The sequence below is a fragment of the Trichoplusia ni genome, chromosome 6 (genome assembly GCF_003590095.1).
Source record: "Trichoplusia ni isolate ovarian cell line Hi5 chromosome 6, tn1, whole genome shotgun sequence".
NCBI classification, from domain to species: domain Eukaryota; kingdom Metazoa; phylum Arthropoda; class Insecta; order Lepidoptera; family Noctuidae; genus Trichoplusia; species Trichoplusia ni.
This window is the reverse complement of record NC_039483.1, coordinates 6,440,330-6,580,784: the sequence shown is the minus strand read 5'-3', so window position 1 is coordinate 6,580,784 and position 140,455 is coordinate 6,440,330. Positions and strand designations below refer to the sequence as shown.

The 140,455-nt window shown below is 35.5% G+C and overlaps 4 protein-coding genes across 4 annotated transcripts; 2 read left to right on the top strand and 2 right to left on the bottom strand.

Moving 5' to 3' along the window:
• Positions 1-38,028: 38,028 nt before the first annotated feature.
• Positions 38,029-59,880, bottom strand: LOC113494766. The gene is made up of 5 exons (XM_026873218.1): positions 59,563-59,880; positions 42,393-42,849; positions 41,007-41,174; positions 40,229-40,364; positions 38,029-39,709 (listed from the first exon to the last, which is right to left on the bottom strand). Exons 2-5 carry the CDS (start codon positions 42,616-42,618, stop codon positions 39,574-39,576), a joined length of 666 nt encoding a protein of 221 aa, XP_026729019.1. The 5' UTR covers positions 42,619-42,849; positions 59,563-59,880; the 3' UTR covers positions 38,029-39,573.
• Positions 59,881-60,233: 353 nt separating this feature from the next.
• Positions 60,234-61,884, bottom strand: LOC113494698 (pyridoxal phosphate homeostasis protein). Its single transcript, XM_026873121.1, has 4 exons — positions 61,680-61,884; positions 61,171-61,528; positions 60,601-60,842; positions 60,234-60,461 (listed from the first exon to the last, which is right to left on the bottom strand). The coding sequence occupies exons 1-4, from the start codon at positions 61,767-61,769 to the stop codon at positions 60,381-60,383; spliced, it is 771 nt and encodes a 256-aa protein (XP_026728922.1). The 5' UTR covers positions 61,770-61,884; the 3' UTR covers positions 60,234-60,380.
• A 937-nt stretch (positions 61,885-62,821) lies between these two features.
• Positions 62,822-94,416, top strand: LOC113494697. The gene is made up of 43 exons (XM_026873120.1): positions 62,822-63,050; positions 63,125-63,266; positions 64,379-64,500; positions 65,105-65,322; positions 65,831-65,962; positions 66,269-66,402; positions 66,799-66,988; positions 67,655-67,806; positions 68,385-68,543; positions 68,925-69,034; positions 69,309-69,433; positions 69,742-70,562; positions 71,015-71,211; positions 71,699-71,818; positions 72,368-72,623; positions 73,002-73,176; positions 73,657-73,908; positions 74,509-74,684; positions 75,015-75,545; positions 75,995-76,155; positions 76,972-77,065; positions 77,317-77,416; positions 77,876-77,970; positions 79,247-79,492; positions 79,873-80,248; positions 80,800-80,986; positions 81,369-81,513; positions 81,937-82,119; positions 82,548-82,666; positions 83,405-83,536; positions 83,997-84,149; positions 84,428-85,475; positions 85,970-86,163; positions 86,710-86,856; positions 87,344-87,535; positions 88,052-88,200; positions 88,538-88,665; positions 90,005-90,226; positions 90,981-91,180; positions 91,704-91,842; positions 92,231-92,366; positions 92,807-93,126; positions 93,588-94,416. The coding sequence occupies exons 1-43, from the start codon at positions 62,986-62,988 to the stop codon at positions 93,990-93,992; spliced, it is 9,348 nt and encodes a 3,115-aa protein (XP_026728921.1). The 5' UTR covers positions 62,822-62,985; the 3' UTR covers positions 93,993-94,416.
• Positions 94,417-98,869: 4,453 nt separating this feature from the next.
• Positions 98,870-111,262, top strand: LOC113494894. The gene is made up of 7 exons (XM_026873409.1): positions 98,870-98,988; positions 101,320-101,437; positions 107,166-107,236; positions 108,286-108,361; positions 108,829-108,975; positions 110,284-110,443; positions 110,919-111,262. The coding sequence occupies exons 1-7, from the start codon at positions 98,893-98,895 to the stop codon at positions 111,055-111,057; spliced, it is 807 nt and encodes a 268-aa protein (XP_026729210.1). The 5' UTR covers positions 98,870-98,892; the 3' UTR covers positions 111,058-111,262.
• Positions 111,263-140,455: the final 29,193 nt, after the last annotated feature.

The following is a 140,455-nucleotide window of genomic DNA, read 5'->3' as shown; positions in this document are numbered from 1 at the left end:
TGCGTCTGTTTAAAGATGAAACGAACGAACTTAAAAAACAACCCGACTTTAGCCTGAACTAAGGATTAGACACCTCCAATAAAATATATTCGTGCATTGTATAGTTCATCCTTATGTTAAAAAGTAAGGCAGAAATAGGCTGAAACATACATAACTTTGGGAATTTATGTAACTCGTAGGTAACATTATTAATGAATCCAAGCTAAACACCAATTATTAATAATGTCAGCTAAACTTATCAAATTAATTAAAATATGGCTTAACTTTAAGTACCGACTCCGACCCAAGATATAATCTTGTGTCAACTCTCGGTAAACTAAACCAAGTTTTCTCCTACCCTCCCTATGTTCCCATAGAGTAGAACAGTTGCCAATGCAAAAAACGAGACGCTCACAAGGCCTTATCAATTTTGAGGAAATATTGCCATAGAGTTAATTGATATCTTGGGATAAAACTTACGTTTTATATATATACCCCTTATACCCGACTGACATATCGATAAATTTAAGTGATAGGTATATTAAATTTAAATTTCTTATCTTTATTGTATGTTTTATGTCTCCTGAACTAAGGAATTTAATCCTTGTGTCGCGGGGGTTTCACGAACATTCAAGTCTCATGCACAAAGACTCCCAGACACGTCGCGCTCTGTGGCTTTGGCTTGATGACCTCAACCACTCGGCTATCCGTGCAGGCAAACATTTTTTCGCTTTTAGTTTTTAAACTTTTTTTAGACAAAAAGGCCCTGCAAGATTATCTTTCTTATTTAAGTATCTAATCAAATTGAGTGCGATCAAGTCATAGGTTCGAATATATTGTGTACATTATTTATGAGTACACCACAGTACAAAATATAAAGACCGAGTTTCATTTAAAAGTTCACACTCCTCCCAGTTTAATATTTTAAACCATTAATATAAGCACGAAGTCTAACTTTTGCCTTGTTGTTATTGTTTACGAACGCTAGAGAATAAACCCACACTAATTAAAAAATACTTTTGGAAATTTAATTCCTTTGAGGATACTGAATTTTGAATACTTGGTAAAATACCTACTGAAATTCGGTTCTAGTTATTGCAATCGGAGATTTTTTTTTAATTAAACATCTCTCAGTCTGTAGAAGTTACAAACAGTTTCCAAACAATCAATTCACATGCACAAAGACACCAAGACTCAGAACAAGCATTCGTAGATCACACAAACATTTGTCCCGCGCTGGGATCAAAATCGAGACACGTCACGCACAGTAGGTTTATCATGGTGACCATTTGGCTATGCGTGCAGTCAAATTGAAATGACGACTGTGTGTTAAAAGCAAAGAGAAACATGTTAAATCGTTACTTGGCAGAAAAATATTACACACATATTTTCCTTTCATCCCATACTTGGAACGAAGTCTTATAATAAATTTGACCCTTTGAATACGGAAGCCTAGTAATACTAGTATAATGATTGTTTATACAAAACTGAAATTTAAAACATATTTGTACGTTAACCTACAAGCCTCTGCTATCACTAACTTACTGACAGTTGAGCTTCGCACGGCTTAGCAATAATGAGAGCATCAACACAACGTACCGACAGCATAAAAAGTTGGCTAAAATACAACAAATATCATGACCATTCTAAAAAGGTGCTTTGTAAATCTTTTTTGGTTATTGTTTTTTGTCGCTTTTTGTATAGGCAGCAATACAAGGTTAAGTGTCAGTAACTAAGGTGCTTAAATAAATTTGAAATGTTTGTGAATGAAATGTAATTTCTAGTGTTTTTTATAGAAGGCACTTTAGACGCCACGCGGTTACAAAATGTCATTCCTCTAGAGAACACTAAATGAAATCAGTAATAAAAATGAGAATTAATGCTTTTGAATTCTGTTTGAATAAAAAGTAAACATGATAAATGATTTCAAACATGATTTTTATGGCAAATGAAACTGTTTTCTAGATTAGACACATTAATGTGCGTTTAGAGATTGTTGTGTACGCAACAATCTCTAAACGTGGATATGGCTTAGTGACCTCAACCACATGGCTATCCGTGCAGTCAAATTAGAATATACAAAAACTAAAATAATTCATAACTTCATCAAACTTTCAACCAGCAGTCTAAAGTCCAAATTCAGTCCACTCAGAAGTTTTTAATAGGATAACCTAATTAGTCTGAGTGGAGCTTAATCTCAATGTTCAAAGGAAATAATGAAACGACGCACTCAGTGCTGTAAGCAGTAAGTAATTGGCTATCTGATTCCATTAAATCGTGAGGCAAGACTGCTTTAGTTGTAGAAAAGAGACAGCATACACGGTGTAGAGCGGCATCTCTATCTTATAACTGCAATATTCTACAAAGAGAGTCTTTGGGAAGTCTAAACAATGACTCCCACACTAAGGAATTAAATCCTTATTTTATAGTAACTATTGTGAGACTGATTCATTATTAAATGATGCAACGGTTTGATGTTTGGTATGACTCGCGACCCCGCCGCGTCGGCTCATGATTAAGGACTCCGTTTGCCTCCGAAACTGGTCGGGCACTCCCGATAAATACGCATGAGTTAACCGTTACATCATTTAATGATTTAATCCTTGTGTCGCATATAGTTTTCTAGTATATCATTCACTCATTCTATAGCATAGAAATCTAATTGTTTGCTGAAGAAATCAACGCGGACAACGTCACCGGATAAAGTTGGTATTAAGTTATATTTCTCGTTATTTATCTAAGTGCGGTATTATTGAGTTAGCAAGACGTTGAGAGCTTAGCGCAGCGGCTGCGGTACCCTCGTACTGAGATAACGGGTACCGATAGAAAAATAAATACTGTTGAGTATGGTATTATATTTTCTTCGTGTGACGAGTTTTTATAAAGGTTCCTTTTTTTTATTGTAGCTTAGTAATTTTACTTAGATGATGTAACGGTTTACTAACGTGTGTTTTTCGGGATTAACCGACTAGTTTCGAACAAAACCGGAATCTTTAATCATGAGTTGACGAGGCGGTGGTCAACCAATTCGACTATGAAAAAGAGACTTTTACAGCCCAAGTCAGGAATATTTGACTTTGGAAAAAAAAGAGTACTTAAATGATGGGTTTAATATGAAGATGTAAATAACTTTATCAGCACACCGATTGCCGCATAGTATTACTCGTACCACATTTTATGATACACACATTTTCGTTCCAAATCAAATCATTATTCTTCAAGGAAACAGAAACAAAATCATCCAAAAAGCCTTCACAAAACCGTACCATTGATTAAATTCACCAGTGAGAAAGTAGTTTTAAACAAAACAGTCTGAGTATTGGAGATCGAAGACTCATTAGTGCGAACTCCATCGTACCGAATGACATTGGATCTATTGATGTTGCGACGATCTCTAGTCCGAGATATTCAAAAAGATTTTTGCTCGTGAAAGCGACAAAGTGTCTTGGTTTATTTGATCGGGTACAAGTAAGGTTGGAAGTCGAGTTGGTATTATGGTTATGGTTTTAACGCTTCTAACGCAGGAAAAGTACCAATATTTATTTTTCTATCAAAATCAGAATTATCTGAAAATAAATAACTGCTCGATGAAAAATAGCCTAGTACGTAATATTTTATCATTCTAGGATACCACTGATGAACGGTAGTTAAAAACTAAATTCAAAGTTTGCGTATATGGGAAGAGGTCTGTGCATAGCAGTAGAACATTTTATTTCTAGGCATTGAAATACACAGCTTTCTTCGAAATAATTATCCCAGTTTAAAAATAAACAACGTATTTCCCATACAAACGTTCTACGAGTATATATGAAATGAAATGAAATGAAATCATTTATTCTGTAAGTAGGATATATCATCACTTTTACATGTCTTCTTATTTTTTTTTGAGAACGCTGGAGTCGACATTTCCTATCTGACTACCCTGAGAAGAAATGTCGAAACAAACTCAAGGGGTCACAGTCTCTTTTAAAGTCCAGACAATTTCAATGCGAATAGATATGTATAAACCAATGCACGGTATTTTTTTTTTGCAACATTTGTCTGTTAATCCCACTGTACATAACAGACTTAAGACCGTCAAAGCGAAATGTATTGCATCAAAGTAATTTAATATTCTATTGACGAAGGGATTATGCCTTTGAACTCATAATGTCTCAATATTTACGATACATTGCCGTTTATGTTCAGTCACTTTTGAATTTTAGCTGTGGGACTACGCAATGTACAGCAAACACGTAAGAAACTCGCACTGACTATATGAACCTTGGTACTTATGCTAAGGAAGGATCGTTAATGTCTCATTATGAGTACATATTTGTATGCTGGATACGAATTTGACTGTCAATTAGAATAACTGGTGTTTTTGAATAGAGCATTAGTGTTTTAGCAGTCTAAATGACGTAGACATAGTATTTTCTCAAATAATTCTGTACCGAAAAGTGACAGCTAAACTCTGGACAAATCTGAGGCTCGCTTTCATCCGTCAGTCACAAGCTTTATGTCATGAACTGTGCTACTAGTCACTACCGGGAACTAGTCAGTTGAAATTACTACAGTGCATTCTGTTGCTGTTATAAAAAAAAAGCAACGATGCAAGCAAGGAAGATAACATTTCTTCTCTTGCTCAAAATTTAATGTAACCTGTAACCAGCGGCTTGACCTCCATTAATAGGCTAATATTACATAAGTTGCCGTGAAGGAACCTCAGTAAACAAGTATGTACATTTATTAATCAAAGAATGCATATCAATAACCTAAGAACACGACGTGACACTCAACGCTTGGCGGGACTAATGACGTGTAACGTCGGCAAAGACATCTAGAAAATTGTTAGAATAAAAAAAACCTGTCAAGTACGAGTTTCATGAATAGCTCATGAACAAATAATAAATTACGCAAAGTTTTCTACGGTCATACATTCAATGAGTAACCAAATTTGTTCTACAGCCTATTCTTGCTGAACTCAAAGTTTACGAGTCCGACTCGCACTTGACCAATTGATTATTCTTCATTCATATCTTTTGACAAACAAAAAAAATCAATAGCACTTAAATTATTGGGAGCTAGACTAGGAAATAGAGAGAAAGGCGTGTGCCCAGCGATGGGATCAGAACATAGAGATAGGGTTCCGTTTATACACTTTGGGTACGGCCACTAAAAGAACGATGGTGAACGATAATACGTGTACAAAATAACACAACGAAATATTCACGAATGTGTCAATGCACAGGAAAACTTACATATTTACTCCCAAACTTAAAAGCCCGGTCTTTAAAACAAGTTATCTAAAATCTTTTAATAACGAACTACTTACTAATCATACGACAAAAGGGTTCCATTAATATCTTTTGGGTGCGGAACCCTAAAAAGAAATGGACCTATCAAAATAACGCCAGTTTATAATAATGTTGTGTTAATAAAATGTTTTGGTTAGCTGGCGTCGCCTGCAAATGGCATGTGGTGGGTAAAAACGGTGTTGTGTTGCTTCGGTTACGTCCCGGTGAGCCGGTAATGAGGTAAAACTGGGTAGCGTCAGCAGAAAAATATGTATTTTAATTTATAATTTAAAAAAATATAAGTTTATACTAGCAGTCGCCCGTGGCTACGCCCGCGTGTGATGTCTTTAAGTCGAGTCTATGTTACGTTAATTCTCTAATCCCTCCGAGAACATGTGTATGAAAGCGTAACAAACAAACTTACATTTATGTTTAGAATATTAGTTTAGGTCATTTGGTTACTCTAATACCTTAAGTAGTTGATAATGGCTGGCATCTTTTGTTTTTTTTTTTCAGATATTCTTTTTAGAATTTAAAGTTTCTTACTTTAATCGTGTTTTTTTTTTCAACCAACCGATTTTTTTTTCATTACCCTATTTGTACGGGACCCTCAAAGTCGCCAGTCGGACTGGCGCTTGACCGGTTTTCTTAAACTTTTCTTCTGACGGTACCTCTCATTACCGCGAGGTAGTTCGTTTGTAATGAATTTATGGTATATAATATTCATGTATTTTTATAACCTCACTGGCTGTTTGAGTGTTTACCTTTGCCACTTTGTTGTTTTTTTTTTCTATAAGACCAGTGCTATTTTATTTCACCAAATTTTGTTGGACAAATTTTAGAACCTCTAAAATAGTATTTTACGTCAAAGTCATTTAAGGGTAAGATCTGAACAGAACTGTATTAACAAATCTCAGTGGTGTAGCTATCTTTCCATCCGGTTGTCCGTCTGTTACTAGGCTGTATCTCATGAACCTGGAATTTGTAGATAGGCAGTGGCAATTTTCACGGATGATGTATTTTTCACCTGTCGAACTTTGATTCAACAGAGGACAAGTTTGTTTTGTAATTAATTGATTTATTGTGTTCCGCTGAGTTTTAAAAACATTCAACTTCATGATCAAAGAGAAAAAGAAAACGAGAAAATCACACACCTAGACTCAGGATAAGCGTTTTTAATCACAAATATTTGTCTTACGTGGGGATCACCACGCTGCATATAGTGTTTTTGCGTGGTTACAACACCACTTAGTCGTCTTCCTCGCAGTGAAGAGGACCTAAGTCTATCATTGCCGAAACATAAGTCCAACATTAACATAATGTGGGACAAACACGAATTACTTTATTAGAGTCCCAAAAATTTTCCACGGCAGGGGGAGGGCACAATCGGTGCTATGGATGTGATCTCAATATGAAGCGAAGAGGCCCTCACACAACGCGAGAAAGTAGCCCACCGGCCCACAGTACTGGCCGGTGGAAGCCCGCGGTCGGTGTATGAAGAATTGCAGCGCATTGTCATACACCGACACAAAAACAGGTTCAGGTTTAGTCAGTAAGAGTCTGACACTACCGCTTTCTACCCCCGAGAGAGTACTGACCAAAAAAAGGGCCCCGTCAATTTTGACGCCTGACATGTGTTATTAGGAAGGACATATTAATAATCATACATTCTGAATTCGTAAATTGGACCGCTAGGTACATGCTTACAGTACCTTCTTGGGCAATCAAGGTTAATTGGTTTAGGACGGGCTAGAAGCAAACCTGACTAAAATAAACGTGTTTAACGTCAAAGGGGTTAATTAGATCAAACAGTGTCTTTCTAAAGCTCTACATCGACAGGCTTTCTTGTCTAGTGGTTAGTTGCCCTGATCGCAATACCAGAGTTCGTGGGTTCGCTTCCCACCCAGGATAGTTTGTGTGATGAGCACGATATTTTTTTGAATATGTATATATTTAGGAACTATGGTTATCATTTTTATCAGTTTATCAATGTTTATCAGTTATCTCATACTCTTCATACAACCTTTACTTAGTTTGAGGCTAGAAAACCTTGTGTGAAAGCAATTGGAACATGAAAAGATCAACAAACCACTCAAAACGTTTTCTTTCACCCTAAAACCCAGATATTTCTCCATCCAAAACGGGTATTATTCTCCGATCCACTCCAAACTACGATGCCAGACGTGAAACCTCGTTAGTTGACACAAATTGCGCGCCAACGTGACAGGTGTCCGGACACTTTATCCCCGACACAATCTCTTAGGGAACGACTTTACCCGCTCTCGGTTGCAACACTCAAAAGTTTATCGAGCAAACGTTGCCTCAGTGTTCAAGTTTCAAGCTTTTGGAGAATTATAAAGTAGGGGTTAAATGTATTAAGTCTTTAGATAATGCTTGGAAGTAAGTGATGCTATTTTGTGTGTCTTAAATAAGAAATAACCAAGAAAGAGACTATAAGAATAACCAATGTTTCCTGGAAATAAAACTACTTTTACGAATTTTATCGCCTGTCAAGACGAACGCCATCTCAGTCTGTTCGGAACCATGATACCTCCAAAGCTGTCGAAACGTAAACGTCGGGAACTAAATCAAAAATGAAACCGCGATAAAATCCGCAAAAGTAGTTTTATTTTAATGTCTAATATTCGCTTAAACCTAAAAAGCCACTAACCAATGTTTCGTCTAGTTCCAATGATTTCAGACCTGGTGTCGCGGTGACAAACATTCAGGTCACGTGCACAAAGAAACCCAGTATCAGAGAGACTGACTGTCATAAAATTTGTTGAGTCTAAGACAATCTCAGAACAAATTTTATGATACAAATGCTTGTCTTGCTCTAAGATTAAACGAAGATGGAAAGAACTAGAAAGATGCGGACAAGTGCTACCAATTAAATAAGATGATGACTACCTATTAGAATATCACAACCCATTGTGCTGAGTAACAAATTATTTTATAAATGAGGAACTAGTCTTTATGAAACCACTGACAAATATAATTTTGAGACTGGGACCAATAGCTTTAATTATTTTGTTGAAACTCCGAGCTCCACTAAGCATTTCCAAAAAAAAACCCTGACTAACGAAAATTTTCTTTTTCCTTGCAAAAAACACCGTTCGCAAATTGACAGAACCTAACAAGAAACAAATGAAAGTCGAAAAGTTGTAAACAAATAATAGAGATTTCCCGCGCAGCTGCGGATCATCAAACTTGTAAGAGTTTGTTCAGTCCATTAGTAATTGGGAAATAGGATTGAAATTTCGAATAAAAGATATACATTTATTGAAGAACATTATGATTTATGTACTTTAGACCTCAGAATACTGGATTCAGTAAGAAAATCTGGTTTTTTTTTTGTTCTTTTTATTTCTACAAGTTTCACAGTTTAGCCCAGTGGCATAAACATTTGCCATTGTCATGTCATTTCCGGAATAAACTGTCGTCTTCTCGAATGCATGTGTTTATTAAGCAATAATCACTTGCCCAAAACGGTGACAAAACTAGCACTAATAAATTATTTTTAAGGCAATTATATCGGCACGTTACAGAACTACAGGCGGTTTAAATACTTACACCTATCTATGCATCAACCCTACGAAAATATATATTTAAAATGACTTTGAGAGGAAGATTCATTACTAAATGCTGCAACGGGCTACTCACGGGTATTTACATGCCCGACTAGTCTCAGACCCAACCGGATTCCTTAATCACGAACAAAAGCGGCAGAGGGGTCGCGAGTCAAAAATAATTCTATAGAATATTTTGGAACGTTCCAGTTCACTCTCATAACCTATTTACTACAGACATGCTGTAAATAGCTGGTATATCTAGCTGAGGTCGTGTTGCAATTCAGTCTCAGACAACACTCTCGTTGATTAAAAACCTCGCGTGTCAGCTGCCCACTCTGCCACACTTTATATTATCGTCATGAAGATCTGTTGCTATGGTAACGCTAGATTGAGTAGAAGCGAGTGATAAAGTGGTTCTCTTAGTTAATGCAACTGATTTGTAAAGTTTCTGAAGAGCAAGTTAAATAAAAATGTGGTTTATTTTACAGTATACTCGTTGTCCTAGGTAATCTCCTGTATTCTTTGACGTGATAAATGCTTTTTAATTTTTGATGGTGTGTGTTTGAACTGCACTACATTTCCCAATCACAGGTTAAGCCTCGCTTGATACGATCGGACCACCTATGTCTAGTTCCTCGTTGTCCCGAAACGGACTTCAAAACTTGACCTTCGGCCGTAATTTATACTGGCTGTGGTCTGATTGACAGTCGGTACATGGAAAAAGAACTACTTACCCACATCCGGCTAGGAGCTGACTCAAAAATAGGAAAAGGCTAGGATGATGCATAAATTTCTTTTAGCCCATTTTTTTTCTCAGATACAGCAGACGTCTTTAAATTTGTAACTAGAGATTACACTATCAACGTAATTTAGTAGATTTACACCACAAATATGCCATCGTAAAATATAGAAGGAATTACTTAGGTGTAACATATTTTGAATCGTTTTTTCAATACCAGATCTTGATCATCCATACTAGGTATTGTTCTCCAATGGAACTTTATAGTAACTATGAGTGTGTAATATGTGTATGAGTGAGTAAACCGTTGAACCATTTAATAATCCAATAGAACTTACCAAAAAATTATAAACTACTATCAATAGAGCTACCGCACCACACACTCCTAGAATCCCTGAATCGTATGCATCCCAACGTCAAATGAATCGACTTCAGACATTGAATGAAATGCTTTACTGGAATCGATAGCGTCAGAAATTCAATACAAAGATCCGAGAACCAGATTCAATATCGATACTATTAATGTTAAGACTGACAATATATTCACACGGATATTAAACCTGGACAAGTATGCTGTCTGAATGGGACTACGCTAGATTGCATATTTATGCTGCACGAGGGCTTCAATTCCAAACATAAGAATAATATCAGTAATTTTCTTTCATTAAACTAATTTTGCCGTTACTGTCCAAGACTTTAAAATTGCATACCCAATAAATAAAACAAAACACACAAAAATACGTTTAACATGCTTGTATCGAACCCAGGTTCTAATCTATCCAGCTATTAATCAATCAATTAAAAGCCTTTATTATTTTCTTATTACATTATCCGGGTACTCTGGAAGCCGACCTCAACATAGTTGGTAAAAGGCTTGGCTGATTACTTGGTGATGATTATTTATCTTATCACATAAAAACATAGGACTACATGCCCCACAAAACTGTTTAATGACACGGATCTGTTTAAACGAGAAGAAATTTGTGCCTTGTGTGGGTTTACATACATACAATTTCCTTGCATAGAAGATGCAGACTCAGAACAAGTATTTTGAAAATTTTCTTGCTTGTTGTACGCAAGGGTCAAAAAAGAAGACCAAGCTACAATCCCCAAGGCCTAACAGAAAATTATTCAAATTTTAAACCACACAATTAGATCATTACTCAAGTGACAACAGTTCAACCAATCATAAGTCAAATTTTATTCATTGTTGAATTCAAATAATTTCTCTTCGAGATAAAAAAAATATCATCGGTCTCTTCAGTGGGCTGTATCTAAACAGGACTAATGATCGCATCTGCCAAGAAACTCGACTTCATAGAGTTCAGACAAAACTCTATCTTATGCTATGGAGTTAAGGTGGATTTTTATTTGCTTCTACAGTCTCAATAAAAAGAATGAACTGCTTTCGTATTGTCCCGAGGATTTCTCAAGAGTTTTAGTAAATATCACTTTGGAGAAAACATTTTATATTATTTAGCTTATAAGTTAGTGACTTGGAGATATTGGAAAGATGTATCACAGTTTTCTTCGTAAATATCAAAGATGTTAGGTACGTTTTTCTTTGGATTCCGTACTCAAAGGGCGAAACGGAACCCAATCGGAATCCAAAACGGCTCCACCGTCCGTTCATCTGTCCGTCTGACCTAGGCTGTACCTCGATAACCATGATAGCTATATACTTAGTTAAAATTTTCACAAAATATGTAAAATTGTTGTAATTTAAAACCCAAATCTAATCAAATTGTACTTCATTCCTCGAAGAGAAAAACAAAAAAAGGCCAAAACTACCATCAAAAATTAATATTTAGTATTTTACAATCACTTTTCAAATTCTTACCGTAAGGCAATCCTATCAAAATATTTAACGTTTATTTCTATTACCCTAAAACAGGCGCTTAAGAATCATTCGATTAAAAAAACAAAAGACTGCATGGTACATGGTTTCAAAATTTCATTCTTATGGTGTTGAACCGGTAAGAACTCCATAGGTTACTCTTTATGAATTCACCTCCCATTACCTTGCATAAGTCACGTAGTTCTTGATTCTCCGTAACGTATTTCACGTAATTCACGTTCACGTTCTACGTCAGAAACTCTCCTTCACCATGGAAATTAGAGGGGTACTCGTTCTTGGAACCTTACGAAGCAAACAAATCGATTATATCTGTCCATGAATTTTGTAACGCCGGTCAAGGGTAGTATTGATTGAATAGAAGAGCATTTCGTCATGATAGCATTCGAAGAGTTACTTTTGGCAAAAGATAATACGTATTGTGATAATGTTTGTGCAGACCTCGGTTGCATGTAGAGGTGATTAGAAATTAACATTATTTGGGTTCCGTGTTTAAAGATAAAAAACGGTAGTCGTATTACTAAAACACATCTATTTCTCGATCTCGTCCGTTAACAGGCTATCTGACAAACCGTTATAACCTATATGTGTGACTCGATCTGCCTTTCTTAGTATTAAATGGTCTTTGGTCCAATTGTTTTTAGTATATCATTGGACATGCAAAATATTAAGACAATGAACGGTCCATTCTGAGGCGTGGATTACTTAGTGTCTCGGCCTCTAAAGGACTACTACTGTTCCTTTTTATTTTTTGTGTGATCCGAGCACATTTCAAGATTTAAAAATGATCTCTCGGCCAATAGGTGCTGGTCCTAACAAAAAAGCTCAAGAATATTCTAATGACAAAAAAATATAGATTTAAAAAATATAAACACACACATTTTTAAATGTCACCGTTCATTTTTTTTTTTCAAATACTTTTATAGTTGTAAATTGTATTGTCATCGGGTTTGAAGCTGCCCTGATTTCAGCCTGCTAGCTTATCGAGAAGTGCCTTAAAATTGAGTTACAAAGCAGGTTCTAAGATTTAAAAATCTTCTCATGGCTAATAGTCCCTAAAACAAAACTCAAGAAGGTTCTAATCGAAAAAAAAACAAAAGATCAATAAAAACTAAATGTTCTACATAATCCACTATCCTTCAGTCACTGATGACCGACCCCAAAAGCTGAAGCTGCTTTATTTACATACTAGCTGCTGCCCGCGACTTCGTCCCCGAGGGTAGAAGATATAAGTTATGATTTTTATCTGCCTACCTGCCCTGTTTTTTTCACATTTTCCATTGTATCTTCGCTCCTATTAGTCACAGCGTGATGGTTTATAGCCTAAGCCTTCCTCGATGAATGGTCTATTCAACACAAAAATAATTTTTCAATTTGGACCAGTAGTTCCTGAGATTAGCGCGTTCAAACAAACAAACAAACAAACAAACAAACAAACTCTTCAGCTTTATATATTAGTAAGTATATAGATTTATTTCTTACATCACACCTTCACATCAATAACAGCCTCCAATCCATTTATTCTTATTTTTCCCAATAGCGCGCTCTTATACGTGTGTGTGTTTATGGCAAAAACAATGATAAATCAAACATAACCTGTGACGTCACAGCAAAGTGAAGACATTAATATCTATATGTAAGGTGGATATGTTTCGGAGATATGAGTGATGGGTGACAGCTTTTGAAATGAGAGATTTTTGCTTTTTCTGGTGTCATTCAACTACATTTTATGTGTCGAATATTCATATCTATAAAATGTTTATAAAAAACGGTCCAGTGCGTGTAATTCCCGCGGCAATTAGGTTTAATTAATTTATTTCAAAATCTAAATAAATAGTTCAGAATCTTTAATACCAGAATTAATCTTTGAGAAGCAAATGGTACAAATGACATTCCAAAACTAATAAAAAAAACTCCTTAAATGTAATTTCAAATTTTAATTGCAACTTTACATAAAATATCTGAATACTATAATTTATTTCCCAGTAAAACTCGAGATCCCCTCCCAAAGCCGAATAAGAATATTAGCCGTAAAATATTTATAAAAACCGACACAGTTTCATAAAAACTTTTGTAACAACATCAAAAACTTTGACAAACTGAATTATGGACACCCTACTCTCAGTAGCCGGGGGCATACCATTGTCTCTTATAGTGGGACATGTCATTGTGGAAGCAAGTGAAAAGGAGGACTTGACTGAAAATTAAGTATGTGAATGTACTGTTCATATCGGTACAGCATGAGCTGAGTCATCTCAATCAACCAAAACTTTGATGGGTAAAACCTCCTTTTGATTAAATTTAAGCTTTAATTTAAATATTTTATTTAACATCAGTTTACTCACACTACTCTTTAACAATCGGGTTTGCCTGACTTTTTTTTTAAACGACCCCAGTAAGGAATTCAATACTTGTGTCGCGGGGGGTTTCACAAACATACAAATCACATGCACAAAGACTCACTCAGAACAAGCATTCGTGGATTGAACCCGCGACACGACGCGCACGGTGGGCTTGGTTTGGTGACCTGAACCACTCGGCTATCTGTGCAGTCTATGCAGACTTGTTTTGGAGCCAACCGGAGTCCTTAGTTACTAGCTTTATTATTAAGGGATCCGGTTGGGTCCGGTTGAGAACGTATTGGTGTATTCTATTGTGTCTATTTATTCTTTGGGATTTTATTGTATTATCCTTTCTTATATTTTTTAAGTAAACTTCGCTTTATAGAGTGGTGTCTCACTTCCACAATTGTCTTACCGTCAGAGATGATGGTAGACACCTAGTGTAATGCCTGAGGCGTTCATTTCCTGTGCGACGTTAAGGATACCGAAATATGGACCCGAATGGTTCACTGATCTTAATGGATGTTCTTTGAATTATCGCACAGATTTCCTCAGGTTTTTTCACTTCATTTTTAGGGCTCAATGCACAGACATATTATAAAAACGGATCGTATGCATTATGCTAGAGCTCTGTCTGTCTGTCATCAGACCTGACACTGATACCTCATGAAACGTTATTTCAGTTATAGCTTGACAGTTGAAAGTTCAGAGTTAATGATTTTTGATTGACAAATAATAAAAATCAGAATCAAGGTTACGCAACGGATACTACAGATATACAAAAAAAAAATTGATCAAATTTGACTTTCGATGATATGTTTTTTTTCAGCCTTTTAGTACGGAACCCTCAGTGTCGCGAGTCCGACACGCACTTAACCGGTTTTTATTGAGTCTGTAAGGTTGTTAACCTGCAATGAGATATCATTGGTTGGTTTATTGTACTTTCTTCTGTTAGACTCAGTTTTATTTATGGCTTTTCCTTTACTGGCTATGTTCATTTTATTGTCTTCTTGTTCATGTTATTCTTCCATTACTTCAGAAATCTTCGAGTCATTTCATTTATTCGTTTCTTGCTTTCGCCACCGAGTTCATATAAGGAGGGTAGCTCAATACTATGTCCTTATTAGACTTCAAGTAATTCGCACTAAAGGCAGAAATAATGTCATTGTTTAAATATTTTTTTAAACAAGTTCAAAATTGTATTTTTCTTTTTCTATATCATATAGGCTACAAACTTTCAATAAAAATACTTTTTGGATTTAATCACAGGTGTGGTTACATATCTGACTTATCTCGCATTTAATTTAACTGAGCTCATGTTAAATTAAAACATCTCTGCGTCATACCATTCTCATTATAACGAGGATGGGGTGCGATAGGTATGATAACATTTTGTTTTAATTTCCTTCAGGTAGTTTAGTAAATAAAGTCATTACGTCACAATCCCCTTTTTACCCTTGAAAATCCTCATAACTTTCACCGCCTTGCCGAAGGTAGAGAGACATGCCGTTCTCTTACCGGTTAATACCACCGGATTGCTTTACCCATATAATACTAAGGACCCGAGAACATGATTCTAACTACATTGATCGCAGATAAAGATACAAATACGTGTGTTACGATTTTTCAATCATCTATCTGACATAATGACGACGTATCTAAGTGACGACCTCTGTGGTCGAGTGGCGTACGCACCGGTTTCAAGGTGTCGCTAGGTCTGAGGTCCCGGGTTCGATCCCCGGTCGGGTCAATGTAAAAATTCACATTTGTACATTGTCTCGGGTCTGGGTGTTTGTGGTACCTTCGTTGTATCTGAATTCCATAACACAAGTGCTTTAGCAACTTACTTTGGGTTCAGAACAATTTATGTGATTTTGTCCGCATTTATTTAAAAAAATAATGCACTTCGGGTGCAACATACTTAAAAACAATGTTCTAATGCATCTTTTATCCACCATTTAGCCTTCCGACCTTCAGAAAATGCAGGCCTCAATCCAAGGACCAAAAGACAATTCAGATTTCAAAATACCTCTCATTCTCAGCCGATATATCAAATATTTCTACCCATTGTCCTTATATTTAATTAAACGTAGTCGACCAGAAATCTCCACCACAAGTCGTTAACGACTGATTTATTCCAATGCAATAAGGCCGATTTTCGTTTGTCACTTGGTATTATAGCCGTGTGATGTAATGTGCCACATTCGTCATCTTTGAATAGTTTCTTGTGTTAATGAATGGTGGTTGAATAACATAGCATAGATGGTTGGAAGATGGCTTTTGCATTTATACACCATGATTTTTTAGTCGTCTTACAAAAGCAGCCCAGTTCATGTATCCAATGACTAGAACATGTTCAACAGCTCTGTTGCGAGTGCGGTCCGAGCCTTGTAACAAAGTTGAGGGGCGCGGGCGGCGGCGTTTTTATCATTTTTGAGAGTATATTGTAGATTTCTCTCGTTTAATTTTTCTTCGTACTTATTATCTTAGTTGATGATAAAAAAAAAAAGCGTGTCTAGGGGTATTTTACGTCGGATACATGAACTGGGCTTCTTTTGTAAGAAGACTAAAAAATCACCGTGTATATTACGAAAGTATTTTGATGAATATAAAGATTGCATGGTGATAGAATAATTTGGTTACATCAATAAATTATGTGCACGGCTTTGACGAAGCAAAAGTGAAATAATGGCTGACCTCATTTATGACTAGAAATCGTTGCTTAACCACAATTTTGATTTTTATTATATTTTTTGTAATAGAGGCATCACAAATATTTCTCTTGTTACAAAACTGTCTAGCTATAACGAATCATGATATACTTCTTGGTGACAGACGGTCGGACAGAAAGCGGAGAATAAGTACTATAAATAAATAAAAAATAAATAAATAAATAAATCTTGGGACAACTCACACACGGTTATCTGATCCCAAGCTAAGCAGAGCTTGTGTTATGGTAACCAGACAACTGATAAACTTACTTATATATTTCTAAATACATAAATAATATAGATAAATAAGTACTGAAAGGACCCAAAAAAACTACTGAACATTTTCTGAATATTCTTTGAATTCATTCATGTTTGTTCATCTTATCTGCCAGTGTTGATTTATCCCGTCTTTTCAATACAATTCTATACATAAAACCTTGACGTTCACAATAGAGACATAAAAGTAAAGAAAATCACGTACTTTATACTTAGAGCCGCGATATCGAGCGTTCATACAAGCCGCCGTCGATAGCTCTGCAAACATTGATCACCTGTGTCTACCAGCAAACATAAAACGACATAACGGCCAACCAAAAATGAACCTTATAGGCATCTCGTTAAGGTGGTAGAGAGTTGTACAGTAAAGTTTGTATTTTACTCATTGTTTGTCGGGTCTGATGGCTCGCAAAATTGTTCTTCAGAAATAAAAGCCCCGGATTTCAGGTGCTTCGTGTTTCCACATGTTTGGGTTTTACAATGGGGTGTCCGCACAATATATTGGCATCGTTATCCGAATACTGCATTGTTTTTCAAGCATACGTTCGAAATAACGTAGTGAGGACGAATTGAATAGAGAATTTTCGAGCAAAGTTTAAAATATAAAAAAATATATATATCTTAAAGAAACCTTTTCAGGCGACAATACTTATAAAGATCCCAATATCGAATATGTCTTGACATAATTTTGAACCTCTTTCGCTAAATTACTTTCGTCTGCACGCACCCTAATTCAACAGAAACGCCTATTACGAGCAAGAAAGTTGAAGAAGTGATTTGACGCGTAGCGAATCGGTTACAAGCTACGGTTGCGTAGCCATCGTAGCGTTTAATTTGACTACGCCGTAGTACTTACTACAATATTTGTGTAGGTAGAGTTGGTATTTGAATTTGCGGGAGGTAATGATGTTTTTGCCTGTAATGAGTTTAATCTGTTTTACGCACTTTGACTATTTATTTGATAAGTAATTTATATTTGGTTGTTGGTTTGGCTGCGTTAGTGCTTTAGCTTGCAATCTGGGTAACATATTTTTACATTAACATCAGTAAAGTCAGTATCAAAATGACTAGTTTTGGACCCAACTGGAGTCCGCAATCATGAGCTGACGCGGTGGCTGAATACACGCGAGTACACAGTTGCATCAATTAATAAAAAAAAAAAGCAAAACCGAAAAAAAAACACACTGAATGAAAAAAATGCGATGTGAATGCAAATCATTTTAACTATATTTTTCCAGAACTTATCAAAGCGCATGAAAAGTTTCCAATAGGTTTACTTTTCTTTAAATTTCTGTCCTTGCCAATAGGTAGAAGATATCAGAAGATACTGAAAGCATTAATTAAACTTTTACAAACTTATTGCTACATCAAAGGAACTCGTTCCTAGATCTGTTTGCAAAGGAATGTGGGCGGTTTGTTTTCCATTTACTTATATAACTGGGGGCGCTAAAATGGTACTTAAGCAGAGTCCTGTATATAGTTTTTGTTGAAACTACTTATATTGGGGACGGTTTTCAGGTTGACCGAATACAATTGATTATATTTGCAAAATAATTTGATTTTTTTTTTGATGTTTCATAAAACAAATATCGTTTAAATAAATTGCATGTTAGTTCTAAAATAAACCAAATAAATAAATAGGAAATACTGTCGAGTACGAATCTATCATATTCAGACGTAGTCAGATGTTAAGGCTAGGGCGACTGTAACCCGCTATAAATCGTGTAGAGCACTGTTACGCGTTGAAAACAGCAAAAATTTCACTTTGAAGCGCGGCGGTAGGCCCTCAGTTCATAATATGATTCAGCAAAAAAAACATTTTAGTTGCCTAAGTTTATTTCAGTGGCAGTAAATAATGTTGTTTTTACGACAGTTTATCTTTAGGTCTACGATGCTGTTGAAGTATTAATGGAGATAAACAACATTAGCCTTTGACTTTTTTTTCAGGCTTTTCGAAACTCTTCTATTTGCGTGAAGTTTTTAAGGGTTATGTTAAGACCTACTAAGAAAGTCAGCGAAAGTGACATCATTCCTAAAAGAAGACGGCATATAATAGGTAAATCTAGATCCAGCACTAAGTGACCAGCACTTTTGAGGATTCAGATAGGTGACTAATTCTTATCCATTAGTTTTCTGTATCCAATTTGTATGGACGACCTCCGTGGTCGAGTGGCGTACGCACCGGTTTCAAGGTGTCGCTAGCTCTGAGGTCCCGGGATCGATCCCCGGTCGGGTCAATTTAAAAAAAAAAACACATTTCTACATTGTCTTGGGTCTGGGTGTTTGTGGTACCTTCGTTGTATCTGAATTCCATAACACAAGTGCTTTAGCAACTTACTTTGGGTTCAGAACAATGTATGTGATGTTGTCCGCATTTATTTATTTATTATTATTTATTTATTTGTTCTTGACGATGCCGCAATAGTCAATCAGACGCTACTTTCAATCATCAAGAATATAGGCTGAAGGTTTCTAACAAGTTATAAAACAAGAAAATACTTTTTTTATCTAGCCCACTGTGTGCTTCCTTTTGCTGGGCAAAGGCCTCCCCAAATCCTTTCATGATTCTTCTGTCCCGGGGCACATGGAACCAGCCTACGCTATAAGCACTTAGATCCTAGGCTGTCGATTGCGACGACTTCCATTCCCACGCTCCCATTGTGTGGTGATTTTTGCCCAGTGGCCACTGTCCATGCCGCTGGCTGGACTCACCCAGTCCTATTTCAGCCTTGCATTCTTTTTAACTGACGTCTGCAATCCCATTTTTGGAAAAATACATGATTTTGGAAATATTTCCATATCGAATTTAAAAGATAAAAAACTTTGTAGCAAAAGAATTAGAAATAATTTTCTAGTTACAAAGAAAAGAAGAAACCAATTTTACAAGAAAAAATATTGCTTTATATCTGCAAGAAAACCCAGTTTGTCGAGAATAATTGAAGTGAATATGCATAATGTAGATAAAATTGCTAGTCTAGACTAAAAGATTAAAAAAAAGCATTTTCGTTTGTCTCGTAATAAATTTGAACAAAAAAGGTGTCTGCTACACTCCAAAGTGTTATTTTTTTTAATTTTTAAACTTTCTCGTCAATGTAATTTGCGACGTGAAAATGAAAAATGCTTTTGTTGATTTCTTTAAAAAGCTTCTAAAGTTTTAACATAGTCATTGTTTAATTAGAGTAATTACAAACATTATTCTTCTCTCAGTTGTCCTTTTGTGTGTAATCGAATTTTGTAAATTGTATTTAAACTGCTTTCAGTTTCGGAAGATATGAGGAAATAAATCTGATCTGATGTTGGCACAAACCCATGACAGTCATTCTTGATTTTTTTGACAAATACTTTGACAACGTAGAAAGGAAGCAAAATGAACATCTTAGATTTTTTTTCTAATAATTTCCAAAGTGCTACGGAAGGAAAAGATTTCCATCATTAAGCTTTATTCTTCGTTTAGAACGTGTTGACGACTTTATAGTGACGAGATTTTCAAGTGTGGAAATAATTAAACTCAAAATAAACAATACAATGGTTGGTATTGGCCATCGAAACGACCAAATTTTTTTTTAGCACCTGGTTTTTCATCATCGTGTAACTGGCTAAAGAAAGCTGGTTAGCTAACCTTAGCTTACCTTAGATTTTGAACGCACAATTTGAACATGTCAATTCGATCTCAATCAATCAATAAATTAACACTATCCCGATCTACTGCTAGAAAAAGGCCACTCTCAAGTTACGTTACAACATCCGGTCCTCCTCCTTTCGCATCCAGTTCATCCCGCATTTGTTTTTCCATCCAGCGACCTGAAGGACGTTTAATTACTTATTTTTTCGACTGATATGACCAGCTCTCAATCTCTAACTTTACAAGCTAAGGTGGGTTACATATTGACATGGTCGTCAAAATCTAACCATATAATATACCGATTAATAAACATGCTGTCTGAAATCTCTTGAGGACTATCTTTAAGATACGGTTCTTCCATTTATGACATAAGTAAGGATAACGTATCGCCTTAACGAGTGACGTCACGACAGTCGTCGAGTGCGTAACTCAAAATGATGATGCTAATTTTGTCTTACCGTTGATGTAAGAATTATTACTATGTGATGCGGCAAAGTGGGTTGTTTGTAGTTAGTATTATGGGTATGGAATAAATCATGTTGTTGCATTTATGTCTATTTAACGTCTCTTTGTTGTGTATGAAGCCTGATTATAGAAGTCCCACTTCCAAGAACTCTGATATGGGCCTGATTTAATGCTTAGAACCGCAAACGGTCGCCGTGATTTGCACAGGACGGTTTAGTGTGGATTAATGTTTGACGTGTAATTTGATAGACATACTCTATGTGTGTAACATTGTGTTACCTATTTTGTTTTATTTTTAGTATAATTATACGCATGCACGTATATATTATTTATTATAAATTTTGACATGTATAATTTATTAATTATAAAATTGAATGACGTAGCAATTTATGCCGCCTCCGTGTTTAGGGCTATGCCAGGTAAATCAACGTTTGGGCTATTTCTTTCAGTCTTATTTTATTTTATTAGCCGGCAGCAGATACGTCATGCTCCCTAAGTCGTCACTGCCTGCGGTGGCGTCTTGGGTCGGGTCACCTCCTTCCCTCTAATATGGCGAGGGAGGTGATGGCTGACCCTTGCGTCATACTCGTGAACGGGTGCTGCTTGCGGTGGCTGGTCGGTCTGCTGACCTTGGCCTTAGTACTTAAAGTTTAATTTCGTATAGGTTTATATACAGCGACCTCAAACTTTTGTTTGTTTGGCATGGCACCTGCACACTTATTTTTGTTATTGTTCTGTACAATTATAATATTTTTTGTAAACGGAATGACAGCGTGCTGCTGGGGAGTTTGTTGCGCCGTTTCTTCTCTCACAGCAAAAGCACTTAGGAAGCGGTGATGGGTGGGCGAAACTGGGTGCTGTCCAATGTAAATGACCTTCAAAAAGTGCTACTTAGTAGCCTAATTTGAATAAATGAATTTTGATTTTGATTTTGATTTTGTAACAACTACGACCGGATTTTTTCGTATCTAATTTTTTATTGCTAAAGATAAATTGCGAAAAAAACTGTAGTAGATATATATACTTTACAGTTCAGATAGGTATTCCTTCCCTATCAAATACGGAACCAGTTGAGTCCAGCCAAAGTACAGGAAAAGGTTAAGTAGCTATTGCAGTTTTGTGAGACACCGCTCTACGTCACATATAGCTCTGTCACACTTCCACAACAACACTACTTAGGTGGGGCCGCTTACAAAACACAAGCTAAAAAGCCGTATCCAAAAAATTCTAACATCAAAGATATAATTTCGCAAACCATTGACCCCGGCGTCGATGTGAGCACTTCGTCGATCGTAAACCCGCGCTCATTGCTATGTTCCTCATGTATACCTAGAGTTAAAACTCTTGTTGCGCCTGTTTTGTTAATATCGGATTATTTACGTACCTAGATGGCGCTTTCGCAATAAAAAAGACGAATCTGAAAAAAGCTTGTATTGCAAAAGGGAATATTTTGTTTGTGTTGTTACACATATTATAGTTCGGTGGATTTTCTACCCAAAGGGCAAAAACGGAACCCTATAACTAAGATCGACAGACGTTTGTCACTAAGTTATACCTTAAGCACCGTGATACGTAGACAGTTAAAAGTTGCACAGAATATTATGCATGCTACCGCTATAAAAACATTAGTAAAAAAAAAACCAAACTAAACAACGATTGTTCCGGCCATGAAATTGATGGCTGACCAGTGTTCTTAACAAATCTATACTTCTATACTAATATATAAAGCTGAAGAGTTTGTTTGTTTGTTTGAACGCGCTAATCTCAGGAACTACTGGTCCAAATTGAAAAATTCTTTTTGTGTTGAATAGACCATTTATCGAGGAAGGCTTTAGGCTATAAACCATCACGCTGCGACTAATAGAAGCGAAGATAGGTACAATGGAAAATGTGAAAAATCAGGGCAGGTATAAATCATAACTTATAACTTCTACCCACGGGAACGAAGTCGCGGGCAACAGCTAGTATATTATATTTTTTTGTCCTATTTGTACGGAACTCGTAGTTTCATGAGTCTGATTCAAAAATGATCTGATTTTTAATGCAATAGTCACATGAGAAGCCTTAGTATTCAGGCTTCTACTTGGAACCTCCTTAATGCTAAGTTCTAGGACCACAACAATCAACAGGACTAGAACTATTTTAGTATTCCTAGTATTGTACTCTAGGGATACTAATTGCTTTATTTGCTGTGTAGTTCTAGATATTCATGGTTTAAGAAAAAAATAGTCTGAAAGTTTTTTTTTTTGACATGTGGTCTACGGCAATTTAGACTGGAAGCCGACCCTAAAATTAATTGAGAAAAGGCTAGGATAATGCTGATAGAACGTTTCCAGTTAAACATAGGTATTATGCCATGCATAAAAGTATATATTTTTTTATTAACTTATTCATACGTTAAAGGAATTAACAGATTTCAGGAACGTGTGATTTCGTATAAATATATATTTTCCGGAATTTCAAGAACAGAAAGCCGTTAATGAATAGCCCGTTTTAATTAAACTTTAGCCCTGTACATAATTAAATTGTAATAAATAAAAGATACGCCAGGAACATCCGCTGCTGATTTACTGTCTGAATGTTAGACTAGTAGTTATTTGCCGTGACTGCTACATTGGAGGTCGTGGGATCGGCTCCGGTCCAGGACATTCTTTTGTGTGATGAGCACTTGAATTTTTGAAAAGTTAGTAATGTCACACGCAGAAAGACGCCCAGACTCGGGTCATGTATTTAGGGATCACACAAACGCTTGTCCTTCGCGGGGATCGAACCCGCGATACGTCGTGCTGTGTATATTATTTTCTGTGGTAACCTCAACAACTCTTCCATGAGAGTTCTCGTGTAGAACTCCTACTAAACGGCTGAACCGATTTGAGTGTTTATTTTCAGTGTTTTTTTATACACTCTCACTTGGATTCGGTTGTTCATTCACGATTCAGCTCGCCAAAATTAATTTTGTCGGATCAGATAGTTTAATATTAAATTTACCAAATTAACTGTTAATAAAAAAAAAAACCAAACGCAAACCAGAATAGTTTTGCGCGTTTCGAATTTAATTACAAGCAGACTGCAAAGTTGCAGACTTTAATAACATTATGCAGACTGGCACAACAAAGATTATTGGCAAAAGGACCACTTTGTGTGGTTCTCTTAAAAATTAAAACATGTCGGAAAATTACTTACTAGTAAACAAACAGTAACAAACAGAGTGTACTGTTTTGTGAGACACTGTACTATGTCATAAGTATAACATGTACCTGTAATAATTGAAAAAAAAAATATATAATAATAAACTCGGAATGAAGTAACTAAATGGATGTTTACAATTTTTATAGTGCCTTTCTTGAGAATGATTCATTATTAAATGATGCAACGGATTACTCAGACGTATTTATCAGGATTTGTTGGACTGTATGCGACCCCGTCGTCGCGTCAGCTGATGATAAAGGAGTCCGATTGGATCCGAAAGTAGTCGGGCGATCCCGATTGTGTGTGTAAACCGTGCATCATTTAATAATATTAACTATAAGTTTTAAAACGTAACTGTTATGGCTCTCTGTGTACGTTTGTAACTTGTCATGCGGAAAAGAAATTTCATAATTCACTCTTTCAAAAATATAAAAATACAATATTAAATTTCTGACACAATGTTTTATTATTAATCTTATTTTAAATCACATTGGAAAAACTTAACTTGAACTTCTAACCTTCTTCTGTTAGGTGACTTAAGGACGTGAATAATAGCTTAGTTTTATGCTCTAAGTTGCAGACGTTTACATGCATAACTTACTATGTCACAGACAGACGGACAATTCAGACAATTTACTTAATTCACTGATGTTTTCACTCTTTTTAATCAGTCTTGTTATTGAAAGATGACGGATAAATAAGTTTCAAGTAAGTACATAATATATATCCTTCAGTTTGTTTTTGTGTTATATTTAATTTGCAAATTAAGTCTTACACCATGTATGCTTGACCCCGTAAAAGATGCATGTACAAATTCAACTATTTTATAGAAATAAACTACTAATTGAAGTAAAAAAAATTAGAGAGTTGAAAGAAATAATTTTAGGGCAGATTAGAGCTTGAACAAGGTCTTTGTCTTCATCATCATTATTTATTTGGCTGAGCTGTACAGGGTCCATGATTGTTTTATCTATACTCTATATACTAATATATAAAGCTGAAGAGTTTGTTTGTTTGAACGCGCTAATCTCAGGAACTACTGGTCCAAATTAAAAAAATCTTTTTGTGTTGAATAGACCATTAATCGAGGAAGGCTTTAGGCTATAAACCATCACGCTGCGACTAATAGGAGCGAAGATACAATGGAAAATGTGAAAAAAACAGGACGGGTATAAATCATAACTTATATCATCTTCTACCCACGGGAACGAAGTCGCGGGCAACAGCTAGTTATTTATAAAGTTCTTTACCTAGGCATTAATTTAAAATAAATAATTGAGTACTTATGAAACTTTATTGCACTTTACTTATGAAAACAAACAGATAAAAACTTATTTGCTCAAAGAGATTTCTTATGAAACAGCAGCCTTATAAATCATTTCTTCTACATTATTTTTCTACTGCTTCGTGTGTACATAAACTATTAAATAAATAAAGAATACAGTACAATAAGCCTCCTGGATAACTTTATAGGGTAAAGTAGCGTCTACAATTCAAGGTAAGTTAGTATAACAAACTACAACAGTAAACTTCAGCAGACCATTCGTTTAAAACAAGTTTCACTATCTCAGGAAGCCGGCTTTACTCAAACTAGTTCTTTTAATTAAAACTTAATAAATCATTTGCAGTTTGTCCGCACTCGAGTAATTTAAGTGCTTCTAACATTATTTTTAATTTGTTTCTCTTTGCTGGCTGTTCGTTTTGCAGAATATAGTTAGATTTGTATAGCTGGTAGAGTATTTCTTTATCGATAGCGAAATGATAAGGCTGAGAAGTTTAGTTTGTTCGTTTGAACGCTCTAATATCAAAAACTACTCGTCCGATTTAAAGACATCTTTCAGTGTAAGATAGCCCATTTATAGAGGAAAGCTATGGGATACATATCATTAAAAGTATAATCAAGAGGAGTATATCTGAAACATATAACAAAAACGAGGAAAGCTATGTAGGATACAAATCGTTAAGCTGAAATAAAGAGCTGAGCTGATATATGTTACAAAAACGGAAAGAATAGGCGTGCATTGAAATTGAACTGAATCCGAATCACACTTGACTGGTTTTCTTTTTAAGCACTGAGGTCTTTACCGGTACATATCTTCCACTTGCGGGCGTACGAATATTTTGAACAGCTGGAAAACCAGCCTTGAACATCTAAAATAAATACACTCGTAAAATTTAGTATTTGTTTAGGGATATTGTATTCAACACAATGGATTTGAGTTTGACATGTTTGTGTACCGTACGAATATTTGTACAGAAAAGGCTTTGATGGAATTCGTACGATTTTAGAAGGTATTTTTAGCAACTTTCCATTGTGTCAGAAATGTTTGTAAAGTATATTGAAAAGATAGAAAGTAGATATTTACATGTAACTTAATCGTATTTTTCTCCCTCTTTTGTACGTAATTAAATTTTTCCGAAACAGGTCGACCGATTCTCATTAAATTTTATGTGCATATTGGTTAGGTCTGAGAATCGGACAACACTTATTTTTCATACTCCATTTATTTATTCAATTATGTATATAAATAATTTATATGATGAAACATCGCTTGCTGGGTCAGCTATTAAAAATATAATTAAAATTTTATATTCATAAATAAACTTAAATGCAAATCATCTCTGCCAATGACAAAAACATGGCCAGAAGGCTGTCAGCATTGCTACGTTGAATATCGTATCATTCTTTGAGCAAAAAACAGCAAGCCGCAAAAGCATTGCGAATTCATCATAAAGGATTGGTGCATCTGGGGCCTCATGTCCCGAAGTTTTTAAGCCACAATTGCAAAAATACAGCAACTTATATTTTTGCCGTTTAAGGGTTTTCTCGTCTTGTTGTTTACTAAAAATGATAATGAGAACTGTTTAGTGTTAAATGTAAGAACAGTATTGCGTATGACACAATTTTGCCTGATAGTCACCCGCGACGTGCAAAAGACCCTAAACGAGAAAAATGACATCGATGTTAAGCAACGGTTGGCACGGCCATTTTAACAGGTATCCAAGTTAATAAATCTTTTTTTTGCGGAACCCTGAATGTCGTGAGACCATTCGCATCTGACCTTTATTCCAGTGCCATATGTACTTATATATAGTTTTTCTTTTTAAAGTACTCTTTTTTTCTAACTATATAGCGTTAAACCTTAACTATTTAACCACAAACAACTCTTTAAGAACATAATATATCACCATTAGCAGTAACTGAACTAACTAACCGGAATATACGGTCTTAGGCCACACCAGCTAATGTGCAATTTATGAAGCAATAAGGGTAATTTGTCGAGTTAGTTGAAGCAATCAAATAAAATTTACGGCAACTATAAACGCCCACTTTGGTTAGACACGAAAATACGTGTGGTGGTGATTTATAATACGTTATGGCTGAGGACGAGCGGTCAAGGTGATGCATATCCAAGGTCAGAAGACTTCAGACGACCTTATTGGCGATTTATGAGGTAGAAGACTTGAGAAGGTTTTCCCGCTTTCGATGCAAGCAAAATGCATGCACTGATAACAAGCGTGGATGATGTAGCACGGCGGTTTAGGTTTAGCCTGTGCACTAACCAATTTCTCCCTTAAGGGGGTAAGTGTCGATGAGGATTACAACGATTTACCAAAAAAAAGGCCTTTGCAGGTTCTACCACTACTGAAAATAAATCTGAATAAGAAATGAAAATCTGCTCAAATGCCAGCCGGCCTGAATGTTATTTCATCTTTAAGAATGTCAGGAGAAGATGTCAGTGGGTTTGGTTTAGATTGATCTCTGAAATATTAATTAATATTATCTTTCTCAGAAAAGCTCAGCTTTTTTAAAGCTCAAGTACTGCAGAATTGCGATATGTGACTCCAAAAAACTATCCAATCGGTACAAGCCAAATTTGTTCGGATCCTTTTTTTTCATATTGGTGAATGAAAGAATAAATTATGCTGAAGCGAAAATGTACCCTTATGCATGATTCTAAAAATGAGAATAAAAAAAAATCAGCGTTTCATTATTATATTAAAATAAACATTTATCTCAAAGAAAAATCTTAAAGAGCCCATCAAAATATTCACAACCCGTAAGAGTTACAATAGCAACTCTATCTCTTTCGCGCCGGATATTGGGTAGCGCCCCGCTACCGGAAAACGGTCGCTTGAATTTAGAACAAAGGAAATCAGCGCCACCTACCGGCAGGAAGGAGATGTCGTCGCGAAATTTGTTTTTATTCTTTTGCGTGGCCTCAAATTTGTCGGTTATAACTTTTTTATTTAACTTTAAAATGTGAGAAGTGTAAAAGAGGTATTATATTAACAAGCAGAAGATTTGTGTAGGTCAAATGCAATGGTGGTCAGTCGCATGAACAATAATGCAACTTTTATATTCTCTGGAAATGGAGTCAGGACCGATGGTCATAGCAGCTAACAAAAAGGAACGTGGATCGGTTTAAACAGTAATCGTCTGACACTCCTTTCTGCTCGCCGGGAGCTTCAAAGCCGGGAGGAGTCATTTGATGCCTTCCCTGCCCCGGCCAAACCCACAAAGCGCGACGTGAAAATATGAAAAGAGTAAAATTTACTTCTTATGACACAAGAATGAAATTTCTTAATGCGGTAGTTGTAGGTAATTTTTAAACAAAACATGTGCTATAAATGCACCCATCAAATTCACGACCGTACCATCCGTTACTTTCCCCGTTAACGTACCTCGTTTCATATTTCCATTATTTATTGTTATAACAGCTACGGAAATAAGTACCAACAAAAGCTTTCTGTCTCCTCTAAATATAAATACACAGCGATCAATACTCCAGGGTACCAATTGTCTCGTTACATCAAAGACACCCACTTCTTTATTTATACCCATGACACCTGAATGTTTTATGCGATAATGATACACGTGTTCAAACGTACATACTGTTTGATTTATACTAGGATACCTCGCGGCGACGCTTGGGTGTCTCGGTGCATACTCGAAGTTTAACGAAACCTTATCACTAAGACTTCGATGTCTGTAAAGTCGAGTAAAGTCAAAGTCAGTTAAAAAAAACAGTTTTAACTGACTTAAAACTGTTTTTTTTTCTTCTCTAAAAATTACTTTCCTGATAAGGAATTTAATGATAAGGAATTAATGAATTAGGGATTTGAAGATCCCTCAAATCACATGTACAAAGTGACACAGGACAAGCATTTGTAGATCACACCAATACTTTTTCTACACGGGGATCTAACCCGCGACGCGTCGACTAATAAATGTCAACTATCTAGTCACACCTGCACCGTTTAGGTCTAATGACAGATCGACAGACAACATAGATTTAGCAATAGAGCCTTTTTACCCTATGGTCACAGATTTTCAAGAAACATAAAACCACCAAAAACAAATAACAAGCACTATTTAAAACCCCCTTCTGTCCAACAATATCAAAATAAACCAACGTTTTCCTCTCGACCACACTTCCCCGCTTCCCGTATAATTATCCACTCGCAACAAAACCGGTACAATGAAGCAAGTTTTTGTTATACCCTCCCTTTGTTCAGCAACCATTGCTTGTACCAAGTTAAGCGGAACAGCTGTTGCAGTTGTAAAAGAGAGATAGAGCTCTATATTGCGTGGTGCCATTTCACTCCCACGTTATTAAAAGTCCTGTGTTAAGAGTTTTGTAGCTTTGTACTCGAATAATACAGAGCCAATTGTACAAGAATATGTTTGTAGATTATTGTTATTGTTGAGCTTCTGACTTGCCTTTGTCGGTTTTAGGGTTTTTAAGTTATTAAAGTTGAATGGACAAGGTTGTGAAGATATTATTAAACGTACGATACAATAGCCTTATTTATACCTGGAGTCTAAATTTTCCTAATAGCTCGCAGGCCCCCAAAGTGGTACACCTCTGAAAAATAGGGGACCACGCCACGTCTGAAAGTAAACATAAAGTAAGAAACGACAGACTTTGTTCTGCGTGATATTTCAAGCGGTTTGGAAATTTAAAAAAAAGTATTAGACAAAAAACCTTATCCTTTATTTTGAAGTTTTATAAAAAAAAATTTTTTTTAGTAAACCTAATTCATCCTGAGCACTACGGATTTGTACAAAACACAAATCAATTTTCTAATATACCTAATATACAAACATTTCTGGAAGTGAAGAGTTTTTGGGACAAAAGCCAAGAATCAATTTTAGAAGATAGCAGAACTACTGAGCTTACACTAATAATTATTAATAAACTGTATTATTCTTCACATCTTTAAAAGCACAGACAAGTCGCGGGCAACAGCTATTATAAAGATAAAACTATACAAACACTATTGAAGTGTTAACCTCACACTATGAAGGCTCTATGTGACTATGCGTTGGCCTCCAGAATGCAATGACTTGCTCCTTCTCATGATTTATGACATGAAGGCATGAAGGCTTTATTAAGGGACGTTCGAAAGGAAATAGCCTTTGTCTACGGAGTACAGGGTTGTATGCAGTGAAGACTTAATTGGAAATCTTGGAAGTAGTTTTGTAAAACAATTGCTTTCTAGCTACATTTCTTTTATTATTTCTTTCAAACAAGTTTATCACTAAAGCCTGTTAGGGCAGGACTCCAATGCCGTTATTTACAATGATAATTGGATCAAATTTGATACTATTCCTACTTAAGTATTTCGCCAACACAACAATTGAAAATTCACTGTATTGACCGTGTATGTTTCGCCCTGTACTGAATTTCCAATCATTAAGTCGAATTTTTACGAGTAAACACATGCTCTCATTTTAATCCTATCTTCATTTATTCACCGGCCATTGTAAACAGCGGAATTGGGGCTCAGCTCATTTAGACTAGGATCAACAATGATAACCAACGAAAACCATCACCAGTAATTAAGCTCAGTGAAACCCAGAGAAACAATTCACTGTCTTGAAACCCCCATCGAAATTAATCAGATTGCGAAGAATGAGTAATATCACACTTTATGAGAGCATCCTGGATATAGACGGGCGAACAAACAGCATCTACCAATTTTAAGCTTTAAATGCGGAACCCTTATATCTGGAATATTTTTTCTACACGGTCGATTATTTTGTATCAACAAAAAGGAAACGTAGAGATGCTATATTCAACAATAGGATATTAACTCCTTTCTTACACCCAACACAGACTCCTATTTTATACGCAGGAAAGATCAATAAGGTTTCTGATATTCTAGAATAGAATGGCAATGTAAATATATTGCATAGAAGGTCAACTTAGACTGGAAACGTATGCTCTTGGTTTTTGTCTAGTTTTAAAATTTTATAAGCTATTTCTGTCCCAACTTATTGACAAAATCGTTCATAGTAATCTTATATTTTAAATGTAAAGTTTTATGAGTAATGAGAATAGGTGTTTCTTACTCTTTCTACGCAAAAACGATAATATCAATTTTGATTACATTTGGCGTAAAGATAGATAGACTATAATTTTTTTTTTAACTACAAAATCATACAAGCGACTTCAAATACGTAACCAAACTCGATAAAATTAATTTCACGTTAAAAATAAATCAACAAAATCGGTATGTAGTCCGAAGCAATAAGGGAAAAACAAAAAAAAATACGAATTGACAACCGCATTCCTGAATCGGTTGACAAGCTTTTTTAGCATACTGAACCGCAGATGAAGGTAGACGCTATCAATAAAATTAAATCAACAATAAAATAAAATGTTAACCTTCTGGATAAGTTCCTGTAGTGGCTAGTCCGTCGGACAAAGAGTATCTCAGTGCTCAATGGACAATAGGACTGAGTCAGCATTAAATATGGACCAAGTGGAGTATGGCCCCGATATCATGTACTTGCGATTTATCTCTGCCAACTGATTGAGTCAGACGGTACTAAATATATTCGATTTGATGTCTTTATTATTATTAGTGGATGTATTATTGAGAGTGGTATTGTGGACCCACAATCGGCCAGTGTTTGGTTATTTAAATTTATGTTTTTTTGGTTGTGATTGATGTATAAGCTGATGTTTTAGTTTTAAACTATGGACTGTATAAAGAAATGTTCATTAGTTTTGTTGTATAGGATGGCTACGCACGTCTTCACAAACCCTGAAAGAAAAGTGTGTTGGCTTCGCTACGCCGTTTTTATTTAAACCGTTTAAGCAAGTGATGAGTTTTTATCACTTTATAATAGGCATGAACGGCTCGAAAGGACATTGGTGCGTACCGAAATTTGAACCTACCTAAGAGGTATATCATCATCGGCCTAGCCTTTTCCCAACTATGTTGGGGTCGGCTACCAGCCCAACCGGTTTCAGCTGAGTACCTGTGTTTTACAAGGAGCGACTGCCTATCTGACCTCCTCAGCCCAGTTACCTGGGCAACACGACACCCCTTGGTTAGATTGGCTGTCAGACTTTTTCAAGCTTCTGACTACCTGTAACGACTGTCAAAGATGTAGGAATAACAGCCGGGACCCACAATTTAACGTGCCTTCCGAAACACGGAGGAACTCGCTATGACAAAGATGGTCACCCATCTACGGACCAACCGCGTCAAGCATAGCTTAACCTATGATCGATTCACTTATGCGGTTATAGTACAGCCACGAGCTCCTCCATATCTACATTTTATACAATGACTGTGAAATTACTTGATTTTCTATTAAATAATTTTAGTTACGAGGTAATATAATAGTTATTGCCCGAGTCTGATATATTTAGAGCGAAAGACCATCATAACAGTCGACCACCGAAATATCGCGATATTCTAATCTATATTGAACTTCTAAACTCATTCAGTGGCCCTACATACGCTGAAAATCCCTGAATATCAAAGGAAACACACTGATTGACTTCCAAACACACAATAGGGGGAGTCGCATTAAAAATGAATCATACTTCGATCAGACGCCGTACCATCGAGCCGTGGTAGTTTCAATGTCAGAGAGGGACAGAGGAAGAGGAGAGAAGCCTCTCTTTCTAATAGAACAATTATAACTTGAACTCTGAATTATGGACATGTCGTGGTTTTAGAAATGGATTTTTATGCAGGAGGTGTCAGTGTAGGATCCCGGCGAAGTATTGAGATTTTCAAAGGTACTTTCTTAATTATTTTAAACCATTACTGATTAACGGTGGAGGAAAACATCGTGAGGACACCTGAAAATATAGCCTTCTAAGATCCTAGTCCTATATAGAAGGAGGCCTGTGCCAAGCAGTGGGATATATAGGTATAGGCTGTCTTTAATTTATGGTTATATATTACAGCTGTTATTCGTTAAGCTCTTGTTATTAACCACCAATGTCAAAACAATTGCGTGTTTATGTGAGAGCCTGTCTCGTCCACTAGGCTCGCTACATGGAATTGTATGCAACGATTTCAGTCACCTCAAAAGAATAAATGACAGATAAATGTGATACAAAGCCTTAAGATAAATTTCATTTTTAAAAATTGTACTAAATACAAAAGATATCAGCAACTTTGAATTAAAAACCCCACCCCTTTGAAATAGGCTTAATTTACATGACCATAGGGTCTACCATTACGTCTGAAACTAAAATTATTATGGTTGTGGAAGCGTGACAGCGTAACCCACTTCGTAGAGCGGCATCTCTTTCACACCTACAATAATGTAACTTTAACGTTTCGGTGGACTACCAGTAGCACAATAGGCCTTTAGTCACGTAGTCAAAGGTGTAGGATTCAATCGGGCATCGGGATTCGTTATTGCTGCGCTAACATCACGTTTCTACTCAATTGCCGTATTTCCAAGTGGACCGAGCTAAGGCAGTTTGATTTTATTGAAGGCTTATACACTTGCTTCTGTAGAAATGGATTTCCATGTTATTTTTTATGGTGAGGTATAATATTGACTGGGCACGTGAAAGAATTATCAGTTTTTATAAATTGTTGGTAGTTTTTTTGTGTTTATTATTAGGAAATGATCATTGTAAATGTAAAATATTATGTGTACTGTTTTTTTAAACTCTGGCGCAAAAACTTCGGGGTGCTAAAAGTTACAAGTTGTATGCATTTGTGTGTGTTTGTGCCATACGAGCTTCGGAACGAATGCCAATAAGAAATTATCGCTTATCCAAATAAAATATTATCGCTTAAAATTCTAAGGAAATGTTCTTAGTTATGTTTGATGAAAATCGGTAAAAGACACACCCTAAAAATTTGTGGGACACATTATATTATTTCCATAACCCCAAAAAAATATAGGTATCATTGAAATGATGAATAATCCTGCAAAATCTATATTAAATTGGAAGTACGAACTACAGCTACTGGCAATCCCAACAAAACGGTTCCTATTGAGCCCACTTAAGTAGTTTGGGCATGATTAGAATAGTGGACTGAAACGCCGTGGGAGGGTCAAACTACGTGAGTATTGACTCCTACCTTATTTTGCTACGTGTTACTTTGTAATCTAAATTAGTAAGCCTAGTACCTTTCCTTTTAGGACTTAAATGAAAAAAGGTCAATGTTTATTTACGCCTCTCCCCATCTGTCATTTCTCCGGTTTCCATAAGTATATGTTATGTCGTGGTAGACAGATATGGTGGCTGCTTTGCGTTTCTATTAATGGATTTGTCTACACGAGGTGTAGGGTCGATCCTAACGTAAGCAAAGTACTACAATGAGTTTTTAAAAATTATATTTGCTTTCTAAATTTAAGACATGAAAGATAAACGATTTTTGAAGATTTAATCACAGTACAGTTGTACTGACGTTGTTTAACGTACTCTTAAAAAAATATCTGTTAAGCCAATTTACTCAAAATGTTACCCTTTACCATTCATCACTTGCTAAAAATTGTAAAGGAAAATATTTTGAGTAAATTGGCTAGACAAAATTTTCAATCAATTTGCAATCGTCACTTGTTAAAAATACTTTGTAAGATGCACATGAATTCGAAAATATAGGTACATTGTTCTGTGCGGATTTGAACCGGTAACCTTTAAACTTATCAGGCCAACAGTCGTACCACTATACCATCACAACTACAATCCCTTGTTAGTGCATGTTGTTCATAAAATGTTTGCGAAACGCGAGTGCCCTGCGATTGTCGTATAGAGCCGGAACGGGCGGGCAATAATAGAACCGTACTTAGAGGCGATGCAGGATGCGTGCATTAGTGAGAGTAAGCGGTTGCTTTTATAACAAGTTTTTTTTTTAAATTGTACTAAATTCATTAATTAACGCTTAAAATAACAATTTCAATAAATTATAACGCTAAAAATAACATTCTAGATAGGTGTATGATAAAAAAAAAGGTAAATTTTCTATCAGCCAGTCTTTCAAAACAATTTTGGTACTGGCAACAAATTAATGTTTTTAAAAAGATTACAATTTATGATCATCGTTCTATTCTTGGTTATCGAAAATGCTGTTCTTTTGTTAAAACATAGTTTTTTTTTCATTCTCTCGCTGCGTTTCTTTTTTTTTTATTTTCGTTTATATTTCACTCGCTACGTTCCCCACCTTGCCCGCTCCCTATTTTTAAGTTGTAACAAGATTCTGTGGGAGTGGTCCATATAGAATGCGCTCTATTCCATTTGTCGTACAATACTCTGATGTAAGCCTCTTTTCAAATTAAACCCGTGTTGTTCCCTCGTTTTGAGAAAGAGGAAATTGCTTACGAATAGGTTTTATTGTGAGCCTCTATGATATTGTGGCTGGCTTTTAACATATTAAGAGTATTTTTATGCTTTAATATAGAGTTTGAATTATTATGAGCTGTGGATGAATAATCTTTTTTTTTGTAATAGGTAGTGATAATACCTCGTGTTGCCCAGGTAAGTAACTAGATTGAGGGGGGTCAGATATTCAGTCGCTCCTTGTCAAACACTGGTACTTAGCTGAATCCGGTTAGACTGAAAGCCGACCCCAACATAGTTGAGAAAAGGCTAGGCCCATGATGATGATGATGCAGTGATAATAAATAATTGTAATTAAATTAAATAAGTGATTGTAATTGTGAATGACGGCGGTTAACGATTTTTCTCTCGTTAGACAGTTGATTTTTCATTTATCAATAACAACGTAGTATTGAGCACTTGACACAAATTTACTGATAAATTTAGATAGAGAATAACTAATAAAAATATTCGTTTAACAACTAACAATTTATTAATCCATGAAATGGATTTCCATTGAAATATCGAATAACTGCTACTCCTTTAACGTTCTCGGAATTCAAGTTTAAAGTTTTTTAAAATTTTAATAATTATTTGTTTCATTTATTGTTCTGATAAAATCAAAAATATTGTAATCCAATATTCTTGGAAGTCCATATGATGGGTTAATTACATTACTTTTTAGACAAATGCACTAAATAAATCAAATACGCTTTGTTTTAAGATGATTTTTTGACAGCTGCGATTGTATGTATCTCATAGAACTAATCAGAATGTTTTACCAAAATATTAAGTTACTTTTTTGTTAAAGACTATTTTGGACGCTAAGTAGCAATCCGCTTGCCTGATCGAACACAGGTATAGTAATGTGGTTGGGTAGGCATGTGCGTATGTATGTTATGAGTAACTCTATTTTTTCCAGAAGAAGTTGTTGGCATTTATTATTATGTTCTAGGGATTGTTAGAAAATAGTAAGTCTATCAATCAGTTTCACTACGGGAAATAGTGTGGAACATGTCTTGGAGCCGTTAAGGATTGTCAGAAACCCTGTCAATGGGTTACGCTAAGGTATATAGTGAAATCAATAAAATTGTGTTGTTCAGGAGGTCAGATAGGCAGATATACCTAGCTTTATCTAGCTAAAGTGGAATCAGACCGCAATATTGTTGAGAAAAGGCTGGACAGATGATGTCGTAATTTCATTCATTTGGTAGGACTTTCCACAAAAAACAAACAATAAATAAAACAATTCAAATTATAATAACTAAGAATACACAGAACATAATACAGAGGTGTTATTAACCTAATGGCACAACTAATATAGACAAAATATATGTGCATTATTATATTATCATAATAAAATATTTTGGACGGCCTATTTGAGATTATTTTGTAACCAATCGTATCTCAAAGATTGATCAACCCTAATCCGATAATCACCTGTCAGACTATTCGCGGTTGTTAGTCTTTCGTTAAGTCTTAGAGTACTGGTGATCTTTCTTTCAGAAAGCGAGTGGGGAGTATTGAGATTTGAGCAAGTGGACAGTACTATACTTCTCTTGTTTAGGTACTTAAAACAGTTGATAATCTTGGTGTCTTATCGTCAAAATCTGTTTATATAAGGATAGAACGTGATAAATGACATATAATATGTGTTTGTATTAAGACACATTAAGATGAAGATTCTCTATTATAAGATGAGTTCCTTTTTTAAGCACATATAAACTAGTGGAGGCGTGTATTACAACTGGTTTAAGTATTTAATCAAAATTTCAATCAATTTGCCTAAATTAGACAAGGCATCATGATAAAGCTACACGGGTTAACGTCAAGACCAACTGGATCCATGAGCCTACCTTTAAAAGTTGTAAAAGCGAGACTTAGCTATACGTACATTGCGTAGAGCTCTGTCTCTCTTACACACCTGCGATTGATTTTCTTTAAGAGGTAGGCCTTCAGAAGACACCAAAGTTCGTGTGACGGAAATTTGTTTCAACTGTTCTTCTTACACAATCTTGATCATCACTTGAGCTAACAAAAAGTACTGGTCAAAATGTTTCTTTTTCACTGTCCTTGTGTGAAGTATTTTATTTAATATTTTTTTGAGTAACACTATTTTAAGATCAGAATAAATAAGTCATAATACCAAAAATAAATCGATAAATGTCAAATAAATTAATAGTCTTAAAGGTTTTAAACTAATTTAGAATAATAATAGCTTTTCGATCTTCATTAGTGTAAGTGAGGAATTTATACAATAAAATTATGTGAATAGAATAGAATATACTTTTATGTGATTCTATAAAATTGAATAGATATAAAACAGGGTATTTGGCACAAAATCGAATTAGTCTGAATAGGTTGACTGTTAACTTTCGTGAGGCTCATTCTACTTAAATGATGCGAAGGTTTATTCACGCATATTTATTGGTGTAGCTCAACTAATTTTGGACCTAACCGGAGTCTTTCATGTCCCTGTGGCGGCGGGGAAGCGCGTCGAACAGCTCCGACTTGCTACCCACGTCTAACCTGATAAAACTCTTTAGTAAGGGTTCCCTTGCTAAATAAATAATTAAGAATCCGCCTCATGAAAGTTATTATAAAAAATGTTTTCGTATTTTTTGGGTATATATCCGACGGACTAGTTAGATTTTGTGATTAAATACCCTTTTGTATAATACTAATTAAACTACATAAAGTCGTTTGCGTATCATCGGCAACACTGTCATCTCCCCTTAAACAAACAGCTAATGTCTCAATAGTAGAAGTGATACTCCTACGAGCGATAACTAAAAATTTATAAAAAAAATGTTTTTCTAATATTTGAAAAGCTTTATTTCAGTCAACGTGAGTATAACGCGGATCGCTTAACCCACTATGCGCGAAGACTAGCAGTGTCAAGCCCCGCGTAGGACAAGCATTTGTGAGATCCACAAATTAATGATTTTTCTGAGTCTGGGTGTCTTTGTCCCTGTGCCATGTGACTTGAATGTTTGTAAACCCTCCGCGACACAAGGATTACACTCTTACGCGACACAATACATTCCTTATTACTTATCGTGTAAAAAAGAGATACCACTTGTAGAAAGACACTTATAAACTGATACAATAAGGTTGAGATTCCTGTTACCAATGACACGCAGTTGGTACTACAAGTATAGAATATAGAATGTACAACGTTATCCTAATTGGACGGATTAATTCACAACTATTAATAACAAGCTTATGTACTAACATTCAGCCTTAACATCTTAAAGTTATGTTAATATATTAAACCTTTGTATTGTGGCTAGACCTAATTCTGTTCAAAAAGTGTCAAAGGCAACAAACATAGACCCTATAGGCGTCTTATACTCAGTTAAAATCTTTAAAACATTAGTGAGGTGAAACGAAGTGGGGTTTTACATTGAGATTCGTATTATGTGTCAAAAATACTGTCATTTATGTTAATCAATAGATGGCGCTTATTTAAATATTCCTTTACCGACAGAGCTGTCAAAATTAAGTACTACTACTACTTACCGACTGAACCAATTAATGGCTATTATTATAACACAATAAACTGGCTTCTTTTACATGAACATGAATATCCTTACTAAGTTCTTCTCTAAGAGTAAGGCCTTGGCGCAGCAGTGGGATGTTTTAGCTGGGCTCGAGATAGAGATAGTAACAGCAACTTCCGGGCAACAACACCCAGAAGTTGTTTCTACTATGTCAAATCGGTAGTCCAACATTATTTTTATTATTATAAGTCAATGTTGTCTCACTGCTGAGCTGAGATTATGAGAGGGGGGGAGTTCTCTGCTTCCCCTTTGCTAGGCATCACTTTGTGCGGGTTCAATTTTCAACTTAGATTAGTTAAAGTCATTAATTCTGTCGAGCAACCCATTACATACTTTTTTTTAATTGCCAGTCTAAAGTATTATCTAGGTTCGACAGGGGTTTAATATATCTTAGTACAACATAATAGCTCCATTGACTTTCTCTTCTAAGGCAGGTGCTATCGTGTCGATGTCGCGGCCGTCGGCCATCGCTATGAGGATGCAAATGTTGTTGACGAATGCCGCAATACTTGCTGCTACCACTAGCCTGGAAAATAAATAGTGATGATTAAGAATATGTGCGGAACGAAATGCTAAAAGTTACAGTATGAGGTAAAGCTAGCTTTGTCACTGACATGCGGAATGGTAAAGATAGTGGGATATCACAGTGTGAATTTTAACAAAGGGTGGATAATACAAATGAAAATGTATATCGTTTATACTGCTCAAGCATTCTTAGAAAGCTAGTTCTTAGGCTGTCTTCGTACGTAAAAAAAAACATAATTTACTTGGTGTTCATTTTTGATTTTTTTTTCAAGTAACTTGTATGAAGACCTTTTATTACTGTATAAAATTATTTTACCTGCGAACAAAGCAATGCATAGTATTTTACCTGTATTTAACCAGAGATTTTCCACTGGAACAAAGGCCTCTTTCCTATTATTTCTCTTTGTACATCCAGCTTGTTTTTAAGAAAAGATATTTGATAAACTAGAGTACATGTGGATGGCGTAACTTTTAAGAACAATCCCTTTTTTTTTAAAAACAAACCTATGAAAATTCTTACCAGAAGGAAAGTCCAAGGTCAGCGGTTTCGTCTGAAGTCCAGGTATTAGCGAGGTCCTCATCTGACATGACGTTATGTTGTAACCTTAAGAAGTACTCCGTCAGCCATACTGCTATCGCTCCAAGGCTGAATAGCACTGAAAAGTGATAAGGTACAATTAGAAAAACAAAGTATTGGTCTTACGTATATTGTGCCTTAACTAAACAGTCGTAAGGGAATCTGTAATCGCAAATCCACAATGAGCAATCGTGATGATCCACACTCATAGATTGCAACCGATTTTGCACCAGCCGCACAAGCTGCCATCGTGGAAATGGTTTCGAACATATTTTTTCTTAAATAGTTGTTCGCCAAAAGCTTCCCAAAAATTCCAGTTACATGCACAACCCAGACTCAGGACAAGCATTCGTGGATCACACAAATGCTTCTTCTTCGCAGGGATCAAACCCATGACACATCACTAACATTCTGTAGCGTGATATGTTCAACCACTCGCCTAACAGGGCCCCGATTCTGACATTTACATTGGCCAATGAATGAATGGCAATTGGATTAAATTTGAAATTATTCCTACTCTCAGCATTATGCCAACACAATAATTGAAAATTCATTGTATTGACCTTGAGTGTACCGTCTCATACTAAATTTCCAATGTTTGAGTAGGAAAAATGCTTAAGAGAATACGAAGTGCAATTTTAAGCCAATTTTCATTCATCCATCGGCCATTGTAAATTGCAGAATTGGGGCCCAGTGCAATACAGTGACAAAAAACAGTCACCTGCTAAAGAGTTGCTGACAAGTAACGGTCGCGGCGGACAGCGCGCTCTCGCGGCTGATCCCAACGCTGCGAGTACACACGCGCCGCCCGCAGACAGTAGCGACGCGGCCAATAGCGCTGCTGTACCGCACCACGCCCATCGCCGGGATGGGTGGGTGCCGGCCTTTACTGAAAATGATAAAAAACGATGGTTAGGTAATGTTTTTTGAAATAGAATTATTATTTTGTTATTCCTAGTCATTTGGGATCGAGTTGGTTTGACAGCTGGATTGCCAAGTCCAAGTTTGTAGCTTCAAATCCTAAACTTAAGAAACAAATTTTACTTGAAGTTGGCTTGACACGCTACCGCGTATCTAGATGAATTTTAATACAATAAAAAAGTCAATTAATTTAATAAATGATGAGCATAGTAAGCTCTTAAAAACTTCACTGTCCCACCAATAGACAATATTAAAACAATTGTAATGTTCATATAACTTACGAGACATAAAAATGGTAGAGTTACATGCCTTAGCTAATAAGACAAAACAAGTCCATTACTTATGCAGACAATGTGACATTAAACGAACATAATCTAGACATTCATCATAAACCTGATCACCTACCAACACCTCATAAATTTATATTATTGCAAGTGTTGAAAAGAGACGCAGTCTACAGTGCAGTGCGCTGTCACGCTTGCACAGCAAGTCTTACTCAAAGGAGTGTTAGGAACTATGATGGTACAGGCGTTTGTCAAACGCAATGACTTTGAATGGATTACAACATGCAATCTGATCTTATCAAAGCTTTAGCAATGACGAGTATTGTTGTTCTGGTTTTTAAACTAAGATGAGATTATACAGGATGTTGTTAGATGGTGAAATACATATAGTGTCTTGTATTATAAACATTTTGAATAAGCTCGTACATGCATTGGTTTAGTTTTTCAGCAGCATTGGGATCAAACACCAATGTATTTATTTTTTTATTATTTAAGAAAGGTGTATAAAAACTTGTAAGCTAGGTTGGGTCTCATAAAACAGTAAAAACTGTTGCACTTTGAGATCAATAAGCGATTTTCTACTATTATATTATGCTTATGGTAGCTTGCTAAAACATACTGTCATTTGAGCCAAGATAGTTTTGTCTCAATCTGTTATTTTAATTAGAGTTTTTTATAAAGAAGCGTTCTCTTGATGAGAAAAAGTTTGAGTCATATTGTCTAATACCTAAAAGGACTGCATGGCTACAAGAGCAATAAGAAAGTCATAACAGTTGTTTCTCAAATGGGCGAAATCTTAGCAAAGAAGTTATCTGTTACAGTGTCCTGATAGTCCGAAATATCTCATATAACATACATATACTTATATTATCAAACATATTAATATATTGCAGCTTACTCACCACTAAAATCTCTGACTCTCAATCCATATCCTGGATTCAATTCTTTTCTGCCCTCGAAGAGTCCAAAACTGATTCTTCCCTCCGACTCCAAGGGGTTCGAGGTACGCCGCGCACGCGCATCTATCCAATGCGTAGTACCCAAAGACGCCACGATCAGCGCTATACACAAACACGACCCAAAAAACGTCGCGAATATCATAGACCGTTTAAACAAATTCAACTTCATCTTGCTTGTTTAAAAACCCAACCACTTTCACTACTTAGTTCATCAAGAATCCGCTAGATGGCGTTATATCACATTATTTTTCACATAGCTGAGTTAATTGACGTCGTGTTTTTATTATGTTTTCTAGCTATTCAAGTTGTGGGATTGTGTTTCTGTCGCCATTGTTAGAACCATCTGGTACCGTCATAACCGTTTCCCTTTAACGTATCTTCGCACGGGTTTTAAGAAAATCTGAAACAATAAAATAAAAAAATACGTTATGAAGGTTTACTATTGTTAATTATTAAGTGCATTTTAATTGGTCGCATTTGGTTTTGTTTATTATGTAATTATTATTTCTTACGCGTTACAAATAAGAGCGTCTACTCCATAAGCTCTTATTTTTAACGCGTCAGATTCAAATCTGGGAATTTGCGGGCGAATCACACCCAAGGTCAACGATCGAGAGTTTGAATTTAATCCAAATCCTTGTTACATTTCTTACATAATTATTATATAATCTTGTTTAAGTCGCAAAATGATTGCTTTTAATATCGTTTTTACTGCATTAAAGTAAAAGTGAAATTGATAATTTTAGTAAACTTCCGCGAATCAAAATTTTATTAAGAATGTAAATTGACACCGGTTAAAATCACGTCGCAGTACGCGGATTAAATTGGATCACTTAGCAATGTCTGTTTAGATAAGAATACTGAAACCGGCTTTTATTTTGTTTCCGGATACCCATTTACTTTTAAAAACGTTTCATTTAGTAATTATGTAAAAACAAATTGAACTTACTGGAGATATCGAGTTGCATAATAATAAGTGGCTTATCACTGTAAGTGTCTCGTAATGAAATTAATTTGTAACGCGAATTATCAAGAAATTATTTTAAGGAAGTATTTTCGTTGGTTCGCTTCAAGCGTTTAAGGACAAGCTCAAATCATCATTATATGAAGTCATCTTCATTAGGAAGCTATACAACATTCATTTATTATGGCAGAGGCTGTTGGAGCATTCATTTACTTGCAGAGTTTTAACAAAGGCACACTGTATGAAATCAGTTCTTACTACCAAGATACGTCAGCTTTAAATCTCATCGGATTTTGCTGAAAACCGATTTGACCATGAAACAACAGACTTCTAAGAATACACTTACACGCAGATGAGATATATTTATTTTTAACCGACTTCAAGAAAGTTGAAGGTGTTCAGTTCATCCGATACGTTATTTACTTAAAACCTAGCTATATGCAAACTTTCATGCAAGAAGGGATTAAGGTATTAAACATTTCTCGCTATAGTCCTGGTGCCGCTTTATTAGTCTATCTAAAGACCTAGAAAAAAGGTCCGAAAACAGACCTCTTTCTTTTTGTGCGGCTGTTGCACCAGGCGTCAGAGTTAAGGCCGGTGTACTGCTTCCCTTCAACCTTTTTAGCAATTAATAAATTCAAAAATAATACATTGCTTCATGCCGGTATTAAAACAAAACGACATTTGACTTGGCAATCATACTCTCATACCACCAGATTGATTACAAGATTCTTTTAAAGCATCTAAATACAGCTTCAACAGGTTATTAAACCCTAGAAAGTAAAAACAAATACTAATCGTCTGGGAATAGCCTTTGTGACCGCTAAATCAAGATACTCGAACCTCATATTAAAAAAAAAACAAGATAGCTATGATCTCACGATCTAATATCGCGTGTCCGGTTTTCAACTGACATTAAGCGGTGAAAACAATTTGCGACGAAAGTTTCATTATTATAGTTGAATATTACATGGTCTGATGCACACGGAATTAAAATATCTTATTTTCTGATTATTTTAGGCTGTGCAATGACAGGCGGTGTTGTATTCAAATTTTAGTAGAAGTGTTTTTAAAATAAACGAAGATTACGTGTTAAATAATGATTGTTTAGATTCTGCTACTGCATTGCGGAAATGCAAATATCACACGTGGTGACTGCGGATTGCAATGACGTAATTCTGGCCGAGCTTTTTATTCTTGATCAAATGACTAACAAGGAGGTTTTAACATGTAACACGTTTTGTACGTCCTTCATGATTACAGCATGAAATTAATTTGTTAACATTACACAGCTCGATTTTGCAAATATATATTTTAGCGCCAATCAAACAATTTGAATTAGGTACCTAAACTCTCTCACTTTTAAAGTGAATAAATATATGACCCTTGTATATTAATAATTCGACAAATATAATCGTATTCTTCAGAGTCAATTACGACAAAGTACTTGACGTCAACCACACAACAATTTAACAAAAACCGTTCAAGGCAAAAAGGTTTACTATGCATAAAAATATTGCTGTAATATTTATAAATAGGTAGTTACTGACGCATCACATGATGGCATATGGTCGAGCCAGTGCGCAGGCGCGGAAATTCTCCACATGCCATCCCTCGGTAACGGTCTATAGCATCGGGGGGTCCATACCATGATGTCTAACTAAGAACATTAAAGGTGTGTGAGCGAGACAGTGTATACGCCGGCGTATAGCTGCATCTCTTTTTAACAATCATCAAAGACTTGCATCAAGATCTGGTGGAAGGCCCCTGGGATCGGACGTGATGGTTAGAAACAACTGGCTGTAGTAAATAGTGGACCTTTTTTATGTAAGCGAAAGTGGGTCAGTAGAGTAGAAGGTTTAATTTCTTGACTAATCATTAGGTTCGTTTAGATTGAAACGATCTTGATTTCTATATCAGAAAGAGTAGTTGTTGTAGGCTTCGTTTTTAGGGTGACATGGTAAATGGTGGCTAAATATTTAGGGTGTGGAAACATGATTCTTGGCTCTTGAAATCTTAATGGGAAACACGGATTTTACATAAAAGCTACATGCATAGAACATAGCTATTAAAATGTATTCTAGTTGCGTTACTGGATAAAGTATTCTTTCTCTACTCCCTCTATTGACCCTCTAGCCCAGTTCTATGATCTGCTGGTTTTTCATAGTCCTCAACTTCGTCATCTCCATCTGAGCCTACTTCAATTTTCTTTCTAATTTTAGCCATTTAGGGATACTTAATTGGGTTATTTTATTTGCTCCAGTGGTCATCTGACATTTGTCTTTTACGAAAATTTATCTTTACATTGCTTTCGACATTTATTAGGAAAAAACATAAAAAATCTAGACTCATTCTCCGACATTTATATTCAAGGTTAAGAAGACGATAGACGGCGTAATATTTACAATGTGTTAATATTTATATGATTGGAATAAGAACCGGTCATTGCGCAGTAAAGTTGTCGGAATATAATTTCTTATTGGAAATAGAAATAAATAGGTAAATAAGAATATAATTAAATCTTCTAGCTTTAAGTAGGTACTTTCGCTTCTAATATTAATTAACATTTAAACAATATTTTAGTGTTTGGTCAGAATGTCAAATTATGTAAAAGGTTTTAAGGGAATCCTTATCAAGGGTTCATATTTACTTATTATAACTTTACTTCACTTTTTTTTAATTTTGGGCATGCAGAATCCTCCAGATTGTTCCTATCCTGGTCCCGTTATTAGAGGTCAGTACCATGTCTATTTCTTTTTCCAAAATGTATTCTTAACAGGTTTAATAATGTGTGTATCGTCACTAAAATTTCAAAAACATGTTTCCAAAAATAACAAATTAAAACGTTATCACAGGCGAATGATAAGTCTTAGATTAACTAGCATTATAAAATTAGAGGAGAAATATTTGAACACAAAAATGACAGCGTTAAAATCTTTATTATAGCTACTTCAAAATACACGTACGTGATGGATGGATGATATACCAATTTATCGTCATAATTCTTTGTCATAACATCAATTATGAGCACGGGCAATCGAGCATGCATACATAAATCATATCGATGCTATTCGATCACAATAATCGATATTATAGATTACATTTAATATGCAAAGGCGAACATTCACAAATCGCCATTCTCACATTCATACATTTAGACGCACATGAGGCTTTAAATCGATTTGGGCCACTTTCTATTTATAAAATCTATAATGCGTTACGATTTCACCCTATGTACAATGTTATGTTTAATTCATAGGAAACACTTGCTATCGCATTGTATGTGGGAAAGGAGAAATATCGGACAACCAGTGTCTCGTCAAAGGAATGTATGGAAAAAATGGTCTTAGGAGAATGTATGGTAGTGAGACTGTGACTACTAACACAGTATGAAGTGTTAATTGTCACGAAGACGTTGTTGATATAGAAACTTAGTGTGTTACGATTCTCAATGAAGGTTTTATGCAATTGTGGGTGTTCGTTAAATGTTTAGAGGCATTCGACTACATTTGGGTAATAGTAGGTCGTTAAGATCAAACAAGTATGTATTATGCATTCTAGTCTCCAAGGCCAATACATTTAGTTTAAACGGGTTTTTCAGGACGACTGATTAACGTATGAAATACTATGATCATTGTTGTCACAAAAAGATCAACTTGACTGTCTGAGTAGACTTTGCTTGCTTTAGGTCCACAATATGGTCAGAGACACAAAATGTCCAGCAGCTGTGTTGAAAGGGAAGATAATACGATCGCCTATAAAATATCCCTTCAACCATGTAATTAAAATTTCAACCTACTTCCACAGCATTAAGTACCGTTATCCATAACACATATTCAAGTATAATTCCAAGTAATTACACAAATCAGTATACGGCAACTAATGAATCCTTTCAACCTTGACAATGGGCAGATGTAACGGACGCGGGGTATCCACGCGTCACGTCAAGCATCGGTGCCCGTAACATAAGGTCATTGGAATACCCAAATGTTTTTAAACTGGAAACAGAATACAGAAACAACCATACAACCAATAGACGTGAAATACTTAGAACAATTCTTCAAAACAATTCTGTCAACTAGCTGAGATAGGACGAAGCGCTGCAATTGGATTGGCCCATTTTAAGATTAACTTTATATATTAAACGTGGTTATAGTAAACGTGATGCAGATTCATAAGTCTTTATTTAATATCGCTTTGTTCGCACGTATTCATCGGTATAGGCCGATTAGTTTCGGATCCAGCCGGCGACGTAGTCTCGATAAATACGCATGAGTACCTAAATCATTATTAAATAAATAAAAAACGACATTTTTGAGTTACGAGTACCGGACAACCTTTTTAAGATTTAGTAGACCATAGGTTGACAGGCATTCCTCTTCAAAATACTTCGTCACATCGGTCGCGGGATTACACTACAATTGATTATTCGTTTTGTAAAACATTGCTTCGCGACTACGCTATAAGCAAACTATGCATGCTCTACATTTATTGGATAGCTAACATAAAGCGAGAGATCCGTTTCGTCCCATATCAGTATAGATTTATCTTGAGCTCGGTGAGACATGTCGACTATCATAAACCACTATGACCGATGGCGGGGGACATCCTCATAGACTTCTTCCCCCTCGGAACAAGAAATGGTGACAGATTCTTAGTATCTGAACTGTTTAGCCTTTATGTGGCAATGCATTGCAATTAGGTGTAAATGATGGCAATGCAAAAAAGCTAGCAGATTTAATGAAAATGCTGCAAAAATTTTTGAACCTCAGGATTTTTTACCCGCAGAGCTCATAAAGTATCGGTATTAAAAGCTGAACTTTCCAAATCCTCAGCCATTCCTGCACATAGAGTTATTTAAATCTCATGACAAATATATTACGCACATATTGTATACGAGTTCCTTTTTAGTTACTGTTCAAATATACAACCGAGTACTCATAACGCTCGTAATTTAAATTCACAAGTTGACAGAAACAAATGCAACGAGAACCCCAAACGCCACACGTTACGCATAGTTGCCGATAAGGTCATTGTTATATGACCAACAGTTACGAACAATCATGTGAAATGGCATGCAATTACGTAAAGGCGTTCATTAAAATTTCTGTTTCAGGGCCTGAGTTCGCGTGTTATTGATTTAATTGGGGTTTTAAGGAAATATTTGAGATATCATTACTTTTAACTAACATTGAATGTTCAATGTTTTTAAGACGAAGTTTCTATCCTTATTAAGGTATCTGCGTGTATTTAAGACACTTTCAAAATGTTGATCTTAATGACTCAAGTCATACTCTGTCTGACTCATGCAATTTCTGTGGATAAGAATCTCCAAGTGACTCCGGAAAATAAATACGGAAGTGTTTATAATTTTTACTGTATCCGGAAAAACTCGGAGACCACGTGTGAACCGGCTGTTACGTAAAATTATAGCAGACTTTGAACTGTTCCAATGCAGAAGAAAGTGCAATGCAATTTAGATAACAAGAAAGAACATTTTTTTTGCCCATACTCTTCCCAAATCCCTCCAGTCACCACACCAGTAAAACCAGTTCAAAGGTACCGACCATGCTGATCAACTTCTTATTTACAATGCTAACCTACGGATGACCCCCAGCTGTGAACAGACCTACTCCAGTATCATGGAAGGTAAAAACATTGGTGACTGCAGATTAGCGATTCCAGATTCCCATATTTGGAATCCTTACAATGCCATTTTTCGCCGTTTGCATTGATATAATAATTAAGAAAGTACATGCAACTTTCAAAATGTCACGTTGGTACTTTGCGAAACAGCAACTGTATTCTGGTTTCAAACAATACAACACCCAGTTAGGACTAGTTTCAGCCGTCAATAAACTGTTCTAGATATCAGATTTTCGAAACCGAGACCGTATTGATTCATCGATTGCGACAACCGATTTTGTTGTTTGGGTAACTTGAGACAATCCTACGTAAACTTTTTATGTAAAACAATCACGTACATGTTAGGTTGTGTTCGGAGGTTTTTAATATGAGAACCTTGTGATACCAGTTAGACAAGCAAAGGATGATATAAAAGAGATCCCACGTCAAATTATTATCTTGTGAACGAACTGCTACTAAGACTTTGAACCGGGAAGTTGCTTTCGGTCTCCGTTGTATAGTTAGCTGGATTATTGTCTTTTGATAGACAAATGAGCTGAGCAGTATTCAAGATCTGTATAGTTTCGATGTTGGTAAAGTCTTAATATGTAAGCAATAAGGTTTTGACGTTCAATATTTGTTAATGTATTAATTTATGGTAAAGAATGGGTATGTTATTTTAATTGGTATTTCAGAAGATCGTTCTTTATAAAAACTATACATGCTATTGCAGAAAATGCATCATACATAATTTGCGAAATATGCGAAGTCTCGTGCATTCATATTTCTGCTTTAATTTATTAAGCCTAATTTAAATATTCCACAGTATTTGTCATTAAAATCGAGGTCTTTCAAAGATATGTAACTTTCGTAACGTATGACTAAAATTACATGCAGTTTTCTAAGTATCATTTACATTGCGGAAGATATCCAAGTTGTCTAGACGGCTTCCTTATATGTTCTTAGTTTCTAGTTTCTTACGACATTTTAAACTTACGAATCGTTTAATCACTACACATGTCACGAATGCAAATGGATTAAATAAGAATATTTAGAATTTTAGACTACAGTTGGTAATACTGAATAGAAATAGAAGTAAATGCTTGATTTCGATCGCAATCCCCTTCAATCAAATCCATCAGTCCATGATCGCGATCGTGAAGTCAATAAATTGAACGTCAATCTTTTTTGTTCATGCTCATGAATTGAGTAAGCAGATCAGGATCAAGATTAAGTGTGTATGGGGCACCAGAATTGACAGGTACATTTACAGAGGCCAGAGTGGACGTTTAGAAAACTGCATTTGTCACATAAAAACAATCTTATTTATTTAAAGCAATACAGACCAAGGCACCCTGCCTTGCCACGACAGTAGCAATCGAATTGAACACGAAACGGTAGACTTTAGAAATTTAGACAGACTTTAGACTTTATCACAACAAAAAATTTTAAGAAACAAGAACTGTTTATTTTTTTATCACGTTCGTCCTAAAACTAAATAAACCTAACTAAACTGTAAAGCCTCGAAGTTTTACAGTCAACTTTTTGTTCAAAGCTTTTTGTTTGATCAAGGACTGCGGGTGGTCTTCCAAAGTTTTTGTCAAATAGTAAAAAGTGTGTAAATTTTGATGAGGAGTAAGATAATTCAGCGTAACTTCCGGACGTGCTTTGTCACGAGCAACGGGTTTTTATTGAACAACAGCTCACTATTGACGAGAAATGGGTCAGAAAACTGCGAAACGTAAATCACATCAGAAGAGGGCTCATTATAGAGGTTCTTGTAGAACAGAGTACAAATAGATAATCTGTTGGAACATTTAAATTAAAACTTACTGAATCTATAAGGAATATTTATTGATTATTACGTTACTTTGATTAGAAAAGCCTTCCCATTACAATTATTGCTAAGTCATCTGCTTGTTGGTTCGATACGAAGTTATTGGCTGTTGTCAAGGCAACAACCAATATCTTGATATTGCTCATTACTTAAGGATTTAGCATCCATATTTCGAAAAGCTATTAAACTGAATTGTATTTTAAGCTAGGACAGCAGTACCTTTAACTAGCCTCATACAGTATCTAGGATTAATGACGTACATACAACCAGTTCTATTGTATCATCACCGCATTTCATAACATATGACCTTCCTCTCAAACAATACAAATTGAGGTCTCTATTTATTTTTATATCCATTGTACGGTAGGCCGCAAAACGCAAGACAATAGGTGAAGCCAAAATCAACCTTATTGGTTTGGAACAATGCCCATCACAATGGCCAAAGCTGTGAGGTAGATTGTACTTATTGTACGTTGAAAGGCTTTTTACGGCCATTTTAATTGACTCCACATCTATACGAATCGGTAAACGTTTCGCTATTGAAACTCTTTGCTAATAGATAACGTGTAAGCGTTTCTGATAGGTTTAAACGCAATAATGAACTTGATCGGGCAAAATTGGTCACAGATTAATATGTCAGAATTCGCAACGTTCGAAATTCAGAAGTTATTTTGGGATATGTTAATCTGACGTTTATTAAGTGGAGAGCATTAAACAAGTTGCGCTATGGAACGTTGAATAATAATTCACGAAAAATTCGCTTTGTTGAATCAGATCGATTAGATATGGTCAATTACGGGATTTTGAAATAAAACAAAAAGTTAAACTAGTACCTTCTTATAATTTTATTATTTAACTTCAATAAGACTTCATACAATGGGCATGGAGCATTATTATTAACTAATTAAATCAGAACTTTCGGAATCCTACCGTTTGACTCGTCAGCGAAAAGAAACAAACCCCAACAACTCAATACATCATTTGAATTTTCCGTCGCGCATCGTCTAGACCCCATGCTATTACTACAAAACCAACGCGGCGTCAAAGCATCGTGATTAAAGACCTCTATCAATTACGTCGTCACTTTATCAAAGTCTTTTACGTAATGCTTCCCCCATCATCATGGTATTTCATTTCCACAATAGCTGCAAGCCTTACGCCATCATTTCCTTTGCCGCTCTCCAAAGAAATAGTTTGACGTTTGCCTATTTCCTTACCAAAGTCAACTATTGTCCATTCAGTCATGCTTTCAGTTAACTTATTGTGTAACTGGTCATAACCTGTTAATTATGCACAGTGAGTTAACAGTTCTCATAGCATTTAACCATCGGTTTACGGTTAACGTGGAACCGTTCGATTGTTTTCTTAGTTTAACCGTGGTTTGCCGTTTTCTATTAAATATGGTGTGGTCAAGTTTTGGTGATTTCGTTTAGAAATTCGTGTCGATTTGATATTTTCGTGTTTTTTATGATTTGGAATTGATCAATATTTTTATTTCAATGTGTATTTCGTAAATTTGTAGTATTTCGTATTAATTTTTTTAGGTCCCAAACCTCGATAAGGATTTTGTAAGCTAACATTATTTTTGAATTGTTTTCTTTAAACAAAGATCTAAATAAACGTTTACTAATACACGATTGCTATTATTATGTAGGTAAGCTAAGCAGTCACACCACTATAGTTATAGCTTAGTACATAAAAATATAAAGCATAAAATCACTCTCAATTTTTGCGAACTAACATGATTTTTATTTGATTTGTTAAACCCAACAAATTTAATCATCTAATTAACCAAAAACAAATCTAATGACTATTGAAATAATGTAGGTACATTATTATCAAAGGAAAGCAAGTGAATGCGCCATCTACATCAACATACTCAGATGAAGCTAGGAAGACGATGTAAACAGAGATGGAAAGTCTAATCATCAATGTACTTACACAGGAAGGCAATTACCTCAATGAGTTTGTTACAACATGCACGACACTATAAGTGGTGCCATTGTTTTTGAAAACATGAGATTTGAAATTATACTTATTACCGTAGACAGTTATAAAGTAGCGTCCATTGAAGCTTAAGGCAAAAAATGGCGCCGTTGATATCTTTTTCAAGTTACAAATTAATAGTGTTTGGATTCTATTTCTACATTATGTTGGTCCCAAATTAGATATATTTGATCAGATAAAGGTATCTAACATTACTAAGGGTCAGTTCGGCGATGTATAATTTAAGAGGAAGAACAGAATCACCTTATACAACCATTTCCTTGCATTAAATGTGATCTCCATCCATTAGAAGTTAAAGAAACATTGTGACGGGCGAATATTGATACATTTTGAAATAAAATCTATTACCAAAACCTATTTACTGGTAACAGATATTCTAGACGTAACTATAGCATGTCGCGAGTATATACATTGATATCAAATACACTTAAATTTGAATACCCAGGTCAGATAACCACAGAACCCGCATGTTGGTTGCATAATGCTAACATTTACATCACATCAGAGTCTGATACGTTCAGCTATACAACAGTTATCATTAAGGAAAATGAGCTTTAGTGCTTTGACATACAGTCGCTAGTACTACTAGTAATAGTAACCAATATTAAAGGTAATAAATTAATTATTGATAACCAGCTTTTCGCCCGCGGCTTCGCCCGCGGCTTCGCCCGCGCCGATGTCGGTTATATCGCGTTTCCAAGAGAACTCTTTAAAAGTCCGGGTTAAAAGCTATCCTATGTTCTTCCTCAAGGTCAACTCTATCTCTGTACCAAATTTCATTAAAATCCGTTCAGTGGTTTAGACGTGAAAGCGTAACAGACAGACAGACAGAGTTACTTTCGCATTTATAATATTAGTAGGGATAAGTGAAACATCGGGATCCATCGATACTTAAATGAACTCTTGCATCTTCTATGATCTTTGTCATTCGAAAGTGTAACTGGATTTTCTAAATCATTGCACCTGGTATTATAATTTCTTTTATGTTTGATTTGGAAAGCGATAGTTTCTTGTGCCTTCAAGTGTAAATAATATTCATGGTCAATTCTTAATACTTACCAGTTTTATCAGGTACAGTCTTTTGCGTGACTGAAATTAATGAGGCTAGTAATTGTGTCATTGCCAGGTAAGTCTCGTGTAGTAAAAGACCAAGCATAATAATACCATAACTTTACTGGGGGTAGGAAGAGGTCCAAGTTATGTTTTTTTTTTAAATGACTCCCGTACTATCGAATGAATCCTCGTGTAACGAGTGGTTTCACAAAAAATTCTAGTCACTTGCACAAAATCTCACGGACTCGGTACGAGCTTTTGGGGATCGCAAACATGCATGTTCTTAGCGGCGATTCCACACGTCGCGGACAGAGAGTTTAGGGATGTGACTAAAGGTAAGACTCAGCTATCCGAGCAGTCACTACATTGGTGAAAATATTATTACTTACTTAGCAAGTAGAAAATTACAATCACTATAAAAGTTACCTACGGAGAGAACAAATCACATATGGGTGAAGTCACACGCTGGCAAGTGGGAATTATATATGAACAGTGAACGACTTACTAATTAGTATTAACTTAGATTGGAATCTGGAGTATTAAACGTAGATTCGTAGATACGACGTATACGATTCCAATGATTGAACAACTAGATTATTCAGTAAAACCATTTTCGTCATAGCTTAGTATATAAAAATACAGCATAGCATGAGTCTACCCTCAAACTTGTTATAGGTATGCCTATACCAGTCATAAAGATTGAGTCATTGGTCGATCTCGGCATTCCGGGTCAGTATGCGAGCGTGTCACATTTAAGCGATGCGGATTTATCATTTCATTCATTCTTGCATCGAATGTATAACATGTGATCTTCACAGCATGTCCACATGAAACGCAATCATTTGTTTGAAGCACTCAACGTTGGCAATGCCTAATTAACGTGCGATTCTTCTCACAAAGTAGACTAGTGTAGTTATTTTGTCAGCTTCAGACAGCTGTATTGCAAAATGTTTAACCCAGTTCAAGTTTTAAGTTCTTAAACTATAATTTAAGTTATTTATCAGATCCTGCTTCTCGAATGGTTCAGGTACAACTTGGTTATCAGTTTTTAAACCGCCGCGCGTTATTGACGGTTTTCACGGTAGCAAGTAAAATAACCTAGAAAGCAAACAAACTCTAAAAGACATTGATGAGTGCTAAAATGTATAAACCTTTTACATCCCCTAACTGGGTAGTCCAACATAATACAACTAGGCTATCAGCTAGCTGTTGTCACCGATGGATGCTATAACTAATACGAAACATGTGTTTGTCATTTGCTACAGACATCAAAAGACTATACTCGAGATATTCTAGTAGTCTGTTTCGCTTTACCGAGTAAACCACTCAATCGATTTTGATAATATTTCGTAAGGCTTTAGCTTGACAAACAAAAAAGGGCATAGGATTGATACTGCGATGTCCGCGATCTACAAGGGCGTACGCGTGGGTGATACAAGCAAGCTATAAAATATTTCTGATAGGTAAGCGGCAAAGTAAAAGCAAGCGACTCAAAAGCTAATTCAAATCATACTAGAAGTCACTGACATCTAAAACCTGGTTCTGACTACTAATTATACTACGTAATAAGAATACTAGCAATAAGCGTAACTATTTAAATTACTATCTTAAACACGAAAAGAGAAAAAAGAAACCAAGTGTATAATTATGGCAATAACATTTAAAATAACTAGACGTATTTGCATGAGACACGTAATGAGGCACTCAGCCACGGTCTTTGTGTTTATACTCTTTAGATATATTAAGAAAAAATAGGAAGGAAAATAGAAGAAATGATTCCTATTGACATAACGAGAGCGACAAGTGTGACGGGTTTTTTGCAAACAAACAAGAGAGCGAGCTATTGCTAACATTGATATCTGATTTTGATATCTATGAAGATTGAAATAAGGACTTGAATCGAATTGATGGTGAATGATTTTTTGGGCTTTTTAGTGTTGAAGGTAGCAAGCGTTAAATTAGCTGACAATGAGATTGTAACACGTCCTGTTGTATAAAAGGTGACTAACTAGGTGCTTGAGAGAAACATCTTGAAATAGTGAGTTTCTTAAGAGTTGGGTTTGGAAATAGATGGCAAAGTCATTGTACTCTTGTAGATTGATTATTGTTTGAGATGGTAGGACGGTAGAGATGATTATTCATTCCTGACCGGCTAGCTGTGTGGGACATATTATAGACATTATGGTGCACAAGGGTGTGCTAATACAGATGCACTCCCTGTTCCTTTACTCTTATAGCCCGAGGGAACGGCAATCCGACACGACCGGAGAAATGCTAATTAATCAAATTTCTTACCACTACGGTATCACAGATTATTGTATGTTACAGTTTAGAATGGCACAATGTCCGAAGGAAGGTGGTTCTGATTTCTGATAAGTTTGCAACGTTTTTACAGGAGAATGATAATCTTGTATTCTGGTGTAAATTTTGACGAAACAACGATTAATCGTTTATAGAGAATGAATACTTAATACCATGTACAAGATGTATATACAAGACACACTTTATTTGGGACCCCCAAATGACTCATGACAAATGATACCCGTGTCATTGGCTACATGTAAAACAGAAAAGTACTGCATAATGAACTGGGCAAGGATCTAATAGTGGCGGATAAATGTGAATTTTCCTCAGAAAAAAATATTCTGTTCTAGTTATAAGTTGTAGGTAAGGCTACACTAAGAATAACTTCTAAAACAATGAAAGGTAAAACATAAACAGCTCAAGGAAACACGATTGTTATAAAAAGTGAACGTGTGTTAATCCTGTAAGCGCTTGACTTTTTAAAACAGTACATAATATATGCACCTTCAGATATTGTCATAGTATGACGCATAATGACATTTGTTCGAAGTATTGAAGGCTGTCTAAGGGCCAGCTCTACGTCTTAAAGTGTTGCTATTATGGTTGTGGAAATACACCATGACCATTGCCCAGGTAACTGGGTTGAGGAGGTATTATAGGCAGTCGCTCCTTGTAAAACACTCGTACTTAGCTGAATCCGGTTGGACTGGAAGGCGATCCCAACATAGTTGGGAAAAGGCTAGGATGATGATAATGATTATGGTTGGGGAAATGTGAATACACGGTAGAGCTTCATCTCTCTTCTAAATCCACAATAATATTACTGTAAGACGTGACGGTAGGTCCCCTGGTGGGCTTGTGAGTTAATAACTGTCTCTACATAGATAATTACAATGTTTATAATAATAATGTCTAACTTTGAGAAAGACAATCTGTTAGGCATAAAACTAAGTGTACAATACACTGCATAGATAAGCTTATAATATTCTAGAAATATTTGTTTAAGAATTATGCTTATACATGGTTGATTCGCATTCTATGAATAAAGGGTTGTCATTCATCCGCATTGGTCCTAGTAAAGGGCAGCCGAGGAGCGAACGGGAGGCCTTCATTTGTAGGGCAAGATTAAGAAATTGAAGTTTTTGCGGCAATGACGATCCCCATTAATAAATGAACCAGATTACATGTTTTGGTCTCATGCGGCTTCTTTTCTTATATCTTTTAGCTTATATTTAATATTCTAATAGCTACGTTGTACTATGTTTAGCTACGTTGTACTATGTTTAGCTACGTACTTTATCTTCGTCAATGATAATATTCGACCTTTTTCCTCAAAGCGTGTACTATAAAACGGAAAAGAAATGAATAAACACGTTGCACTTAAAATCAAACACGTCCACAGTGCATAGATGTCTTAAAAATGAAGTGGGAAAAAATAGTCGACTATTGGGGACGGGTTTTATTTTCTTTAGCCTTTTCGTGAGGAACTCTCAATACTGGAAGACAGCCCCATACTTGACCGGCCTTTTTAATCTTGAATCATTCTAATTACAGTTTAAGTTATTTCATCTTTATTATAATAATTCTAATTACCTAGATAGCAAGCAGCGTTATATGACCCTAAAAACTAAACACGGTAATAATTCAGCCCTTGCTCATGGTAATAATAACTCAAACAGCCGCGCTCGAAAGTGAAAAGTGAAATCAACTTACGCCCATATTAAACAGCAAATAAAAAATTCAAACAATCATCTGTATTCTCCAAGTCAATTGTGTGTCAATGGGAATTATTCTACAAACTTCTACACTATAATTATTGATCCGTAAGTGTATTGGCTTGTTTCCCAGGTATACTGTTTTGCTTCTTGGCGCCGTAATATTGCCAGAGCATTGCAATGTAATGTGAAGTTTATGTTAATGCAATAAAGATGATATTTATACTTCTTTTACTTCAGTCTTTAGTACGAATGGGTTAATAATTACCGAATGCGACACATTGCGGATGCCGACTTTAATTTCTAGGTACAATCTGTTAATTTTTTTTTTGCCCACTTTTTACCCATAATCACACTCTTCAACTGCTTCAAAGCTCTATTACTTTGTACATGTTTTAGCAGAAGTTTAAAATATGTTAGGTATTAAAGACCTCAGGAAGTATTGGACTTTCTGATATATAATGTCAATATGAGTCAATATGTACTCAAACCAAACCCACTGAGAGTGATGTGTTTAGAGTTTGAATCTTTTGTAGGACAATTGTCGACCATACAAGTGTTCTGTGCCTAAGTATCTTCAGGTTTCAGTGTTTTTTAAAACCCCCCAGCACCTTGGAACAGGAATATTTTTTTAGGAAAGAATACATTTAACGCACCAGAGCAAGAAGTACCTACAAGTGTATCAATACCCTATTCGTACACACACACATAGTAAAAGCAGTCTTCATATGAATAGACAACAATGTACTGTTAATTTATGTACAGTAGGGGGTAATCAAGGTCATTTAACACATCTTGAGAGCAGGCTTGGAATCTAGAACTAGGTGGACGGAGCATTCTGTTGTTGAGTGAGATCTGTTACTAATCACTTATTGTCACATGTAGATGGTTAATGAAGCAGAATTGCTTTTGAATGTTCTCAAATATTTTTTTTTTATATTTTTGTTATCTGCGATAAAGAGTTTTGTATATCAGCCTTAAAAAATGTTTCAACCTTTTTGCAGACTTAAAATAGAATATGTTTATTTGTATTTCTTAATTAATTGAAACCTGTAGAAGGTTGCATATAACCATGCGTGTTTTGAAGCAAAATAAAAATAAATTGAGCATATGATTTTAATTTATTTTCAATGAACTTAATAGAGTACTATAAAAAGTTGGTTTTTAAGTTTACTTGGATAACAACCTGGAAATTTTAAATAGTTATATGGCCATTACAATGGATAAGTATGGAGGATTCCGAGTAGTTTCTTTTAGTAAATAATGAACATTTTAAAAACGTTGAGCAGCTTTTATTGCTTCAAACCCAATTAAAAGTTGCTACTAAATAACCATTTAACATGGAAATAGCCAGATAAGTTATAAAACAACAATAAATACAATTTAAATGAAGAATACAGTGAGTAGTTATGGCAAAGGTAAATTAATACAGGGCCTCACATACACCTAAATAAACGAATCCGTGATTACCATAAAATTTTGAAGCAATTATCTACTTATAACACTTTCTCACCAAATCTCAACATTAATAAACTAAATAAATACTGGAGAAAAGTAACTAACCGCGTATTTTTTTAATATTCCGGACTTATAAGTAGTTACCCTTACCTGATTATCACGGCCTTGTTTTAAAAACTTTCAAGTGAGGATGTAAACTTGTTGACACAAAATTATAACTTGAGAACTTCACAGCAATGTTTATTAAAAACGAACGTTTAATCACAATACAAATTTAAGTTAAACTTGCACTTGTCTTTTGTTTAATAGTTGTTGCAATAAAATATATTTAAGTAAAACAAATATCACGAATTCACAAACTTTCTTAGCTTCTTCGAATTCTCATGCGTGCGTCGACCATTGCGTTCGGAAACTTACTTAAAAATGTTGCCAGCTATTAAAGCAAAACTTTGTTAAACTTGCTAAATGGTAGAATTGGAGATTTCGGATATAAGTTTTGGTAGAAATCTTTTTTTAGTGGTTTATTTTCATTGACTTAGAAACATAATATATCTTATAATACATTCATAATATATCTCTATGTTTATTTTATTAAAAAGTAGCTTCTAAAATTAAAAAAATTAAACTGGTTATTATTTTAAACTTCGTTGGTAAGTTATAATTGTTGTTTTAGGAATACGGCATTATGATTGAACTATGAAGACTTTAAAATAATAGTACCATAATTACTGACTTACAACATTTTATAAGTCAGTAAAAACATGGATCATTTGGCATAAAGGGCAGGGCAAAAAAGTTCTTTTTTTTCTAAAAAACAACAATTTATGTTCGGAAGCCCATTTAATATTATAATCTATATCATTAAAACAATATTGTCCTTAAACTTATTTGAACTAGATTGTTCATTCTTGATAAATTATCTATTAACATTAAATAACTTGAGATAACAATTATGATCTACAGATAATTCAAGCTACATGTTTATAATTAGCTGGTCTAGCACCAAAGATAGTTGATCCAACTCGAACAGTTGTTGCTCCCAGCTCAATCTGAAAGGATGCAATTTTAGGATTAGTTTAATTTTTTTTTTTAATAAATCATAGTTTTCATATTTTTTTAATGTAAGCGATTGAAAATAACACTGGCACAAAATAAGCGTCAAGTCTTAAAAAAAGAAAACAAATTCACCGCATGTTCGAAGTCAGTAGACATCCCCATAGACAATTCAACTTCATTTATATCAAGCTTGAGATTTTCACATACTTCCTGCCTACATTTAACAAGGGTCAGAAAATCTGGGTTTGGCCCTTTAGTAGTGTCATAGTCATATTGACCAATAGTCATCAAGCCTTTGAATTCCAGATTGGGACAGTTTTCTAATACATGTCCAACTACTTTTGTTGTTTCTGATGGTTCAATGCCACTTTTTGCTGAAAAATTAATAATACTTGAAAAAAAACATGTAGTGCATAGTAAGGTAAGAAAGCAACCAATAAAGAGTTTTATTCCTATTAGCAACTTGACCGAAAATACTGTAAGTGAAATCTGACTCTAATAAAACTTTGTGAGTTTTAACTTAGAAGATTATAATAAAGAAAGATGTAATTAATCTTGACTTAATTTTATTTCATTGTGTTGTTTACAACACAATGAAATAAAATTTAGATAGGTTGAAGGCCAATCTCAACATGACTTGGGGAAAAAAGCAATAATATGTTAACTATAGCATTTCTTGATTAGAATGAATTAAAACCATACCTTCTTCAGCACTTGTATTGATCTGCACCATAACAGGTAACTTCTCTTCATTCTTCCTGTACTTAGGCCATTGTTTATTCAAATTAGTAGCCAACTTCTCAGAGTGAACAGTTTCAACCATAAACAGATTTGGTGAGCCTAATAATTTATTGATTTTATTAGTCTGCAAATGCCCAATGAAATGCCACTTTATATCTTTGCACTTTTCCAGAATGAGTGGATCAACAGCTTTTTCTGCCAGCTCGTTGACGTAGTTCTCACCGAAGTGTCTCTGACCAGCTTCATAAGCTTCAGCGATTAATGCAGCCGGCTTTATTTTTGACACAGCTACCAACCTAGGTGCAATTTGAGGCAAGTCCTGAAATAAAATGAAATACATCGTTTATGCACGACATGTTAAAGCCCAAACTTAGATGGGTAGTATAACCAATATGATACCATGAACTCATGTTTACGCACGAATAATAATTGATACATAAAAGATTTTAGTTAATAGTTTGCTAACTTACTTTGCTTCGCCTAGAGACGGCGGCTTCGATTTTCGTCAACACATTCTTTAGTCCAAGCATCACGTCGACTTGGGTCTCTGCTGATGACATAACGTGTTTATTATTACTAATGTTGTAATAAATAGTTCAACTTTCGAGATTCTCAAATATCACGTCGTGATAACCGTAGTTTGATAACAACGTAATGTCAATGTCAACGAAATATTTGGTAATGTCAGCACAATGTACAGCATAACACCATATTAAAGTCCAGAAACACAAAATATATTTTAATTTTATCTAACTTGCCTGTCGTCACTATTTTTTTATAATAAAATATTAATTCCTAGATCTGCCCAAAAAAGTGGTAGCTAATATTAGCCCTTCATCCACTTCTGACTATAATAGTTAAACTCAAAGACATTATACTCTCTCTAAGGCTGTAACGGCTTTTATTTGTTTTTTTTCTGTCAAGTAGGTGTTTTTTCGGTTTTTTTAAAGTATATGAATAATTAGATAACCAATCTGACAGTCTAAGGTTTTATTGGGCACATTGAATGTAGGTTTTTCGGTTTCTTTAGGTGTATTGCGCTGTCAGGCTTTTACAGCCATAATAATATTACTTTAAGATATAGGTGGGTTAAACCTCCTGATCTGTTGGGTTAAGTACGTCCAACTACATAATTTATAGAAACATGTTATTTTAACCATGAAATTCGTTGAACAATATTGTAAATATCTATTAGAAAGATTTGTAAAAAAACATACACCACTGACATAGCCATGCAACACCACACACACACTTACCCCACACATAAAATCCACAATGCACCCTTAACACACATACGTATGTGCATATATTGTTTTTGTTTAAATAAAGTGTAATACAACACGTTACAACCATGCCAAACTGATTGAAAATCCTTTTTTAAGGTAACATTTGGGAGAGCGAGGCATTCCCAACACAGGCATCTATGGATTACCTTCTGCGAAGCCCCGGTAACAAAATTGTAAGATTTACCTCAATAGGCCATTTTTTTATCTATAATTAATTAATAATGGCAGATATTTCTTAGTCAGTAACAAGACTTTCTTAAAGCCCTAGTATTTACGACTAGTATTAAGTTTGTACCTAAATATATTTTTGTGTGTACAGCTGACTTCAGTCTGTGACATTTCTGAACGGAAAATATACGTCAATTCGTTTCGATTGATTTTCTTCACGTTTGTTTGCGTTTTTCTTTACGAAAATTCGTTTATCAAGCAAAAAAGTGCTTTAATTATGATCGTGATATCAACGGCAAGTACTGGCTGATCCGCAGCTACCATGAACGTGTTAGAAAAAGCCGAAAAGGCTTTAGAATTCCTTAAAGCGAACGAGAGAACTGCGAAGTGAGTTTGTGCATAATTTGTCCGTTTTTGGTTGTGAGTATGTGTAGTTATTGTGATGTGTGGTTTGTTTATAGGAGTCATGAGCTGCAGGCGGCGGCAGGGACGCTTGGACGGTGTCTGGGGGCTCTAGGCAGTCGTTCAAACTGCGCCCGTCACTACGCGAACTTACTGCATTCGGCGGCCCCTACGCTCCTCTTGTTGGCCAGTAACGACAGCGTAAGTTACCTTGAATGTTTTTAGTGCATCTGCGCGAAGAATTATTCAATCATATTCAATTGGTAGTTGCGTATCATTATAGTCGAACAATGTAACGAAAGTGTTGTCGTAATATTTGTACAGAATTAATGAGTTTGTTTATGTACAATAAACTTTGAATTAATTTAATATGACTCTAATAAGAAAGCCTGGACTTTCAGAACTTATTAATCAGAGAAACAAAAGGATGTTTCTTAACATAACTCTACCTTTACTTTAACCTAAAGATTATATTATTTTCCTGTAGCAAATTATGAAATTGACAATGTAAGTAAGTGTTCAATCATAATGATATCAAGGAAATATAATTTGTACCTCCTGTAGTCCTATCTCAAAGTGATTACTATGAGTGTAGATTGTAGTGAGTACTATTCTTGCCGATGGTGTCTTAGTATTATTAATAACAGAATTATTATTCTTTATTACCTATCATAAAATGGATTAAAATGATGTAGATAAAAGATAAGAATAATAGTGTTTTCATTCACTGCGTCAATAGAATTCTAAGGCAGACTTTTCCCTGAGAAAATGTCTCATTCTCAATACTTTTTTCAACTTTACTCGTCTTTGATTAATTCAAATTCAAACTCCTAAATATAAAGGAATTTGAATTATGACCTGAAAAAGGTAGCTAGCTAGGACTGAATTTGGAAGGTGTAGGACTGGGTGTTGTAGCTCGACATGGTTGAGCCATGTTCAGCTGTGGACGAGGATAGAATTTCATGCCTTTCCTTTCCATGGGAATTATATTTTGAAATTGTGCTACTTAAATTACAAGATCTAATAATTGTTTCTAAAGCACCTTTTTAGGCCTACTGTAAATGTAAAAATGTTGATATAATTCAAGTATAACTGAGAGTAGTTGTTTGTTCAGTATTCACTAGTAATAAACAGTGAAAAAATGTATAGTTAAAATGCATCACCTTGGAATCAGCCACTAATAAAAGCCTCCACTTGTTCAAACCACTGTTTTTTATGTCTTCAAGTTACATCAAAAATACTCAATTACATTCTTATTTTCTGTTTGTCAATTATCAAAGTATGGTCATAAAATATTATATTACAATTTACAGGCGGAAATACGGTTGGTAGGCGACGAAGCATTGAACAGAGCTGTCGTCGGTGGATTCGCCTTTCACTCTCATAAAACTAGTATCGTGCTGCAGAATCAAATTGATTACACAAGGAATGCCAGGTATTTATGCATGATATTCTTTTTTATTTAAAAAGGACTGTAAATACTTTTATGCAACAATAGATATAGGTATTTACATGCATGCACGTGTTCTATACTTATACAACATGTTCTATCTATACTAAACTCTGGAGTTAGGAGAAGTGGAACATTTTTTCTTACTCCTCCTCTTTACTATTTCTGATTAATTTCGTGGCGGGTTCCAAGGCAGTTAATTGTTCCCCCTGGGACACACAGAACTTAAGTGTTTTGGTGGTTTTCGTTGGTTTCATTGTAGATCCTGGCTTACAGGAGTTGCAATGAGGGGCATGTGTGGTGGGCTAGTCCCATAAAAAAAAAACTAAACTCTGTGAACTATAATCTCTTCTCTGCCACCAATTGCCGTTGTATTTTTTCACGTAAGAAAAGAGCCACAAAATATAGTGGTCTCTGTCTCATACAATGTGTATGTATACTTTTCTCTCCAACAATTTTATCTACTTTCTGAACCGCAAACTTACAATGGCTCGTCCGTAGGAGCTTGATAGGACTCCTCGCCAGTATGTGCAGCTCTCTATGTAGTCCATGCTTTTTAATACAATGATACAATAATCCGTTTTCACAGATGGATCCGTGCCGCCCTCTCCCGCATCTGTCTCGGCGACTGCTGGCTCCGGCCCGGCGTCGGCAAGATCCGCACGCAGGCGCAGACTCTGTTCCCCAAACTCAGTCAGATAGTCAGGCAGACAAGCGAGATACAACTCATAGTGGAAGCTTTGGAGAATAATCTGCCGAGGATATTGACTGCTTTGGCGGAGTATACTACGGATGAGGAAATTTCAGGTAAATTGCTGGTTTAAAAATTGTCTTGCATACATACAAGGTCCATTTTATATTGTATTGAAAGGGATTTGAGTTTTATGTTAATAGTGTTATGGTTTGAAATAAACCTTATTTGTGTTATATTTGCGATAACCAATAATTGTAAATTTTATCAAATCTTCATTACTTTATTAAGACACCCAGTTAAGACAAAGTAAAAAACAATCTCATAATTTATTTTTTATCATGATTATTCCATAAATGTGCATATTCCATAGCTTTCAGATTTTTTTTATTAACATCTACCACAATATTAAATTTAATCCTTATATAGCGGGGAGTTTCACAAACACATGCACAAATACACTCAGACTCAGGACAAGCATTCGTGGATCGCACAAATACTTGTACTATGCGAGGATCGTACTCGCGACACGTTCCCAGTATATTGTTGCTTGGTGACCTATACCACTGGGCTACCCGTGCATTCAAACTTAGAGAGTTATAGCTATAGCTTGTATGTTTCCAGAGCTATCGAAAGCGTTGCTCTGTCACGTGGAGACCACAGACCCGGCCGTGAGGCGCGGGATAGCGTCGTGCGTCGCACATCTCTGCTCACACAGAGAACCGCTACTCACTAATATATTGTCAACGGTTTTTGGTAAGTAGATGTTTCTGTATACACCATAATATACCTAAAAAAACACTCGCGACTTTGAGGATTCTGTACATACAGACTATAAAAGCATTAGAGCCTTATTAATGGGGATCTGTTTTTATCTTTTGGGTACGGAACCCTTATAATGAATATCAAATAAAAAAAGCTTCTTCCACCTCGTTTTCATGATAACTGCATTACGTTTAGGATGATCAAACGCTTTTCAACCTTACTACTAAAACAATAAGGTTCAAAGTTCGAAATTCTGAAGTATACTGGGCACTATTTTATTATTAGTTTTCTTTACAGAAAAGCTATGGCCGCCGACACAAGACTCGACAGTGGTGATGGGATGGTTTTGTGTTATAAAAGCCATCTTTCAAATCAACGATATTACGAAGTTTTCCGAAAACGATTTGTTTGGTGTTCAAGATTACTTAGAGGTTTGTGGTGAAGTTGCTTCTTTTGTTTTGTTATAAGGAGATAGTTATTGGTAAGAGTTGTTTTTAAGTACCTACGAGCAACAATAGGAGTATTTTGTTGTCCGCTTCTGCAAAAGTGTTTATTCTAGTGTCTGTCTATCTTTACGCGTCTGATGAGAAATCTCTACGGCATTAAGTTCAGAGCTTTTTCATGTTTTCAATGGATAAATTACTATGCCCAACAATCGGAACAAACAACGACTTTTTCTGTGAGATAGATTCAGTGAAAAAATGTTGTGATATTTTTTTCTAACACATATATTATTTAATTCATTCACGCTCTAGTTACATAACAATACCATAGAATACAAAAAAGGCTGGTATTATTTATTTCAAATTGTCTTTTTTTCTTTTCAGTTATACCACATATGCATCCACTACATCGAACAAACTAAGGAACACAACGTCCAGAACGCGATAATGGAGTGTTTCACCGTCATATTGTCACTTGCGTCCGGACAGTACAAGACGGCGTTGTTGGACAGACACCCGAGACACGTCAGCCTTGATAACACACAGACCAAGAAAGGACATCGACGGAATATCAGTAAGTATTCAAGTGGAACTTCAAGTCATGTCTCATACATTACATGAATTTAATCAAGGGTTAAAATGCCATCTTGTCTCATACTAAGCTAAGCTTGTATGATGAATTCTAGGCAATTGATAAACATAGTTATATATTTTTGAATATATACATATTAGAGAACAATTACACCCGGATACAGAAAATATGATCTTGGTCATCACACAAATATTTGTTTTGGGTGGGGATCGAACCCTTAACCTCCGGTATATCAGTCAGGGCCACTAAACAATACCACTTACGCATAGTAAATGCGCTCAATACGCGTGAGTAAACCATGCGAAAGTTTCTATAAAACATACTGGTTATTTATCGCGATTGCAAGAGTGGTCGGACCCAACCGCAATCCCTATTTAAATTAAATGACGCAATCCCGAAATACGCGTGTGTAAACCGTTGTAACATTAAAGTTTCTATAAAAAAAAAAGTCGTGATGTCAAGACCAACCGGAATCCTTAAAGAACTAAACTATTCGTTCGCTTTTTATTCATCGAGATTGCAAGAGTGGTTTCTGATCCAATCTGAATCCTTATTGCCCTAAACTATTCGCCCGATTTATACTCGTAACTACACCCTTGTATAATTTCAATATTCATCATAAACTCATTAATTTTCCTTATCACCCAGGTACATCTAGTATAATATCATCTCGCTACGCTCCCAGCCCGCAGTCGGAAGCCCGCGACCCTCTCGAGCTGTCGTTTTCAGGAGCGTTACAACTCGGCAGTCTGTTACAGTTCAATACGCCTAGTTTGAGTGTTGAAGATCTTACTATACAGGTAATATTGTAATGATTGTGAACTTTTAAGTAAGGTTTTTGGTATTTTTTGAAATAGATTTAAGAGTTTTATTTATACGCCCTGGATGTAATGGAGTGGTGTTAGCATTAAGCAGTTAGCAAAAAGGATCTAGTCACAATAATCTAGATTCAGGAGAAGCATTCGTCAATCACACAAATGCTTGTAAACCGCGGGGATCCAACTTTTTAAGTTAGCAGTTTAGTTTTAGCACTAACTTACCAATACCTTTAGATGTCTTATTAGGTGTTGTAAGTTTTGTAACAACTCAACTTTAGTTTATTAATATGTTGGGATATCAAACCGGGACTTAAGATTTTACACTTATGGTGATATTGGTTTAGAATAACAAGCCTTAGTAATGTTTATCACACTTTTAAAAATCGTCATCAAATTCCAACCAAAAGTTGTCAGGTAAACAACGTTATAGCGATAAGACCACCAATAGTGTGCACCTTTTAGCTATTAATCTTTGCTAAATTCTATACTATTTATTACAAATAGCAATAAAGAATATTCTACCTTTCTATTTCAACTAAAATTTCTCTTGTAATCCTCAGACCCCAGACTCACCGGCAAGCGACACAGAAATAGAGATCCCTAACTCTGAACAGCTATCAAAAGACCTCTCGGAGAAGTTGCAAGAGATCGAGGAGACGGAACCCAAAGAGGCCGATCAAGTTGATACTGTTCACGTAGTGCCTGAAAGTGGGGTGAAGGTTAGTGTAGGATATTGTGCTTTATGTGTATGGGAATAAGGTTGAGTTTCATACCTTTGATAATCCTGCCCTCTTCCTCTCTCCAAAATTTTTGCTTGCCCATATTGATCTTTAACTGTTATTTTTTTGTACCATCTCTGTAATATATGGAATGCAATAAATAATTGAGTATTGAGTATAGTTTTTACTTACTTAAGTGTTGATTTGGTAATTGTCTTATGTAAAATGACGTGTCTTTTTTCATGACTTAAATTTTGTATTCGGCCAAAAATATGCATTATTCGGTTGAATACCGAATAGAAACCTAATATTTACGACATCACGACTATTGCGAGTGTATTGAGAGCCTCTCATCCTCTAATAACATATTGTAAATTCTAGGTAAACATTGGATCGTCAACAGATGACGATGTTCCACTCAAATACTGTGCAAGGTTGCTCACATTCAAGTTTCTTTTGACTGGAAACAAAGGCGGTGTTATACCGGATAGGTGGGTACTTTATATAATCTTAATTAATATACTGAAACATCATTATATACTGTATCTGTTTATGGAAACTGGCCTTTTGGTTTAGTGGTTCTGACTGCAGTAATGGTGGTCGAAAATTGTATGCGCAAACCAGGTTTTTTTTTCGTGTGATGAGCAAGTACCATTTTTTATTCGACCCCAATACTGTTTAAATACTTCATACATGCGATTATATTACATAAACATTTTTAGTCATAAAATTTATTTGTTATTGAAATTTGTTCTTTATTTCTAGGATGATAAGAGTTTCGTTAAAGTCGTCAGCGTTAAACTGTCTGACGGAAGTTGTTCGCTTGTACCCTCAAGCGATGACGTTGTTTTTGGACAAAGATGCAGATGCGAAAAATCATAATACATCTGGTAAGGACCATACATAAGTACTACTTAGAGAAAATTTAAAAGTATACATAGTATATATAATTTTTTTTTCTCAGGAAAGTAATTAAATAAAAACGATTGTTATTTTTTACCTAAATACTTTATTCCTTTAGTACTTATGTACCGGCGGGACTGTCCAAAACAATTACCGCGACTCCGGTACATAAAGCGCTAAGATGGAAACATGGGTGGGTTTTTGTCAGTAACAACTTTGACACTTGAGAATTTCCCATCCTGTAATAAAATCTATGATACCTCGACGCTTTCCAATACCTAGTCTTACATTTCAGGCTCATCAGAAAACACAGATTCCAACCACGAACACATAAACGACTTTATTCTAGAAAGGAACGTTTGCTACCAAGATTCCCTCACAGACTCCTTGAGCCAAGACCTCCTCAACCGCAGCATAGACAGCCAACTGACCACACAGTCCCACCAAATATCGAAAAAGGACAGCAAATCTGAAAAATCTGAGAGCACAGAACAAAAAAGCTCTAAAGACGTCCAGAGCAATATTCTAGATAGCAAAATATTCCCCAAAAATGATCTACTGGCAAGCGCTACTACTGATAGTACCAACCCTAATATGACTAATAGTAATTTCACGATGAATTCGAATATGACAGGGAGCAACGATCCCCTATCAACTGGCTATCCGATGTCTAGTAGTGGGGATGTTTTATCCTCAAGTATAGATCTAGACATGAAATTCGATCATTTCGGTGAATCGACAACAAATCTAGACCATCTAGACGCTTTGAGAGACTTTGAAAGAAAAGAGGAAAGGGCTAAGAAACCTCTGAAACGAACTGACGAAGTGCAGTCGAAAGAGGTCGTTGAAATAAGTCAGAATTCGGAAGATGAGGTCAAGAATTTGGATAGTCTTGAGAACTTTGAGTTTCAACATTTGAGTGATGTTTTTGGATTGTTAGAAGGTCATAATGACCCGCAGATAAGGGGGTTGGTGAGGGTCTGTATTGGGAGTTATTTGGTCGCGGCTTTAGATTTGTCTCATGGTGACTATAATAGATGGAGGAGTTATAGTGCTTTGTCTAAAGATGTTTCTGAGTTCATTAGTATGGATAAGCTGATAAGCATTGTTTTAAAGGTAAGGTTTTTAATGTATTAGATAGTGATTTTGTTATGAACATTTTAATATCCTCAAAGGATTCCTGAATATTTACATCCAAGTCATAGTTAAAAAAATATATTTCTTAAACAGAGCCCAGATCTCGTAAAATTTTTGTTACAGGCTTTTTCCATAGAGCCTGTGAAATAAGTGCTATTCTATTAAAATACTGTTACATTCATTTTATTAGAAATCTTCATATCATGTAATACATTTTACTTTTAAACTATGCTAATCTAAATAAGCATAATGATTAAATTATTACGGACAATGATTTTTTTCAACATACCATACTAAAACAATATCTTCTTTTTATAACCCAGTTTTTGTATCTATCCCACTTTCTGCCACTACCTACTGGGCAAAGGCCCCAAATATCTTTCACGATTATCTATCTTAACCTTTTTTACGTTTCCCTATCATCTTTACAGGGTCTCTCAGATGAAATCCACTCAACAGTGAATCACACTCTGTCGTCTCTCACCACGTTATCAACCGCTCTCTGCAACAGTTCACATTGGGCACTGTTCATAGACGTACTGAATGCTCTAGTCAACGTAGAGGCGAACAACTATTGGCTGTGCAGAGTTAATCTCTGTAAGCTTTATGAGAGACTGCCTTATCAGAAGTAAGTGGTTTTTATTATTTCTTGGTATATTTTATTTTAGCTTTCTTCACTTATTTCGGTTGTATAGTGTTTTTTACTGTTTTCCTTCTATTACTAAGTGGTGAAGGGTGGACGACGCGGTGTACTGTCGAGTATAACGTTAATGTCAATAAAGTGCCTCTTAACCTATTTTGAATAAAGGACTTTGATTTTACATAGTTATTGAATCGTATAAAATCAAAGTCTTTTATTCTGATACCTCATAATTGATACCACAAAAGTCGTATATAAGATGAATGCATTATTTTTGTTGATAACTTTTCTTTTTTCTTCTGTCTTTTCATTTCGGTGAAATGGTGTATCTAAAAGCGACATTTATAGAATATATATGAATCGAAAAAAATGAAAAAAATGTATTTCAATTTGAAAATTTATTTAAATACTCAGAAAAAATCGTGCTCAAATGTGTACAAATGTGATAAAAACCCTTAATTTTATTCAATTTCAGGCTATACATGTTATACCCCAAGTACTACGTGAAAAGTAAATTAATAATGGACACGCTTGTTCGATTGCTCGCCGATCAAGATCAAAAAGTAAGAAACGCCGCTGCCCAGGCCATAGCCAAGTAAGTGATACTTAGGTGTTGATTTTTCTCTACATTTTAGACCTTAAGGCCAAATAATAATAAGTTCTGTTATACTATTTACCGTTTTGATTAAATGGATAACTTAATGGAAGAGACCCGGTCAGTTTTAGAGGCTTCCATTGGAACTCGAGTCTTGTGGAGGGCTTTAAATTTTAATACTACAGGACATAAACCTTGTGGTTGACTGAAACGTAGAACCCCTTACGTATGCTCAAGCTAGAAAGATTATTCTCTTACAGTGGAATCAAAGCTGATCATAATAATATGTAGGCTATAATAATCTCGTATAGCCTAGCGACTGACGTCACCACGCCTAAAGCACAGAGTGGGACGCGGGATCGATCCCCTAGTAGGACAAGCGTTTGTGTGATCAACGAATGCTTGTCAAGAATCTGGGTGCCTTTATGCGTGTGCATGCAGTGACTTGAATGTTTGCGAAAACCCCCGCGACACATTAATTAAATTCCTTAATGCGGGAATCATTTTTTAGAAAACTCATCAAGAAATATATAATATTTCCCTCCACAGCATAATAAAAACTATACACCCATCGAAACACAAATCTCCAACAACAATAATCTCAGAAATAGCCAAGAATCAAAGCAGTAGTTTCACTTTCGACCGTAACGGCCTAGCTTTAGACCTGGTCAGGAACATATACTTCTACAGTGATATACCGTCGCAATTGAAGGACGGTGAGCAGTTGGACTGCTGTGATTGTCTGAGGATGACAGTCGGGAATCTTATGGGGAGGTTGATGGCGTCGAATTGTAAATTTTATTCGGTGAGTGGATTTTTTGTTTTGTTCTTTAAAGGTAGGGTGTATGATGATAGTTTAAGTGGTATGTTTAAGTGCCATTTTTTTTGTTGATTGTATTAACAGTATTTTAAAGCGTTATAAATGAAGTCGGGAATCTACTTTAGACCTAGCTTAACAGTGTCACTTACGGATTTAGGTAAAATTAATATCAATGCCTTTTGGAATTGCATTTTGAAGTAGAAGCCGTTTATTATTAAATCTTTTGCTGTCTATGTAAGTTTAAGATTTAAAGTTGTGACACATCGATAAATCCAGTATTTTAAACGTTTTCAAGTTGTATCTTTAGCAAAAAGATAAGTTCTAGTCAAATATTTGTCTCTTCAAACTTGTCTACCATTTCAGCAAGGTCTTCTAGAAGCATTACAAGCTGTTTGCAGGCGGTGGTCGCCATGGAAACACATGGAAGCGTACTCCGACCAGGGCATACTGAGCTACTGCCTCGATAGCTTGGACTATTGTAACGGGACTGTTGTAGCGAGGACTATCCTGATGGAGCTGTGTTCGTTAATATATCCTGGTAAGCGGCTTAAGAACTATCTAAGATTTACCAATATTGGAGTTATTAGAGAAAAATATTGATCTATACAAATTCACCAATTCTTCTAACTTTCCGATTGTTGTCGTATCCAAAACTTGGTAATTGTATATTTAATTATGCTGTGATTGGTTGTTGCACTCAATTGATTAGTGTTTGACATCTGATTTTTCTACTTAATCTTCTTCTTATCGATTGTCTTGTAGTTATCGCTGTTTTTGCAAACATGAATATAAGATGATACTGTTTTTTTTTTAAGAAATTTTAATGTCTTTCTGGTTCTTCTCCATAGGAATGACATTTTGGAACCGTTCACCTAGAGTCATTAATGCTAATAAAAAAGTTAAAAGTGCGTAATAAAAGCTTTTGATCTCGATTTTGTAGCAGTTCGGGCAGATGTTATATGCCTCACGACAGCACTCTGATTTTCTCTATTCTCACTTTTATATGTTTTTTTTACAGTTGAAATTCACAATATAATGCGACACAAAACATCAAACAGAGAAATATTCGAACGCGACACACAAAATATTAAAGACAAATGGCAACACTTAGACAGTGAGAGGGTTGCCAACCTAGCAGAGAAATTTTTACAAGTGACCCTGAAGATGTTAAATGTATTAGTCCATTTGATAGAGGAAGTTAATCCTAATATACATTTGAATAAGGGTGGTATTGCTTTACCAGGCAGTCCGGTTAGGAGGAAAACGCAAGGTAATATTAAAGAATAATATTTTTTTGTAAGTCTGTCTTTTAGGTTTCCTATTTACTATCTGCTGTAAAAAAAACACTGCTTATAGACTTTGACAATGAACATAATGTAACATTGAGTCTTTAAAGTACTTTTTTTGAGAACTTCAGTTCTCAAAAAAACTTCTGTTATCAATTATCTCTGTATCCAACGCCAAAATTAGTCAAGTCAAACATCAACTAATTTTCGTTCGACTTTGTAGCAAACTATTTAAAAATTCGCAAAAATGTATGTCTTTTTTTCTTACCTGGGAAACGCGATACCCCTTAGACCTAACACAGACTAGGTTGACACACTTTCTAGCTTCTGACTACTCGTTACCACTGTAATAATGTAATATTAATAATGTATAAATAACAGCCGGGACCCACAATTTCTCGTGCCTTCTATTCGAGAGTATAGAGAGAGTAGTCGAGTAGAGTTCCTTTGTGTTTACAAAGGAGCTCGTTATGACATAGCGTAAAGCGTGGCCTAACCTGTGCTAGGTCAACTTATGCAATTGCAGCTTAACCACGAGCTATATTGTATAAGTCAATAAAGTTATGTGTTACCTCTACATCCAGATTCGATGCCCCGAAGACCAAGCAATCCGACAGAGGTGGATGAGAAGGTGCTACTCCGCAAGAAACCCTCAACGCCGGCGTCCAGTCTGAAGGCTAACTTCGCGGGCCACTTCTTTAACGAGCCTTTTTATATGCGCTTCTATGAGAGTTTGAGGGCTACGTATTCTAATCATAAGGTATGTAGAAAAATTTTATATTTTTAACCGACTATAAAGGGAGGAGGTTGTCAACTTGACGGGATGAACGATTTTGTTGTTTTTTTTTATTTAATGTGAAATCATTGTCATTTTGTCCTATAAAAATATCAAGAGTGCCTTAGTAGATTTTAATTGAAGTCGGTCTTATGTTTTACGAACCTATATTTAGTCTATATGGAATAGAAATTGAGTTTTTTTAGTATATCTTTTGTTGAACATTGCAGCATGGAAATCTTCGTGATATCTCTTTGTTTTACACAACTTATTTTAAATAATATTAAAGTTAAGCTTAAAACTTTTCCTTAACAGATAAACCTGGATCCAAAAAGCAGTATATTCCACACATTCCTATCAACAGTCCTGAATTCCCTCTCCATACAACTAGAATTAGCAACAGAAAGAGAACTAGGAAACGTTACAGAAGAAATTCTTTACTACCTCAAAGTAATCATGCCTTTATGCCCAGATGTAACTGTGTATTGTATCACACAACTCCTAAAATGCCTATTCGGGACCAACATGGTGAATCAATACTCAGATTTCATGAGTATTTTGGACAAAAAAGACGAAAGTCAGAAAACAAGTTTTTACCAAGACGTGATGATGGTTAACTCTTTAAGTGTACCTCAAGAAGATTCTAGAAGGAGTTCTGTCTGTTCGAATGCTAGTCAGAAACTGTCTTTAGATAGTAAGAATCCAAGGATGGTGGCTGAGAGGCAGTTGTTGATGACGATGGAGAACTTTGCTAAGAATAAGTCGGATCGGAAATGGAGTACGAATAAACGGGAGTTGGAGAGATATATCAGATTGTTTGAACCGGTTGTTATACAGGCGTTGAAGGTTGGTGTATTTCTTAAATACTTGTCTGTTTTTGAAGTATTTATTTATTAGTATCTGAGTTAATACACCGGCAGTTGGTCTCGGATGTGGTTTTTTAACATACTGTTGATCAATTTTCAAGTGTTTCATTACCGTTTTTGAAAAAAAAAATAACAATACTGTAATCAAACTTGTAGTTTGTACTAAAAGATGAAAAGAATATTGTTAAATGAAAGAGGCAACTTGTATTAGAGGCATTTTAGAGGCAAATTCATAAGGTTTATTTTCCTAATCCATTACTTACATTTGCCTTTCGTAATAATGATAAACTGAAATGATGACAGATAATCTGAAATATTGTGCTCTTGAGATATTTCTCAAGACCAAACACATAGTTATTTTAGGAAATTACTAAAATTTAATCTTAGCCTTAACACTTAGTTATAGTCTGCGATCCTATAACATTTCAGAGCTACACAATGCAGAACGACATTCCACTGCAATGCGAAGTCCTAAACCTTCTGAACCAGCTTCTAACGTTAAGGGTTAACTACTGCATGCTGGACAGCGATCAGATCTTCATCGGGTTTCTAATGAAACAACTGGATTTAGTTGAACAGCATGAGATACCGTAAGTTGCGATTTTGATCGATTTGTGATCAGCTGTAGATAGTAGAAAAGTTCTGTAAAAAAGTCTTAGAAGAATAGGCAGGAATAGAATGGATGGGTAGAATGGCGCAAATTAAGGGAGGCTTAGGCCCAGCAGTGGGCAAAAATCAACCTCTAGTGACTTGATTTGAAAAAAGATTTTTCACAGAAACTGCTTATATTTTCTTTAGGAATTAAATAAGAGGTTTTATTTAAGAGAAAAAGAGGAGCTCGTGGCTAAGCTATAACCGCGTAAGTGATTCGATCACAGGTTAAGCTATGCTTGACGCGGTTGGTCCGTAGATGGGTGACCATCTTTGTCATAACGAGTTCCTCCGTGTTTCGGAAGGCACGTTAAATTGTGGGTCCCGGCTGTTATTCCTACATCTTTGACAGTCGTTACAGGTAGTCAGAAGCTTGAAAAAGTCTGACAGCCAGTCTAACCAAGGGGTATCGTGTTGCCCAGGTAACTGGGTTGAGGAGGTCAGATAGGCAGTCGCTCCTTGTAAAACACAGGTACTTAGCTGAAACCAGTTGGACTGGTAGCCGACCCCAACATAGTTGGGAAAAGGTTAGGCCAATGATGATTTAAGAGAAAAAGACAGGTGTTGTATTTTTATTTATTTATTTTTATTTATTTAATTCGTGTACAACACCATCTTTACAGGTAAATACCCAATGCGACAATGTTGGCATACATATTAAAAATAGACAATAGAACAGAAACTGAAAATTAAGAACAAATTATACACCTTTGAAAATAAAAAAAATAAAATTATTACATACCCTTTTATTTCAGTAACTGCTGTGATCTAGTCAACAGTATTCTGATGTTCTTAGTGCAATTATCTTCTTCAAGACATCACACGAAACAAATTATAGAGATACCAAAGGTAAGATAAATATTTGACGCTCAGTAAAAACATAATTAAATAAATAAAGTCATTCGTCGTTGTCTGCTAACTTAGCCACGCCCCCCGACCAATCAAAAGACTTAAAATTGTAAAAAAAATATTACAATAACCATTTTAAGACTTCATGCAATCTGATTGGTCGATAGGCGTGGCTAAATCAGCCGACAATGATGACTTATTATTTCTAAACTGAAATGGACTGTAATGCATTGTATTATGTATTATTTTAGCTTATTCAATTATGCGATGGATTGATGGCGTCTGGTGCACACGCTGAATGTATCGCTGGTTTGGAACCTGTGGCTGTCAAAGTGTTCAGTAATATGGGAGGTATGTGTGTAACGAATTTGTACCTTAATATACTGTAATAAGAGATATAATGTCAAAGTGTTATTACGAAAGAATTACGTTTTAAACCACGCAAGAATATTCAATTTTAACTTTTTAAGCGCTTGAATGTGATTTTCGATCTTTGATTGATAGACCGTTTTAACGAGATCATTTTAATGTAAGGTTTGCTTCAAATACTGACTACCGATTGGTTGAGGTCACTACGCCAAACCCACTGAGCCCTACGTTTCGCGGGTTCGATCCCCGCGAAGGGCAAGCATTTTGTGCGATCCATGAATGCTTGTCCACATTTTGGGTGACTTCGTGCATGTGACTTGAATGATTGTGAAACTCCCGCTACGCAAGACTTCAATTTTTTATGAGAGATCCGTTTCAAAAAAATATCGTAAAATCTTACATTCACACTTCTTACTTTAACTTTTTGTCAAACTCCATTAGGTACAAGCGTACTCGGCAGAGCTCAACAGCAAGAAGCGCAAGCGACTAGGGAGGTGCTATTTTATATGCTGCAGAAAACTATGCACCAGCATAAGGTGAGCTAACAAAACATACTTATATACTGAACTAGCTGTTGCCCGCGACTTTGTCTGCGTGGTTAGAAGATATAAGTTATGACTTTTTCTTCGCTCCTATTGGTCGCAGCGTGATGATATATAGCCTAAAACCTCTCTCGATGAATGGTCTATTCAACGCAAAAATATTTTTTCAATTTGAACCAGTAGTTCCTGAGATTAGCGCGTTCAAACAAACAAACTCTTCAGCTTTATATATTAGTATAAGTATATTAGTATATAGGTGCCAACGATATCTTCGCTACGTTTCATCGATTTTTAATTTCTCGCGCGGAGATTTTAATATTACGATAACTCATTACCTATTCACTTTTTTGGTGTAGTGTAAAAGGCAATTTTGTTCTATATTACATGTATAATATATCTAACTTATTTATTTGGATAAGGATTAATACTGTATTGTTAAAAATAGGTTCGTAAATAACCCATAATTTTACTGTATTAAGAAAACACATAAAAATGGTTATTGTGGGTTATCCTTGGAAGATAGACATATACCACCGCGGACTTTTTTGTAGATTTATTAAAGAGGTACAAACCCGCCATACATAGTTTTGTTGTAACTCAAAAGGTTTTGGCAGCGTTCTCGAGGAAAGCTCTCGAATGGCTTAATTTTTTCCGACATGTTTAACTAATATCGTTGTAATATTGTCAGTTTACACAAAACCTAAACTTATTATACACTAAAACCTTCCTCAAGAATTGCTCTATCTATTGTTGAAAACCGCATCAAAATCCGTTGCGTAGTTTTAAAGATTTAAGCGTTCATAGGGACATACAACATGATGACAGGAAAAGCGACTTTGTTTTATACTATGTAGTGATACACTATTCCTCTCTAAATCTAATCACACAACTACCAGTGAAACTACCAAAAAGGATTGGAAAAATCGTACTCGAAGTATTTTTATAGGTCCACATTTTAACGATGTCGATAGTCCTCAATTTTCACACAACGCCATCTAGTCTCAAACTAAGCAAACCTTGTATTATGAGTAGTGGACAACTGATAAACATACTTATAATATGTGTATGTATGTTTTTAGTAATATCCCAAATACATACATGTTATAGATAAATTAAACCCAGACACTGAACAAATAATCGTGCTTATCACAAACAATTGTCCTGTGTGTGAATCGAACCAACGAAATCCGGTATAACAGTCATGGCCACTAACCACTAGACCAACAGACCAGTAAACTAACTCTCTCTATTCTCTCTCTCTCTATTCCAGGTTCTAGATCTAGTATCGTGCGTCCTATCTCTATCACAAGAACACCCAGAGAGCTACTACCGGTGGTCAGAGCTAGCCAGCGACACTCTCCTCAACCTACTCACACAGCGGTCCATAGAACTCGACACTCATACAGCTGTCGGTTCTCTAGAGAGACTCTTGGATACCGTGTACAAGGATGTGTTGTTAGAACAGAGTAGAGTGGAAGTTCTGTTGAAGATATTGTTTAAGGCGCCTCCTGATCAGGTTAGTTTTTTTCGACTGTTGTAAAAAAGGTATTTTTTTTAGACTTGAGCTTTTGCGTTTAAAACTCTTTCTTGGTAAGAAATCAATTTTGGGATAAAATATTCTCGAAATAAAAGGTCTCTTAAGAGAAAAGAAAATTGAAAATTAGTTTGGTAAGTTTGAGGGCCAGCCTCGTCTTAAAGTGTTAAAATTTTTAAAAGAAATCGGAAGTGAGATCGCGCTTGGCAGAAAGCGGTGACTGTCTTCCACACTTGTAATAATTAATATGCGAGATAAAAGTTTCGTCAAAGTAAAGATAAAATAAAATAAATGATTTTTGATTCCAGTAACGGAATATTTTCTGCCATACAAAGTTTATACGCATTTTTTTTCCTTTTCAGACAACAACCCCTCTAAAACTGAAGCTACGATACCTCTCAATAATAATGGTGCTTCTACGAAAAGTACTCGTTTTAATACCAGAAAGCGAGATTCTCCTAACAATAAACTATTTAAAATCAACCTGTATATCACCGCAATCGATATTCTTCAACGTGAAAACCGACGTCGATCCCCTAAACGTTCAGAATGTCAATGAGAATTGCGCGAATTTGTCGCCAGATGTCATTCTAGTGAGGTTTTTGTTCAAGACGTTGACGTATGCGATCATAGAAATGGATAATTGTTACGAGTGTGTCGAGAATGAGCAGAATAAGCTTTTGTATGCTGTCTGTGTGAATATTATCGTGCAGGTGAAACATATGTTGCATTTGACAGGTGAGTTTTATATTATCCTTGCAATGATTTATTATTTATTCTATTTAGATTTTATGAAAAATAATGATATGAATACTTCGTAAGCTAGCGTTAAGAAAGTAGGCTCAAGTTTGATTGTTGAGTGAATAGGATTTGAGTCTTGGAAATATGTGCCAAAAACACTGCTGTTCACTTCTTCCGTACCTCGGAAATTACGTTAAACTAGTCCAGACTCTCATACATGGAACGATCATTGAGTATTTTGCTGTAACCGGTTATATCAGATGAAGACCTGAGTATAGCTAGAGTAAAGAAGTCCTATTTATCGGTAATGCTTGTCGGGCTAGTGGGATTGTTCGAAAAGGTAACCAAAGCCTTGGTACACAAAGAGCAAAAGAACAGGTGTGGGTTTTAGCCAGTTAAAGTCTGACACTCCCTTTCAGTCAGCCCAAAGCGGGAGCACTCATTTGATGAATCGCCATCCCGTAAAATCATCTAAATTGAAATACAATCCCCATTCAATACATTATTAACATATTTTCTTTCACTACAATTTTCCGTTCTGTCCCCAGACGGCTGCCTCTTCCCCCTAACATCTAAAACGGCGCAGACCATCCTACACAACGAACAGAGCGGCCTCAACACCGGTCTGTACAGTCCAGAAGAGAACATTCCTCTAGATCTGCTCAACCTCATATGTTTGAAGTCCGCGCATCGGATACCGCTGTTGACTGTACATTGGTCGCATTTGCTTATCAGGTAAAGCATGATTATTATAATAACTGTGTTCTTAATAATATAGACTCCCTCGCTCCCTCTTCGAGCGGGGATTCACAAGTACAACCAGACTCAGGACAAGCATTCGTGGATCTGGCAAACTCTGACAAGCATATGGTAAACGGGAATCGAACTAATCTCACTTCGCGCACAGTAGGTTTGGCATGTGACCTCCACCACTTGCTGCACGTGCAGACAAAAGCATGAAGATGCTGATAACAGCATCTTCATCCTCTTCTCTAGATACTGTTTGAAATATGGAATGAACGCTACGGTGATTTGGTTTTTCGAAATAATAGCATACCTCCAAACTTAATGACCCACCATATTTACCGTTAAAAATAGTTTTTATCACGGCTTCCAGATTAAACTTCCTCTCCCACAAATACTGGCAGAAACTCGTCGGGTTTGCTCGCAACTTACCTCTCAATGCTGACAACGGTGACACACAGTTGCTACGAGTCGACGTACTTCAAATAGCCTGTGTTATGGCTTACTGCGAATATTTTGTGAGTATTTCAATTACCAAAGCAAAGGAAATATAGTAATAAGTTTAGTTACTATGGTGAAGTGGTCGGTTTGGTTCTTAATTAAACAGTGACCCTTAATGATTATACGATCGTACAGCTTCTATCTCAATGCAGAAGTTATAATCGCTCTTAGCGATAAGACTGCCCTTACTCAATACTTTATTGCCTCGATAATGTAGTTACAAGTAGCAATTTTATTTATCACCGCTTGGTGATAAGTTACCAATTTTATTTATCTATTATGTACTTTGTAACTATGTATTTATGTTTGTCAAAATCTTCTATAGATATTGAGCTCAAGAATAATAATTTATGTACCTATCTAATTCTGCAAGTTAAAATTAAATCCTATCTTTGAATTTACCTTTGAATTAATTTTGAATATCGTTTTATATCCTACAGGTAGAAAACGGTCTAACGGAAGCAATTCATCTAACATGGTTGCTTGTAAACCGGGTTCATATATTAGTCAGTCAATACCGAGAAGATATCGTACAACGTTTAATAGCTAAAGTACAGCAAACTGCAGGCGCTTCGGGATTACTACTACAGGCCATCGCCGCTAGATGTCAGAGCTGTTTGAAGGTGTGTACTCTATTTGTATGTGGTTAGAGTTGATATTAGTTTGTTTTGAAAGGATGTAGTTGAGTATGTTGCTTAGGATGTTGATGTGAAAACTTTATTTTGTATTTTAATACTCTATTTACAAAGTAGTAGAGTTAATTTTAGTTTGAACTGAGAGAATATTTTACAGAGTTTTATAGCTAAAGTACAAACGAAGACGAACGCTCCTGGACTACTTCTACAGCCCATTCATGCTAAATGTCGGAGTTGTTTGAAGTTTTGCACTTTATTTAGATAAGAATTGAGTTCATTTTATTATGTACTGAAAGGATTTGGTATAGTTTTTGTTGTGAAAATTTGTACCCTTTTTAAATGAAAAAAAGATTTCAAATTAATCCGTACAAGGAAAAAGCTTACACCATACTGATATGTATTTCTTTTGGTTTTAGGATGAGTTTGCCCTGAACACTTATAAGATACTGTCTCTATGTCATGAAAATCAATCAGGAGCGCTCGTTTTCCTGATTTGTCGGATCATTGGGAAGTTAGAACCAGCTATAGCTGTGAGGTAAGGTTTTATTATTTTTAAACTAACGGTTTTTAAAAACGAAACTGTACTGACAGCCGAGTGGTTGAGGTTGCGCCAAACCCACTGTGCGCGACGCGTCGTGGGTTCGATTCCCACGTAAGACAAGCATTTGAATGATTCACGAATACAATACAGAGTCTGCGTGTTTTTGCGCATGGGACTTGAATCAAATCAGAAACAAAATCAAAAGTCATTTATTCAATTTAGGCTACTAAGTAGCACTTTTTGAAGGTCAGATTTCATTGGACAATTCTTATTGTGGGAGTCGTATTTAAAAAAGGAAGAAAATAAAAAAGAAACGAGGCGAAAAGGGAAAGTAGATGAATGAATGAACACAAAAGATATTTCAAGGAATCAGTGTATGTTCTCATTGCTGGACAAAGGTCTCCCACCTAAGTCCAGACTAAATAGAAATTCTTCTAAAATCTTTATTCTTAGTGGTTTCTTAGGCTTACGCGAATGTTAGACATTGAAATGAAACTACTTTTTCGGATTTTATCGCGGTTTAATTTTGGTTTGATGCCGTGCCGTCAGTCTGCCCGTGACCATGATACCTGCAAAGGTTTCGAAACGTCAGGAACTAAAATCTAAAATTAAACCGCGATAAAATCCGTAAAAGTAGTTTCATTTCAATATCTTTATTCTTCTCACTTTATTTCTACTATTACTAAAACAAAATATGTTCCAATCTCTTGACTTGCTAAATATCCTTTCCAGATTTGCTAAATTAGCAGTAGACAGATGTAAAATATTAAAAGACATGCCGATTGAGAAGATAAATGTACAGCTGTCGAAAGAAGATTTACAAGTTGCTCTAGAGTTGTTGCAGCGAGACAAAGTTTATGCACGGTAAGTTTTCCTGTAATTATTGTCTAACAATATCGTGACTAAATCCTAGCCTTTTACCAACTATGTTGGGGTCGGCTTCAAATATAACCGGATTCATCTAAGTACCAGTGTTTTACAAGGAGCAACTGCCTATGTGACCTCCTCAACCCAGTTACCTGGGCAACACGACACCCCAAGTTATTTTTTTTTAACTCAATTAGTTAAAGTTAGTACACCTGAGATTTTTCCCTTTGTGTGTCCGTTGTACGTTAAAAAAAACTCAATCGGTTAAATAGTTTCGGAGATAATGCACAGAGACTGGCAAACAGTCGGACAAACGGACAAATCTACAACGTGTTTACAAATCCGTACGTTTAAGTCTGCGCTCGTTATTAAACCGGAATCATGGTATCATCGACGGATGAACTGATAAAAGTCATTTCATCAACGTTTATCACCCAAAGCTTTTTTCCTTTTTCAGGTACACAGCTTTAGTTATGGAACTTAACTCCTTAGCTTCAAGTATATTTGACTTATCACCGCTAGACCTATCGCAAGACAGAGCGATCAACCCACAGTATATTATCACAACGAATGTAGATAATAACTGGTTACTCAATCAAGTTAAAAGCAGGTAAGTCCTAAAAAATATACTTTGGATAAATGTTTTTTTTTTTTATTTAATTTTCAACCAACTACAAATATGTAGAGGTTCTCAATTCGTCCGTTTTACTTTTTGTTTCGTTACCGTAGAACTTCGGGCTGGATGAATCGATTTTGTTGATTATTGTTTTCATTTCACGTGAAATATCTGCCATTTGGTCCTATGAAAATCGCATTAACTTTGGCTCGTTAGTTTTTATATGGAGTCTGCTTTTGTTGTAAAAGCAATATCATATTTTTTTTTCACAGATGCTGTCAAACCGTCTGCACGACACCAAGAATATTGGATCAAAAAGAACTCGCTCATTTCTTATCAAACTTGCCGAAAGAAGATCTTATAACAGTCACATCGTGTCCAGAATTTGATAGAAAAATACTAAAACCAGCGTTCAAAATAGCCTGTGATACTTACATAAGAGACTTCCTAAACATTCTCTCTGTAAGAGAGTTAAAAGAGTATGAGAAAGAGAACCTAAGAGAACAGAGGGAGTCGAAAATGAGAGAAGAAACTCCTTCTTCGATTGACAGTAATAAATTAAACGCAGTTTACTCTCTACATGTGTTTAAAAAGAGTGATAACAAAGAATCGAAATCTCAATTCTTTATTCCAATTACTGACGAGAATTTGAAAGAAAGTTACAGTTCAAAGAAGATTCAAGAAGTAGAAGAAGATTATGATATAACGCCGCCAGAGTTGCCAGATATTTACACTATCGGTGTTGCTACTCTAGAAAAATCTTTAAGTGATGTTATTCGATTGTTTCCGAAACAAATACGGCCTTTGAGTCAATCTGAGAATTTCAGTTTAAACGTCGAACAAACTATTGATAGGTATACGAGACGATGCCATCAAGTATTCCAAGATAAATTATTCTATCAAGAGTTTATTACATTACAAACGATTCTAACAGGATTCCTCGAATCACTCGATCGAATAATCGGATTAATCGATGAAGCTGACTGCGATTTACTCGATAAATGTATCGAGAGCATCTTACCGACATCACTAGCGCGCAACATATCGATATTTTCAGTCATTTCGTTGCAGTATTTATCGTTTTTGATTAAGAATAAGAAAGTTGTTGAGACGCCGATACATACTGATGTTTCGTTCCGAGTGACGAATGCTGTCAATGACAATGTTGTCGTTGACAGTGTAGTCAGTATGACGATAGACAATGTGGCTAAAGCGTTGAGTTTCAATGAGATTTGGAATGAATTGAATGTTGATGCGAATTTGAATAGGACGCAATCGGCGATCAGCTGTTTGTATGCGGTTGTCAAGTATTTGGTTAAGGTGAGTTGTTTTTCTTAGGAGTCGAAGATTTTGTCAATCTATATTGATAATTATTACTGTATAGAATTAAAAAAAATATATTACACCGTTTAGTGCAAGAGGCGAGCGACATAATGCTTCAATAGATTTATAAATGCCATTTTTCTTATAAAATCAAATGAACCTTTGGGATCAAATTCTGACGCTACAGACTAGCCGTGTCCGGAAGATTATTACTCAGGTCTAACAGCCTGTTAAAAAAATTAGTTCAAAAAATAAACATAATTATTTCGCTCGAGTTTCTAGTTTCGGGTGTTATTTTTATCTAGGGGGCTTTGTATTATATATTTTACTTGCCATTTTTAGCCCACATGGCAGTGTCTTTTCTACCATTCTGTACCTTTCTTGTTCTTTTATCATTATGATCAATAGGACAAAAAGAAGAATATACTCATTCTAGTATTGATCAATTCGAGAAAAAGAAACAAGTCTATACACAACATACCTCTTTTCAGGACACAAAACCGTTAACACCGAAACAGTACATGCTAGTCCAGGACTCAGGACCGAGGCCAGACATGATAATCACTGGTGATAAACTAATCACTCTCCTAGAATATTGGGAGAACAACTTCTATATGAAGAGTTGTGAGTTCTTGGAGAACTGCTACAGAGTGCCCATTGAGAGTTTGTTGATATCATTGTCAAGGTAAGGAGTTTTGTGTGTTAGTATTTATATTTGACTGGTCTGTTCGTGTAGTGGTGAATGGGACTGAATACTGTAAGGTCGAATGCCGAAGGTTGTGGGTCCGATTCATATCTAGTACATGTTTGTGTGAAGAGTACGATCATTTGCAGTGTGTGTAATTTTGTATATAATTATGTATTTAGAAATTTATAAGTATGTCTATCAGTAGTCTTGCACTCATCATACAAGATTTGCTAAGATTGAGACTAGATGGTGTGTGAAGGTTGTGGAAAATATTATTTTTATATATACCTCACTGCTTTCGGCCACGGCGGCTAATGTCGCAAGGCACCATCCAGCCGTGTACGCCAACACAAGTGCACCCTCTAACTTTCGCAGCCTTGTAGTTTCGCAATCCAAAGAGCTCTTAATCATCATCGCTAATGATTAACGGCTCACTCAAGCTGTTGACATGTTGACATGTCAAAGACTTAAGTCTTAAGTCGAACACAATCTACTCGTATCGCATAATAGTATGAACATGTTAAAAAGTACTATTATTTCCAGACTCGACATAGTAAGCAACATAGCTCTGATACCGCCGATCGCATGGTCGTCAGTAGAGGTCGTGTCCAAGAAGGACCAACTACAGAAGATAGATCTTCCTCTACAAGCTTTACAGGATATGGATGTCTTAGAAGCTTTCTTGTTCAGGTAAGTTTTTATTTAAACTTTCACGTACAATGTGAAACAAAAGGCCGATTTGATACCGCAAGGCATTATCAAAAAAAGCAGCAAAAGAAAAGCATCTGGAATAGGAACAACAGTAAAAAACAGTGTTAAGAAAGTGACCGTTATGACGGAAGGACGTTTTCCGTAATCCGCTAAACGGATTTGGACGAAATATGGTATACAGATAGATTATAATGTGGATTGTAACAAGATAGTGTTTATCCCGATTGCATGCACAGCGAGCGGGCGGATCCTCTGACAATAGCTAGTAATATAATAATAATAACTTTCGCCATAGCTTCAATTCATGATTAAGGACTTCGGTTGGGTCCGAAACTAGTCGGGCAATCTCGATAAATACGCTTTAGTTACCGTTGCATAATTCAATAATAATTCAATTATAGCCTCTAAAAAAACTGAATATTTGTACTACTTTTTCCTTCATCGTTAACTATTTAAACCATTCCAGGGTAAACCTAATAGGCTGGTCATCAAAGAAGCAGTTTGAAGAGATCTGGGTTGGTCTACTCGGTGCGTTACAAGGCAACGGGACCCATTGGGCGGTGAGGGGCATCACGCAGCTGTTGCTAAGCGCGGCCCCCAAAGTCAGGAGGAAGGGCTTGTTGCATATGCCGAGACATAATCTTAGCTGTAATGAGGGGTAAGGACTTAGTTATTTTAAGTTGAATTTCTATTTTGTTGATGTATAATCTGGTGTCCAGAGGTAGCTGACGTGGTTTAAACGTACACTTGAAACTTTTTCTGGTATTCTACCTTATAACCTGTTACAAAAAGTAATAGCGAGTTAAGTGTAAAACCTAAATCTTGTTGCTAAGGCACTATAGCATTGTCGGTTCGGCCGTCTCTCCCACAGTTATATCACATGATAGCTAGGCATTTGCTCATTTTTGGTTAAGTTGTAAGTTTAAGTTAAGCAACGGTTGCTATGGTCATAAATTAATTGAAAAAATATTTTAAGCACCTACCCATCAATTCGTTTGTTTTCCTCCATTGTATTTGGACTGAATTCTCAATGTCGCGCCAGTTTACACTTAACCGACTATTCTTAACTGAATCATGTGGTTAATATGACCTGACTAAACATAAAGCACCGATCACTTTTTAACAACTACCAATTTAATTACTCTTGTAGAACTATTTCTATTTTGTTCATCAGAATGCAACGTCTCCGAAACATCTTAGTCGGCACCTCAGCTTACAAGTTGTTTGATAACGTCAACTTAGAGCGAATACCTCTCATGCACGATGGATTCGACGGATACCACTACGCGCAGTTCAATATCGAGTATATGAAACTGGCTTCAGGTAATACCTTTATAAATGAATCGTGTGTATCTATTATTTGATATTTGTAACTAGACGGTTGCACTTTTAAATCACACATGAAACACCAATACTCGTAATAAAAATATTAATGCTTATTTTGTTACGAAAAATATTCTAGCACAAATGTCTTCTTTGTTTTTTATTTTTAAGATTTGACTGATGATAATTTATTTAAAATTATTTTACAACAAGAATTTAGCCACGGTTATTGTCGCATCGCCTGATTAGTTTCGGACCCAAAAAGAGTTATGAATCAGAATTTGATGAGCATTGTTACCTAAAGTTATACTTAGCCGAAAAAATATATTATCCGCAGATATAACAGACGATGGTAGTTACAAAGTGAGAAGGGAATTAAAACGCGTGAAAAGGAACAAGGATATTGATATCAACAGCTGTTTGCAAATCCTAATGGACGTCACTGCACAGATGTTGGAGCCTAAGGTGAGCGTTATTATATGATTACAGGTTTATATTTCATACTAGCTATGCCAGCGACTTTGATTGCGTGGAAAAGTGCCTGGACATGGTTTTTGGCACTCTCAATTGAGACCCACAGCTGTTATTTACATATTTTTGGCAGAGTAGTTAGGAGATAGAAAGTCGTCAACCAGTCTGCCTAAGAGGTATAGTGTTGCCCAAGTAACTGGGTCGAGGTGGTCAGATAGACAGTCGCTCCTTGTAAAACACTGGTACTTAGCTGCCTCTGGTTAGATTAAAACCCGAGCCTATTAATTATGGGCTACATAAAATAGTTGGTAAGAAAGTTTGAACAATGATAGTTTTTGGATACTTACATTTTTAACGGTTTTATTATATGTATAGATAATTCTCGTAACGCAACCCCTACAATACTGTTTACAAAATGCAAAAAAGTCTTAGTCACTGCAAATTAGTTTCATGCTGTCCATGACTTCTTATGTCAGATTTTAATCACACATTTTTTAGAGTAGATATTACTCAAATGTCCGTTGTCCAGGCCCCGACGGGTCGGCGCGCGTGTTGCTGGTGAAAACATTCTTTAAGTAAATATCCAAAGCATCAATGCCAAATAATATATCTTAATTCTTGCAAGGCAACCTCCACAATACTGTATTGCTAAACATAAACGAGGTCTTATTCACGGCCAATTAGATTCACGCGACCAATTCGAATTTGGCTTCTAAGTAGCACTTTTTATAGGTCAGATTACATTGGACAGCTCCCAGTGTGGGTCACCCTTCACCGCTTTCTAAGTACGTGTATCAGGTATTACTACATATATTACCTGTATGTGGGTCGGTAGGCCCCGACGGGTCTGTCGATCCTTTAATAGAGTAGACGCTGGGGAGTTTGTTGCTTTGTTTCTTCTCTCACACCAAAAGCACTTAGGAAGCGGTGAATAATGGGCGAAACTGGGGCTGTCCAATATAGTCTGAGCTTCAAAAAGTGCTACTTAGTAGCCTAATTTGAATAAATGACTTTTGATTTTGATTTTGAGATATTATTCAAATGTCCGGGCCCCGACGGGCCTGTCGGCGCGTGTGTGTGCAAAACTGCAAACATTCTTTACGAACACATCTAAAGTATAAATTTCAATTGTCAAGTTATACATACACATACACGGCAAATTAGATTCACTCGCTCTATCAAAATAAAAAGTTATTTATTCAAATGAAGCTACTAAGTAGCACTTTTTGAAGGTTAGCAGATCTCACGGGCATTTAGGGGGGACTTTAATTACTTCGTATATTACTACACTAGTTTTTAATACATATATTATTACCTGTTTGTGGATCCGTAGGCCCCGAGCGGCCTGTCGGCGCGCGTGTCCCTCGTGCAGCTGTGGGCGTGCCTGAGCGCGGTGTTCAGCAGCGCGGCGCAGTGGGCGAGCGCGGCGCAGCAGCTGACGAGCCTGACGGGCGCCGCGCACGCCGCGCTCACGCAGTACAGCACCGCCGGCCGCGCGCTGCTGCTCGCGCTGTCCGACTGCGTCTGTGTGTTGGACGGGTTTGATGGGCTGCAGGTTAGTTGAGTGTTTTAGTCGTATCTGTCCCCTTAATAGCTCTTCTGGATTTATTGCAGTCTGGATTTCTCACCGACAGATCTGTGATCCGATTCTCATTTTTTCATATTTTTTTTGCCATTCAACAATAATTCTTGCACCTGTTCCCCTTCCTATTCTGTTTTCTTCACATTACTCTCTCTGCTTCCCAACATTCGGCATCCTTCCTTTCCTCCCTACCGCCTTACAGCTCCTGTTCTCTTGTTTTCTCCTATTTGTTTTACAGATATTAATTTGCATGTCATATACCAACATCATGGTGTACACCACGCTATATATTAAGGTGCATATCAATAACTAACCTGTCAATGTCGCTTAGTCGATGATACCAAAACATTAAAAAAAATATGAAAATAATATATAGCGTGGCCATAACAATAGTGCCACACTGTATAATATATTTTACAAATAGTTGAAATATAAAATTACTAGCTGTTGCCCGCGACTTCGTCCCTGGGGTTAGAAGATATAAGTTATGATTTATACCTGCCCTGTTTTTTCACATTTTCCATTGTATCTTCGCTCCTTTTCCATTGTAACCATTAGTCGCAGCTTGATGGTTTATAGCCTAAAGCCTTCCTCGATGAATGGTCTATTCAACACAAAAATAATTTTTCAATTTGGACCAGTAGTTCCTGAGATTAACGCGTTCAAACAAACAAACTCTTCAGCTTTATATATTAGTATAGATTAAATGAATTCTTATTTTTTGTAGGAACTATCAACAGTCCACCAGAAACTGCTCAAATCATTATCCTCAAGTTACGCCCCTCTCAGGCAGGCAGCTCTGCAAGGCTGCCTCTTACAACTGACCGGCAAGGGGAATAACCAAATGTATGGAACTCCCAACCCTTACCATGAGTTGGTTACGCAGTTGAATGTGGCTGTGAAGCAGTATCTAGCGCCTAATGCTAAGTAAGTACATAATCATAATTCATTTAAATATTGAGAAGATTTTATTTAGTCTTCGGATTTTCAGAATGATATGTAACCAAGAAGTACCTGACTGCACAGATAGCCGCGTGGTTGACGTCACCACGCTATGCCGAGTTCGACACCGTGTAGGGCAAACTGAGTCTGGGTGTCCATGTACCTTGATATTTTGTGAAATCTCCCGCGACACGAGGATTAAATTTCTTAATTAAATTAAAAGTCGTATGTTTAAAAAATGTCAATTTTGACGTGGAAGCACATTTATCATATGCTTGAAGTCGTGTAGCAGATCTTCTTGTATAACCTTTATTATTTTTACAATTTCTTAATAATATAATTAACGTGAAATTTTGTGTGTATGGATGTTGTTTATCCTGAATTAATTTAAAGTAATTTTGAATGGTGTTATCTGATTGCTTTGTTTTATACTGGCTTTATCCCCAGGCAACATCGCGGGACGCAGTTGATTCTTAATATTTATTTATGTTTAATATATTCTTTTCAGGATATCCCTATACGAACAGAGTTTATACTGGACTGTATTATTTACGCTAATAGAACTTGGACACCCAGAACTAATAAATTTAGCAGTGGACTTTGTTCTGAAGAACCCTAGACATTACTGCATCGATTTGGTTGTTAAGGTAATTTGATTTTTATTGCTCAAGTTTGAAAGTTCACTTTACATTTTACATGCCGTTTGGATGTGACTTTGTATCATGCCAGTCATAGTTTGCCAATTGGGTACTTGACTAAAGAAATGTAAGTAGTCTGTCAGACGGGCGTCCCAGAAAGATTGAATACGTAATTTTTGATAAAGTTAGATAAGATTAGAAACACTTAAAATAATGCATGTTAGTAAGTTCTAGTAACGTCATTACTAGTAAGTGACGTCACATACAATTAAATATAAAGTTAGAAGATATGGGCATTGTGCAAGCAAGACCTATACTGTGTATAGCTAGGTCTCTTACTACGCCATACCCTTAGGTCATAGTGAGATTTCTCTCATGATTTTTCTTACGTTTCCAGGGAGTAACATCAACTATACGCAAACAAGTGTTACCAAAAGATTTAAAGAATAGTGTTATAGAGAAACTTTTAGATAATATGAAGATTTACTCGGAACATCACGCGATACAAATATTGATGGTGCATCTGTTTTCAGGTAAGGTAAAAAATATTGTTAAACGTCGGACGTGTAAAGTGTCTTTACGATGTATATGATTATATAAAGCCCTTTATGCCTTTTTCTCCCGTTTAGAACCCATTTCATCCCATCTACCTTGCAATTCAAAAAGTCATCGAAAATATGCCTTATACTATTGTTATAAATCTGAAGCCTTGGTTTGTTTGAACGCACCGATACTTCTTACTACACAACTTATTTCAGTAGGTACCAGATAGCCCGTTTATTGAGGAGGTTATGTGATATAGCGGTACCCAAACAGGATATAGATACCTAATGTTATGCTTGGTAGAAAACGGTACAAAAACGGGGAGATGATTTTAAAACTTCCCTATCTTACTAGCCTTTATAACCAAGCGGAAGAACTCGCGCGTACCAGCTAGTACAGTATAAAATTGAATCTAAATTTTCTTTTACAGCCGACAGCAAACTCTTAAGTCCAAAGCTAGCGACTGACGTATCAAACATGGATCCCGATGTACTAATGAACTCAATGGAACGAATCACTCTACTCTACAAAGTTCTCCGCCAATCCAAGCAAGTGGAAAGTAAAAGGATTATCACGACCACCCTACAATACTTCTTAAGGGAGACCCTGACGCCAGCGGCGACTTTGAGTAGAGTCGTGATAGAGTTTCTCGAGTGCTGTAAAGAGAGTGAGAAAATAAGAGTGGAGTTTGCGTCGGAGAGAGATAAGCGGATTGAGTGTGCTATCATGAATGCTGATATTGTGTTTACGGTAAGGTTTTTTTGGATTCCGCTAATTCTGACTAATTTATGGTTATTTAAGGATTAATAATGCGTAATTTAACATGTGTCAACTTGTACGGAAATATTCAATGTTTTAGGCAAGAAAAATATATAAATTTTGCTTGATTCCAATTCGTCGAATGATTTAAGTTTCAAAAATGAATTTTTAATTGAAATATTAATTTTTAATAATAATAATTTACATAAAGGACCGGGTCTCTTCATATGAAGTGATCCCGTGACTGAAAAGAGATTTAAATAATAATTTAATAATGAATAATTATGATTACTACTTCTGGCTTATAATTACTACCGTTGACTAATAAGACAGATCTAAAATGTTAACAATACTAAAAAAATAGACCACTGCTGGAAAAATACCTCTTTTCATACAGAAAGTTATTGAGCATTTATACCAACACCATTAGAATAAATTAATTTATTTTCCAGGTATTCCAAACATCAATAAACCAAGGTCAGCTCCCAGTTCTATCCGGATGGATATTCGAAGCTCTCTGCCATCTACTGAACGGGAAAGTTACCCAAAACTTACTTCCATATTGCCTTCTCACTTTACTTGTATCAGCCAGTTCAAACCAGTTTATAAGACACGTGTCCCCACTCTGTTACCATCTTTTAAGACTAGGTTTCTTCAGAAGTGGAGAGGTCACAGAAAACTGGGGTATTTATAAAGAGTTTTTGACTAGTAATGTTGGTGTGACGTTTTCTGATCGTCGTTTGCTGTGTGTGGTAGCTACTAAATCTAGTTTTACCGGATCTCAAGTGGAAAGGTTGAAGGAACTGTGTGAGAGTAATGAGTGTTTAGAAGATTTGGCTATGTGCTTAAATCTCTAGGTTTTGTAGGGTACCCAAAATTTTCGAAACCAAATTTTAAGACGAGCTCCTGTTTGTCTGCCTACGGTTGTCTTTCTACATACAATGACTCCCGAACTATTTGAATCAAACAAATGCACTCAGAACTGTCATACGCTCCATATGAGTCTGATATGCGTACAGTTGTTCAAAATTCTTTCTTTTGTTTGCGTTGTTACAACTTATTTCTTGCATTGCCTCCTTAGTAAAAGCTTTCAAAGTAATACTAATGCCATTGTACAAACAAGACGGCGCTACTCACTATGGAGATCGTATCTCGCGTTCGCAATGAATGCGGATCTGTACGAGGCACCGATCTATTTTCACTGAACCATATACACCGTGATTTTTTAGTCGTTTTACAAAAGCAGCCCAGTTCATGTATCCAATGACTAGAACACGTTCATGATAAAAAAATAGGTATTTATGACATTTGAAAAAAAATTAAATGCAATTTTTATTCAATATTATGATGCAATTCGTAGTTTTTTAGAAACACAGCTCTGTTGCGAGCGCGGTCCGAGCCTTGTAACAATGTTGAGGGGCGCGGGCGGCGGCGTTTTTATCATTTTTAAGAGTATATGTCAGATTTCTCTTGTTTAATTTTCTTCGTACTTATCTTAGTTAATGATAAAAAAATAATAATCGCGCCTAGGGGTATTTTACGTCGGATACATGAACTGGGCTGCTTTTGTAAGACGACTAAAAAATCACCGTGTATATCAAGCCAGACAACTCAATTTTCCAGAAAATACGATGTACTAATCTATGGTAGAAGTAATAATAACTCGAATTAAATTTGGTTTAGAAAGTTTAGGGTACAATTCTAAGTAAAGAATAGATCAAGTGTGTTAGTGTAGTCTGTTTTATTTCTACTTTCCAGTCAATTCCAAAATTTGTCAAAAAGAATTCATTCCAAATTGGTAGAGAGTGGTTTGTGATTTGATGTAGAAAATAAGAAAAATTATAGAGAGGCAGTATTCAGTATAGATTCGATAGGTTTGGCTTGCATTTTGATAAGATGTGTGTAAGGGAAAGTTATAGAGCGTTGCATCTTAATTATGGATTTACATTAATTATACATGAAAAAAAAATGGTAATTGTTAAATACTGTCATTGCGTTTTGACTATTCCTTATGGAGCATATTCTTTCTTGGCCTCTTTATCTCATAACATCTTAACTAAAACAAAATTTCATCTCAGTACAGAAAGTTTAACTTCCACGTGCGCTGCGCTGTGTGTGGTACTGTCATTGATTGTTTATTATGAAAGCTTTAATATGTGTGTCAGTGCACACAAATGAAAGCTGTATTAGTACACAACATCACTGTCTATTTATAACAGCTACCCACATATGACGCCGCGCAAAGATGAGTTGAATTCACTGTAAACAAAAAAAAACCATAACACATACTTGTATTGCAACGCTCTATACAAAGTAAATGGATCCTACCTCTACCTCTTAAGTAAAAGTGTTTCAGTTGCGAGAAAGAGACGACACTATATTATGTAGTGTTCTGTCTCCTTTCCACAACTACACTATTACTTTAACAGATATTGGTAGGTACCGAATATAAAGAGAAAGTTAATGAATGTTATAGAAAAGTATATCTCTCGTTGTTCGCTTGATCCTAAAAGGTATATTATAAAGAAAAATGTAAGCATCGAATTTTGAAGGGAATAGTAGATTTGGTGGTAGATTTTGATCAAGTGTCATTTTTCATATGGCAATTATATTAGTGCATAGTACAAATGATCAATATTAATTTCGATAACCATTAAAGTTTTCGTACACGCGCAACGCGCGCACGTATAAAGCGTGCTTTAGGCCTGATACGCACGGGACTTTAAAAAAGCGTTCGAATAAAAAAATGTACTGTTTGTTTATACGTCCGTGCTTTTAAAACGCGACGCTTTTTTAACGAGTAGTGTTGCATTTTGAGCTCTGGGCGTTGTGCCCTAAAGGGAATAGTCGTATGAACATGTACTTGGAAATACAATTGTTCTATTTGAACGCTTTTTTAACGCGCTTGAAAAAAGCTCCCGTGCGAATCAGGTCTTAGTAACTAACCATTATAAGCTTGTATGATGGTAGTATTTGGAAACTAAAATCGTCTAATATTGGGATGCGTTGTCTCTCGTACGAATAGCCTTAGTTAACACTGTGAGTAATAAAACAATCACGCTTATATTTTTCGATAAAAAATAGTTTAATCAATAAAAAATATTTTGAATGTTAAGAGAAAATATTTTGAAATACAGTCTTGTAAAAATCTGTAATATAGTCTTATAATTATTATTGTAAGTATCGAAAATATTGAACAACTTTGAATAGTTTTTTTGTTTAGAATATTCTTGTGCTTATAACAATAAATTTAAATTTATGTTAAAACGATTTAAGTAAATACTATGTTGAGATTTCGTTGTTCTGACATTTGTATCTAAATTAAAAATACAATTAACTTGCACATGCAATAATTAAAATAATTAGTGGCAGAAATCAATATATTTTTATGAAACTTATCTACAGAAACTATGCCTTAGCAAACGTTACAGCAATTCTGAGTTTTATGTCAAGTCAATAAAGAACATTTTCAAAATGTGTGTTGTGTCGTTAGCCATACAATATTAAACTTTGTAGACTTAACATAAAGTTTAGATTTAAAAAGCAATGGTGAGAATTTAAAACCTTTTATTTGAGAACGTAGACGCGACATCTATCAAAAATAGCCAATTATATAATATTAATTTTAATAATAAAAATCTATTATGCCAAAATAATAATTCTAATAACAAATATTACAAAAATATCTTTAAAATAAAATCAGCACTTTTATTCATATTTTCACAATTTAATTTGATTATTAAACTTGTATGACGCGGCTGACGACAGCGTATGACGTCATTGTTCTATAGTGTCTAATAAATGATTTCTGTATGAAATTGTATAATGTTGTACAATGTGTATATTTTATGAAATTATGTAATTGAAATTATATTTTTAACTCGAAGCTTCCGCAAGTTAATAAATAGTTTTAATGTTATTTTTTGTTTTATTTTGCACTAGCTTTTAGCCCGCGGCTTCGCCCTTCGTCGAGGTCGGTTATATTTGCTTTTCCCAGAGAACTCTTCAAAAGTCCGGGATAAAAACTATCCTGTTCTTTTTCAAGGTCAGCTCTATCTCTGTACCCAATTTCATTAAAATCAGTTCAGTGGTTTAGACGTTAAAGCGTAACAGACAGACAGAGTTACTTTCGCATTTATAATATTAGTAGGGAATGCCTAACGTCAGACGTCAGTTATCGTAATGGCTATGCAGTTCGTTGTATGGATTTGTAAACATGAGGTGACATCCCACGGCACGTGGCTTTCAAATTGATGTGTCCTTTCTTAATTATTCTAAGACATAATTGTAAAACGTAGTGCGAAATTATTGTGAAGAAACCGCTTATTGCTACCAATGTGACCCTCAAATCTTCCCTGTATTGGAATAGGTCTGTGCCCAGCAGTTGCAAGGTTTTCACTAATAAATTTCTCTTCTTCATACCTAATCAGGACTTTATATGTTCTGTAGCGATAAGTTACTCGTACCTTAAAAAAAATTGCACTAAAAAACAAAAATGAGTCATTTTCTTCGTGGTTTTTTAATTACGTCAATTTAAATAACAGTTTATCCGTAACAGTTACCCATTCGGCTTATTTTGTATGTCCGACAACGATCTAATCAGATTCAAGATATGATCAAAACGTTTAATAGTGTAGATAGTTAAATGGTTCTGTGATTGAGCACCGTACTTCGGTCATATCAGACTGTTTACTTACATAGTTAGATAAATTAGTAATAAAGAGATTTTTCAAAACGACACCTGGGTTATGGAATTTATGTCTTCTTGTGTCGCGTGTACAAACATTCGAATCACATGGATCTATCATCTAGACCTAGGACAAGCATTCGAGGGAACACAAATATTAATCCAACGCTGAATCAAAACCGCATCGTCTGACTCAAAACGCACGTCGCGATTAGTGGGTTTGATGTGGCATCAAGAGACAAACGCTCCAGCAGTTTCGTTATCCTTCAAGGCTTTTTTCTGATCTTCAGCAATAGGACCCCATTCAGTAACAAAGTTTCAGAGATATAGACAGCCATTCAACCTGTAATATTTTACAGTCTATTAGATAAGATTAGATCTTCATTTGTGATTAAAATGAATTACTCATTTCTGATCACGGATACGTTTATCAATTAGGAAGACCTGAGTAATCCAACCACATCATTAGGGCTAGAACCAATAAAATGGTCTAAATGTTTTATAAGAGGTACTTCTTCAGATTATGTTAACCTAGTATCTCCCCTTTCCTTGTTCCCTGTCTTACAAACATTCCGCGCATGTCTTCGTTAAGGCCAAAGTGAGTGTGCGACAAATATTCGCTAGGTTAGCGTCCCTCTCAAGAATATATGTTTTTTTTTCTAACACACAGCCTTCCCTAGAACATGTTCTGTTTGCCCCCTTTTGTTACAAGCATACCACGTAACATAATTGAGTCAGCAATACATTTTCCTCCGTGTTTCAACCTTCTTCAGAATATGTTAACCTAGTAATTCCCTTTTGCTTGTCCCCCTTCCTACATACACAATTTGTATGAAAACGAAATTTATCAACAATTGCTCTGCTTCTTCTCCGGAACATATATTGTTTGCCTTGCATTTCTTCTTCGCTGGTATCCTGTCTTACAAACATACGGCGTAGCCTTTATCACAGCCAAACTGAGTCAGCGACAAATATTCACCGGACTATCAACCGATTATCCCTTATCTCCGATAATTATTGATAGTAATAACGAATTTTAATCTACCTATCAGTATTGTTTCGGTAACAAAATGGCTGTCACACGTCGAGGTTATATTTTCAGTGCGTTTTTATCAAGTGTTCTGTGTGTTTTATTAATTGTGGTTGCTTTGTCTAGTGATAGTTGGGTATGTATGAGTTCTTGTCAAGATTCTTTAATTTTTTCGTAATAAGAAGTTCAGGTTTCAACCGGCAATGCTATTGTTCGAAAGGATTACCGCTGCTCCTGATCACAAAAGGCAAAGGAAGGATCATATTGTGTGGCTATTAATCAGTAGAAGTCTGACTCTCCTTTTCCTCTACTCAAAATGGGAGGTGTTATTTGCAGATTTCCATCCGGAAAAACTGTCTGTGTAGTCTATTAGATCCTGTTTTGATCTTTCCAGGAAAGATATTAACATCTAGGCCTGTAGGCAAGTTACATTGCTATAAGTATTAAAACTAAGAAATCGATCAAATGAATTGAACGGACAAGTCAAGGCACGTCATTTGTTGAAGATACATGATATTCCTATCAGTTGGTGTTATTTGTTCTAATGCGATGTCATATCATCTAGGCCCAAATATATTATTGAGCAAACAATGTCAAACACATTGTTAGGAAAAGTAAAATAAAGATTTCTACGTTTTGAACGATACGGTTACTCAGATTTCTACAAGTGAAGTTAGTAGTGAATCATTCATTTAAGTCATGTTGAGACGGTATTATGCTAGTTCCATCTTCGTCTTCTAGATGGCGCTATATAAAGCATTTAAAATTGGCCAAAATTTATGGGTTTTGTTGGGACAATGCTAAATATGTAGAGTAGACCCATAGGCTTCAGAAACTACTCTTGTAGATGAGACTGATGAAAGACTTTTTTCAATCATTTGAAAGGTTACGATAGTATTCAAAACTGAATCTTTAGGATTAAGGTATTTCTTGTTAGTCCTTAGATCAGTTCTAGGGATCCACATATTTTTCTCCTTTGTATTCCTGAATGCCTCCCGTACTATTGAATTTAATCCAACATGCATGTGTCGCGGTTACCCAAACATTCAAGTCACATGCGCAAAGAAACCCAGACCGACCAACTAATTCTGCCCAGACTTCAAATGTGGCACAAGACAATCATTTAAGACATTCTATTTTTTAGAAGAAGCCTATCCAAGATTACCAAACGTATGACATACACGTAAACCTATTACATTATAAGTCATTTTAAATAATTTTCTAATACAATAACAAAGATTACAGTTGATAAAAGTTAGAAACTCGCTACTGTAATAAGAGTTGGGAAAATTTGAATTATCGTTTGTTCTATATCAATGATTATTCGATTTTTATGGTTTTATTTTAGCCAGAACAATAAATTATTTAATGATATAGGTTTAGGATAAAGGTTTTAATGATAAAAAATATAGGTACAGTTATAATATTGACAATAACTAGTCCTTTCGCGTGGTCTTTCTCATAGGAGTCGACTTTTGCGGCAAAAATTAACATAAATCCGTGACTTGGATTTCATCGATTCTTATCTTCGGCTACATATTGATTGTATTTCGATGAACGAATGAAAATATGCTTAGCAGTAAAATAGACAAGAGCCACTTGGTAATCAAATGCATAAATGTGAATTGTTTTGTTTTCTCTAACAATTTGGGATGAAATGCAATTGCCGAAACTCGACAAAATTATTAATTGCAATGAATCCTTTAAAATTCTTAACGCATTTTTTATATTGATAAAGAATCCTGAAGTCTATATTTTTTTCATTACATCCTACTTTAAATCAATAAAAGTAAGTAGGTATATACTATCAAACGTCAGAAAGCTTTATTTCTTCAATCTACGCAATCGATGCATATTTAATGAAGCAATAAGATAAGCTTATCTTGTTAATAAACATGACTGATAACAAACTCAAAATTTATTTGAATGTCCTTGTTACAGTTTTCCTGCTTTCTTCTAGCAAATTGCTTGATATCTTTTTTAAACTTGCAATGTAAGACAGCAAGTTGACAACCTCTTAAACATTCGTATTCGTATCTTGAAGAGGTACAGCAGCAATAAGATTGAGAGCAATGCTTTGACTGGTTGAGGGCGGGGTTCTCGGGGTATTAGTCCATAAATACTAAGAGGCATGTTAGAGAAGCAATTCTGTGACAAGATTACTCAAGAAAGAAAAAAAATACAGATTCGGCGCCTAAATAAACTACGTTCCTCGCTCAGAGGATAAGCATTGCAATTCAACGTGGCACTGCTGCCAGCCTTTTGGGCACACTCCCAGCCGGCAGTGATGCTCATGAATGATACTTTATTTCAATTTTTGTTTTAGTATCTAATAGTTGTAAATAAAATTTGGAAGTAATCCTTAACTAAGTTTTTGATATACATTTGTTCACTGAACTTCGCTGCCACTATACAGTAGGTTACTATTTTTTTGCCTCATAAGGGTAAATATACCGCTTTGTTTCAGGTAGTATCGTTAGCCACTACAAATGTCCAAGTCAGCGACAGTGAGCTGAGATATGGACTGTTCAGAGGCGAGCTGATATTAAGAAACCTCGCCACACCCAATATAAATACTCTTTATAGTAAGTATGGTGGAATCAACCTTACTGTTCTGTAAATAAAGTGGACTTTGCAATGATGGACGATTGGGTACCTCCTCTCGTAAAACATAATCTGTGAAATATTCAAATGTCTAGTTAGGGCGGTTTATTGCGGATGGTCCACGAACTATTAGTAACGAAACCCTCAGAAAGAAAATGAATTTATTCATTCCACTATTATGTAGATACATCTAGATAATGTCGACTTCGTACTAATATAATAAACGCGAAAGCGTGTATGTATGGATGTTTGTTCCTCTTTCACGTAAAAACCACTGAACAGATTTAGATGAAACTTGGTACACAGATTTTTAATTACTAAATTAACAGACAAGAAGTTTTTTATCCCGATTTTATGATCGGGCGGACAATAGCTAATAAAACCGCAACGTGGACACTACAAACCCGACTTGTTATTAAGCACACAAATGTGTTAAGAGCTTGATAACCAATAAAGAGTACTTTTTACCATCATTTAGCACTTCACATCATAATAGTAATATTATATTAGGCTTTAAAAGCCTCTGGAGAAGGCCAAACGCGTTTATTTTTGTTTTAATAAAAACGACTCCCACATTATGGAATTTGGTTTTTGTGTCGCTTGGGGTTTCACAAACATACAAATCACATGCGCAAATACACCCAGACTCAGATCAAGTATTCGTGGATCACACCAACGCTTATCCTACGCGGGCGTCGAACCCGCGACACGTCGCGCAGTGGGTTCGGAGCATGACCTCAACCACTCGGCTATCCGTGCCGTCACATCGTTTGACACTAATATGTAGGTTTTGGTTTGAATAAAACCTATTTGGTCGTTTACATAGCTGGTTTTAAAGATAAGTCAAAATTTCACTGCCATTAGATCTTTATTATTTTATGAAATTGTATATTGTAGTCGACTACGCAGAAAGTTTGAAGGTCCTTGAAACAAGATTTCCAATAAATATTCTCAATAAATACCTACGACTTGTTCTTTATTTTGTATGCTTGATGTACAACCTGGTGTCATAGTTTTTAAAGCACCATATTATTATATATAAATAATTACATTGTTATACACACATTAATTCCAAAATAAATTGGTGTTAGTCATTTGAACCTTCAGAATGTGACTTGGTAATCCGACCTACACACCAGTAGGTCATGAGTGTTAAACAACAAAAAACATCAAGTTTGCCAGTCTTTTCGTCCATTTGCAATTATCACTAGACATCGCTGAAAATAGTGACATTTGCGTCATTTAGCCCCAAAAGACTAATTAAGCAGGCTTAAATTTGTCCACAAATGTATGTTTCGTGTTGTGGTCTCCGAGGGCCTTCTACCACCTCAAAGTAATACCTATTATTACAGTCGTGGAAGCGGGCCAGCGTTATACACAATGTAGAGCGATGTCTCTTTTCCACACTCTCAGTAGCATTACTTGAGAAGTGGTGACATGCTCTCTGAAATGAAGAGTTGGCGTGCGGGCAAGGAGGTTTTAATCTAAACGATGTTGCACAAGTTTCGTGATGTTGTTTTAGGAATGTATTAAACGAGTGTTTTAGTCGAAATGATGATGTAGGCTTGCTTTGCGGTGTGTTAAGAATGTTTATGTAATTATGTAGGTATTGAAGTGAAAGTATTTATTTTAAACTTATTTCTTTAACAGAGAAAAGATGAAGCAATACCTGAATTTATTGTGATGTGTAGTGTGACATTATGGTATGCAATAATTAATTGAAATTGAAATAGTTTTAAGTGTACATTTTTTTAGGGGTTTAAGGTTTTAACTCGATAGATGACAGCTTACGCACACGATGCAATCATGCTTTTAACCGATACAAGGATAAAGTTATATTGTCCAGTCCAACTTAAAGTTTTAACCACGCTTTTTGGGCAAAAATAAAAAGCGGTCATGGGTTAAATTTAAAGAAAACCAGCTTATTGATTTGCATGCTAAATATAGAACGAAATAAATGAAGTTATGGGTTTCAAATATAAACACAAATATTAATTGGATTTAAATAAATCGAAATCCCACGTTATTAAATGCCACTCCATTCAAATTTCATCAAAATCGGGTCATCTGTTTTTATAACTGTAAATTGCATTATCATCGGGTTTGAAGCTACCCTGAAAACTTCAGCCTGCTAGCTAATCGGGAAGTGCCTCAAAATTGAGCTACAAAAATCCAACCGGACCGAAAAACAAACAAGAAAAGTGAGTGTATAAAAACGTGAGAAAAATATTATCAAACATTACGTATTTGATTACGCCAATAATAATGATTTATATTTTAATTAGGTCAAGCAACCTCGTACCAACTATCAAAGGTAATACCATTGGAGCTGTTGAAAAGAGATGCAAATATAAGCCGTGTAGAGCGTCCTCCCGCTTCCAAATACAACAGTTTTACGTTAACAGGTGGTAGATGGCGCTCGAGTCAATGTATCGTAGTTCGTAGTAACTGCATGCAGTATTAATTTATGAAGAATTTCCAGTGGTATTCTCATATGGACGAGGATTTAATAAACGTTTTTGGTTATGAGAAGCACTCATTGTACGTTGTTCGTGTTAATTATTTGAATCCATTCCAATTATGCATAGATATCACATTTTTCAAATTTATTAACAACAATTTATTTGTAGTATTTTTTGAATGTAGAATGAAAACCACTAATATTATAAACGCGAATGTGCATATGTATGGATGTTTGTACCTCTTTAACGCATAAAACACTGAACGGATTTAGACGAAACTTGGTATACAGATACTTATAACTATCCTTACAGAAATTAAAAGGGAGTATCTTAACTAACTAAATAAAAATAACACTTATAAACTATTAAATAAATAAACAGTATTATTATTACACGAGTATTTTAATAGTCACTGAAGTACAGTACTTAAGACAAACTATTTTTTACTTAACTGAGGTATTTCTTAATAACACAATTTTAATTACAACGCTAGTTAATATTAGTTTCTTTCTTAAATACAACATTCCTATGTAGAAAAGTTTTAATAAAAACGTTGTAACGAAAATTCGCTATGAAAGGCATTTTCACAAAACTAATAACTTTGACTGCTAAAAATGTTGGTTTTTGTTAGAGCTTTTAAATCAGCGTAAAAGGACGGCGAGCTTATTGTGAATTCTTATTATATAATAGTTGCCGTTGGATGAGAGAGAACGCGCTACATTGGACGTAGCGACATCTCGCTTCTTCACGGGATATAGAAGCTTCTGGTCTAAACCTCATTTTATGAATTAGCGTGAAAGGACGGCGAGTTTATTGTAAATTCTTAATCTAGAATAGTTGCCTTTGTGTGAGAGAGAGCGCGCTATATAAGACGTAGTGGCGTCTCGCTTCCTAACGGGATATAGAAGCTTCTGGTCTAAAGCTCATAGTAAGCTTTCATTTTATGAATTTTATTGGTTTAGTCTTTTTAAAACAGAAAACATTTTCTAAGATTATTTTACTGCATAACAAAATAAATGTTCTTTGATAATTAAATGTGGCATGCAATTGAGTTATTTTTAAACCACCCAGAGGAAACTTTTAGTAAATATTTGGGTACAGCTTTTGCTACAGCTTCCTTAAGAATGAGCCGCAAAACCCAGTCCGAACTAGGTCTTGTTCATCATCAGTCCATCGGATTTGATGAGGAATTAGGGTGTTTGGCAACTAATTCAGAAAAAGCCTATTGCCTGGTATATTGCTAAAGGCATTAACGAAACCGTTACTTGAAGAAAGATCTATTTTTGTCTTTTCATGTTTAATAAAAATGATTGAAAGTAATTTTACTAAAATGCAGATCTGAATTTATACAAACAATATTGATTGTAAAAACATTCGGAAAGAAGTGTACAAATGTACAGATTTTTTATTTAAGAAATCTCTTACAGCATTCCTTCAAAAGGACAAGTAAGTTTGAAAAATAAATATAAGTGTACAAGTAAAAAATACAATTAGCCTGTGATCAATACCTATGCTTTAATCGTTAACTTCCTGGCCTCGCAGTTAGAAGGCAATTAAAAGCAAAGACAATAGGCTTTCATTTGGTGACAACAGATATATATTTTTCTTCGTCTGTCAAAACAAATGCTTGGAACTTGACCTTAAATGTATTTTCATTAAGGAAGGGAGTTCAATAATCGTTCTTATGGTAGGTGCTCATAAAGATGTAATTAATTATTCACAGTTACAAAAGTCAAAGGTTGTAGGTTCGAGTCCCAGCACAAGTCTTTTCGTATTCAGTTGCCTATTGGAACTTAATTGTCATGTCAACGCGCGATACGAGGGTTTCGTACAAAAACGTAGCTAACTTAGATTTATTTTTTTGATATTATAGTAGTACCAGAAGAACATTTCCTGTAAATTGCACCTATCTAGCTATGACAGTTCATGAGATACAGTTGCGTCAATAACAGTGTTCCGTCTTCAGCCTGAGGCTACGGACCCCTAAACCTTAACACTCCCAGAAATCCGAAACTTAAATTCTTTTGACGTACCTGTTATAAAAATCTTTGTTCCTTTATGTAACTTTATATCTTTGTGCATAGGAAATCTGATCTCAATTTAGAGATTTCCCTTTCGAAGCAACACTGTTAGAACGGTATTCAATTTCGATATAACGATGTTACAATGCTACACGAATGGAATAAGTTTTATGGTGTTCGGATGTCCAGATCAAGTTCGGGTTTGAAAAATTACAAACATAGGAAACACACGTACACACTTATTAATATTATTCGGTAGTTTCAACGTTTTGTGAAATGAACAATAAAAAGCAAGAAATAAAACATAAAACTGGTGAAATGAGAATTAACCTCGAACTTTGAGGGATCTCAAAAGAGATAACGTACCTTCAAAACCACAGTTTAACACGATTCTTATTTGTAATATTTGTCTTTATAGCAGCAACAGTGAAATGAGAAATAATAAGGTTAAATTTTACCTCTTTTTGTACTTAAACCTAACAGATGAGACTTGGTAATAGGGTTTCGTTTTCCCCCTTTGGGTACGGTAACTTAAAATATTAAACTAATACTACGACATACTTGCTTACACGATCAAATTTTGGGCAGTCGTGATAAAGAACACACATACCAGCGTTGCCAGGCGTCCCGATTTTGGCGGGACGTCCCGATTTTTTAATAAAATTTTAATGTCCCGCGCGGGTCAGGCTCTGTCCCGCTTTTCGGAGAGAACCTGACCGTACGCCTTTCGTAGGATTCACACAAACTATTGTTCGCGGAGATAAATTACACTTGTTTTGCTTACAGTGTCCCACTTCTGACGGAAGAGTCCCGCTATTATCACTCAAAAAGTACCAGTCCCGACTTGTCAAAAAAAAATCTGGCAACGCTGACACACACACACACACACACGATAAAAGTCTGCGAGGTGACTAGTCCGTACATACAAAGTTGGAGTGTCTTTCCGTTATATTAAAATAACCGTTTTCACGACAGGCATGTGAATATTACGATACATACACGAAAACGACATTTGAAAAACTGTTGTCTGTTTACTTGCCTGTTTGTTCAGGCTAATATCTGAAATGGCTGGACCAATTTCGACGGGATTCTTATTGGCAGCAATAGCTGCTGTAATAAAGAGTAGCTGAAGCTACTTTCTTCCAGAATAAAAGTAATTTTTAGTACATTATAGTTGAACGAAGTCGCGAATACAGCTAGTTATTAAATATTTTGTGTGCTTTCAGTGACGTGTATTTCAAACGTGAATGCTTGCGCGCTCAGCTGTAAAACCGATGCAGATGCGAGGATCGCTGAGGTAAACACATTTATTTTGTATATTTAATCGCAGTTCAGTGTAAAAATGAATAACTTTTACAACTTTAGTTATTCAGTAATATGCGCCACATTACACACCACGTTTATTTAAACAATACTTCGAATTTAATGCTTGTTTTGTAGAATAGACTAGCTGTTGCCCGCGACTTCGTCCGCGTGGTTAGAAGATATAAGTTCGGAATTTTTGAACGAAAGCCCTCGAAGATTAATATTTTTCCCCGTTTTTGCCACATTTTCCGTTGTATCTTCGCTCCTATTAGTTGCAGCGTGATGTTATATAGCCTAAAACCTTCCTCGATTAATGGTCTATTGAACACAAAAGATTTTTTCAATTTTAACTAGTAGTTCCTGAGATTAGCGCGTTCAAACAATCAAATAAGCAATCAAACAAACAAACTCTTCAGCATTATATATTAGTAGTATAGATTAGATCAGTTTTCTGAATTAATGGTCATCTACACTATCTCTATTCATAGCATTAAAACGTTATTTGTTCGTTTAAATGGGCTAATCACAGGAATGACTACTGGTCTGATATGCAAAAAAAAGAATCAGTGTTAGAAAACCCAACATATAGGACATATTATACCATCACGATATGATTAATAGGAACACAGCATTAATAAAATATGTTACGAACACGGGGAGAAAATACGTATTCAAAAACTATCAATTCGATCTGACTTACTTGTATCTTCACATTATCTTCGCAAAACATTTGCGAAATATTATTAAATGATGTAACGGTTTACTCACGCGTATTTATCGGGGTAGCCCGACTAGTTTCGGACCCAACCGGAGTTCTTAATCATAAGCAGACGCGGCGGGATCGCGAGTCGAACCGATAAATACGCGTGAGTAAACCGTTACATCATTTAATAATGAATCATTCTCACGACAGTTACTATCAAAATTTGCGAAATACTTTTTTTTACAAACTAACAATTCTTGAACTGTATGTGTTGAATTTTCTGTACATTTTTGTGTTCTTATTTATTTGTCTTATTTTTTTCATGCCGTCATCATTAGGTAGAGGCGTTGGCGGCAGGTTTCCGGCCGTCCCCTGCTTGCCTCTCCATCACGGACGTCGACGACACGGACCCACGTAATTATCTTTCTTTATCTCGATAAGTGCGGTTGTTATTCTATTAAAAGGTTTGGGGTAATTGTAGGAGAGAATTTTCTTCTTGATTGGCTTGTAGAGTCGTTCTTTCAGTAGAGATTTTTTTTGTGTACACTAAGGTATTATATCGTTGTGTCGCGGGGGGTTATAGGTACAAATATTAATGCGACAGTGACTTGTCAAAATATGTAACTTTTTGTGTCCATCAATTAAGTTTATTTAAAACCGATTTCGAAAAGGAGAGATTCTTAAATTCCTCTTTTTTTTTCATTATGTTTGTTACCACAGAATTTCGATAAGGACGTACCGATTTTGTTGATTCTATTTTAATTAACATGCATTAGCTGTTATTTGGTCCCATATAAAACTTCATTAGATTTGTGCTCAGCATGTTTTTTTGAAATCGCCTGTATAAAAATGTTGTTGAAAAATATTATTATAAATTTCAGTTGAAAAGCCGCCGGTAATATCATACGCATTCTACGTGAGTGTGATCACGATACTATGCGCTCAGCTGTTTGTGGCTGTCACTGCCGCCGGCCTGGCCATCCTGAATGCTACTAAGAACCCAACCGAACCCATCTTCGGATTACCTGGTGAGTTTTGTTTGGTCCACAATGGAAACTCTTATAGTCTCTTTTAGTCTTAATTCTCTTTTTCTCTTTCTTCTTTATTTTATACATGCCTTATCTTACATAGTAGAATAAATTTTTTTCTCCCGATTTAAATCTACCACCATTGTCTTGGCATTCTAACTATAATACAACCAGACTCATAGCAATGTTTCTATAAAACTCAAAATTTCCTTGTACCGTTAAAAAAAAAGTAAAACCTTTAATTCTAATTGAAGGACATCAACCATTTACAAATAACCTCAAAATGTAATCAAGTTGTCAATTATGGAATTCTTATCAATTTTACATAATAGTACATATGTAAATAAATAATAATTTCGTATATTCGTTCTTGACACATCAAAAGAATCAAAAGCGTGTATGAATGAGTAATGGGTTTCAATGGTACATTGCGTTGTTATAAAGGAGTTCGCTATTGCAAATGACGTTTACGAGTTTATTGGGATTTTTTGGGGTTCCGTAACCAAGGCGTAAAAACGCAACCCTACTAAGGCTCCGCTGACTGTCCATCTGTAATTTCGACTGTCACCAGGCTGCATTTCTTGAACCATAATAGATAGGCAGATAAAATTTTTACAGATGGTGTATTTTTATTGCCGTTTTAACTAAAAATAATGAAAATAAACAACAGCGTTAAGCGTCGGTTGGTACGGTCAAAATAGTTTGTCATTTACTTTCGCGAATTTCAATTTGCACATCCTATTTTTCCTGAACTCTTTACTGTCGCGTGTGTATCTCGCACTTGACCGGCAATTTTTCCTTTTGGCTATGCCAATCGTTCAATGCTGTTGAGTGTACCCATTCACAAATTTCCAATTAAACCGTTTTCAATCCCTATTTGTATGGATATCGTCATGCAAGCTGATAACGTGTTGAAAAACTCGCACTTTACAAATGGAAAACTGGTTTTACGGTAATTTATATAGGAATTTCAGGTTATGTTTGAGTGTTCCGCAAGCATAAAAAATCCAAGACAAATTGAAAAGCAAAGAATGTCAAACTGAACGATTAAAAAACGTTACATTATTAACCATGAACTTCTGATTTAAGAGTTATTTGGAAAACAATTTTTCCAAAAGTTTCGTCTACTATTCTTCTTTTTTTGAGCAGGCGCTGTATTGCTTATATTTTATCATTTTTGCGTCAGATTTTCTTCTACAAAACTTCTACAATATGTAACATTGAAAAAGCACCTATCAAAGTATGTTATCAAGCCAACTCCTGTCCCAAAAGCAGTCCAATCCTAAAATCTTCTAATTTTAATTCCAGGATGTCTTTGGACGAACGTAGCCACTGCTTGTCTCGGGTGCATTGTGATGCTGATGTTCGGTATCTACTGGCTCACAAGCGGACTCAATGAACATCTAGCTCTGGCATACATCGCGCTGGGAACGTATGAGGCAGGACCTGGTTTGGGGTACTCTTACTGGTGAGAGATTTACTTATTTTTATTGTAATGGCCTTCGTGCAACGGATCCTTAATTGTTTTGTGACAGTTGGCTAACACGTGTTAATCGGGTTCATGGTAGTTCTCGAGCTAAAGGCAAAAGCTAAAAAATAAAAGACTCCGGTTGAGTGCGAAACTAGACAAGCGATCACAACGAATACGGAAACGTACAGAAGTCCATTTAAGAGTACAAAATAGTACGACAACATCTTATACTCCAAAAAAACCTTTTAAATTATGCCTGGCCTGTTCGTCTAGTGGGTCGCCTGGATTCGATTCCAACCCACGACAGATATTTGTGTGATGAGCACGATCATGTGTTCTACCTTGTGAATGTATTTAGAAATATATAAGTTTGTTGATCTGCTCTTCAGTACTCACAATACAAGCTTTGCTCAGTTTGAGACTTGATAACTTTGTTTGAAAGTTGAGACACAATATCAATTTTTTCTTTCAGGTTATTAATAGTATCGATCCTCTGTGCGGTTGGCAACATCGCCCTCATCCAAATAAGAGCCTACCTCCTAGAGAGGGATCCCCCACCGCCAATGATCAAAGTGGAAAACCATTCAGACGGAACCATATTCCTGTATTAAGATGTACAAATAATTATCGTAATGGCTAAAATCCTGAGTGATTAAAACAGACCTGTGTCTGTACTATGAACTCTCACATCGGTTCTTTTGTTGATGTGGTAGAGAGAAAGTATACTCTTCGTATAGCTGCATCCCTTTCCCACAACGGTTATAACTCTGATGTAAGATTTCATAGTAAGCGCACTAAAAGTACGGTGAAGTAAGATCAATGTGAACTACTGAGAGAGATTTTAATCCTAGTTTATATTGCTTATTCTATTTTGCCAAAACTGTATTTTAGATTTTAATAGAAATTATGTCCAATTTATTAAGTTTAAAGTTGTTTTGATCCCTAACCATCTCCCTGTTCCGTGATTCATTGTTATTAACACTAATGAGTCCATATTACTTGTAATTAAGTGTTCAATAAATAAATATGTGAACATTTCTGTTGTTTAAGGAATGTTTATTTTTAAGACAGCGGAGCGGTTAACAGTTATGCTAATATCAACAGAGATTCCTCATGAAATAAGTAGTGCGTTTGTTCATCTTTACTTTTATGGTCTATTTTTTACAGTATGTGTGTATCTAATCTTTATCTTAAGATACGTTTATTAATTATATTTAATTAATAGTATACTTATTTTTGTACTATCTTTAGAATTAATTAAGCAATAAATGTTTTTTTTTATTTATTGGTCTCATTTTTTATACTTACCATTTTTACTTTAAGCGGAGGTTTATGTAGTACGTGACGCTTGAAGATAAAGTGTTAAATTTGTTAAGGCTTGAGCAGGACTCTCAAAAATAGTTGAGCAGCATGAGTAATCGCAACAAGCGAGCTACGCTCGTTCAAATTGTTGTTGCTCCTTCTTTCAAACACCAGATCAGAAGGCACTGCATTTATTTACTTAGGATAAAACAATATATTGTCTTGGCTTAACAGAGAAGATAGTGATCGCTTATTACGACAGTAATTCTCAGGAAAAAAAATGAATTCGACATGTTACAATAAATACGAATGAATATTTCATTAAAATTTGATTTCATTCCAAACGCGGACTTAATTACTGGTTTAATTGGCAGTCTTTAGAACAAAATGAGTTAATATAATCTGAAGAAATGTCTTAAACTTTAAACCACTTAACAGACGAACCACTTTAATGGTAGTTCTACAAACCCTTTAAAATCTTTATCGAATTTGCTTTGTTTCAAACTTTTGTGGCAAAAAAAGTCCGTCCGTTTTTGGACGGCGAGACTCAAACGATTTGCATTTAAATAAGAAAATTTCATCTTTGTGAAAAGTTTTCGTAGTTAAGTGTGGGAAATAATTTTATTTTGATTAGCTATTGTTGTATTTAGTTTTTAATTAAATTCTTTTTATCGTATGGTTGATGCCAGGACGGTGTCTGGAACCAGATATCTGATCTTAACTTGTCGTAACCTACATCTTTTGGTAGTCCCATTGTAAATTAAGATCTATATTTGGATGAAAAATGTAGGCATAAATAAAATTACTCAGGTCCTAATATCTATCTAAGCAATTGTGTGTAAAACTAAAACGTTCTCGAAGAGGTGACGATAAAACCTCAAAAAAAATCAACTTAACTTCGGCTTCATATATTTATCATCATCTCCGATCCCTTTAACCTAATTCCTCCAAACAGCACACCAAAGAGACCTCAAGAACGTCCCAAACGCAGATCGCCTATACCTGATGAAGTTACCTGATTCCGATACTGGAAACCTCCGTTTAGCACAGTAAGAACAAAGGCGTTTAATAATCTAATAGTACTGGCACAATATCCTGTTACCATTGGTTGATTGCATGCAAATTGGAGCTGGCACGTCCGACATGAGAGGCTCGAGAGGTATAAGGCAGGAGAGGGGTGTAGAAGAATAGGGAGGTGGTTATCCCGAAAGAATAGGTAACGTTCAGCTTGTATATCGAAGGCAAAAAAATATTTGCTTTCAAATGTGGTATTAACACAATGTAACACAAAATTATAGACAGTTGAATTCTGTAAATATATTTTTAAGGAATACTTGATGCGTTTAGTTGAAGGCACATTAGTAAAATTCTCGTGTCACAATGTTGGTTGCCATACTCGTCCGAAACGGTTGGACCGATTTATATACGCATATTTAGTAGGTCTGAGAATCGACTACTAGGTATCTATTTTGCATACCCTCAAGGATTTTTCCACTCTTAGAGGATGTACCCATGCATTTTTTTGTTACTTTGCAAGGTTTTTCTGGACTACAAATAATTGATACGGCAAAATAACGTTTGCTGGGTCCGCTAAAATATACATTCAACTACCGATCTAAACCATCCAGAGCATACAATAAAACATTTAAATCGTTACAGCTATTTAAGAGGAGTTCATTGGTTCAACACGAACAATGTTATATATTTCTTTTTAAAAACAACTTGCACATTAAGAAATTAAATCCTCGTGTCACAAATATTAAGTCATATGTACACAAAGACATTCCGCCTCAGGACAAGCATGTGTGGATCACTAAAACATTCGGCCTACAAGAGAATCGAGCTTAATGTGGTGACTTCAGCCACTCGACGATCCGAGCGGAATGCTAACAATACACACGGTTTTTAGACATAGTTCAAGAAGAGACATATTTTTAATTATCATATTACAATTTAAGACAACATTACTTCTATCTACTCTATCTTCTTTTTACTTGGACTGCAGCGTAAGTTAAGCGTTGTCCAAAATTTCGGGCCGTAGGCTCGGGCGCCCCGAGCAATTTGCAGCCCGTCATCAATCATTTCGTTGGGTCCACCAAACGTGTTAAGGGCACGCAAACAAAAAGGTTAAATGTATTTTTCAAGGTAGTCCAAAGTTCAAGTTAGTGTTCTGTTTGGGAGTTAAAAGTTTTTCAGTTTGTTTTAGGTTGTGTCGGTGTTTGGAAGTACAGTAATTAGTAATCTGGTAAAATTGAGATTATTTGCATTTTAATTTAGTGGTATTAAAGCGATTTTTTTGTTTTGTTTTTTTTTTTGTTTTGTGCACAAGTTGATCTATCACTGATTAAGCTACGATTGATTTGGTCGGTCCATGAATGTCCACCTATGTCATAACGAGTTCCTCCATGTTTGGATGGCACGTAAAATTTGTAGGTCTAGACTGTTATTTATAAATCTTTTTCTTAACAGAACGTGAGCACCGGTTTCAAGGTGTCGCTAGCACTGAGGTCCCGGGTTCGATCCCCGGTCTGGTCAATGTAAAAATTCACATTTCTACATTGTCTCGGGTCTCGATGTTTGTGGTATCTTCGTTGTATCTGAATTCCATAACACAAGTGCTTTAGGAACTTACTTTGGGTTCAGAATAATGTATGTGATGTTGTCCGCATTTATTTATTTATATTCTTAATTAAAAGGAGGTCTCTACGTAAAACCGACTGTAAAAGGATTAATAATAATCTGTTGATTGCAGCTATTTTTAGAATAAAGAATTAATTGAAACTCAAAAGTTATATTTAAGACAGGATATTTTTAGCATCAGTAATATTACTGTAATTTATTTTTGCCTCCTGATTTTACTTTTCCAGAATTTTAAGACTCGACTAGTCGACAAACTTATCGAGTGAAACAAGGTTAAATTCTTCGAAATATGGTCGAATAAATGATTCAGTGTTTCATTCACAGTGCCCACGTACATAACACACGCCGAACTAACGGTCTGGGGGCGTACCTCTTAAGTTAAGGCTGTTGCAGTTGAAAAGAGATAGCGCACTACACGATGCATAGTGGCATCTCGTTTCCACATCTATCTTTGTAAGGTGGTTGGTTTGGGCCACAGTTTAGAAATAGGACCATGTGACGTCATAGTTTTTCTTGGTTCTATTTGTGTCGAGACTATAGTATTTTATAATATGGTACGTAAAGAGTGCTTTTAAAAACTGATATTTTGACGGATCTTATACCATCTAACTTCTAATATTATGAATATTTTTCTCATCACGAACGAATTATTGTAATTTGACTTTCGTTTTCAAGTTCAAAAAATATTTTAAATCAATCAACAGGATCAAATTTTAATAAATTAAAAAAGAAACATTGCACAAACGTTGTATAACTTTTAATCATTTGCCTCTGATTATCAATGGCAATCAAATCAATCAAAGGCAAAAAATGTTTGCATGTAAAAAAAAAATCTTTATTATAATTTATCGGTTGCAAAGCTTCCCCTTAAATCATTGCGAACAATCGGTAAATATTTATGTCAGTGTTAATAAAGGAAATGGCTTGTTACTTTATTTGTTTAAAGTTATATTTAATGTAGATCAATCTTTTTTATGAAGTTTAATTTACCTTAATGTTATAACTGCTTGCAATGGCAGCTTTTTATAGTACCTACTTACTTCGGTAGAATCTAGCGTTGCACATGATGATAGGCTTGTGTACATGGGGGCTTTTAAACAAGGTTAAAAACTTCAATAATACTATGGTAGTACAGAATTCTATCTAAAAGCACTTGAAACCCAGATTCAGAAGAAGACCGCGTGGTTCAGATAAATGCTTGTCCAACCCAAAGTTTGGATCCGCGAAATGTCGCGTATAGTTGGTTTAGCGTCGTAGTATAAAAAAGGTAATAAAAACATCATAAAAACGTCCCATTTTTTAAAGAAAACCTAAGGAAAATGACTCAAAGATACAAGAGTGCCCCTTGACCAGTTAGTGTGAGTTCCTTCTGCACAACAGACAATTATTTTGAATACTTCTGAAACATTTGTAAATCATACACCCACACACATTAATAATACTGTCTGCAAAAGGTATTATAGATCACCAAATGCCTATAGGATGTCCCATAAAGCTGTCACCACACTTGACATGGTAGGTCCGACGATCTACAAATTCTCCCTGAATGAGCACTAATAATGTTGGAGCACACACCATTTAGCAGTACCGACTAACAAACAGTTGACAGTCGTAATTATGCTAATACCTCTTCACGAACGTCCCAGAGTAATTTATGCAGCTTCCACATTGGAAACTGGACTTTCCACTAGCGTTTAGCTTTTTGAAGCTGTTGGGGATTATCGGAATTTAGCTTTTAAGTGGTTGTGTTAAGGTGGATTATTCTGAGGATTAAGAAGTTTTTGTATCACTAAAATGAAGACGCGAGTTTCAAGGTTATCTTATTTATAGTGGTCGAGTCTGGGAAACCATTACAAGATTAAAAACATCGATAAGTATCTTATACAGTAAAATTAAGTTAAGAAATGCAAATAAGTTCTTACTTAAAAATTAGCCTTTAAATAAATAACATTAAACTAGCATATATTGTACATCATATAAAAATGACAAAGAGGAAACCGCAATGTCATTCACAGAACGGATCTAAGCCTTGGAATATTCCCTGGTAAACGATTTCCTCGGCCAAATAGAACTTTACGACATCCTTAAATCTTTTACGTGGCTGACATGACATACATAGCGTACGTCGCGTTCGTCATAACCCATCACAATTCAGCATATTGCCGTCCATATTGCCAGGTTATCGAGGAAAGGTTCTGGTTGTGAGGAATTTGCCTGAGATTGATTTTTTGGACGAGTGTTAATGTATGAGGTATCAGGTTTCTTGTAGATTTCGATGGTGGTGATTTATATTAGAAGATTAGTATGATGAGTTTTCTTTAGTGGAGGATGTTTTTTTTACATTTTTAGGACTCCTTACCCAAAGGGTAAAGTCGATACTTTAGAACTCAGGCTCTGCTACGCTACCAGTCTGTCTGTTCGTGACCAGGCTGTCTCATGAACCGATATAGTTTCTACGGTCGGTTTCTACACAACCGAAATTTTCACTGATGATTTATTTCGTAAAAAATATTCATCGATTTGAACGTTTCGACGTCAAGTAACGGTTGTTGTGGTAATGAATTAACTTTATCTCAACTACATATCTAGCTATAGCGGCTTATCACGTACATCTTGATGAAAGGCAGACAGATGCATAGAAGTCAGCAAAGTATAAGTAATAGGGTTTCCTAGTCAGCCTTTGGGTACGAAACTCAAAAAACAAATCACGATCTCTTCAAAGCAGCGACTGTCACTACATTTTAATACGTCTTCAGGTAATAGAGACATCCTCGTAGGTAAGTCTGGCATCTGACTACGTGCGTGCGAGTTCCTGAATTGACGTCGTAAATTATACAACAACATTCACCTGCGGTGTCGTTTATGTGGCACGTGTGATGGAGGTGCGGTGCCAGTGGTGGCGGGTTGTTTTTATAGCTTTTGGAGGTGAATTGGTCAGTTAAGTTTCCTAGTAAAATTTAGAGAGTAAAGTTTAACAGTTTTAGACAGTAAAAACAAAATATTGCGCTTGTAGCCGAGTGTTTGTAAAACCTCCAGCGGTACAAGGATTAATATGAACTAAGTAATTTAATCCTTGCGACGTATTTCAGTCATTAAAACATATATGAAAATTAAATTTCCGATAACTTTGAACTGGTAAAAATAATTGGACTTCTGAAAAATATCTGAAATCTCAATTATATTTTGAACTGGGCAAAAGTTCTGAGACCTTAAAAACAGTCGTTAACATGACCCGATCTTGTTACATTGATATCCTAAAGGATTGTTGCAAAAGACACCCTACCTCCTGAATACCGCTTACATTGGGCCAAAGCAAACAATTCGACGGCTTCCACGCTCATAAATCCAAGCGAAAGCGTGTTGTAGTACGTACATATATAAAAATTGACTCACGCACACATTGAACGGCCACACGTGCCAATAGATGCATCTTTTGCGAATTCCTTCTTATTTATTCCGAAATAACACGAGATAAAGGAATTCGGAACGTATTTGATGCTTTTCTAAAGAAACCGTGTATTCACGTTGTATTCTTTTTCAAAGATATTCTGGTAATATACGGTTGTTTTGTTTTGTTTGTGTGTCAGATTGTTTGGTCCATCTTCTCCGAAATAATGTTACTGGAATCGAAATATCTTTTGTAGAGATAAAAGTTAAATGAAACTGGTCAAATGCTTACTCCTTTGGGGAGAAAGTGGCTAGTTACAGACTCTTACCTACTAACCCTGAATCACCGTGCAAACTCCCGCGTTTTGCCGGGCAATGCGTAGCAACTCATCACACACTTTAAAACAGGACTCTAATAGGAAGGTGACAAGTGTCTCAAATACCTTCAAGAGTTGCAAGCAACCGAGCTGATGCAGCAGACAGCTCAGCAAGATTAGCATATTGTAACCATATACATAAATTTCAATAACCGTTAACACGATCCCAAAGTCACGAAAGACCGATTGACCAAATTCTAGATTCTGTATTCATAGAATATTGATCCCTTGAATACTTGAGGTATTCATGGCACAGCATAGCCAATACCTATTCAATTTCCCTCCAAAACCATTTGTCACCTGTACAAGGATTTGCATTTTGCCTTTTGTATTACTTCAAAGACTTGGGCCTCTTTCCGTACGGATTTTCGCTTATTTTTAAGGACTCGAAAGTGTTTTGTTTCTTGATTGTTCAAGTTAAATATATAGATGTGTTCGGACACTTTAGGTCGAACATGATGAATTATTATTATGCAATGCTTTACCATAAAAGACAAAATGCGCGCGATGTTGCAAGGTGGTTCTGGTTTAGTCAGTAAGAGTCAAATATTTTACTCCTTCCTAGAAGAGATATCCGAAAAAAAATTACCTGCCTAAATAAAACAAAGGAAATTTTCACGTTAGCAGTTACATAAGCGTTAAAAATTGGGGAAATGCCATCACCGTGCTAGCTTTAACGGGTTGGCGATTTCATATTTTAATCCAGGTTTCCTCACGATGTTTTCCTTCACTATTTGTTAGCGGTGTCTTAGAATAATTAAAAGAGTAATAATAACTTTGTAATAGTCACATTTGTAATACACACATAATCGTAAAAACCTTACGACTCTACACAAGAATAATATACCGTGATTCCAAACGCAAGCTTCAAATTCATCCAACATTCAAAACTTCTGTCTCCGTCGAGTACCGTGTGGTGAAGTTTACATTTTCTCTTTGCACAGTCATGTTGGCTTATTGCCTTGTTTAACTTCGAAGTTGGGACATAACATAACGCCACAAATATAGCATAACATAACAAACTTCGGTATTCTTATGACTAACTTTTGTGTTTGCGTAAACAAATTTTTATTGCGTACTTGGTATGTCATACTGTTTTATAAGCTTTTGTGTATTATACTGACAATATCTGTGCTTGCTTTATAGTTATTATCTTGGTAGATAGTGCGATATTTTCTGTTTTATTCGTGTACCTACATGCTTCAAGGTTTTTGAACGATTGCAAATAACTGCAGCTCAGATTTTCAACAGTAAAGAATTTAAAAAAATAGTCAGAAATCAAACCTACTGTACAAGGGCAGCTTAACCTTGGTTTTTCTTTTATTCATTAGTCGTTGAAGTGGCAATAGAAGTATCTTATTCGAAAATAATTAATAGTCTACCCACCACCGTTGTTAAGATACAGCTTGATGATAGAAAGACAGACGGTCAGACATGGACTCTTAGTAGAGATTCCATTCCGGTACGAAACAATAAACAGTACCTTTATCGACTGTTTATCAGCCAAATCTGTTTATATACCAAAACCAAGTCTGAATGAAAACAGGTTTATCAAACACCCACTATGTCAAATGTTAATTAAAGTTAGCTTCACAAAGCACTGTCTATTCACTTGTTAATCTGTATACAGTGATAACATAGTTCTGTTTGCTTACGCCGACAATGAAGGCAGAATTAAATGATGACGTGGAAATGCAAGTTGAGTGAGCTGTAAAGCAAAATAGCTCATATATTTTATATTTTGTAGGTATTATTGTAAAGATACGTGTTTTATTTTGTACCTCGAACTGATTTCATTTGTTATAATGAAGTACCTAACTTATTGAAACTCACCTTACCGCTTAAATTTTTATTTTTTTATTGATATAATCTATTGCATTGCAAACTAATAATAGGAGCTGAGCTGTATAAAGGTTTGTATACGGGGGTTTTTAGGTATACGGGTTTTTATTAAACTATATACATATATTATAAGATTTAAGACTAAAATAATCAAAATAGTCCGACAGATCTAGACACTCAAATACAGACAACATTTATTCTATCACCATTTACCAAAATGAAAAGACAGTTCGTCCGCACACGCAGAGAAAAAATAATATACACCACAATGTACACAGACACACCGCGCACGGCTTACATTATTTCTCATATCTCTTCAACCGAAATTGGCCACATTTCATAGCGGCGAGTAATAACTGGAACATACGCTGTTTCATCAGCGGTCACATAAATAATCTTTATTATTTGTCCCCAGATGTGGACTGGCCTAAAACGTTCTCGGGGCGGTCGGGAGTGCTAAAACGGCGCTTTTATAGAATGGTGATTGTGCAGGCTTAGATATGAAGATGATGAACAGGCAGCTTACCTTTTTTTTCTCAAGCTACCTGTGAACAGTCGCCAGACTATAGGAAGGAGTTCTGAGACGTATATCTTGTTTGCCAGCTTAATTAAAAAGCTGATTCAAACATACATTATAAGTATTCTACTCTATTCTCCAGTGCCGATTTTAATGGACAATGATTCCGCCTTTCACAACAAATCGGACCCATCTACATTAGCCCTGGCTATGCGTCTCTAACTTACAAATCTGGTACTGAAAACTAAATAAAATTTCCCGATATCCATACAAATAAAAGAAGAATAACAGTTGCTGGTAGCCAATGATGCTTAATTTGTAAATATGTTTTATGAAATCATAATATGATTCTGCAAAAACATCACTTTAGCGTCCATTGTTGTTATCAAGTTCAGACGTGTTCGGTTTTAATGAATTGCTTTTTATCATGTGTCTGAGGTGGTTCTGGTATTCTTGTACTATTTTTACGTCAAAGTTTTGAGTAGTAGCTTAAGGCTTAATGATGATTGGAAAAAAATGTAAGACGAAGGAGGAATATTGCATTTGGAGCGAGAATATCTTGAAGATCCTATATTGTGTTGATAACAGGACTTTCAGGTGTCAAGGAAAAAAGTAATCAATTAATTAGTAATTAATTACTAATTTGACTGGTAACTGTTGGGCAGTCAAGACGTGACTGATATGGACGTATCCAAAGAAGTTTGCTCTTTAAAATCTCTCTCATAGCTTTCTATAAGTCTCGTCAAAACCTAAGGAAATTATTGAGGTTGCATGTTCATGCAACATGATATTTTTGACTGATTTCTGTTTCCCAGTATGCATGCTCTCTAGAATAGATTGGGAATCGGCAAAAGTACTTTTAAGTATTAATTATACAATGTATCTGTCTATACCGGTGTATCTTAAAAAAACCTGCTACTTTACCAGTAGAACACATCAAGAGATTATGTCCATTGTAAACCTAAACAAATTTTTCCAGTTCAACATTCCTGAATACCCCTTAAGGTCACATAAGCACAATTTATGGTCACTTGAGCTTTCCTATTTACTGACTAAAAGCACTCACTGTTCACTGCTGGTAACATATCTAACCTCTTTTAAAACCATTTCACAACACTGGACGAAATTTATTGCTTCCACATTTGAATTATTTCCTACTCTTCTACTTTTAAAGTTTATTGTTAAATATTTGACGTCATTTTTCAGTGTCATTATGCTTAGGAATAGGAATCGTATCTTATAATCCGAAAGTGTAGTGTAAAACTCTGTAAGGTCGTCACCTGACATTAGTTTAAATGTAAGAAATGTATTTTTTATCTCACTAAAGAGTGGCGAAGATCGTTAGGTTAACCCATCGATGTGATTGGTCCGTGGATGTGTACCCATCTTTGTTAAAACGAGTTCCTCAGTGTTTCGGAAGGCACGATATATTGTGGGTCCCGGCTGTTATTTATTCATCTTTGACAGTCGTTACGGCTAGACAGAAACTAAAGGTCTGGCAACCAGTGTTAGGATGTCGTATTGCCCACTGGTTGAGGAGGTCAGATGGGCAGTCGCTCCTTGTAAAACATTGGAACTTAGCTGCATCTGGTTGGACCGGAAGCCGACCCCAACATAGTTCTGACAACTGAAGCTAGTTCTCTTTACTCTCTTTTTTCACTCAGACATGGGTTGTGAAAGCTATACGATTTAGATAACTCTTCAACAAACTAACCGTTGTTGTAATAGCAACATCTAAATCCATTCCATTATTCACAAATTGATTATAAATCCCAACTAAAGGACGCTCTGGCATATCTCGGCAATAAATCTCGTCCACAACAAGCATTATCGGGACAGCGTAATGTATTTCTGTCTGCCATTCCATTGCTGCATTAGTTACATATACTTGCATGTAAGCATTCAGGAATCCAGAAATGGTATTCGTTGTTTTACTGTTATCGTTGCGGGTTTCGGCTTCCGAAAGATGGACTTTCAACCGCAAATTTTGTATTTCGGATTCCACTAACTCGGAAACTGGACTTTATTGTGCACATGAGTGATTTAATTGCATTAAAACTGCTATTTGTTCTCTTTGTTAAAAATAATTGCAGTTGGACTAAATTTTGTATTACTGTATTTTGATATCCCGAGGGAGTATGGTACGACTGAATTTCTGAAAAGTTGCGGTTTAAATGCTGGAAACATTTTGACTGTTGAAATTATTTGAATTGAGGTTTTAAATTCATTATAATTCAAGTATGTGGTCATTTGCTATCTCTATATGTTATTTTGTTCTGTAAACTCTTTAAATTATAAAATAAATAAATGCGGACAACATCACATATATTGTTCTGAACCTAAAGTAAGTTGCTAAAGCACTTGTGTTATGGAATTCAGATACAACGAAGGTACCACAAACATCAAGACCCGAGACAATGTAGAAATGTGAATTTTTACATTGACCAGACCGGGGATCGAACCCGGGACCTCCGAGCTAGCGACACCCTGAAACCGGTGCGTGCGCCACTCGACCACGGAGGACGTCAAGTATATTTGACGATTAAATTATATTTCTTTATTGTTGATGAAATTTTAAAATCAAATACATGAATAAAATTTTTACAAATATTTTTTAAAATTTTATCCTTGAATCGTTGTCTTGTGATATTTTTATGGTTTGGTAATGATAATGACATGAAAATTAAACACAATACTTAATGTATATAAAAAGCGGAAGAAATATCGCATCTTTATTTTTTGCTGTGTATACGGCGAACTGTGAATACAGCAATAATTAAACGTGCCTTCCGAAAAACAGGACTAACTTGTGACATAAATGGCCACCCATCAACGGACAGACCGTATCAAGCGTAGCTTAATTTGTGATCCACCAATTGGCACTGTTATACCTTAGCTACAGGCACCAATTTTATTAATATTTTTATGAGTTCTCAGTTATCTCAACACGACCGTATGTTGTATGAGTATATGAAGCTGTGTGTCATCTATACCTATACAAAAGTCGTCAGTCATATGTTCGTGACGGCAAATTGAATTCCGTTAAATAGAAAAACGAATTAATATTCAAGAGCAGAACAATACCGCATGTAAATTAATTTCTGTGAACGCCATATTATTTGATACCGGTACAAATGGGGCCAAAAGGATGATTCTAATAACACCGGATTATTTTGGAGTTTTGCCTAACAATGACTCGCGTGTTTCGGTAATGAAGTGGGGTGTAATGTGATGAGTTTATTTAGATTTTAATATGATTATTAGTACATCATTATAAATTGGAATATACGGATCATCCAGTGGTGTAGGGTGCCGCACTAACCAACAGCGCGCGACGTGTCGTGGTTTCGAACCCCGCGTAGGACAAGCGTTCGTGTAATTTATGCATGCTTGTCATGAGTCTGGGTGTCTTTGTGCATGTGACTTGTATGTTTGTGAAACCTTAACGCTATAATACAAGGACTAACTTCCTTAGCGCGAGCCAGGGTATTTTATTTTATGACAATGTGAGTTTCTAAATTATTCTAAGTCACCCCTGTCATACAGTGAAGGAAAACATCGTAAAGGAATTTATTCGTCAAACATTGGAATTTAGAATTGTCAATAAGCTGACGTAGTGATCAATGCCTAAACTTTCCCTGAACTCAAAATCCTATGTCTAGCAGTGAGATGAAAGACGGCTGGAATATCTTTGGATACCTTTAAAACGTACTTTAGAAGTAATAAAGTATTTATGTAATAAACTTCTAGGAAAACAAAATGTATTATTTAAAAATCGTATTTCAAGCCTTTATCACACAAAAAAAACAGAAATAGTTTCAGCGTATTTCAACTAACAGATGAGGTTGAATCTCTCGAGATATTTTTATGTAGGGTCGGACAAAAACTCACGCACGATTTACTTCAACATCCGAATTGAGAAGTTTGTTATACAATATTCTTGTATTGTTTGTAAGACGTCTTTGTACGGTTAGCAAAAAAGGGTAACATAATATTTAGGTTTTTTGTTTCTTTCGCTATCTTTATCAGTTTAATACAATTGTTTTTTAGATATGAAACGAAGTATTGGAAGTTTCGTTGTTGGGTTTCACTTTTTATGAAAAAATCAACTTTATGACGTGATTATAAGTCTGCTTTTGCAATTTTAAAGTGCACTGAAACGTGGTATATAGTTAATCAATTTGTGCATGTGAATTGTATGTTTGTGAAACCCCCCAACACAAGGACTAAAGTCCATAGCGGAAGTCGATTTTTAAAAGAAAAAAAAATTGTATTAGAGTTAAGTAAGAAAGGGTGAAAGTGAAACAATATTTCTAAGGCACTGTCCCACTGTCCGTCCGTTTGTGATCAAGCTGTTTCTCATAAACTGTGATAGTAAAACCGTTAAATTTCTCTCAGATAATTATAATTTCACTACAACTAAGATCTTATATAATGATCGATGTTTAAGTATAATTATGTTATTAAATTTATTTTTCTCTGTCCTAATTATACGAAGCCGTCGTAGTCTGACTTGCTTTGAATACGGAATCCTATAAAAATGGATATTTCCTACAAAATAGGATCAAATAAATCGATGACGTCATCAAAAATATTAGGTAACGAATATTCAATCACCAAGCACGTTCCTGCTTTAAGTCAGGCTGCTCAATTGTGGAAGTAGGATGGCGCTCTACGATGTAGGGCTCTACGATGTCTCTCTCCCACAACTGTTCTTAATTTAAAAGGTGTTCGAAATTCGAATACAATAATAATACCAATATCTATGTTTTCAATATCGTAGTACATCAAAACCAATTTGTTTTGTTTAATTAAATTCAAACATTTGTTACTGGCTGTTTACACGAGTTCGAAAATAGAATCGTTTTTCTTTTGTTACTTTTAACGGATTTTTGCCTTTTGCACGGAGATTTGTTTACCAGTGTCATGTTTTATTTGTTCGCCTTTTAAACCGATTTATTAAAAGATTTGTAGTGTTAACAGAGTATTTATTTTTTAAAAAAGCTTATTGTAAAATAATGAAAGATCTCTTTTATGTTTCATGACTCCGGCTTTTTATCCGAGTACCTACTTTTCTACAATAGTGGATTCAAATAAATAGAATTTACGAAATTATACAGAATATTGGAATTTCCTGTCGATAAGCTGCGTGTCTGACAGGTCATCTCCATTCGTTCGATACCTAATAGATATATCGAAATCAATGATTGTAGAAATGTTAGACGGGTTTATCAAAGACAGTACTAGCTATTTTAGCTTATATTTATCTCTCGAAGTCGAATAAACCTCAAATCACAGAAATATCACAAATGAGAAAGGACGTTAGTGTGTTTGTGTATGTGTGTGATTATTAACTCTTTGGGCCTAAATGGATAATCCGATTTCGATTTCGAAATTTGGTATCGAGGTAGCTGACACCTTGAATTATGATAAGCTATATCCGAATCCGTTAAAGGAGGGTATGTTTTTGCAGTGACGACTAACGTCCAGGCGATGTTGCGAGGAACAGCTAGTAAAGAAATAAAAGCAGTTGAAAAGTACACCTTAAATCAATATTATTAATACTCTCTCAAATCCGTAAAGATTTCCAAATTTCCAAATCAATAAAATATTTGGTACCCAAATCTCTACACTTTCACCCAAATTAAATGAGCATGCATACTTAGAAAAACCTGCACGTACCCACTAAGAAGTTTCAAACAAAACTTGCCCATTATTATGAGAGCCACCAACAAACTTGGTGACTACTTGACATTCTGTATGCGTAGTTTTAGTTGAAAGGTCTTCCCACGGTGCGCGATGTCGCGGGTAAGTCCAGTCCATTTAGACGTCGATCGAGGACAGTTCCTCTTAACCTCTTTGTTTTCATGGTAAGCGTTTATTGTGGAATCCTCATAGACACCCCTCCCTCGGCAGGGTAGTGTCAGACTCTTACTGATTACACCTAATCCACCGTGCTACGTAACCCCCGCGCTTTGGTGTCGGTGTATGGCATTGCGTTGCCATCATATACCGAAGTGTATCAACTCTTGTACGTGTGAGTAATCACCGCACCCGTCTTTACGTTTGAGTACTAGAGCCTTTTCTTTCGGACAGTAAATCATCAAATAGCTCCTCCGCCAAACCAAAGTTAAGTGGAAGGTAAGGTAAGGTAAGAATCACTATTCTTACCATGACTGATTGCACGGATAGGCGAGTGGTAAAGTAATGGTCACCACTCCAAACTTACTGTGCAAAACGTACCACGGCCGCACGGGTTCGATCCCCGCTTAGGACAAGGACAACAATATCGAACGTTGAGTCGGCTTTAAATAATTATATTGTCAAAATATTTTATTCCCAATTTCTACCCAAGCAGAGCGTCTTGTTCTGCAACCGCACACTGTGGGACACAAGCTTTATAATGATATCCTAGCCCTGACAATACTTCAGTCAGTTTTACAAAGTTTGTTGTCTAGAACTTGTAGTTTATCGACGGATTTTACATAACAAAACACTTCTCGACTAAGGTTTTTAGAAATTCTGTATTCTATGAAATCTAGGCTTTTATATGTAAATGAGACGGCGGGACAAATTTTACAGAGTAAAAATATTGGAAAAATCGAAGGAGGCCTTTGGTTGGCAAGAAACAGTAACGACTAAATAAAAAAATAGGAATGGATGATAGAGCAATAATAGAAGAGACAGGTTGTTTATATATTAGTAAGCTTTACTATACTTCAAGTAAATAATAGGAAACATTCATATCTGAAGAAAAAACCGGTCAATAACAACTTGGACTCAAGACATAGACCGTTCTGTAGGATTAAGCTAAAATCAGACATTCTTCCAAAAATTGCTCTACCAGCTGATATTTTGGCAGAATCAAAAGCTTCTGAAGCTTTATTGTTATTTGTTGTTATAGTGGCAACATAGATCAGCATCTATGGAAATTCAAATCGTCTGGCTATCATCGTTTGTGTGGTACAGCCTGGTAATGGACAGGCATCAGAGCTTAAGTAATAGGGTTCCATTTTACCCTTAAGGTAACCCTAAGAAATTACACTTGAAAAATAAGGGTAAAACTGCGAATTTACTTAGGCATACCCACGTATATTGAAAGAAAATAAAAGCTTGAGAAACTAAAGTTACAGTCGTAAACATAAGAATTTTGCATTACTCTGATGCAAAATTCATTCATTTCTAAAATCCAATACTCATTTTACGCCATTAAATCTGAAAAAATACGCTTTTAAAATTGGCAAACGAAGACAAAACATTAACAGTCTATAATTCCACCATTCGATACATTAAATTATCTCCATCTCTGTCATTTTCGTAAAGATAAAAAGAGACAGGAACAGTTTTAATGCTCGTTTATTTGCAGATAAAACTTTCATGAGTTAGGGCTGTGATTAGCGTTTATTCGAGAGGCATTAAGATTTTATAGTGTTGTAAATGTATTGATGGCTTTTTTATTGCTGAAAATGGTGATTGACATTATTTAGCATTAACATGAAACATAGGTTAAGGTAAATTAAGGTTTAATACTATGTATCACAATTGGTGAAAAAACGGATAACAACAACTCTTTATTCTGCGACTTCAAGAAAAAAAAACCCTCATTAAAATAACAAATGTAATAATTTATTTTAATTATTTCATTGTACGCCCATTACATGAATGTCGAAAATTCGCAAGGGAATAATACCAGAATACACCTTCAAATTCTTATTTTACAAATCGCCCGGCTTCTTAATTTGTTATACAAATTTTTTTTCATGTTTTCGAATATACTCGTAAATTCCCTTTAAAAATTAACGAGTAACACAATATTTGTCTGTTACTTGATCTTTGATGTTCATTTGTATATTATGATTGGATTCAGGAAAAAAAGTTGTTGAATTTATTTTGTATTCGAAAAAGGAAGGTGTGATGTAGCCCGAGGATTTTCGTTGAAGTATTTATTTTCGTGTTATGAACGTTTTTAGGTGGGTATTAGGTGTTTTTGCATGAATTTTGAAACATTTTGGTTGGATCGTAAGGTTGTATTATTTTTGTGTTTAAACCAATATAGATTTTTACAAAATAATACTGGTACAAAAATGATTACAGCTTTACTTTTTTATTTAAAAAAGGAGGTCTAATACTTTGCTAAAACCGTGACTTTTTTCAATAGCACCAATGTACATAAAAGTTTTCTATTCTGCAAGTTTTGCGTAACTGACACAGTTTTTTTAGAGAGAGGAAGTGCCTCCTAGCTATCCATGCCAGTCGCGAGTAAGCGAGTCGCACTTCCTGTCTGAGGCGTGAAAAGCATTGTATTTTCCTTCTGTCTTCTATCCTTAGTAACTGGACGACAATATAACGCAATCAAAAATTTTAGAAAACTATTTTACTTCAACCGCGTTTTACGGTTACACGCGCTCTTTTTTCTATTTGAAGGCATTTTGAACGGTATATGGTTTTTGTTGATAGAAAATTATATAATTATATTATCCACTCTATGAGTGTATTTGAATAAGCCTTACGAATACAATCGCAATCCACATAGCGATTCGGGACAAATGCATGAAGGAAAAGTTTGGTAATTAAGTCCTATGACCGTGATCTGGTTACAACAGAGCTATTTAATTTTAGACGAAATTGAAGCACGCTTCTAACGTGGTTTTTGTCGAACAACTTTTTGAGGCCATGAAGTTGGAGTTTTGAAGAACTTCATTGGTCTGTAAGAGTTATTAATATTTTCAGTGGTTTTCTGGCCGACAGGAACCATTGTGTAATATGCAATGTAATTATGTGGCTTTATGCATCATCCAAGCCTTTTCCCAACTATGTTGCGGTAGGCCTCCATTCTAGCCGCATGCTGCTAAGTACCAGTGTTTTACAAGGAGCGACTGCCTATCTGACCTCCTCAATCCAGTTACCTGGGTAACACGATAGCCCTTAGTAAGACTGGCACATTATGACATAGATGGTCACGTATCCAGAGACCGGTCTTTACAAGCGTAGTAATCTGTGATCGATCAAATTGTGCATCTGTAGCTTAGCCACGATCTCTATAGCATATTCATTACTTGTTTAATAAATAAGTAAACTTAAAAAATGTCGTGAGGTATTGTGAAACAAAATTTTTAAGCGGTCTTTGTTCAAAAATATGTTCATCGAATAGTCAGGTATCTTCTTGAAACTATTCCCGCGGTAAGTATTTTTTTCCTTGCGTTGCGGGGGTTTTACAAACATGAATCTGTGCACAAATCACACGCACAAGAACACCCAGACTCAGGACAAGCATTCGTGGATCATACAAGTGCTTGGGTTTTTTGTGGTCAACTGTGGGTGTAGTCAACTCTTCAAACATTACTTTCTCATATTTGTGGTCCGACCAAAACATGATTCGTATTAGAATTTGTATAAATAACGCTGTGTTAGTGGCCACACGAAATCGGATAAAGGTGCGGGCTTGGGTTGTTAGTATTACGCGAGGAGTTCCAATATAAGATTTTATTCCAGTTTTGTGTGTCAAATGATACATGTAATGTCGGCATCAAATGTAATTGTGTTTGAGAACTAAAGTCATTTGGATGGTGTTAGGCAGAACATGTTAGATGTGGTTATAGGTGGTTGGAGATATAAAGTGCATGGCTTTTTGTGTGTGTGTGTGTGTAATGGTAGTAATTATTAGTTGGAAATATTATTTTTTTGGTCGTGGATGGGTTTGAGGGAGGCCCTTTCCCAGCTGTGGGTCACAATGAGATAGGTGATATAAGAAAAAAGGCTTACTACTAAATCTTAGAAGTACGTTAAAACAAAACTTAGGTCTCAACTAATAAAATATTCATCGCTTATAAAGTCGTACTCATGATATACATAGTAGAGTTACGTAATTTTTTACTTTTAACGGTGTTTTCTGTCTTTTCTCAACCGACTCCCGAAGTAAGGCCTTTAATTCCTGTGACGCGGGTAATTCTCACAAACAAGACTCATAACAAGCATTCGTGGATCACACAAAAATTGTCCTACCCGGGGATCGAATTCGCATTAAGCACAGTAAGTGTGGCGTAGAGATATTTACTCGACTATCATACACTTAATTTCATTAAACCTCAAGTGTTTATCAAACTGTCGACAATATTGAATCAATCAATAATTATAATTACGATTGTATTGTATGTGTGTGTGTCTAATAATACCTACTGTTATTAATTACATCCGTATTTGAATACGGATTCGTTTTGAAGTTGTTAATTAGTGATAATTATAATGTTTGTACTTAGGCCCTTGCTCACTTAATCTATTTAAAATGCAAATGCGTCTTTTTTATGTACGAACATCATCATCATCATCATGATATTCGGCCCTTGCTCAGCCCCCTGTCCAGTTCCTGCCAGCTATCTTTGCGCATCACTCCACCGTGCCTGAGGACGCCCTACTTATAAATACTTAAATTTTAAAAATAGGACACCACCTTAAATCACGGTAAACTATTTATGTTGAAACTCCTTGTTAACAGCGAATTTTCAGTATAACTATCCATTTGGATTCTATGTTTTTACTACAAATTCACCAAACTCGACCCAAAAGTCAAAAAGCATCGCACTTCATCCCGTCCTATTTTCCTTTTACCCTTTATTTAATTTCAAAGGCTAAGTTATTATACGAACAGTTGTAGAAGTGAGCCAATTAAAAGTTTACGTTTAAGTAATTAATCTATGTTGTTAAGTAAACTGGATACTGTTAGTTAAACTGACTGGCTACGTCGTCGTTTTGTCTTTTCTAATAAAAACCAGTAAAGTGCGAGTATAAATCGCAACACTAGGGGTTCCATACAAAGGGGCCTAAAAAAATGTCCGCTCATCAAATGAATGGCCGTGAAGTCTTGTTCAACCTCGATTTGTATTAGAAGTATTTGTTATCTATCATAGCGACATAGATATATTATTTGTTCATGATTTCACGCTTATTCATTTGTAAATAATTGAAAGTTGCTATTATTATTACTAGCCTGGATTGTTCCACTGCTGGGCAAAGCCCTCTCCATTCCTCTTCTACTTGTCTCTTCATGAGCCGCGAGTGACCAGTTCGAAAAGAACAAATTCAGATCATAATCTGAATGAATTGTAATATAGACCAGGATTCAACATGGAAAAATTTAAAAATAGCCAGGAATAACAGTTGCTCCTGTTAAATTGCCCTTAAGGTAAATGTAAGGAGTAATAATGGTTCTAAAACTGTCTTTGATTCCCTTTAGCAACAATAAAATCATAGAAAATTAATAAAAGGTCTCCATAGCTTCATTAATCACTGCTACAACAATAGTTAAGTCAAGTGAATTTTTGACCTTTAATTGCAATCGGTTTTACGATAGAAATAAAGATAGAGAGGTTAAAAAGATATTATTTATATGTTTACACTTCTAATAAATTAAAAATGTACAATGGCTGACTTAAAGCCTGAGGAAAAGAGCACTCTACCAGTCAACCCAAATTTTCAAGGACGTTATTGAATCGCGGAACTATTATCATTATTGTAACATTTTAAAAGTACCTGAAAAACGAAAAACTTAATATAAAAAGTTCTCATTATGGATTTTGATTTTCATTCGCACGTTTGCTGATCTGTTTACATCATTCAGTCTCTTGGAATCCCCATCTTCCGCTTACGAAGAAAAATATTCATTAAAGTCAAAATAAATTACGGAAGAAACAAAGGTCGTCGTTCTAAATTCATCATCGCGCCCTGAATAAGAAAGGATCGTTGAGGGAAAATTGTCTGAGTTTTGGCAAAGGTCTGCCCGTTCTTAATACTATTTGTGTATTTTTCTAAAATGAAAATATTTACTTACTAGCTGTTGCCCGCGACTTCGTTGACAAAAAAACAGTTGAAGCATAAGGGTCTTATCAGACGGAACGCATTTCAACTGCAATCCAACTGCGAATTTGCAGTTATTTTTGCATTCGTATTGCAGTCGGTGTGCAGTTCACACGACTGCAATTGGACCGCACTGTTGGTTTGCAATTCTATTGCAGTCGTGTCAACTGCATTCAAACTGCATCCGAACTGCAAATTTGCAGTGGAAAGGCAGTCCGTCTTTCTAAAGCCTTAGCACTTACTAAAGCATTATTTTCCAATCCGAACTACAAATACATATTGCAAATTACAAAAAAAAAACGATGCTAAGAATTTTCTCCCTCAAAGACTTTTCGATTTTAACTTAAAAATGTGGAACACGATGCCATGTGGTACGATCAGTCTTATCAAGATCTGTCTAAAGCGAATGACGTCACTTCAAATTGAATAAAAGACAAGGGTAGCCCGTGGTGCGACGGTACAGATAAGCAGACATATCGTGATGTACCTAATTGTATAAACGGTTTAAGATATATATGGTATACCAAAATATCGGTGTTTAGGTAGTACATGGTCAAAGAGTAAAAATGGAATCCTATAAATAAGGCTCTGCTGACTGTCGTTTGCCAGGCTTTATCTCATGAACCGTGATAACTAGATTGCTTCTTGGTAAATATATTTTTTCTTATCTGGTTTTTAGATGTACGATTATTCCTAATGCTTTTGCCAGCTTGATTTTTCTTTACAGACCTAACTGTTTTTTTGTGCTTAAAGATTCAGACAACTCTAGTCAGAAAAAGGTTGTTTTTGTTTGCATTAAGATTTTTTTTTACTGTCTTATACGACTTATATGTGCTATAGAAAAGCACTCAAAGTTCAAAATGGTAAAAACTCGATACTTTTTGAGAACGTGTTCGTTGAAAATAAAACCACAATTCGAAATCATTCTCATGTTTTATAAAGCAACCTTAAAATAACTAACCACACTGTTACAACTGAAGGCTACCTTTGTAGCTTTTAAAACCAAAAATCTTTTACATATTTATTTTTACAACACTAAACAATGACAATCAAATCAGAAGCATCGGAGTTCGCAAATAAGAGAGTTGTTTGAATAAATCCCTTTCAAAGAAAACCGAGATCAATTTACAAGTGAAAATCAGAAATGAAAAAACCGTTGTACAACAAACCACAATTTTACATCCCAGTGCTACGGAAAATTCAACCTTACAGCTGTAGTGCTAAGGTTTATTTCGAGGAATTTACAATATTGTGTGGTAGACTGTACAGGCTTTACAATAATAGAAATTGTAATGAAGAATTTGGTCCGGGGTTTGAAGGGGAGACCTTTTGTCAACTTAATGGCATAAACGCTGCACGTTTATTTTGTATGCCACATTAATAATGCTGTCCTTTGAATTTTTGAAGAGCAAAGCCTAATGATATTGAAGTAATGTGTGTTTTAAGTGTTCAGAATTATGATGAGATGATAAAATACATTTTTTTTTCGTACTATGGGTAGGTTGGTGTACTTCATCCCCAGTAATATTTCTATTATTATTTTGACTGCATTGATAGACGAGTGGGATTAGTTAGACCACGTTAAATGGTCGCGCGCCGTGTGTCCTAAGACAAGCATTTGTGTAATCCAAGAACGCCTGTTCTGACTCTAGGTGTCAATGCTGTGCATGTGATATGAATGTTCGTGAAACCTCTGCAACATGAGAAGATTAAATTAATATCTTTGAGTTTCGCATTTTATTTAAGGCAAAAAGTTTGCATTTTTTTTTATCAAAAAAGAAAGGACTCCCGCACTAAGGAATTTAATCCTTGTGTCGCGGGGGGTTTACAAACATACAACTCACATGCACTAAGACACCCAGACTCAGAACAAGCATTCGTGGATCACATAAATGCTTGTCCTACGCCGGGATCGAACCCGCGACACGGCGCGCACAGTGGGTTTGGCGTGGTGACCTCAACCACTCGGCTATCCGTGCAATCAATTTTTTGATTATTTTTTTTTGATTTGAGAGGCCAACTGACATGGGTTGTAAGTGTAGGTGTAGATTTTTATATAATTTTAAATGACACTAGGAGCTGGTGCGTTTAGTCCTAGTCTAGCTTGGAAAAAGGCAATCTGGAATGTATTCAAACATTAAATTTAACTGCTTAATTAACAGTGATTGCAATTGTTAATGCTTAAGCAATTTGAATAAGTTAATAATAGTATTTCACAAAAAAATGCGAAAGTTCTTTTTTGGTACGAACATGCTGATAAACAAAATAATTTAAATTCAAGAACTATATCGTTTTTGCAGACAATTTCATACAGTTCTTCATGAGGACCTACCATTGGAATCAATATCGTCTTTATGTCACATCCGCAAGGTTGATTATTGAGTATCAAGCTCGTCAAACTTTTCTAGTCTGCTGTTTCATCGAAACTGGAATAAGAGAGTTTGAAAACGTCAAAGTTTTCGAGTTATGAAAGAAGATAAATGGCCTCGGGTTTCTTCGGGTATAAGTTTTGTTGTTTCCCCATAATAAATAAAGTGGGGACATTTACAATGAGATATAATGTTTCTTTTAAAGAACAAATACAGATGTCACAATTTAAGTGTTTCAAACTTTCGAAATGGGTTTTGATTGTTGTTGTTATTTTGTTTCCTGTTTGTAAGTGGACAGGGGTTCGGACGAAATTTTTCAAGTTATTTTCTTTTAGTAGAGAAGGTTATGAAGTTGTTTTTTTTTGGTTTGTCTAGTACGCTACCTGTGTAACACGCTGCTATCACGTCTGCTACGCGAGACTACATCAGCTAGACGCTTAAAGCGATGTTTGTAAGGACAAATCCAACTCGATTTAAGCGTCTAGCTGATGTAGTCTCGCGTAGCAGACGTGATAGCAGCGTGTTATGTCTAGAATCAGCTAAAACAGCCCTTATGCGCAAAAGTGTTTATTGCATGGCTCCAGTTATATATAATAAAATACCTAAGAGCTGGAAAGATCTGACAAATTTATTATTTAAAAAAAAACTGAGAAAATTTTTAGTGGCTAAAGCGTACTATAGTTTAAGTGAATTCCTAAACGAAAATGATTTTTACTAACTAGTTCATATGTTATTTTTTTTGTTGTACTTGCTTTGTTTTTATTTACTACTATATTGTATCTACTGTTTAGATATTAAGCTAAATGTTTTATATTTTATTTTTGCATGCCTTCAAGGTAAAATCTAAATGATGAGATGTTGGTATACCTATGACATGTACAGTCTATAAAATGTTTGAATGACAACTTATCTTAAAGTAAAGTTTGAGTTGGGTCCGCACACTGAGCATATACCAATAGGATAAAGAAAAACATATTGCTAAAAGAAATTGGTTTCCGTTTTTAACCTTCGAGACGTAGCTCAAAGATGGGTGATTTCGTATTTTATTTTGGATTCAAAGTTTTACGTAAATACCTAATAAGGATTTAGCTACTTCTTTATGATGCCAGAAGGCAGACTTGAAGGAAAACATTTATAGGCCAATCTATAAATATTTTTTCACCTCAACTTGCAACAAGTGAATCGATCACAGCTTAAGCTACGCTTGACGCGGTTGGTCCATAGATGGATGACCATCTTTGTCACAAGTTCCTCCGTGTTTCGGAAGGCACGTTAAATTGCTGTTATTCCTTCATTTTTGACGTTCGTTACAGGTAGTCAGAAGCTTGAAAGTCTTATAACCAGTTTAAGCAGGGGGTATCGTATTGCCAAGGTAACTGGGTTGAGGAGGTCGAATAGGCAGTTGCTCCTTGTAAAACACTGGTACTTAGCTGAATCCGGTAAGACTGGAAGCCGAGCCCAACATAGTTGGGAAAAGGCTAGGCCGATGATGTTAAAACCACGCCGCGTCAGCTCTTGATATAGAACTCCTGGGTCCAAAACTAGTCGGACACTCCCGATAAATACATCGCGCACGGTAGTACTACTAACCGTGCAGTCAAAGTTTTCCTCATTATCTTCATTCTTTCCTAACCAAATCTTCTAGCATACAAAAACACTAACGTAACATTACGTTGCCCAAACAAAATCGTATTCCCGACTCCCAACTGTTTACAGTGTACGTGTAAAGAGCGTAAAACTCACACACACACACAATTAACATGGCGGCTGGAGCGAACATTGTTTATTCGAGCAAATATTGCCGTACTGACGAACACAGGGAATATTGCTCTTTAGATTTTACGTTGTTTTCTGGCTTCATGTTTTTAGAGTTTCGTACCGAAAGGGTGAAAATTAAAACCTATTCTATTTATTACCAAGGCACCACTGTCTTTAACCAGGTTTTATGTCATGAGCCGTGATAGCTAGAAAGATGAAATCTTTACAGCTTTTTCAGCATTTATTATTTATTTATATAAAAAGGTATGTCCACCTATACCCTTAACAGAGAAAGATTATGTTTTTTTGCGAGTGATTAGACGAGTATGGGCCGATGATGATGAAAACGGTTCTTTGGCCCTCAAAATAATTTATTTTCTCAATATCTCAAAAATGCAACTGGCGACAGCGACGGTAGCATTTAAGTATAAATCCGTCTCAGGAAAATAGCTATAGAAATTAAAACAACTGACTACAACGATCTCCATTCTCAAAACGCTCAACAATGAACAAGCCTAAACAAATAATTTGAATAGTTCGTAAGTTTAATACTAGCAAACAAGCGGTATCTCGTATCTAATTAGGCCGGTGTGAGCGACCGATTGATATGCTAATTTGTGCGACGTGCAGAGACGAGAGGGAGTTATTTAGATTGCCTTCATTGGGTATCGGGATCGAGAGGATTTTCCAAGAGGAAAATGCTACTTATTCTAGTTTTGTATAATGCTTTTGAAGAAACTCCAGTTATGTATTAGACTACTTTCCAGTAACAGAAATTACAGTCTATTACCAGTAATAGAATACTTTCGTCAAAAAATAATGATAAAGATTATCATTTCGATTTTGGTTTTGATGTATATAATAGATGTGAATAGAGTATTCTGTCTTGTAATCACATAATTACAGGATTTAGATAAATAAAATGGTTACAAGGTGCCACAATAGGCGGTTTTATAGGTAAGATCGATCTTTTACCAAACAACTTTTAAATGGACTTCTTAAATTTCTCTCAAAAGACGTTTTTAATAAAACAAAAAATTATTATGAAGGAATTCCTTATCCTAATTGTGTTGTTGCTATCAGACTATTTCAAAAACTTCAATTAAGTTTTCCATTACTTCTTTTAATAGCTAATCTCAGAATACTCTAATCGAATCAATAAAGTTGCGTGTTTAGTGTCCATTGCGCGTTATCTACTAATACGATTCCCCATTGACCTCCACAGATACTCATTTCGTTCAATGGATACCGAATTAGATCTCCATTATATTAAATAGTTTTTGTTATGTTGCTAATGGCGGTCGATCTAGTTTAAGGTGATGAAATTGAGAAATTAAATTCATGATAAATTGATTGGTTACTAACTGAGATTTTTAAGTAACTTTCGCGAGGATTCAAACTTAAATGATACAAACGTTTATTTTGTAGAGGCCAGTCTTGGACCAAATTTTATCCAATATCGCTAAAAAACACTTCCGACTAATTAATTGTGAAAAAAGACAAACAAATTCAAAATTACTTAATCCGCTTGGAAACTATTTATAACGAACGGAAACGTAAAATTATAACACGCCGTTGTTTTTACTTAAGTGATAAATGGCCAGATGATTTTCAACTATAATTAATTCTCTAGCTTTATGAGACTTTGGAAGTCTCATATAGCATGAAGTTTGTTACTGCACTGCGTTTTGCGTTTAATAGTTTCATACCGCATTGAAATGTAAATTCTACAGAAGGTCCACCATCGTAGCTTGGTCTAGTGGTTAGCTGCTTTGGCTACTATACCGGGGTCGTTGAATGTACTTGAAACTCCTCGCAACACAAGGATTAAATTTATTAATGAGAGATTGGTATAAAAGGAAAGGTGTATAAAAGAGTCGCTCTACGCCGTGTAATGTACACTGTAACGCATCTCTTACTGCAAGAATATAACGTAAGCAAGAAGTGTTTACGAGGGTACTCCGAAAAATGGAGATTGAAAATGTTTTGCTAAACATTGGGTACGTTAAAGACTCCATTTTGGCACTTTTATGTGGTCTCTTGTTGGCTGGTTAATATGTTTGAAGAAACATCATATACCTGACCATCTTATAAGAGGTTATATAAGAAGGGTAGAACTGCAGGGTATAGCTAGTTTAATTTATAGAAAAACACTTGACGTCATCGCCCAATACTTGCTAAAAGGTATTATTTCCAGCCACATCTTCAGGGAAAACCTGTCTGATCAAGCTTCCACAATTATGTTAATCTGTGTTCTTGGTTCGTGTTATCTAATCCCGCTAAAAGCCCTATGGATACCGCATTGATCAAACTTCATTCCCTTTGGTTTTCACGGGAGACTTTCCGGCTTCGAGTATGAATAAAGCAAGGTTGATGTTTGATCGAAATATTTTCATTTCAATTCTTATTTTTTTATAATATTGTTTTTTTTTTAATTACCACGAGAACTTGCTTTAATGGTACTATATCCAATGGGTGAACTACACCTTAACTCAAAAATAAAGCTTCATTGTCTATCCGTCCGTCAACCTCCAGGCTACACATCTCAGGTACTGTGAGAGTTAGATAGATGAAATTGACACAGATTATGTATTCTTGTTGTTTCTTATGATAAAGAATTCGAATCGTGAGTCCTTCTCGCATAATATGATCAACTTTTTGATCATTAAAAAAAAATATTCATCGGCCTTTTCGTTCCATATTAGCTGCGATCTCGTCGAATTCATACTTCAATACAAAAACACAATTACTATGCTTCCCGAGTATAAACATACAAAATTGTATAAATGCGTTGAGGGGTTGCGTGCAAAACGGAATAGTAATGAATGTGTTTTATACAAAACAGAATACATTGTTGATTAGTTTGCTCATTCGATTGGTCCCGATTTGATGATCAGTGTTACCTAGAATAGTTAACCGGTGATTGTGTGAATAATTGTGATTGAGAAGAGAATTGTTGTATTGTAGTGCTTTCGTAAAACTGTTGACGGTCCTTAATGTAATTCTGTTGCTACGATTCTGTATATACATGAACATTTTTACACGTGTTATGTCCTTCTTCTTTATTTGGCGAAAATGATCAGATAGCAGTTCTTGGGAGCTAAGGAATCTAGATATGGCAGACGTTTCAAAATAAACATATAAATTGCTTTTGATTCTAGGAGGATTATTAAAAAGGCTTTTCCGAAACTGTATAATACAGAACTGGTGATACCAGTAGCGTGGTTCCAAAATGTTATTCCCATGGAGAAGAACCGGTAAGAAAGTCCAAACGGTACTCGATATTAGACGCTAAACGCTCACGAAAATGGCATATACCTCCTTTGACTTCTGTTTTTTTAAATAATAAATATTTTTCTTTACAAACCTTGGAAATATTGACCATTACTTTTTTAATTAAAGCCAAAATGAAGGTACCTAACTACTTAACCCTTTTAAAGAGTAAAAAGATAAGACTAGCTAATTATTTTTTCACATCTTTCCTAAAATTTTACGCTCCCTAAATACCGCATACACTCTGTAGCTAAAAGTACAAGCTTCCACTACCAAACGAGTAAGTAGCTATTATTCATCACCTTAATAAACTCCATTTTCCGAGAAAATTAGAAAAGAATTTGCATTTTCCTTGAAGAAATTAGAAATTATCCGACATCGGAATCCCGCCTATGCCGTCTAGGGGGATAAAAGAATTTGTAACACAATGAGGTCATAAATTAAGTCTTTTAAGGTGATTTTTCAAAACCATCGGAAATTTTGCGAAGTTAACTGTCTGAGTTTTCCCTTAAATGGGGTTCGAGGAGAATTTACCTTAAAATAAAGTAATTTTGTTAGGAATGCGAGGATTATATTTTCGACAGATCTTAAAAAAGATGAGGTTTTTAGAACTCTATTTTTCGGAAATTCAGAACGGATGAACCAATGATATGTCTATTTTTTTTTCATTTAACGTAAAATATCTGTCGTTATT

What these genes read in the sequence shown, in the direction of transcription:
- LOC113494766 (XM_026873218.1), bottom strand. Translation starts at nt 42,618, where the DNA reads ATGAAGTTGAATTTGTTTAAACGGTCTATGATATTCGCGACGTTTTTT. An exon ending in TGTCAGCAACTCTTTAGCAG is followed by an intron (nt 40,365 to 41,006) that starts GTGACTGTTTTT and finishes ATCACTTTTCAG; the next exon opens with TGCTATTCAGCCTTGGAGCG. An exon ending in GACCTTGGACTTTCCTTCTG is followed by an intron (nt 39,710 to 40,228) that starts GTAAGAATTTTC and finishes TTTATTTTCCAG; the next exon opens with GCTAGTGGTAGCAGCAAGTA.
- LOC113494698 (XM_026873121.1), bottom strand. Translation starts at nt 61,769, where the DNA reads ATGTCATCAGCAGAGACCCAAGTCGACGTGATGCTTGGACTAAAGAAT. An exon ending in CCGTCTCTAGGCGAAGCAAA is followed by an intron (nt 61,529 to 61,679) that starts GTAAGTTAGCAA and finishes ATTTTATTTCAG; the next exon opens with GACTTGCCTCAAATTGCACC. An exon ending in CAATACAAGTGCTGAAGAAG is followed by an intron (nt 60,843 to 61,170) that starts GTATGGTTTTAA and finishes TTAATTTTTCAG; the next exon opens with CAAAAAGTGGCATTGAACCA.
- LOC113494697 (XM_026873120.1), top strand. Translation starts at nt 62,986, where the DNA reads ATGAACGTGTTAGAAAAAGCCGAAAAGGCTTTAGAATTCCTTAAAGCG. An exon ending in GAGAGACTGCCTTATCAGAA is followed by an intron (nt 71,212 to 71,698) that starts GTAAGTGGTTTT and finishes ATTCAATTTCAG; the next exon opens with GCTATACATGTTATACCCCA. An exon ending in AATCTTAGCTGTAATGAGGG is followed by an intron (nt 87,536 to 88,051) that starts GTAAGGACTTAG and finishes TTTGTTCATCAG; the next exon opens with AATGCAACGTCTCCGAAACA.
- LOC113494894 (XM_026873409.1), top strand. Translation starts at nt 98,893, where the DNA reads ATGGCTGTCACACGTCGAGGTTATATTTTCAGTGCGTTTTTATCAAGT. An exon ending in CAGATGCGAGGATCGCTGAG is followed by an intron (nt 107,237 to 108,285) that starts GTAAACACATTT and finishes CGTCATCATTAG; the next exon opens with GTAGAGGCGTTGGCGGCAGG. An exon ending in GGTTTGGGGTACTCTTACTG is followed by an intron (nt 110,444 to 110,918) that starts GTGAGAGATTTA and finishes TTTTTCTTTCAG; the next exon opens with GTTATTAATAGTATCGATCC.